The following is a 144,179-nucleotide window of genomic DNA, read 5'->3' as shown; positions in this document are numbered from 1 at the left end:
CCACTATCATTTATGCCATGCTTTCAGTAATAACTCAGATGTTAAGGGGGATGAAGCTTTTCCTCCCAAATCAGATATGCTTTGTTTTTTCAACAAAGGTATACAGTTCCTGCATAATATATGTTTCTCACAATTGTTTTTTTGTAAGCTGCACACAGGTGATACTGAGTCTTCTCGAGTAATAGATTACACCATGCTTAAATAGACTCCTAAGTTATTATTTCATATGAGACATATGTAAGAAAAGGGAGGGGAGAGTCAATTATATTGAGTAATTGATTTTATATTGGAACATTTATTTCTCAAACCTGTTTTATGGAAGAGGAAAATATTTCTGATAAACTAATATGTTATCAAACGGTAAATGGTGAATTAATATAACATTTAGAATCATTGAGAAGGGGTGATATCCGCAGGGACTAGCTCACCTTTAAATTACAATAACATTTCTCTACTTTGGACTGATGAGTTTATGATTCTTGCATGTTAAATGACTAACACAAACCTTACATTTATGCATGTGCATGTCTCAGGAAGGCTCCCAAATAATTCTGAGGGGCCTATCCTATTTTTGTATTTAAATGATAATGTGCTAATCCATTACCTTGAGTTGTCTGCACTGAAAACATCCCTATCAAGTGTTAACCCAATAACTACAGTAGGACAGCTCTGAAGGCCAAGGGTCAGAGAGAGAGCTACGTGGGTCCACGCCAGCCACTGCAAGGTCCTAGTCACCAACAAAAGTAGATGACAACAAGTGATGTGTCCTAGTCACCAACAGAAGTAGATGACAACAAGTGATGTGTCCTAATCACCAACTTGCACCACACTTGCACTACATACACCAAAACACACTACACACAAGGTATCACGAGCGAGTGCCAGCTGAGCGGTTCCATATGCTCTCTGGTTCCTCGTTTGTGTTACCGGTGTGCGGAGTCTGACTGTCCGTGTCACAAAATCGACCGAAGGAATACACACACACACCCCATGGAGCATTCCCACCTCGTGATGACGGCTCGCCTGGGAAAACGACAACGCAACCGTGAGCAATACAACTGGCCTGGCCCAGTGATGTGGGGTTTAGCTCGCCACAAGATTACGTTTGGTTGTGCGGCGACAAGCTCTATCAAGTTCTGGCTCCCCTCTGGATAGGTACATGCACTCTAGTGGATTTGAATCCAGCAATCAGGCTTAACAACACTACTCTTTAATGTATTATCCATGCATAGAAAGACCTACAATGATGTTTCAAGTACTGGATTAATTTCAGTTTTGGCCCAAAACAAATATTTATAATATTTCATATAACAATTATGTAGCATATTTGATCCTCAAATTAGAGAAGTATAATTTAAAGAAATTGATATTATACATTCAACATTAGATAAAACACAGAAGAATCCTTTCCAAGTACCATAAGTAGCTCAGGTAAGTATGGCTAATAGGAATACTTGATAGACTTAATTTGGTACAGATCAGTGGTAGCATTTACAAATGTAATAATTCAAGGTTTAAAAATGTTTAATCCTTCCTTTCCAGGTTTTTACAAATGTCTTTGAATATTTGCCTAACTTTTCCTTTTCAGATTTTGAACAATGTACTTGACTAAAATGAATGTATTGATTTCACTAAGTGCCTTACTCTTGACTAAAGCGTATTTAAGTAAAAGTAAAAGTAATCCTAAAATTGAGGACACTGCACTTTTGCAGATTACAGATTGATCAAATCCCCAGTGTGAATTCTATACTCTAACTGTGAATTTTTAGCTGGATCTCTTACGATCCTGAGTTTTAAAATGCTTTTGACTAGTGATTGCCTTGAAGTAAATCTTTAAAGCGGCAAGCTGGTTTTGATTTTATAGTTTGATGAATGAAATTAACTAATGGTAAATGATAAAATATTAGTTTAAAAACAAATATTTAGCCATTGTGCACCTGTGTTTTATGTGTGTTCATTATTATGCTTTTGACAAAAGATGATCAAACACTGATGAGAGATGATTTTTTCTATTATGATTGGCTGTATCAATCATTGTGATTGAATGTTTCAATCTTATTCTACTTTGTGATGTAATTAATGTAAGGTGAGACCACACTCGAATCTGGAGACGCCTATTGAGTTAATTATTGACCAAATTATTATTAGACTAATGTTTTTAGGTTATCATAAATGATAAAAAGAGAGGACTGTTGTGGAAATAATTGTCATAGACGCCAAGATGTGACATACAGGACAAACCTTGATGTCTGTTTACCTTCTTTAAGGACACAGGCTGCTTAGCCAATAATGTTATTGTTCCCATTCTGTGACCGGTCAATACTGGGTCACAGATGGTCTGTGTTGTGGGTACACTGGGACACTTCCTTCTCTGTATTTGTGGACTCCAAGGTGAAATCTTCGAGGTCATAGGTGTCCGAGGCAAGTAGCTCAGTGTTCCCACACTGTTTAGGCTATCTTCTCAAATATGTTGTTTACTCTCTGCGAAACCAGTTAGATGGGCTGGCAAGAGAGAGGCTCTCCAGAATTGACGTGGCAACTCTACCGTGAAGTCAGAACCTCTGACTCTTGGACTTGTGATGTGAATCCTCCGGCCATTAACTCCAAATAAACCATCATGTGTTTGACATCAAAGCTACTGCTCTTCCCGTGTCTCCTTCCTGAGTCGGTGACTCCCACTACATAGCTACACAGAAGTTTCCTCTACAATATGTATTGTTCACCCTCCTAAAGACAAATATAACACCATTTAAGCTTATGGAGATGACCAATTTTAACCCAAAATAACATTCTGTTTCAGATCTTCAGACTGTAGAGAGGAGGAGGAAGAGGAGTGGAGAGGGGGAGGAGCCAGGAGGGCACAGAAGGAAAGAGGGAGGAGGAAGAGAAGAGGGGCGAAGATGAAAGAGGAGAAGAAGAGGAGGATAAGAGAGTAGAGGATGACAGAGGAAAAGGGAGAAGAGTGGAGAGGAGTTGAGAAGAGTAGGAAGAGAAGACAGGAGCGGACACAAGAGGGGAGGTGTGGAGAGAAGAGGACAGGATGAGATAGGAGAGGAGTGGAAGAGAGAACATATATCAATCCCAGTGCTCATGTGTTTCAAAGTTCCAGTTCGATAAATTGTTGTTCATCTACAGCTTGTTGCATTATTTCATGCATTGATATTATCAATAAGACATAATATCTAAGCATTTACAATGTAGACTTGACTGGCACATCTTTTAAATCAAGTAAGTAGTCAGGTGTCCTAGGGGGTTGTGTGTGTGAGGGGAGGGGGGCGCGGATGGGGGCGGAAAGCTTCAGGGGCCTATAGATCATCACTTAATATGGTACCTGGAAAATCAGGAGGTAGCATGGAAAATGTTTTCAAGGCAAGCGTGGGAACCCTGTTTTTATTATTGTTGGACTGTTTAAGCCATGACTCATGACTCAATCAACTGTGGCAACTGAGTTTATATAGATAGAAACAATTAAATACATTGGAAAGTTATCATTACAAACTCAGTTGCATCCTAGTTAACTAAAAAAAAAAAGCCACAGTGTCTCAGACTCTGCTAATTATGCATAAACCAATTAATGGGGATAATTTAAATGGCCACTAAGTACCAGCACTCTCAGTATGTGTATTTTATTATTTTCCCAAAATCAGAATTGTAAAGAGAAAGTTAAATGTTATTATTTCAACCTCCACAATACATCAACCTTGCAAGGAAATTAACTTTCGCGTTGGAGATCAGGTCATGTTATTTCCACACAGCAGATAAGACAGGACAAGACGAGACAGGGCAGCTCAGGATAACACAGGTAAACAAAAGGGTCTAAACATGCTGCGTCACTGAGACAGGACAGGACAAGCCAGGATTTCATGAGACGGGACTGGGACACATCAGACCGTCGAATATTCATTAATTAATGCTCCTCTGATTGCTGACTATGGACGCCGTCATTACGGCTATCTCAACATACATGTGCAGTCCCAGTTTCCACTGTTTGCTACATCACTCAGGATGAACACTAATTTCAGGAATAAGTTAAGTAAGGTAAAACAATTTAGGAAGGGTTTACGATGCAGTGTGTATCAGTGTTTGCTTCTCTCTGGGGAAAGTGTTCCTGTAGCGGCCATGTTGTGCATGACGATGCTTCTCTATGCCTCCTGCAGGAAGACACACCTGGGTGAAACTGCAGAGAATCTCAAACAAGTTCTGTGCCTGACCATTAGTTACTCAAATTTTTGTTTAGTTGTATTTTAATATTAAAGAGACTTGAGAGAGAATGATAATAATGTAACCCCTCGTTGTGCAGAATGGCTCCAGACATGGAACTCATGGCATTATATAAGGGAGATTTTCTTTGATACGCCCTCTCTGTGTCTTCTGTTGAAGGATTCTCGCATTATGGGGACCACTCTGTTCCCACTTGGTGTAATTTAATTACAGTGGACCTTGGCATACCCAGGCTGTGCCCACGTGGAGCCGGTGCAGAATGCCAGCCGGGAACATCCTGTCTTAGGCGACAGGAACATCAGATGCGACAGATGGCTCATAAATCATGGAGGTGCATGCACAGAGGCGATGGGAGGCCTTCCTCTGGAGAGCACACTGTGAGCAGGTGGGCAGAGGGAGCATCAACATTAGCACTCTGAGTGGGGAACTGGTGTCACACAGGCTGAGCTGGGAGGGAAAACATGGAGCACGGCTTCCACATTGTGTCGAAACATTTTAAGGTGAGATGTTATAGTGTGCAAGAACTTTCATTTGGAGAGTATCTAATCTGCATAAAGGTAACAACGATTTTTACAGTGTCACAATGTAAACCATATGGCAGAGCTACCACCTAACAGCTGCCACCATTTTTTTTTGTTTAAAACTGATGTAGGATTTTGTTTCCTTGTGAATCTTACGAGGAAAGAGCCAGACTGAAACAGGTTGGACTTCATGCATGTTAAGTATATTTTTGTATTGCTTGGTCCCTCACACAGGGGAATATAATGATTATTACAATATAATATTATTTTGTTAAAAGTTAGTTTTCCAGCAGATCCTTAAAAAGCCTTAAAATACATTAAAGTCATTATTAAAATGTCCTAAACCAATATTTTCAAAGTAATTGTTAACATCTACCTTTTAAATATTATACCCAATGACTCCTGCATGAATGTCACTCACAATAGGATATCATTGCTAAATCTAGCACATGCTAATTTCTACTTGAAAATATGAAAAGAATGTTTCCATTATTGCTGTCTCCAGATTTGAGAAATATTGATATTGTTCAGTTAAAATTGGTTATAAACTGCATTTTTTTATTCATACTAAAAATTGAAAGTTACACTGTTTATTCTGCAAGATCCATCAAGATGAATCCTGTTTCAAAATAGGGAAATATACTGTCTCTGTGATTAGACAGCTGTCTTCATTGTATTCAACATCAATTATTCCCACACGCTAAAGAGTTGACTCCATGCATCAGGGTCCCCCTCCACCATGTGTATTCATTTCTCATCTGTTATGACTTCATTAAGACACATTAACTGATACTGATATGTTATTCATTCATAGGGAAAGTCATTTCCTTTTTTATTGCAAACTGCCTCTGCGTCTAATCAATGCTTTACTTTGCATTCACTCACATTAAAGAAGTGCTGCTGCTGCGTGCGTAAGGCATAGTGCAGCAGGCGATAAAATGCTACTTTAATAAATAAATAACAATCCTCCATTGATTTGGAGCTTGTTTATTTCTCCTTGAACGGTTTCAAGAGACATATCAAAGTGATACAAGTACTGCAAACCACAGACTCCACTGTTTTGTGATATAAATGAAACATGTCTAACTTTAAACACCTTAATGTCATATATGTTGTTTTATTGAGCTAACCTATTCTGCAAAAACTGTGTTGTAAGAGGAAATATCTTGGCAGACAAAATATAAGCATATTTGGCCTTGATTTAAGATATGTCATCTTGGTAAGATTTCAGTTTTTGCAGTGTACAAAAGTAAGCAGTTAAACACAGCTTATTTTTAATTGATACTCAAGATAAAAGGATAGTAAAGTAATAGGTAAAGTGAAAGTCTAGGAATAATAATGTGTATTTTCTATGGTGGTCTGTGCAGGTAATTCGCTTGTAGTCCAGTCTTGCATTGTTGAGAAAACATGAGTTTCACCAGCTGGCAAATAACCAGTCCTGAAGATATATTATGGTCATTTAATTCTATTGGACGATAAATGTAGTTACTGCGCATTTAGGCCAGACAGACTTAATGAATATGTATGCAGTGTGGCATATTAATTATACCGGGGTCAAATACAATTAGAATATTATTGGTGTTTACAACACTTTCATTGTGTCCAATACTTTGGCAGGAAGTAAAGAACAGTTCATTTTTTAACTCCTGCCACATCATTGAGAAAAATGTCAGCCAATAAGTGCTTCTTCAAGCTGTCTGTTACTTTAGTGTCAAACAGGATGATCATGAATGGGTGCAGTTCTATTTAAATTACCAGAACATATTTGTCCTCTTTTTTTTTATAGAAAGGCATCAATAAATAAATACAGTCAATCCAGATCTGCAGAATGTTCCATGTTCCAGTTGATGATGAAGACCATTATGATGGATCATCAAGACTTATAAAAACCTACAGGTCAGTCAGTTTATATGTACTGTGAAAATGACCTCCTCTGCCAAAAGGTAATATTTCATTGTCATTATCTTTGATCCGGTATAATGAACTCAGAAAGGTTACAGCTTTGTCTAACAATGGCAAACGCAGCAAAGGTTATCATATCGACGTTACCAGGAAAAAAAGGCAAGAGCAAATGAAATATTCAAGATGATTTCAATTAGTGACAGGGAAGAAGCCTTTGATAACCGGATATATGGACAGATAAACAGACTGACAGATGAATTGATGAATAATACACTAACAGACTTCATAAGTGAGATTGATTCCTTCTCAGATCAATGCTTCTCATACTTACCTTGATGGGAAAGTGCAGGTATCGCCATTCTGAATCAGAGCACATCACCGGCTCTCTCAAGGGAGCCCTGCGCTTCAGTGTAAAAAGACTAGCTGAAATATTCAGCATTAACTCCACTTGAAGCCAATGTCACTAGTTCTCTCTCCTCCAGCTGGCTTGCAATACACACGCACGCACGCACACACACACACCTACACATACATACACACACACACACACTTTTCCACTCCTTTGTTTGCATACTAATGTCTGTGTGCTAAACACCTTTCCATCATCCCTCTGATGAAATCTCTTGGCGCATAGATCCACAGTTTGGATTGTTTGTTTGGAGTTCATTATTCTTTTGTTAATGAAACACAAATGCACACAGCATCTTGAAGTGAAGTGTGGCATGCTGTCACTCTCAGTCTGTTACCCAGAATAGTGACATCAAAACTGTAAATTCTCCAATGGCAGCTTATCCTTTTTGAAAGACGAATGTGAATCCAAATTCTGCAAAACAAATAAATATGATGAATGAATATGAATATCACTGTTACAAAGGAACTGTCTTTTTTAAGAGAGCAGTTTTCCTGTATTTTGGTCCTGATTACAAACTATCAACAAGTTTTGGATGGATTGCCATCAAACATAGTATAGACATTAATTCACTAGCGCCATAAAAAGTGAAAACTGCCAAACTGTAGTGGTACAAACCTCATAATGCCAGCTAAGCTGTGATGGTAAGCATGGTTGACGTTATGTTTGCTCAACATCAGTGTGTTAAGATTGTCATTGTGACCTAGTTATCAGGCTGACATTAGCATTTAGCTCACAGAGCTGCTGTATGTCTTGTTTTCACACCCAAGGTCTCATGTCCTCGTTCGTGCAACCTTTCCTGCTCATCCTGAACTGCAAGGACAACCAGGTGCACATTATCCTAGGAACAACTGATTTAGGTGTTAATATAAAGATCAAGATGTGAGATGAGACAGAAAAGCATAACCTCCTTAAACCTCGAGTTTATATTCCTCCTGAAGTCACTCTCATCAAGGGATGTTGAATTAAAGGACAGCACATACAGCATCACTCCATTGAAGCTACACAGTAGGAGTTTTGCTTTGCAATTCTATACAATGATGAAGAGCAATTTACATTGTTTTCTATGTGGGGGTAATTTTAAAAGCTTTTTCATAAATAGACTTCACAAAGTGGGCGCTGTTGTTAAGATCCACTTTAAGGCATCTGACTTAAGGTGTTCTCTCAACAATCAATGTGTGCTGTTGGTCTAAGTGTTCCTTTTTTATTTGTTTACGTTGTTAGTTTACTGTCGGTACAGCGTGTGCTTTATCAAGGCTGATGTAATTTACCACAACAAACACCAAACTACAAATAAAGAGCTATTTGGGATTAATGTAGAAGAGTGTATGGGCCATTTAGACTTGAATTAATGTCATGTTTACCACAGGTGTCTCATTGGGGGACTGTGGCCATGAATCATTTACATCTATTGCTGACCTTATATTAGTGTAATTTCCCTCTTTCAAATCATATTTGTTTTTTCTTGCATCTTTGCTAATGGGCATTCAAACCAAGTAAATCAAACACTCCAGTAAACCGGTATGAGGCTGGAGAATAGGAAAGGAGGCTAAAGGTAATACATTGTAACCACAGTGCTGTTGGATCAGTCGATAACAAGCTGCAATGGCTTGACCTCTAACAGCAGCAGCATATTGAGATTAGCATTCATTTGCTCTGCTCCTCCCGTGGTACCTGCACTAAGTTTAGCCAAGCTGTTACTACCCAACATCCATCAAATCTGTATTTTTAGGAGCAAACTTACAGAGCGTGTTTTCGGTATAAAAGATCCCCGTTTCCTAAGGCCACTGAGAATGACTTATTTCTCCATTTGGATCACCTCATAGGTATGGCCAGCATTCCTGAGCAGGTCATTTTTTCCACATACTAGTTGACCTTTAACCTGCAGCCAGTACACATTATACAAAGGTGTGGGAAGAGCTAAATGCTGCATGCCAAAAGTCACATGTATAACTTATTCCTAACACAGCACAGAGAATTGTTTCAGTGTTCTGCTCAGTGGCTCGCTGACCTGTCAAACTGCTCCAGATGGTCAAATTGACCCATGTGGTTAGCTATGCACAATGCCTTTGTATTCCTCATTCATTATCACTGTATGCAGCAGATATATTTCTGGTCTTTATTTATGCTTAGTGATGTTGTTGATGTTGTTGTTTTTAAGAACATCAGTCCATCAGTGCAGATCTTTCAGTAGCATTTTCTGCAAAGATAAGATGTTTCTCAATGAAGCTGTGGGTTCTTCCTGGGGTGGATTTTCGCTGTATTTGCAGTACTGTCTCCGCTCACCGCAAGGATGCTGGCCAATTAGGAAACTGAAAATCTGTGTTAAATTGCTGAGCAGGATTCTACAGCGAGGAGGACTGAACTTCCTCTGAAAAGTTTAGAGGGTGGCTTCCAGATGGTCGACAGATCTGTGTAGTGGAGGATGTGACTACTGCTGATATATGAATACACAAGTCACATTTGACACTTTAAAACACTACAGTAGATCCATTACAAAAGAAAACTTGACCAACTAGAGATTATTCCCCACAGCACATGATTGAATACTTGACTTAATTATTAAAGGGTAAATCCACTGATAAAATAAGAAAATATGTACTTTATTAATCCCAATTTGTTTTTAGTTTTTTTATATATATAATAGATATGTACACTTCAAAGGTGATAGCTGTTGTGGGGTATAACCCAAACATTTAAAAACGTTGTGTTAAAATATGTCAGGTGATGTCATTCGAGGCAGCATTTGTTGGAGCTTAAATAAAGTTTGACAAGCAGCTTCAGGCAACATTAGCCGCTACTAGAATAACACATTCTAATTTCCCACCTCCTTTTCACTGGTTGTGTTGCATCATGGGTAATGTGAGCCCCAGATTTGACAAGGAAGAGAAATGGAAAAAGGACAAAAGATTATATTCCAACCGTCAATCAGGAAAATGGGAATATCATAGTTGCATTGATAAACCTCTAAAGTACTATTTTCAACGCGTAATGAAATTCAGATAACACATAATTTCTACATGAACCATGAAATGTGAATCACATCCATCATTTCATTGGGAAATTCTCTTTTCAAGTTCATTTCATTTCATGGTGTCTACGCGGTAAACCACTGTGCAGTGCCAGGTCGAGCGGAAGAGGGGCAGGTGGGTGCTGACAGAGACGGGTGCACAGACGCCATGAACAGAGAGAAGAAGCCAAAACCTGCCAAGCATACTGAGACACCAGCGAGCCCCCAAATGACACAACATATGGAGTACAGCTGAAAAAATCCCTCCACCCTTCTCCACCCGCCACCATCTCGTCCTCGTCTGTGAAAAACAGGCTCTGAAACTGTGAAAGCAAGAGGGATAGAGAATTTGAATATCTATTTCTGTAACAATAGCAACCATGTTAGGAATTCTCATAAGACATGCTAAACCGCAGTCCCTCTGTTGAAAACATCTAATTCTGTATAATAAGTGAATCAGTGAAGCTTGTTAGACAATAACATTTCCTCTGCAGTATCAGAGCCTGCTACCTGAATACCGCCTTCTTGAAAAGACAGAGTTCAGAAAAGCACAACGTGAATCCTGTTATTTCTGGTGCATATTTCTCTTGATATGATCAATTCAATCGATGCGCTGCCCTCTACAAACACCGCCCACCTCTTTAGTAATGAGGTGGAGGACAATTACCACTGACACTACTTTCCAAGCCATTCATTAAAGGCACACCCCTTGTCTGCAGGCCACAAAGGAGATAATGGAAGGAGTGCTTGACCTTGACTTTCCACCACTTCACTTCTTTTCTCATGGCACAACTCGACAAAAAAACTCTCCAGCCAAGAATTATTTGTCAGGTTTTCAGTGAGATAGAGATGATGGAAGAATCGGGGCATGGGACTAATCTCCAGAATCAGCCATCACAGCCTTTTTTTGTCAGTTTTCTCCTTTCCTTTATATACCTCTTTTTACTTTCTTAGTCTCATTTTATCTTTGCCTGCTCTCCTCACAGTGCCACTTCAGCTCCATTAAAGCCTCAAAAACATTACAACCTACTGCGCCAGCAACATGGCTGTGGCTGCAGGGCACGTCCAGATGTTGGGGGGATCATTACATTACATTTCATTTAGCTGATGCTTTATATCCAAAGTGACTTAAATAACACTGTTCACAGTACCTATGGGAGCAATTTGGGGTTCAGTATTTTGCCCAAGTCTACCTTAACGTGTTTACTGCCGGGGCGAGGGATCCATCCACTGACCCTCTGATTGGCTGACTAGCCACGGTTGCCCCTTGACTGGCTGATGCTTAACTGAAGCTTTTTATCCAAAGGTACTTACACTGTACTCTACAGCGTTGGCCGCACTGGATAATTGTTGGGTTCAGTATCTTGCCCAAGGACACCATCACATTTTGACTACCAATCGGACCATTGACCCTCCGATTGGTAGAGAACCATCGAACCCCTAAGCGACCGTCCAGCGTTACCAAAATGCTCTTCACTCACAATCATTTGGACGACTCAAAGGGTGTCACACGCTCGTGGCTCGCTGGTTGTGGGGCATTCAAAGCTGATAGAATTCCATGTTACTTCCTCCCTGCTGACTTTGCTCACAACAGTTCATCGCCCGTTCTACAAAACCAAAGATAGGATCCTTCCCTAAACCTTGCCTGAACCCTAATCAGACTTGTTAAAACATTATATAATCACAATATCGTTTTTTGTGCCAACACTTGACATCACTTCGACCACTTACAGTCTTACAGTATTCATCATTGATGTCTTTTGTGGAGAAGAAGCGCCTGTGACCATCTGTCTTTCCCAAAAGCACGGCGATCAAATGGCTTAGGGGGGAGATTCTGTGAAGTTCAATGTACTGGACAATATACAATGAACCAGGGTGGAAACATACATTATCTATTTCAATGGGGAATACACTACAAATCAACTTTGCTTTGTTTGGTTATGTTTTGTCATACACAGGTGGAAATTCTTAAAGTGAGCTGATAAGTTTGAGTGTAAACTTTAAAGAAACGCAAGTTAGTTCTTTACCTCCTTTTAAACTATAAAACATAATCTCCAAATGTACAGCAACTGCTTCAATTACGGTGTGCTGCTGGGTAGCACTGCAAAGACACTCAAATGATATATTAGCTATTGCACTATACAGTAGCTCATAAAACTACGGAGTGAAATATAATTAAATGAAACCCTGAAATGCTATAAAAAGTGAAACTAATTTGAGGAATGGGAACGCAAAAGAAAGTGTTTCTGCTTCCACAACCACTGCTTTATTTGTTATTGTCATTAGTATTATTATTCACGTGGTTGTGGAACTAGAGAGCAGTTATATTTTTGAAACTATATGAGTCTCAGTCATAGACACTAGGCGTTTTTTAAAAGTAATTAAGGATGTTGACAGTTGCCTTGAAAACATGCAGAATGTGTGAAAACATACAGAATGTACAGATAATAAGTCGTGGCAAAGTATACTAATCATTTGAAATATACAGCACAAACTATAAACTAACTTGCGTATAATGAACTCACCAGAACATACAGGAGGAGTTGCATATGGATTAGCAACTGCTTAAATAGCAAAAACAGTGAGAAAGACACCAGTGTTGATTCATCATTACTCCTTTCTCCTCTTTCTCTTGAGTGGTTTTCTTGGGTTTCTTGGCCTCTGTAGAAAACAGACATCGCTAATTAATCCCTGACACTGGGCCCAGCGTGGGGAGATGATTTGGGACAGCCCCATGCAAAGCGGAAGCCACCACTTCCGAATGAGGCCTGACAGGTGACTGCGTCCCCCATGCAAGCCCCTGCAAGCATGCTGCTACCATCCACTTGGGGTATTTGTCAAAAGATATCACAAGCAATATTTTGCTGACTGCTCTTTTGCCTAATTGGTTGGGAATTTAAAGGAACTATCGTCTTTGTGTCATTTTTAATTATACAAAAGGCCTAACAGTTGACATATTGCAAGCAACAGTATGTTTAGTTAGTTAAATAATGAGGCTCCAAAAAAAGCCTGAATTGATCGTTGTTTCCTATTGCAGGCTCAGTGTCTAAGTGTGGCTGCTGCAGGGATGGCTTTATGATGATAGTTGTATAAACAGGAGAGGAATCGGAGGACATTTGGTAGTGTAGAAACAAATAACCTACTTCCACATGTACACAATCAAATATCTTACAACTCTTGCTAGATGAAAAAAACCTAGAGGACATTATTCAACTTCTGAAATCCTCCTCTTGCTGCCTTGATATTATTCCAACAGGATTTTTTAAAGATGTTTTTCCTTGCATGGCCTCAGATCTACTTCATATAGTAAACAAATCTCTTCACTCAGGTATTTTTCCACAGGCCCTGAAAACTGCAGTCATTAAACCGCTCTTAAAAAAGAATAATCTAGATGCTTCAGTAATGAACAATTACAGGCCCATATCAAACCTCCCATTTCTAGGTAAAATCATTGAAAAAGTTGTTTTTCAACAGTTGAGTAATTTCTTGCATTTAAATAACTGTTTTGATGTGTTCCAGTCAGGCTTTCGACCAAACCACAGCACTGAGACTGCTCTTGTAAAGGTCTTTAATGACATCCACTTAAACACAGACAGTGGCAGAACTTCAGTGTTAGTATTATTAGATCTCAGTGCTGCGTTTGACACTGTTGACCACAACATATTACTCGACCGACTAGAAAACTGGGTGGGACTTTCGGAAACAGTTCTAAATTGGTTTGAATCCTACTTAAAGGACAGAAACAACTTTGTTTCTATAGGTAAATACACATCTGAGTTGACAAATATGACATGTGGGGTTCCTCAAGGCTCCATCTTGGGGCCTCTTCTCTTTAACATCTACACGCTACCACTGGCTCAGATAATGAAAAACAACAAAATAAGTTACCATAGCTATGCGGATGACACACAAATGTACGTAACAATTTCACCAGGAGACTATGCTCCAACTCAAACACTGAGTAAGTGCATTGAACAAATCAATGACTGGATGTGTCAGAACTTTCTCCAATTAAACAAAGATAAAACTGAGGTAATGGTTTTTGGAGCCAAGGCAGAACGTATAAAAGTTAGCGCTGAGCTTCAGTCTGCAATGTTCAAAACAACAGATAAAGCCAGAAATCTAGGTGTAGTCATGGACTCTGACCTGAGTTTCAACAGTCACATTAAAACAGTTACTAAATCAGCCTACTATCACCTAAAGAATATATCTAGGATTAAAAGACTAATGTCACAGCAAGATTTTGAAAAACTTGTCCATGCTTTTATCTTCAGTAGACTCGACTACTGCAATGGTGTCTTCGCAGGTCTCACTAAAAAATCTATTAGAAAGCTGCAGCTGATTCAGAACGCCGCTGCTCGAGTCCTCACTAACACTAAGAAAGTGGATCACATCACTCCTGTTCTGAAGTCTTTACACTGGCTTCCTGTGTGTCAAAGAATAGATTTCAAAATACTGCTGCTGGTTTATAAAGCACTGAATGGTTTAGGCCCAAAATACATTTCTGACCTCCTGCTAAATTATGAACCATCCAGATCTCTCAGGTCTTCAGGGACTGGTCAGCTTTCTGTCCCCAGAGTCAGAACTAAACATGGTAAAGCAGCGTTCAGTTATTATGCTCCAAATATCTGGAACAAACTCCCAGAAACCTGCAGGTCCGCTGCAACTCTGACTACTTTTAAATCCAGGCTGAAGACTTTTCTTTTTGTCGCTGCTTTTAATTGAACTATTCATATCTTAGACTGCACTGTAACTTTTATCACTGTAACTTTTATCCATGTATTTTTTCTTTTAATGTTTATTTTATTAGCTTTTCTTTTTAATGACTGATTTAAATGCCATTTTCTTAATGTCTTTCATTTTTTGTAAAGCACTTTGAATTGCCTTGTGTTAAAAAGTGCTATAAAAATAAACTTGCCTTGCCTTGCCTTGCCTAGATATCTCACTATGTGTGTACTTTGACAATCGTTTTTTTTGTGTCTCTGTTTCTAATCTCATTCACTCTCTCCCTCTGCTGATTGATATGTGAGGCTGCCTGAGCTCTATAGCTCAAATCATTCACTATGTGTTGTTCAAAGTGGTGAGAATGTGGTAGCTGCAATAAAATAGTAGAAATGCAAAGGATGGGAAGTCGGTTTTTCAGTCAAATTCAGTCACTAAATGCTCGTGTTCATCTGATTATTGATAGAATAGAATAGAATCGGAGGAATGAAACCCTCTGTAATGGTCACACATGCAGAGCACACAGTGAAATGTGTTCTCTGCATTTGACCCATCCTAGTACCAGGAGTCTAGTACTAGGAGCAGTGGGCAGCTATTGTACAGCGCCCGGGGAGCAATGGGGAAAGGGGGTTGTCCGGTGCCTTGCCCAAGGGCACCACGGCAGGGCAGCAGGTGAACTGGGACCTCTCCAAAGTAGCAATCCACAGTCCATATTTAGGTCTGTTCGGGGGGCTTGAACCGGCTACCATACAGCTCACAGTCCAAGCCCCTACTGACTGAGCCACTGCCGGATACCATGATAACTCCAATAAAAGTAAAGGTTGCAAGTTTCCTGTGATTTCGACCATTTGAAACATGACATTGCTAGCGGTAAATAAATAAAAAAAATCCCTTGTTATAGTGTTTTCAAGCTTCCATTTTCATTTTCACTTTACATTTTAAATACTCACAAGCTTACATGAGAATTAAAAGGTATTTGAATTTGCATGCCATTTTACAGCCTCAAGCGTGTGCTTTGTGGCCGTCATTCAGACTGTTCATCCTATACAATACCATAAGGGTTAATGGGGCCAATGTATAATTGGAGATCCACCTGCATAATTTAGCATTCTGTATATTATAATGAATGTAAATAACAAACATGTGGGGATGTGGATGTGTTGAGGCAAAATTATATGGATATGTGCTCTCTTCTATCATAGATGTTTGGGTAGTAATGGTTACACTTTGACTTTGTGCTCACTCTAGCACTGTAAAATCTCTGAACATTTTCTTGTCTTCTGCCGCCTCAGTATGGACTAACACGTAGGGCAAATGCACAGTAATATATTAAAGGTCTCAATACTTTACACTCTCTAGCTCGCCCTCCCCTCGTACATGGAAACACACACACACATTCGCCCACACACAACCACTGGAAAAGACACTCTGGAAAATACTGTTTGCTGATATGCGGATTGGCATAAGAGCGGAACGCTGAGCATTTCAATCTAAACAGTAAACACTCTTAATTGGATTGTGTGCTTATGTGCTTTATTCTCTAAGGGCTGTATATTATTATTAGGCCTAATTGATTTTGATACATATTTACACGAGTTTGGTAAATTAGTCCAAAGCAAAATGTTTCGTCATTAACTCTAATAGGGGAGAATTATGGGCCACCTTTTGGTTTACACAGCCATTACTGGAACATCGTGTCGTTGCAGTGTCAGAGTTCACTGGTCATTTGGCAGTGCCCTGTCTGTGTCAACATCCTGTGGAAATAACCATGCGGACCTCCCGCTCATCACAGAGGGGATGATGGGAGCTGAGTGTCGGGCCTTGTCGTCACCCTGAGGTTAAGAGGTGGAGCACCAATCCTCTCTTGCTGATCTCTAACCATCACCTGCCTCAGGAGGTTGTGCGTCAAGCGATTCAACCTCATTCACATGAGATATAGGTCTGCTTTAGTGTCCCTAGAAATGTCGAAACACCACCATCACCAGCGTTTGTCAGTTTGAATACGGTATGTGTGTTCACAGGAGTGTGCACTGTAGAGTCAAATAGCATAGTTTAGGTCTGCACAATATTAAACCAAACTAATATCAAAAACAATTGCACTATGTCTGCGGTATAAAAGATGCTGGAATATCCCCTCTAAATTGTGAAAATGTAAAAAGATAAATGCATTGATCTGGTGCAACTTAAGTGGCTAGATAGATATAACTGTGTGCTTTAGTAAACATTTTAATCCTATACTTATTTGATTGTATCTATAAGCAAATTAATGACTAGGAGTAGGTTTATGTGGGAGGGAGGCTGTGGCTCAGTGGATAGCGTGCTGGACTTCAAATCAGGGGGTAGCAAGTTCGAGTCCCAATGTTAGTGATCCCACAGCCGGGAAATTCTTACCACTGTTATTTATACTGTAGAGATGTTAAGAAATGAATTGACTGTATTGAATCCAAACATCAAAACACTGAAATAACCTTTTAAATTCCTTAAATCCTCAATAATTGCACAATGGAGATTTAAAATGTGTTTTTCCCAAGGTTATTGTTCAAATATTCATGTATTTTTTTAATAAATATGTATTTTTGTAAATCTGTTGGATCTCAGAAGTGATTTTAGGTGAACAAAGATATATTGATGGAAACAAACAGCTGGTTATCCGTTAGTTTGGCGTCACACAAGGCACAGTTCTAGGATATCTTATCTTCTGGTTTTCTTGGCTTTCTTTCAATCAATGTGTTCTACATTCATTATAGTCCACAGGAACGATTTCATGTGGCTACTGTGTACAAGGTATTTCATTTCCTTGGAATATGCTTTTCAATAAAATATAATTATGAGTGCAGTACACAGCCAACTAAAGTGTCTATTGTAGAGTGTTTCCTTTCATTTCTGATGGTTAGATGGCTTTGTGCCTTTCCGCTTTGTCTTCTTGTCTCCGTCTCATACCAAAAGTTTAAAGATGTAATCACTCACTTGTACAGTATCCCTTCAAGCATTGTTTGGTTTAAATCTGACATTTGCCAAATGTTGCTTTTCGCTTTGACACCAAATCCTCCGCCATCTTGACTGTCAACTCTCTCTAATACTAATCCTGCTAATCTGTGCTGCTGCTGTACAGAGCAAACACCTTTTTCCTTCAGTTTATAATTGTAGCTCCATGTGGGCAGGTAATGTAATCGATGTTTGTCCTTACACTGTGTAACTTGGGTTAACATCGACTAGCGAGCCTTGTTGGTGATGGCACTTTTTGGCAGGGGGACACTGTGACACATAACATGAGCCCCCTTGGCCCTGCAGGCATCCACATCCTTGGTTTCACATCACCTGCAATTTAAATTCCATTACTTGCCGTGCCACACTTCAAATAAAGCTCGGGCCTAATTACCAAAGTATGGGTTCAGGGTAAAGGTGAATGTGCAATTACAGAATTAAAACAAGCCCCCGTTTAGCTAGTCAGTCCTGACAGAAATAATTTGAGGGAATTATGAAATGCTTCCACTGCTCTCAGCTTCATTGTCGTCTCAGGAAAAAACCAAATCCAATCTCTACCGCTCCTTTCTCTTCAAAAGTAAAGCAATTAATTGTGCTTTCCTATAATTACCTTTGAACTGTACGTGTTGGTGATAAACAAAAGGAAATAAACACCCCCTGTAACTGCTGTACCTGTGCTGCCTAATGCTTTCTGTGTTCCTTGAACCGTTTAATAAAAGAGGTCGAAATTAATAAGATCATTTTAATTTCGGTGTGGTGGTTATGGTATTCATGCGGAAATTGCATATCATTATCAGGGTTTTAGGTCTAGTGAATTAGAAGCTGTAATTAGCTGCTCAGGTAAATTAAAGTTGTGATGTTGGACAATTATGCTAGGATTTCAAAATAGATAACATTCAAATGACACCAAATGATAATACACTTTTTTTTTTTTGCTTTCTTAAAGGGACATTGCACTGAAACTGAAATGTCTCTTACCCCTGCTGCCATGTTTTAAATGTGTGCTTTACTAAAATGTAAAAACCTATATGTTTTTTTTCAAAAAACCCTGCTACAAGCAAGCATTTAAAAAATTGCCTGTAATGACGCAATTTGCCAGTGGCTGACCAGATTCACTGGTTGAAGTTGTGTCTCTATGACAACCAGCTGTCTGTAATTAGCAAATCAAGCCAGAGTGAGGTTGGAGCGTCAGATTGGCTGCAGAGAAGTCAAGAGTGACAAGTGTTTGCAGTAATTGCATTGCCGTGAAGTTAATGCTGACATAACTGCAGGGATGTGTGTTCTACTGTTGCTTTTCCTCAGGTATTGTAAAACTGAATGTTTTCCGTGTTGAAAGAGAAACAATCATTGCTGTTTGTCTTACACTGATTTCTGTTTCTCTGCAGCTCCATTGTGCTTCACTCTGTGTCAGCTGGAGGTGTGTATTGTGCTAAAACAGCCAGAGGTATGTAGTGTGCTTTAATTGATGTTTGTACTTTTTTTTAAATCACCCATTAGTGGGTATTTTTGATATTTCATAACAAATCGCTCACAGAGAATAAAAAACAGTTTGTTAATATTTCTATGTTGCAGCCCGTGCAGCTGCTCTGGGTTTGGATTATCCTGGAGTCCATGGAGGGCCTGATCTCTATAGACCACCTCACCATGGGATGCACCACAGCATGATGGCGCCCAGACCTCAACCTGAGAATAACAATGATCCTGGATGGGGTGCGACTGAACCTAACATGGCCTCGAACGAAGGTCATCCCAGGAGTCTGCATGGCGCTTACAGGCCGGTTCAAGCTGAATACACCACGGACCAAGTGCTCAGCCTTCCTAGAGAACGGTCACTTATTCACCGCAAGTCAAATTTTAAGCAGGTCAAGCATGTTGCCCCTCCAACTCTGGCTGAAGCCCCAGGCCAACCTGACCTTGTGAACAGGGACCCCCGAGGTCGTAACAAGCCGCTCTCACATGTCTACAATAAGTACGACCTTCTGGTTGACGAGTCCGTCCCAAATAGACATGGCATGTCCCAAAGCAGGGGTCATGGCGCTCACCAGAGGCGTTTCACTGGATATGGCCTGAGAAGAGAAGTTCCTGTCCTCAGTTCATACGGCATCATGAACAACGGCCACATCAGAGCGACAACTAGCTCAAAACCTGCTGTTGACAGACGGAAATGGATCAGGTTTCCTGGCCGTCTTCCTCAGCCCCTGCACCAACGGCTGAATGTCAAACAGTATTTTCAAGGTAACCCTGTCCTGAGACATCTGACGGAAAGCAAAATCAGGCCGAATTAGCTGGTGAGCTAAAGGGTCTGACACATAGCTTGGCTGTCTTGTCAAATATTGTGTATGTGAGGAGTTCTTAAAGTTAACAGGCAAGCATTTTTTGAAGGGAAAAACAATGTGATTTCAGAATCTATTTTTCTGGCTTCCTCTAACCTTTACTGAAAGATGAAATGTCCTACCTATCTGAATACAAGCTCCTGCATTGTTGCTTCCTCACCTGTAGCTCTAAAACACGTCACATCTTGTATTGTCTCTCGATTTATTAAATTACAAATGGCTATAATTCTCATTGCCTCTCTTTTTCTTCTGCCCTGCTCATCATAAATGCCTCACTCAGGTCTGGATGTTACCAGAGTGCCATCTGTTGGCTCTAATGTGTACATCTCCTTTTGGCTCACATTGTTGAACACAGGTGCTGCTTAACAGAAGGTCAGCTTTTTACAAATCCCCTAATCTGTTTACAATCTGTTTTATGCAAGTACTACTAGTGGGTATGCTAATTTCTCCAAATAACCTTGGTCTTTAAATGAGGCCATGTTTCGTTAGTGTTCTGCCATTTCCAATAGAGACAATGGGGTTTTAAATGCAGCCTTATATTTAGAATTTAGGAAAGCGTCACCAAGTATTTAATATTTGTCATTACTCATATTACAAAATAAAACCAGAAAAAATAAGCTACGGTGGGTTTTATAGACCAGATTAATTGAAGAAAAGCTTTATATTTCAGCCCCTGGCTTTGATTCCTCACTGAAAGACGTTTGAGTGTGTGCAATGGTAAGCGGGTTATTCAGTTATCAAGTGATTGAGCCATAAATCAATCAGGAGCCAGAAAGAACGAGTCGGTTATGAACAATCATCCAGGACGTGTATAAGGTAATGAGGGACAGAACAAAGTAAATCTATCAGCTGTTTATGGGAGGCGGGAACAGTGAAGAGTGGTAGTACATCATACAAGATGTCACGTTTGGACTAAAAAAGGGTTGAGGTCCAGCAGCTGCAGGTGGCCGGTTTAAAGCCCACACATTTGGTGATGTCAGGCTAAACCTAGAACAATCCTGCACACATTATGTTGGTATCAGAGTATTGAATGCACCACTAAGTAAATGGGGGGGGGAAATACTAACTCTTCAGCACAGGTTTTCAGCTAGTGTTCACTGATGTGCGCTGAACACCCATTTCCTGTTACATGCTGCAGTTGTTCGCCTCCTTACCTTCAATCAATGACTTAATGACCCCTTTTACAGTTTGACAAATTAGGCTCGATGTTGGGAGGTAAGAGAATCAGCTGTGTAAACCTGTGGCCACCTAAGATTAACCTGGACTCTCTTTAGTACACCTAATGTACCTTTCTAGCTTAAATATAGCGTACAAAATGACATACATTTACCATCTCTTTTTATCACATCCCGCACAATTTAACTCAATTCAACTCTAATGTCAGATCAGATGTTTGACAACAAATCCCACATAGAGCAGTACGGCCTAGAATACAGACATAATGGGTTTAGCACTGTTTCTATGTTGGCATCAGTTGATTTGGAACAAGAAGAGGAACCAATATGCTCATGGACAACTTCACAATAGTATTATATTGATGTTTACAAGAGTATATTTTATAGGCATGGAGGGATATTCATTTGTATTTAAAGTCATTTTGTAGGTAGTAGTTTGTGTTGTTGCGCTGCTGGATATTGCTCTTATTTATTTGTGTAAATCACCACACACCACTGTTGTGTCCACCTGTAAGACAAAATAACATTTGTACTTTTCCATCAACTGTAAGATGGTTAGGCCCCAGTGTATCAATAGTTGCAGGGTTATTTATACTTCACACATTGAATACTGAACACTGCAGTTATCTGTGCTATAATAAAATGCACCAGCTTACAGAGTCTGTTCCTCAGTATCTATTTACAAGATATACTTGGCTGAACTTCTATTCTCCATCATGTTTGCCTACATTTATGCTTACCAATAACCTACTTCCTCAGAAACAATCCTTACTTTTGTGCAGTGTGAAAAACGAAAATGGAACATTGAACATCTCCAGAATAGTAAGTGTTAGCAGCTATACTACGCACATCCAGCAGCAGTTCATAATAAATATCACTGCAGACAAACACAAAGCATCCACACTGCTAGTCACAGCCCTCCTGTTCCCATAGGTTGTTTCTGTGTTTCGCTGAATAAAGTTTGAAGTCGTCTGGCCCTTCCTGCTGGAACAAAATTCAACAAAATGGTCAACGGTTATCATTTTATGTTAATCCACAGACCAACACAGTCAAAGTTTATAGAGTCCACAGAGCAAGATGTGCCACTCTTAACTTAGCAGTCAGTGGAGCTTGTAATGTTAACTTTAGGCTACAAAGCTTTAGTTTATATACAGGCAATCCACGTTTACAGAGATATGAATGTATTGTAATTCAGAACAGAGACTTGGCTGCATATCTTATGTGATGATATGTTGGGTATTAGTCAGAAGACATCATGACACATTAGAGAATTGCTGAGGATGCCATAAAAAAGACATTCCATTGTGGTTCATGGTGAAGCAAGACTTCGCAATGTCAGGCTACCAACAAATCAACACCTACTTATTAATACTTACAAACATCCGAAAAAGGTAAATATAACAAATACACTCAGATTATATTTAGGATGATTAAACTCACACCCCCAACCCCCCTATCTGTCTTTTGGTGTCGTTTGTGGGTGTACAAATTGTAGGTTGTAGTTGTACAGCTCTATTTTACCAGGATAACCACCAAGCAAAAACTGCTCAAAACAACCCCGACCATTTATCAATGTTACCCTCTGTACTTTGAGAAATACTGATGGTTAAATATACTTTAGTGTTTATCAGAAGTAAACTAAGCTACTGCCCACTTCCTGCTGTTTTAAAAACAACAATTGAGACCTATACATTAAATAATCGAAGTGTTCCATGGGCCCTGTGATAAATCTGACACAAATGTATTAAAATATTTTTGTCAAACAATTAGGTAAATATTTCTAACTTTTCTCAAACCTCAGATGAAGGGTCACAAGAAGACTTTCTTATTTGCTTTATTTGTGAAACGCATTGCTATGTTTCACTGTTAAAAAATAGCTTTGCTTGTACAGAATACCTGTACATTTTACACATATGCTTATTTAACTTTTTCTGCCCCACAAAACCCATCCCACTAGAGTGTTATCAAAGCCCTGAACATGTTACACTACACATGTTGTAACACACACCTTTTCTTACAGTAACCTTTGCTGTCTTCTTTTCCACAATCCCAGAAAGTGGTGGTTAATAAGACCGTGTTTTTGTGCTTGTGTGAGTTGTGTACTGTGTGTGTTTCCTCTCCCTGTGTGGCTCCCTGTGAGCCCACTATAACCTGCCAGCACAACTGACCTGTGGTAAGGGGGAAATCAATAGTCAATTCCATTTTGCAGCCAGTGTGTGACAGGTACTAGATAGGAGTGGATTGGGTGCATGTAAGGAGCAGGAGCGTGAGTCGGCGCTTATCTCTCTCTCTCTCTCTCTCTCTCTCTCTCTCTCTCTCCTCTCTCTCTCTCTCTCTCTCTCTCTCTCTCTCTCTCTCTCTCTCTCTCTCTCTCTCTCTCTCTCTCTCTATCCTATCTCTCTCTCTCTCTCTCTCTCTCTCTCAGTGTCTCACTTCCTCGCTTGCCCAAGTGCAACCATTCAGAGGTATATAAGCTACAGTAAGGTATATCAATGTATTGAACATGTCAGAATTTTTTTTTTAATAATAAGAATTACAACAAAGAGATGCAAAACAACAAACAACAACAACAAAAAACGTTCAAGGTACAAAAAAATAAATAATTCGCAAATAGTCTCTGTCATGTTCAACAGGGGCAAGAAGAAGCTTAAAACAGCTTTTCTGGTCCTAGCAGAAAAGCATACATTTTTCTTGAAAATAAAAGATTAGGTCAGCGTCATGTTCGTCATGTTGTAAACAAATAATTGTTTTTCTACAAAACATCAAAAAACAGAATCAACTTTTACAATGACAAGGTATGTCTTGGGTTGTCCATGTTGTAATTGTATTCTGTGTTTTATTCTATACACAAGATTTATTGCACATTATTCCGTCCTGGCAAAGGGTTGCTCTTTCCAAGGTCCCCCCCCCACCCCCCCCCCCCCCCCCCCCCCCCCCCCCCCCCCCCCCCCCCCCCCTAAATGTTACTCTGGGCGTTTTCCCTTTCCTCAAAGATCTAAGGACAGAGTGTGTCATATGCTGTAACACTTTAAAGCCAAGGCAATTCAAGGTGCTCTACAAAAGCATTAACACTGTAAGAAATTGAAAGTTTACAAATCTAATTTTGAAACAGATTGTGCAAATGGTGCAGAATTATTATAACACAATATTACATTACATTACATTACATTGCATTTAGCTGACGCTTTTATCCAAAGCGACTTACAATAAGTACATTCGACCAGGAAGACACAACCTTGAAGAAAACAGAATCATATAAGTACATCAGGTTTCATAGAGCCAAACATTTCAAGTGCTACTCAACTGGCTTTAGGTAAGCCAGTCCTTTATTAGTATATAAGTGCTTTGTTAATAGTTCTAACGCTCGAAGTGGAGTCGAAAGAGATGAGTTTTCAGTTTGCGCCGGAAGATGTGCAAGCTATCTGCCGTCCTGATGTCAATTGGGAGCTCATTCCACCATCTTGGAGCCAGGACAGCAAACCCACGTGTTTTCGCCGATGGGAATTTGGGTCCCCCTCGCAGCGAGGGCGCAACGAGTCGTTTGGCTGATGCAGAGCGTAGTGCACGCGCTGGGGTGTACGGTTTAACCATGTCCTGGATGTAGGAAGAAAAAAAATATCTCTAGGACCTGGAGAAAAGCAGTAAACATATCGCTTTTTTTTAGCTATGATTTTACCTCAAATTCAGGTAGACACATTAAGCAAATGTTGAATATATGAAAGAGTCTATGAACCCACTAAATCGTATATGCTAAGGAGTGAACACCTGTTTAATTTATGCTGACACAAAACAATTGATACACACGTGTATGTGCATATGGCTGGACACTTTGTACAGCATCCATACACATGTGATTATACCCGCCGTGATAAAAGGAAGATGCACCTTCCACACTGTCGCTTCTCAGACATATGGTCGCTCCATCTCGGAGTCTTGATGATGTGGGCAGCAAGCACAGAATATATCTGAGCCTTCAGTCTAGACTACAATTTCAGAAAGCTGTGTAAATGTATCTACAGTTAGAAGAAGTGCAACCCGCAAAGCCAACTCTTTGAACTTCGAGCGAATTTTCGCAACTAGTGACACTCTTAAATACTCCTTCTTTCCGAGAACAATCAGAGAGTGTAATTTGTTACCAGAAGAAGCTGTCATCGCAGAAACCGTGGAGTGCTTCCGGCAAATGTTAAGAGACATTTAGCGGGGATCATCCATCCCCCACTGAGCGTGATACCTCTGGGTTCTGCTCAGTATTAATCCTGATCCAGATACAGTACTTTGGTTCAGACTTACAATTGTTTTGTTGTTGTGAGTATCAAAAGTACTACTTGATGGATTTCTTTGACATTTGGTACAGATTTTCTTAGTTGCCCACATGGTCATTTTCTCATAGACTTCTATACAATGAGATTACTTTTAGCAACCGGTCACGTCGCCCCCTGCTGGCTATTTAAGAACATGCAGGATTAAGCCACTTTCTGATGGTACACTTAAGCCTATTTCGGCCAATATGAGTAGAACAACCACATGTAAAAAAAAAATGATACTGTTAAATATTTGTATTTGTCAAGATTTCACATGTAGCCTACTCATAGATGGAAAAAATTAACAACCTGACAATTTTTTAAACTTGGACAAAAAAATCTAAGGGCACTTTAGCCTGTTTTATCATAAAAACAACAGAGAAAGTCATTTCAATTAGACTGTATAATGGATTACCAGAATTTCTCACTTCCCTCTCAGGGATTGAGTATTGAGTATTTAACAAAGAAAATGATCTATTATTTTGGGAGATGTAAGATTACAGGTCTGATTTGACAACACTTTAAAACAAAAATATATTTCCAATTATGGGTTTGAGTGGAGGGCATTGTTTCAACCAAAGCAACTTTGCCTCAAATATTTTTTTTTTCAGATGTGAATCTAAGCATCCATGATTATCAAAAGCCGTGATTACAGCAGTTATGATAGCAGTTATAATGCACTGTATAATAGGAGCTAGATATGAGAGGATATTCCCAGCAGTGATCAATTCGAGGTTAGTCACATCTCTAATGTGAATAAGAATCTGAAAAGGAGACAGCATCGCATTAAGTACAGTACAAGAACCGTAATCAAACCTCGAAAAGCTTCATCAGTTCGACTTGGCTTCAGGGCCCTCAGCCAATTTTACAGCTCACTGAAACGTAGCATGTAATACCCAGTGGATGGAGAGCGCTGCGTTCATTAGTGCTGATTAGAAAAAAAGATCAAGCTAAATATGTCAACGCATGATAACCAGTCAATGTATTTTTAATTAGTGCCTGCTTTTCTTCTCTCCTGTTGATTCCTATTCACAAACCTACCACTGCGTGCATTTAATTCCTCCTCCAGCGCTCTCTTGATTAACAGTTAGCTTCCATTATGTTTCTGAGAGCGCCGTAGCGACCGAGTTGGGATGCAGACGTTAGATTAAAAGTTGAGTGGGTGAGCTCACTGCCTCGCCCCGTGCACCATTTGAAATGAGGCCTCAGTGAATCATTTTACAATTTAATAAGCTAATAAACGTGATATGGCAAGTAGTTCCAAGTGCCCTTGGGGGGTCAAGGCGCGGTTTGCAATCCCATTTAAGAGCTTGTTCTATTACTATGCTGACAAAGGCTTGGGCCGGCTCGCAGAGAGACATGACTGCGTTTTTGAGGCAGCAGATCTGATACTTAAGAGGTCACGCTCAACGCAGAAGGGTCACACTGAACCAGACCTATCGCATTTTTCAAGACGGCTGCCTGACTCATATTGTAGGAATTTTGACTGCAGCCATATTCACACCTTTTTTCACACCAACTGAAGTTGAACGACCTCCTTATTCTTATACACACAAAGGCCAAACACCTCACATTTTAAGAGATTGATATTCAATTTCTTCACATTGAGCTATAATAACAGCTTTTTATTTCTCCACCGACAATCCCACAGGCAATATAAGAAAAAATCTTCCATTGAATACTGAAAACCCGTTTCAACTTTCCAATAACATCTGAAAGAAGAACAATTTGCAGCACTCAAAAAGTTGTGGCATACTGAAAGCTCATGCACTTGCAGGATTCTTGCTTTTCAGAATACTGTATGTATCGTCACAAGTACGCACTTATTTTAAAACGATTTCGATAAAAGCGTCAGTTAAATGGAATGTTAAAAAAGAAAAATGTAACCAAAAGGCACACAGACCTCCAGCTCGGCCAAATGGCCCTTCTTGCAATGTAAATAATTGCAACATAAGTTTGATCTGCTCCATAATTGAATGGGTTCTTACTTCAAGGGCCCATGCTACACTCGCTCACTTCTTCTGCTGACAAACAAACAACCAGTCTGAAAATATAACCCCATTTAGCAGGAGTCATGAATATTCAAACGTCAAAAATATCACCTAATATTCTCCAGATTTGATCATTTTTTGTAGGATTATTCGACCCTCATCTTTCGAGGAAACCCTGATTTTAAACACCCCTCTTTTCTTCCCATAACCGTGCCCCATGCCATGAGTAATGTGTTTCTTCCTGGAAAAAAGTGAAGTTTCACAAATTCAAAACAAGGGTGTTGTTGCTGCGGCTGCTGCTGCTTGGCAAACACACACACACACGCACACACACACGCACACACACACGCACACACACACACGTCTTCCAATCTGAAGTGCTCTGAGCCACACTGTTTCATCTGCTGCTATCAGGCTGATGAGAGCCTCTTGTCTTTCTGGGTCTGCTGCAGCTGCTGTTTGGTGAGTGGAAAGCCTCCATGATGGCTCTCCTTTAACTTCAATTCAAGTGATTTGCTGCTCCTTTCATTTTGAGACTTGTGCCAGATTTAAAAGGTAAACTTCACAAAACTTGTTTCTGAGTTTCAGGGTAGAGTGTTGCATCCTGATCCAACTTATGGACCGCTCAACTTATTTACATTGAAAACACTTGTTTATCACATTATTTGGGCCGCTGGGTATTGAACGTGGGCCATTTATGATCCTTTGTAAGTTCCTGCATAGTAATGCCATTGCCAGTACATTTTTAACAAACATATATATTAGATACAGAGGTGGAGAAAGTACTCAGATCTGTAGTACCAGAGTGTAGGAATGCTCTGTTACAAGTTAAAGTCCTGCATTCGAAATGTTACTCAAGTAAAAGTACAAAAGTATAAGAATCAAAATATACTTAAAGTACCAAAAGTCAAAGTACTCATTATGCGGAATGGATCATTTCAGAATAATATATATGATGTGTTTTAATTATAATGATTGATGCAATAAAGTGTTCTCAAAGCTGGTAAAGGTGCAGCTAGTTTTAAAGACGTTGTATACTGCAGGGTAGCTTGTGAATTTACTCCAGGTGGAATTAAAGTCTGATTTAAGAGTTGATATATTTCACATCATTAATCCAAATATGTAAAGTAACTAAAGGTACAGCATTAAATAAATGTAGTGGAGTAAAAGTACACGATGTACCGCTGAAATATAGTGGGGTAGAAGCATAAAAAAAAAACCTCAAGTACAGTACTTAATTAAATCTATTTAGTGACTTTACAACACTGACTAGATATAGAGCCTCTTCCAATATTTAGGGTTTAAGGAGGAACTCTAAGATAAGACGATCATTTTAAAGTAAAGATACTTGGAATTTAAAGCTTAAAAGATAAACAACTTTTTATTTTAGCTGTTTTCAGCTTTATTTTTGATGGAAACAGCCATCCCTCGGCTTTGTTGTTGTGTCATTCTTCCAAATGGTAACAGTGTGGCTATAACGCTGTCGAAAGATTTGGAATACATTAATGATCTGGTCGTCCATTAAAAAAGAGGATGTGAAACTGATTGCTTTCCTTATTTCTAGCCTTTTGGACTTTTACAACTGCTGACACATGCAGTGACTTTTGAGATAGAAGGAACATTTCTAAGATTTCTTCGAATTTTTTTACAACACATGTTCTTTCTTGATCACTTTTTGTATCCCTGACTTATATCATACTACTTTGTGTCAGAAATAATAGCAAAAAGGGGAAATAGTGGCCGGTTAGTCAATGTTCTCTGTCTCAAGGATATTGCCAAATCCTGAAAGTGGGCGTTTTGTAACCCCCGACAGCAACGGGAAAGGAAACATATGGTGGCCATCGCAAAATGTACCTCAACACATTGTGACATGACTAGCTGGTACAAAACATTAATTCAGATACAAGTTTTTTCATGGATAAATGAGGAACAAAATGGGCCAGCTCACCTAAAACGCCAGTTTATTTCATACTGTCTCGAATCAAATTGTTACTGCTGACACTCCAAACATAATAACATGTCTCTTCTCTCCCTCTCTTTGTCCTGATTGCTTTTTGTCAGAGACACAGGCAATTATCTATTAGTACTAAGCAGAGTTTCTAAAAAGACAAGCAGGCAAAAACTGAGGCCATTGTCTGCTAAGAAACTGGGAATGTTCACTTCTCTCACATCCCTTTAACGCAGATTTCAACAAATATTGTGGGCTGAGGAAAGGGATCGTACTGTGATTTTGACTGATGGATACAAACGATTAAAGTCATCCCTCCTCGTCTATTGGACATAATATTTCTGCCTGAAGGTTGAGAGTTGTTCTAGACCATAAATACTTGGAAGTAGTACTAAAGGAAATCTAATAACAAATCATCTTAATTTGTTCTGTTCGCTTTGAAAAAAAAAAAATCCAAATTGAACTTTCACATCATCAGTTCGTCAGTTAGAAAAAGTACTACTTAATAATAAAACACAAGTTTGATCGACTGTCATGAAAGAGGGAGTTATAATTATTAAAAACAGTGTTAATTATCTGTTTAAAAATAACACTTCAAATGTTGGAAGTGACATATTTCTCCAGTTATCCTGTCAATTACCTACAACTTATTTTTATAGTCATGTAATGCAATAATTATTTTTTAATTATCGTTTTTTCCATAAAAATGTCGGGAAATAATCAAAATAATTCCTCAAGACCAGGATTGACATCTTTAAGTTTTGTTTACTAAAGGTCCAAAATCCAAATTTGTTAAATAAAAAAAATATTTTTGGCATATTATAAACCACATAAATAGCCGAAATCAGCAATAATTTAGCGTTGTCTTGTTGATAAATCACTGAAACAATTTATTGTCTGAACAAAAAGTAAATCATGTTTTCATGGGTGAAATATATTGTGAAATGTGTTGTGAAAAATTCAAAAAACCGCAATTGGGAGTCACATGAGCGACTGTTTACGTGATAAACCGTCTGTGCGTCTGTGAAGAGTATGTCTAACACGTGAAATGGGATATCTTAACACTATTAGAAATTACTAGATATTTATTTTGCCAATGTGAAAGTGATAAATATAAGAAAAAGGTATACTGTCAAATAAACGAACCGTTGTTTTCTTTCCTCTCACACAGACACAGAAATGCTGTGAAGGCATGTCTGCGCCTCGTTGGTGTTGCTTTGTGAGCCGGCAATAAGAGTTCATTACATTTCATCATTTTGTGGTTGTTTAATGGTGAGTATTTCAAAAACACACTCCTCAAAATTACTGTCATATTCATAACACCTGATCTGGAAAGTTGAGGTCCCAACTAATTCTTGAATTTAAGAAGCAGGTTTTGACTTGAAGACATATTATGGTCATTTTCAGGCTCATTATTCATGTATTTTTTTTCTTTCCTGTGAGTTGTTTATGCTTTAATGTTCAAAAAGCTCTTTCTTTGTACTGCCTGTGCTGCCTGCACCTCTTTTCACCCTCTGTCTGAAACCAGAGCCCAGTCTGCTCTGATTGGGAGGCTGTTGCGCAGTGGACTAGTGTGTTGGTGTTCAGATCAGGGGGTCACAGGTTCAAACCCCACTGCAGTCAGCATGTCGTTGTGTCCCTGGGCAAGACACTTCACCCCAAATTGCTCCTGTGGGGATTGTCCATAGTATTGAGTATGTAAGTCGCTTTGGATAAAAGCGTCTAACAAGTAACATGTAATGTAATGATTGGTTAGCTGGCCAGCTTTGTTTTGATTGGTCAACCGCCTCTAGTCTATCACGTACAATGTATTTGAGCGCTAGCCAATAGAAGGGGGAGTGTAACATAGTGTTACGAAAGTAAACAAAGGAGTCCAATGGAGGCGTTTCAGGCAGGGGGGGTGGGAGGGAAACTCCCTCTGGAGGGAACACAGGGCTTTGCAGACGTTTCACATGCTCTAAAACCTCAATAACACACTGAGAGGGTAAAACCAAAAAGCAGAATAGGGCCTCTTTAATAGCAGAAGTTGGAGAATCACTCCCAACTGCTCAGTGTAAAAGCTCTCATCTTCTGATCATTGTACGTGACCAGCTTTAGAGTTCATGTCCATAAAGGCTGGTTACCTTCTGACAACTGGCAATTAAAATATTCCTGCTTGTAATACCTGTATCCCTATAATAGAAAAGTATAAAAGGTGAGATACAGCATTTGATTTATTCGGTCTGCATAACATTTCTATTTAAATTGGCAGCAGCTTGAATGTCACATCCTTTGTGTATGTCAGTGTAGCAGGCAGCACTTCAGGTGTCTCTTATGTTGGGAAGCAGGGGATGCGTTCTCTGGCTGACCATTTATATTGAAATATTGTTATATTAAGGAGATCACATCCTTCCCCACATCCCCCCTGCCCCACCAAACATTTGAAGCAGCATGTTGATGATGTCTTTTGAACCGACAGACATTATCGCTCTCTCTACCTTTCCAACGCAATGCACCATGTCACTCCGAAATGAGAATCAATTAAAATGCTGTCTTGGAAAGCCATGAAAGTTTGCAATTTAGGAGTAACTGTAATGCATTTCATTTTGGCTGCCTAACAGGTCTTATCATCATGATATCCATGTGGCTGTCGGTAATTGTCATGCTGGTGGCATTTGTGAATGGAGCGAGAAACGGTGAGTGTTGCTCTCAGAATGAAAAAGCAAATCTAAATGGAAATACCTAACCAGCATTTACAGAGTGAATTGTTATTACACATTTCCTTCCTTTCGCCTCAGGACATTCTGTCCAAACTAAATATAAAACTTGGCTTTTACAATTAAGATTCTTGTCAACTTGCCACAGCTTAATTAATTTCCCCATTGTTAGAGGATGACGTAGAGCCGTGTGCAAAGGTCCAGACGGACAGCTCCGTGGTGCCTTTGGGGTCGCCCGTCAGAGCCACCTGTGTCATCAGAAAGACCTGCCCTCTTGTCGTTGGACAGGCATTTCACATAGAGTGGCGACTCGGAGAACACTTATTCCCCGGCAACCTCGCCAATGAGAGCAGCATTGTGTCGGAGGTTTTTATACCGAGCTTCAATCACACCAGGAGTTTCCTCGCCTGCTGCGTCCGGGCCTCGACTGTTCAAGTGGTCGGAGGAGTGGAGATCAGAGCTGGATGTGAGAGAGATTTCAACTTCTTGTGCATGTTTTTTTCATTGCTATTTACATGTCTATACCAAGCTAGAAACAACCTGGGAATGTCTTAGCTTAACTTAAAACAATAGAAGGTTTCAACATTGAACACTTTAATTAACTTACAAGCTATTTTTGACTATCATTCAAGAGATCTGACACTTTTTAATGGATCTAGACATGTTTTAAGAGGTTTGCAGCAAAGATTTGTATCCGATGATTGATGCATGATATTAAAAAAGAAGACTCATTTAGACTTTGAAACTTACTTTCCCCAAAAAACTTTCATTTTGATCTAAGTCATAAAGAAAAGTGTGCATATCTTGTATGTATTTGACATACAAAAGACATTAATGTCATACAAAAAGCCAATATGCTTTCTAACTGATTTAGCGACATGCTTCTTTTTGTCTGCACCACTACTACTTATAATAAAACACTAAGACTCATACATTAATAAAATCAACATACATTTCAAAATACACAAATAAATCAGTGTAACTCTTTCTGTTCTGCCATAGATCCACCATAGTCCCACATGATGTCTTGACATAACTTCTCCCTAATATCTTCTTGTTTCCTCTATAGATCCACCAGAAGCACCGCAGAACATCAGCTGTCAGACGAACCTCACCACCCCCAACACCCTGACCTGCAGCTGGGACCCTGGGCAGCAGGAGACCCACCTGCTCACAAAGTACAGCCTCCACACGGAGATATGGTAACATTCTAACAGGAAAAACATTGCCCCACTTACCAGAAAGCAAACATAATTTTGGTGTCAGGAATGAGGTGTCTGTTCATTTTCACAACTCCGTTTCTCACATTATGATTTCCTCATTTCAGGGACACAAATGAGAACTTCACTTACAAGCTGCCTGCAGGAGTCCACCATTACATTATCCCTCGCACCGGCTTTGGCCTTTTCTCAGATATGAAAATATACGTGAAGGCAGTGAATGAACTCGGAGAAACCACCTCAGAACCCATTATATTAGAGCCAGTCAGTGCAGGTGAGAAACGTTCATGTGACTGGCAAAAAGTTACTTCCAGCAAATTACAGCACAAGTATGATATTTCCCTGAACAATCACATTTTACACATCCAAATCCAAGTAAATGTACCAAAGGGATGTCACTTAATCTGTTTTTAAATCGTAATCAGAATGGTCAATTGGTGCTTTGGTATTTTGATTCTGCTCTATCAAGAAGGTTATAGAACATTTAACTGCTATTTTAAAGGCAAATCTTTCTCATCCTGGTAGCCTGGGTATTTGTATCCAAGATGCACCATAGATAATGTTAAATATAAAGAAACATGTGATGCTGATACATGAGAGGCACAAACTGGGGATGAAATTAGTATGAAACTGTTCTGCACAGATTAGAACATCTTAAAGTATTATGAGGGGAAAGTAAATAAAATCAGAGCTTTTGCTTTGTCCATTTTTCTACAGCTAAGTTTGACCCACCGATTCTGAAGATTCAAGCGGTGCCAAGACGGTACGGCTGCCTGCAGCTGAGCTGGAGCTTATCTCAGCAGCAGGCCTGGATGCGTGACTTCCGCCTGAACCTGGAAGTCCGACTTAAGACTGCTGACAGCCGCTACTGGAGTGAACAGCCAGTGAGCACAATCTCTTCCAGTTTCATTATGAACTAAAACTTCACTTTTGAAACAGGAGCTGCTGCATGTTTGCACATTTATCCCATTGTAGATGTTTCCTTTGTTCAGTTCTTATAGAAGTTCCATATATTTGTATTATTTGTATTTCTATTCAGAATATTTCTATTTCTATTTCAATCTTTTTTGAATCTTTTTTACCCATTTATTGTTTACAATTGAGTTAATCTTACTGACTTTTGTTTTTACACAAAAGCAAATTCCTTGTATGTTTAAAACATCCTGGAAATAAACCATATTCTGATTCTGATTCTGGTTATGAAAAGCAACCATACAGTATTACAACCTGCTTTAAATACATAATGTCATGTAACTATGTGCTATTGGACATATGTTAGATCCTGGTAAACCGGGTTAAACAAGCCAAATCTGTGGACCAGTGTCGTCTCCGTCCTGGGACGCAGTATTTGGCCCAGATCAGGGTCCGGTACCAGCAGAGCCCCTGGAGCGAGTGGAGCCGCCGGCAGTCTGGAGTCACCTTGGAGACGGGTAGGGCTCAGATCCATTCAGAGTGACACAATCAGTCATTTCCAATCTGTCGCCTTTTCTTCCATTCCCTGCTCTTTTCAATATATGCTAATGCCTTGATCTCCCATTGCTTTGCTCTATAGCGCAGGCTGAATTGATGTATTGAATTCTGCCGCACAGTCTTGTCTGTGAATCCATAAAACCTGTCTTACATGGGAAAGTTTTTTAAAGAGTGAGAAGAGAAGTGCAGGCTTTTTGACGAGCTGCTAAACTGACAGTGCCTCTCTGTCTTTTCAGCTCCCACTGGACGCCTAGACTCGTGGACGAAGGTATCGGAGGATCACCCGCACAAACAACTCAACATAAAGTTGTTTTGGAAGGTACACACATCACACTTTAAATGTGGCATGACACCTGTCACAGACTGATGTGTTTTCTGTTACAGCTCTGGTTTGAGTGTGTGAGGTTCGCCTCTAAAATGCCCTTTCAACTTTGTTTCCTTTCCTTTCAGCCATCAAAACAATTCCGCGCCAACGGCCAGAATGTGTCATACATTGTCTCAGGGAAGAAGCTGCCAGGTGCGAATGGAAAGCTGTGCTCTACAAAGGAGAATTGCTGTGCTTTCCAGCTTCCCGAGAAGGCAAAGAAAGTGTATCTGAGAGCTGTAAATGCAGCAGGAAAATCCCCCCCTACTGAAGTTCGGATTTACCGACTAAAAGGTAACATTAAATACCTTAAACCTGCTTGAAGAGGCCCTATTATGCTTTTGGGGGTTTTCATTTCCTGTTGTGTGTTATATAGGTTTTTGTGCTTGTAAATAGTCTGCAAAGGCTAAAATCCCAAAGTTTGCTCCAGAGGGAGTTCTCTCCCGCACACCTGCCTGAAGCGCCTCAGTTTGACTTCTTTATTTAAATCTATAACATAGTGACATCACTACATAACACATGCACTTCTATTGGCTAGTGCTCCTACATATAAGTAAGTGATAGGCTAAGGGGACATCTCACAACAGTTAACCAATCACAACAGACTCGGCCAGCTAACCAATCAGAGCAGACTGGGCTCTGGTTTCAGACAGAGGGTGAAAAGAGGTGCTGCAGCACAGGCAGTATGAGACAAAGAAAGAGCTTTTTGAACATTAAAGCATAAACAACTCACAGGAAAGAAAAAAAATACATGAATAATGAGCCTGAAAATGACCATAATATGTCTTCAAGTCAAAACCTGCTTCTTAAATTCAAGAATTAGTTGGGACCTCAACTTTCCAGATCAGGTGTTATGAATATGACAGTAATTTGTGTGTTTTTGACATGTCACAGTAAAGGCAAAAAAATACAAATATGAACCTGAAAATGACCATTATAGGGCCCCTTTAATAGCATAGAAATGACTCAAATAGATTAAAAAAAAACCTTTGTGTGTTTTTTTTTCTGTAGATCGTGCAGTGGTATCAGGCGTCTCAGTCATTCCTCAGGATGATAGATCTCTACTGGTTCAGTGGAAAAGCCTGGTTTCCTCCACTCTCACTGGCTTTGTGGTGGAATGGAGACCATTGTTAAAAACAGACCTCTCTCTCACCCAATTTGAAATAACCGACAGAAACAAGACAAGCCTTGGAATAACAGGTATGTTTTTTTGGTATTAGTATGGCAGATTTTAAGATCCATGTCCTTCTTATTTCACTCAGTTTTTATATGGTTTTCCTAATCTTGTCTTCATCCTTCAGCCCGAGAATCCGATCTTATACAGTCTCCTTTTTCATGTTCCTGCACACTCTGTTGGAGCTTATGGGTGCTGATACACTCTAACCTCTTGACTCTCATCAATAGGCAGCTTTGAGCCCTACAAGCCCTATGGGATCTCTGTATATCCCAGGTTTAAGGATGGAATAGGCCTTCCTCAGACTGTTAATGCCTACTTGAGACAAAAGGGTAAGTCACTAAAGGGCTGTGAGAGAGACGAGCTGCCTCAACTTTGTGAGAAAAGAGTTGCTTCATTATACAAAGAAAAGAAAAAGATATTGTGCAATCCATCAGAATCAGCTGATACATGATGAAATAATGCCCTCTTGTGGATAGAGATGAATAATTATTGTTGCTGGTCAGACTCAGAATTAAAAAGGACTTTATTGTCATTATACTCAGTTTATACTCAGATGCAGTTAAAAATATAAAGGAATAAATCAAGGCACTGATGAAAGCAGTAATAAAAACAGCTGTTGCATTAGTCACATTAAATTGGCACATTTACAAATTCACAAAGGTACCAAACATACAAGTAGACGTTATTGCTCCTAATAGTCGTAATAATAAATCCCCCTGATCTTTTTTTTAAAGCTCCATCCATGGTTCCAAAAATACAAATAAAAAAAAGCTGGCAGTCACATGTCGAGCTCACCTGGGATGAAATACCGTTAGACCAAAGGAACGGGAACATCCAGAGCTACAAAGTCTTCTACTGTGATAAGCAGGGAACCATTAACGGTAGGTAAAAGACCTTCATTTGTACTGATCCAAAACATTTTCTTACGTACGTGATGCTATGTAATGTCTGACTCTTCCTTCAGCTGTGGGAGCTGAACCAGGAGAGAGGAGGGTGGTCCTGAAAGGCCTCGACACCGAGTCTGTGTATGAAGCTTTCATGATGGTTAGCACGTCTGGCGGGAGCTCGAACGGATCAATGATTCATTTTAAAATTGAGCCTTTTGGTTAGTTTTATTGTCTGGATGTGGCTTTCAAGAAACATTGAGTATATATTGCCATAGGTCACATTACATTCAGGATGTGTATTTCTCTCCTCTCAGATGCGGTTGCTGTTGTGACGTTTTCGACTGTGTCTGGTGTTGGGATGTCATTGCTGCTTATAATCGTAGTCATGACTTGTTTCTCCAACCAAAAAAGGTGAGATCATATATGTCGTTTTACCCAGTGAAGGTGTGATATCTGTTTATCTTGTGATATCCTGTTAAATATTTCTCTTTCTTTTGCAGGCTGAAGCAGCGTTTTTGGCCAGCTGTTCCAGATCCGGCTAATAGCAGCATCAAGAGATGGACATCCGAATCAACACAGGTGCTGAAATGCTGCCTGTGCTGCATAACATGGTTTCATGCAATAACTCATTTAGGTTAAAGCTGCAATATTCTATATTTTATACGAACAAAAGATCAATAACTATGTGCGTTGTGAAAGGTATCACACATCAACGACCCCTTTGGCTTCATAGCACAGTTTAGCCATTTTTATATGTGTTGTTTTACCCCCCGGCACATTTTGGTCTAGTCTAAAACCATGCAGGCAGCGATTTTCAGTAAAAATGCCATAGTAAAACCTGCCCAGCTATAAAAGGAGGACAGACTGAAAAGTTAGACACATATTGCACTGAGCAGCTGAGACCAAAACAAAGCTAAAAAAAGACAATATTTGACTTGGATATTCAACTCAGGGGCCCAAACACAACTTTAAATGAATAATAATGCTGCTCCATATCTGCAGGGTGTGTACTGTACATGTGTAAACAAGCAAGTGATTGAAAACATATTTGCCACAAATATATGTAAGTGTAGTGGTTACAGCTTTTTCCCAAGCCTACAAGTGAGAACAAAACTGTAATGTTTGCTGCTTTAATTAACATATATTCATGATATACAAGACTAAATACAGGCTGTATTTTCCTTTATTATTAAAAGACTTTGAGTGACTTACTTAATATCATTTTGGCAGGATTCCCATCTTGACTGGGACAATGAGGAGCCCAACCCGATGTACCTGTCCCACCTGAGCTTCCTGGAGTTCCCTGTGAAACTCAGTAAGGAGGACGATGACGCCTGGTTAAGCAACGCAGAGGACACCAGCGACCTGGGAGAATCCATTTGCGGTTCACCCTTCCTCCCTGGCTACACTGGTTCCAACTGTGACTCTGTTCCTTACGCCACTGTGATCTTCTCTGATCCCTGCGACAGCCCTACATCCAAAGACCCTCATGCGTACCTGCGCTCTGAGTCCACGCAGCCCCTCCTGGAGACTGAAGAATCCTTCACGCCAAAGTGCTACCAGAATATGGCCACTGATGAGCAATGTTTCTTTGGACCGTGCCATGATTGCGTACCTGAAAAAGGTACAGACCCACGGATTCTGTGGGATGACTTTCCTTTTCTACGAGCGTTGGCCTTGAATGATTCTCAAATTGACTAAAATATTTGATTCTAAGAGTAGCTGCTTTGCAAGATGTTCATGTAGATTTGGGTTTGTGTAATGAGCTGATTGTGATAAGTTGATTCTGCAGAGTGCACAGCTGTAAATGCATGAAGGTTTTAATGATAAAAATCAATTTAAGATTGAATGATTTTGATGTCCATACTTTCTCTGTACCACACTTCGTCAGAAATCAATATTGTAAAGAATGTTGTGTTTTGTACATGTTCTGATAAATGGGATTTTGACTGATCTTTTTTCTCCTTTAAATATTCAAGACTTTATTGTCATGTGCACAGTAGCTAGTGTAGATATGGCAATGACAAACAGGTCACAGGCTCCTCCAACAGTGCAACATGAATATATGACATAACACATTTAAAACAGATAAAATAGTGCAAGATAATTTTGAGATGTGCAAGTAAATACAAGTAGTATTAATAGTGCAAGAAGAGTCTATAGGTAAATGGCATATGATATATCAGATAAATAATTAGCTAAATGAAAACAGATTAATGTTTATGGATGTTCTTTAAAAAGTTCAGATGTTTAATATTCTTATGGCCTGTACAATATTGATACAAATTGATTACATGAAAATTGCTTTTATGTTCGTTGTTTGGAGTTATTCTAAGGCTTTACTCATTGGGAAGATCCGTTCAAATGAAGCCTCACGAGATGAACTCTTTAGCTGAAAAGCTTCAAAGCTTAATTTCGCCATCACTACATACTGCTATGATATGAGTTGTAGTTTTGTATTAAAAGCACATTCCACCACAACAACTTATAAGCCACTCACAAGAACCTTCACAAAATAATTAAAAACAATGATTTAGTGATTAGCAAACTATTTTTAATTATAAAATAAATTAGTAGAGGAAAAGAGAGTCCCAAGCTTGTTTAACTTTTATTTTTCACGACAAAAACCGACATCATTCCTCATTCATTGTTCCTATCGATGTGCTCTGTGATTACTTGCGCAGCCTTGCAAAAAACGTGCCTCATCCTCACTCAGCTTGTTTGGTCTAGACAAAATGGCGAGCCTCGTATAGGGGTCGAGTGTGATCTCCTGCCACATTTAAATCCTTTTTTGTGAGTTTAAAACCCACTTTGTGACCTATCCTGACCACCATGTTAGCTAACATTGCTCTGCAAACCGTCCTGAAGTCTTCAGTCGGTGTTTTCCGAGGGAGCGGCTGCTCTGCTCTGACAGCAGCACCGAGACTCACAGGCGGTGAGTTGTATTTATTTATTAGTTTATACTCCTCAATTATTATAAAACATGCACACCCTATAAAACAAAACCATGAACACTTTACGCAGGTGTTGTAGCCCATGATGAAAATGAGAGGGGAGAAGATAATCTCTTAATAAAGTTATTTGTAGGCGACAGGAAATATGATTAGACAATGATTTACACATAACAAGAAGAAGCTGGCTAATGCATTTATATTAAACCTGGCTGTTTTAGTTGCTAAATATTCTTACATTATTAACTACATATGGACCCACTCCTGCAGAAGTGTGTGCATGTGTGTTGCTTCATCACTAAGTGTGAATTAATCTGCTCGATCTGATGTATTATCTGGCTTATCGAGACCAGAGCCCTAGAGAGATAAGAGTTACGACAAGAGGCTTCTCAATACTCAAATTTCCCCTCCTCGGTTCCCCTCCTCGGTTCCCCTCCTCGAGACTTAGACCCGCCCACAGGAGATGCGAGCGGAGGACCGAGGAGGGGAACCGAGGAGAGCGGAGGGGAAGCAGCAGACGTTTAAAGAAATGAGAACTCCTCTCCTCTGAGCGGTCATTTGAAAGAGACGTCCGTTCATTATTATGTGGCAACAGCTGCATCAGCTGTCGAGTGTTTTGTCATAGCGCTGTATCTCTGTTAGATCAGCTGAACATTGTTCCCCCACATATTTACTTTGAATTCATTGAGAGTGCGGTATAATGAGACAATAACAGGCTACAGATGCGGACACACACACACAAATATATGTATATAAATATATACCATTTTTAAAGTATGAGAGCACTCTCATAATAACGTAACACAATCAGAGACTGGATATATCCCCCCCTCTCTCTGGTCGCTGAAATGGGGAATTGAAATTACGGGCCAAAAGTTGTATTTACAAGTAGGCCTATTAAAAGTAAGCAGAGGACACCAAACCAACTGAGACCCGTCTGTCCGCCGCATTTACGCACTGTACAACACACACCTACACACTGTACAACACACACCTACACACTGTACAACACACACCTACACACTGTACAACACACACCTACACACTGTACAACACACACCTACACACTGTACCACACACACCTACAGCTCCTAAAGCATAAGCCGTTGTGTATTTTATTATGTGAAGCAATGGTCTTAGAAAAATATCGACTCTTTGTTTGTATATATCTACTAAACTAAAGCAAATAAAGAGAGTAGGCCTGTTATACTGAGTGATATATATTATACACACAGCTCTGCTTTCTGCACGGACCTTACAGCTGTTCTCTCTGGAAACATCGCGACGCGATGAAAGCAGTTTCTAAAATAATATCCAGGGGATGCATGCAGAGCTGTCATTGGCTGAAATAAGTCCGGCCGTGCGTCACGCCTCCACCGTTCCCGGAAATGCATCCGTGGAGGAGCCGTGGAGGAACCATCAGTGTATCCTCGGTTAGAGCTCCTCCAGAGAGCCTCCTCGACGCTCGATCCTCGGTCCTCGGTGTGCATTTAGAGAAATGAGATGTCCTTCAAAATGGCGCGCTGAAATTCATTTCCGGGTCACTACCGGAGGAGCGAGGAGTCGAGGAGGGGAAATTTGAGTATTGAGAAGCCTCTTCTTTGATGTCGCCGCCAGCCGGTCACGTGGTTTATGTATGCCGGGATAGTTCCAAACGCACTTCCGTGGCAATGCTTCTCTATGGCAAAAACAGCACAAACATGGTCAAAATAGTCATAGATTAAACCAACGCTGTTATTTTTTAAAGATTGCTTTCATATTTACATGATGTGGTTACACTTTGTATGGATTGGCACTATTTACAAGTTTCGTTATTTAACGATATTTTGAGGGGAATGTGTGGTATAGCACAAGCAGGCTATGTTGCTGTCACTGCCAGGGCAGTCCGTAGTATAGTTGCGCTGCACTGTCATGTTCTTCTATGGGACAGACAGACAGCAGCGATTGCGTTATTGAATGGTAAATATATACACACACACACTTTTGCAGCTGTAATTGCATTATTGCATACTGGAAAGCTTGGTAGCCTATTACTTAGTAATATCTCTAGGGCTCTGATCGAGACCATACAAAGAGCTTCTAGAGCAGCTACGCTGTCCTTTCCTTCTCTAGTCTGCTACAATGTGGCAGCTGTGTTTTCTCACAGTGTTGCATCCTACTTTCAGTACAGGTTGTCGGCCTTTATACGCACCAAGCCTCCATAAACAGGCCCACCTGAGATCAAGTTGGTATCTTCTTACAGAACATTTCTCCAAAACAGGGACATCATGAATCATATGTCGATACACACACACTTTTTTTTTTAATATATATATATAGCACCAAATTGCAACTAATCTATATCTACTGTCACTTTTCACATTGAACATGTGCTCTTTTATTAAATAAACTAAACGCTTTCATTTTAAGTTGTGAGTTTAGTGTTAATAATACAATTTAATAAACATTTGGTTTACAGTTGCATGTTTGTGGAGAGTAAAACAATAAATATATCTTGGCCAGGTCACTCTTGAAACATATATTTTAATCTCAATGAGACTTTTTACCTGGTTAATATAATAAAGGATATATATATATATATATATATATATATATACAAATGTACACTAATGTCTGACGCAAATGCAACACAATTTATAATATAAGATTTAAAAAGTAGCTGGCCTTGCAAATTTGTTTTTGTCCTCATTTAAAGGGGACCTATCATGCAAAATGCCCTTTTGTACGTCTTTTATACATGAATGTGTGTCCCCGGTGTGTCAGGGAACTCACCAAGTGTCAGAAAACACAACCCTCTCTCTTTTCCTCCATACCCAAATCTCTAAAAACGGGGCTGCAACGGATCTGATACAGATTTGAAGATTCTCTGACGTCAGGAACGAGGAGCTCCGCCTATATGGGCAACTCTCCACCTATCAGGAGGAGACAGCCACGGCCATTGCCGCTCGAAAGCGCTGGAGACGCTGTAGTACATATGCCAGGCCTGTAGGTGGCGCTGTAGTCTACCACAAAAGCAGCGAAGAAGACTTCTCTCAGATTCAGCCCTTGCAAAAACAGGGCTAAAAAAGAGTAAATAGAGCGAATGAGGCATGGCTAAAATGCATGATCTGTTTGGTATTTTGAAAAAAAAACATCGCAGACATGTTTTATATAGGTATGGCCCTACTATATATTATTCAAATATAGCATGATAGGTCCACTTTAAATAATTCAAACTGTCAGTACATATTGTCAGTAGAGCACTGAGAACAGGATAGTTGGTGTATTTCTGCAGTGATGATCACCAGTGTTTTGAGGAAATTACATCATCAAACCACCTTCCTCTTACCTTATCTGATATGTGTAATTTATCTGGTGGGTGCAACAGATTATCGCGGTTGTGCTCTTCAAATCGTGCGCTTTCAACTTGTTTATCATCTTGTTTGGCATCATCTTCCTGTGGCCACACTCACTCTCACGCAACAGAATACAAATGTTTCACATGAACCAACGGAGAAGGCATCGTATTAATGATAAATGGCATGCTGAAAAATAAAATACTAATTTAGCAGACAGTTTTGATAAGAGAATCACCCTGGTCCTACCGCTTAAATAAATAGATATACCTGCAATAATTTAAAATAGATTATGGGCTCGGTTTCTTTCGGTATTTCGGAGGTGGAACATCGTTTGTGTTATGTGTTTTGTGTGGGCAAGATATTTGTTTGTAGATGTCTAGACATACAAACTAATTGTGAAGGTCAAGACATGCGTGGTTGTTGAAACCGACACAGATGTGAGGATTCAGTATTATAAGAACTTTATCATTATGTGAAGTTTGATCACAGTTCATTCATATTAATGGCCACCACTGGTCCTTTGCTGATCCAGTTTGTTGAGTATCTAACAAATGTTTTCATTTGTCTTGCAATACAATATCATATTTCAAGTTGTTATTGATCCACTTCTTCAGGCACCACCTGTTGAGCCTCTTATCTCACATTTCTTTTGATCCCTTTATCTAAGTTGTTTTACTTTTGGTGTTTTTACTACACATTTGTAATTATTTGTCTCTCTCCTCTCGCAGGTTGCTTTGCTATTGCGCCACCAGTGAGACATTATGCTCGTGTTGTAAAGAAAAAGAAGACGGGTAGGAAGCTGCGTTTTCAACACACCATGATTTGTCATTTTAAAATGGTCGTTCTCTTTTCATCCTAACATTTGGTTGTCTTTTAGGCCCTGTGAGCCAGCTCAGTGATCTTCCTCCAACAATGCTGAAGAGTGGCTATGCAGCCGTGCCCCTCTTGCAAACGTAAACACACATTTATGCAGTACCTTCAATTAAATTAGTAAAAAATAATAAAATGTATATTCCAAATGCACAAAAAATCTACATTATTGTATTTATTCTAATAAAAGTGTTTTTTTTCAATCAACAGGACTGATGATGTTGTCAAAAGACTTCTGTCATTGGAGCTGGCGAGCCATGTAAGTTCTAATGACCCCAAAAATGGCATCATCATGTTTTACTCTGCTTTCTTGTGTTTCCGATGATATCAACAATATCAATTACTTTGATATTATGTGTTTTTAGAGTGACAAGCTCCAGCTGAAAAGGGAACAGCTGATTGCTAAAGTCCAGAGGGATGAGAATGACTACACCTCAGTGGAAGTCCGGGGTGAGTTTCTCCAATGTTGTTCATAGTGTGTTCGCTGAAAAGCAGGCGAAGGATGTAGAGCTTTTAACTGATTCAGTCTCCCTTTCTATGTCTTTTCCCTCAGTGGCTATTTTGACTGCCAAAATCCGAAACTTCCAGGAGCATTTGCAAAAACATAAGAAGGTGAGTAACATCAGCATCATTTAACATACTTTTTTCCTCCCTCGCTCGCACGCTAAACAGGAAAGGCTTGTTCTTAGATGACGTACGATATCTTATGTTGGTTTCACCACAAAAGCTTCAGTTAGTGTGTGTGTGTGTGTGTGTGTGTGTGTGTGTGTGTGTGTGTGTGTGTGTGTGTGTGTGTGTGTGTGTGTGTGTGTGTGTGTGTGTGTGTGTGTGTGTGTGTGTGTGTGTGTGTGTGTGTGTGTGTGTGTGTGTGTGTGGGTGGTGTGTGTGTGTGTGTGTGTGTGTGTGTGTGTGTGTGGGTGTGTGTGTGTGTGTGTGTGTGTGTGTGTGTGTGTGTGTGTGTGTGTGTGTGTGTGTGTGTGTGTGTGTGTGTGTGTGTGTGTGAGGATATCCTGTGTACTCCCCCACACCAAATGAGAACATGTCTAGTGCAGCCATGGTTGGAAATGTCCATGTTACATCATACGTAAAACATTGGTTAAATGTACACAAAGATTAAATAGAGTTTTTGTTGAACGGTATCTCAGTTTCATCTGGAATGAAGTACTACCTGAAATTCTAGCTTCTTCGAATCACCAAGCCCAATGTTCTATGTGTTATTTGATTCAAGGACAAATCTAACAAGAGGCGGATGCTCATGGATATTGATCGGAGGAAAAAGCTATTGAAAAACCTGAGGTTGGTGAACTACGATGCTTTTGAGAAGGTGTGCGAGCAGCTGGGCATCACCTACAGTTTCCCCCCCGAGTACTACAGGAGGGTCACTCACCGCTGGCTGGCTAAGAAGGCCCTCTGCATTAAGGTATCAAACAAATCCTCATTATTCTGTTATCGTCTATATTTTATATTCATGATCAAATAAAATGTGTATTTGTAAATTAGTATTGTATAATTATGGTCTCTATTGGAGTAAATATCTAAAGACCCTAAACTAGACTTATATTCCACACTTGTGTAATAATTGTGCATCTTGTCTCAAAGAGCATCGCACAAGCTTTCTGTGTCAACCTGACTCACACGTTGAAGGTGTTATTTCGTGTTTCCACTGACACTTTGTCATGTCTCTTCACAGGTCTTCCAGGAAGTGCAGAAGCAGAAAGCAGAACAGAGACTGATGATGCAGAGTTTAGCCCCCGCAGACCCCAAGGCAGCCAAGACTGCATCTGTTTAGACCCCATAAACAAAAATATTCTGTATAATACAAATGATTCTAAATGCTTGTTAACCAACAAAGTTACATTCACACCATCTGATGTAAAGCATTTGGATTGGAAGTCCTTTTTCATGTATCACTGTCATACAATATGTTTTCCTTTAATTGCTTTCATGTTGATGTCAGAATACAATGGAAATAAAGTGTCCCGGAAATGTGTATTTAAAAAATGTGTTTATACTAAAATATGTATCAATTAGATGTGGTTTAGATTAAATATAATTAGCTACACAAAAGAAATGAGCCCGCACTTCTGAAATAAATGAAGGGAAGTCAAATAACCACCAAATAACCCATAATTTTAAATTGTACAGTTATTTGTTCTAATATAGCCGGCAACCAAACACCAAATCTCTGGGCTGAACATTCCCACTCACTAACCCCTTACCCTTTTGCATGTCTGGCCATGATGTCAGAACTTTTATTCTTCTATCAGCTCTTAAAAGCAAAACTACCTGTGTTTCATCATTCATCAAACAAATAAATCACTTAGATATGTCTCCAAGAAGTCATTGCAGAATGTTAATTAAAAACAATGTCAATATTAATACTTCTCACCGTTAAGTACTGTTTGTCTTTATAACAATATGCCCTTTAGTAACTTGTGATTTGCCCTTTGTAAACACTGATTGAGGTCAAGTGTTAGCAGATGAAATATCTAGAAATAATACAACTCTACAAAAATAGTTTATCCACTCCATAAATGGCACACTAAATAAGTCATTTGAGAATGTTGTCTTACGTTTTTATTGAGTGCAAGAGATATTGAAGTGTCTCTTGTTTCGTCCAAATACCAAACGTATCCTGTGGTTATGTGATCAAGTACAACATGACCTTAAACTATGGTCCGAGTAATTAATCACATAGACATTCAATTTCACTTCCAATGTGGTGGAAAACTTTTTTAATTTCAGAGATAGCATCACTACCTGATGACTGCGCTGTATGGATTCTCCATTGTCCCTTTAAATCAAATGATGTTACATATACGTCTTGGAATACTAACAAGAGCAGCTCTGTATGCATATAACAGGGAGCTCGATATTAACATTTTGATTGATTCCCTTATAGGGTTTTAGTCAATCTGAAAGCACGTTTTTTTTATCTTAACATAGTTTTGTACTGGTTCACATCCTGTGAAACTCAGTGACACTGCGTAGATTAAACCTCAAGTTGTATGACAACACAGACGTGATGCATTTGTGGTTGTTATATGATGGCGTGAAATTCTGATAACTGCATGAATTCTCTAAACTGAGTTGATCTAATGTGAGATTAGGAAAGTATTTCATTAGAAGCCTTCACTCCCTAAAAGATACATGTTCCAGTGATCTGTAGATATCTGTGAATATACAGACCATCAGCCTCAAAGCAAAGCAGCAGTTCTAATAGTCTTAGTTTGTCTGCAGAAACAGCCGTTTGATTGGACAAACCAGCATTTCACAGCTCGAGCTCGTCACTGCTTCCTGTGTGCGGTGTGCAGCTTGTCAGCCTGATCAGACTGAGAGCACACCGACCGAATCTTCTGGTAAGTGACATCTTTTCTCCTCTCGCAGGAGATTATTAACTTAAGAATTCACTATTAATTAACTTAAGATTCATTTGTTAATAAAACACATTTCAATATCTTTTAAATGTTTTACTTTCGTGCAATCATGATAAACTCATGCTGACGGCACTGAAACAAGATAATTTATGAACTGTTCTTAAAGTAACACATTCATTTTCACGGCCGTTTGTATGTTATAGTTAGAGTTACTGTTATGAGAATATTTGTATTTCTCACTTAAAGCCATCATCTTTCAATTAATAAGTGTGAAAATGGCAAAAAGCCAACAATATTAAGGCTCATTCGGTGTTAAGGAAATATCTCTATTAAATGTTTGTTGATACATAATATGCTTTGCAGGGAAATCTTGAATTCTGATTAAGCTATTGAGTGTGAATAATGCATGAACTCTTTCTTCAGTTATGCTCCAACGAAGAGTTTAAGAATATATTTAGTCATAGCTCTGAATTATTCCTTTCAACATGAGATTTCCTTTACTGAAAAGGCATGGCATTGCAGTACTGTATATGTAAAAAAAAAGTATAGAAACAGTTGTAGATTTACATGGAAAGTGTTATTAAGATACATTCTCCCATAGCTTTTCATCCTGCAACACAAACTATCATGCTATCCAGTGCTAACTGTTTCATTTAACTTTTAGATAGCTTTATTGGAAACAACAAGCAGATCCAGTAATCCAACATGTCAAACCCAGTGGTCACCCAACCGGCTGCAGGCAGCTACGGGACGAACGTCCAAACGGGGGAGTGGAGCAGCGGCCTCTGCTCCTGCTTCAGCGACTTGTTAGTCTGTGAGTACCACTTGAGAAATCTGACATTATACATGTTTCTCTATACACTAAAGGCACACTTTCATGTTTTTTCTTTTTAAAAACTCACACTGAAATACCCATCTTTGTGCAGGTGCTATTGGTTGCTGCTGTCCAATTGCCTTGAGCTGCTACACTGCTCATAAGTATGGAGAGAATTGCTGTTTGGGTTGTCTGCCAGGAGGCACAACAGCCATGAGGACTCACATGAGACTCACTTATGGCATAGAGGTCAGTTACTTATATTATTGAATTACAAACACAAATAACACCGTTGTATTTTGGGTGGTGCTGTAAGAAGACTGCATTTCAATAGCTCTGATGAAAGACAGAGATTGCATTAACTTAGGAAATGTTAGGTGTTTCCTTCAATTGAGAAAACTGGTGCATTTCCTCACAGTGGGTTTTGGTTCCGTGTTGTAATTTTGTTGAAATCTTCTCACAGGGAACAATAATCAACGATGCCTTGATGACCTTTTGCTGCGGAATCTGTGAGGTGTGCAGGATGGCGCGTGAAATCCGCATCAGGAATGGAGAAGTGTAATCTTGAGAAGACATAAAAACGATTCTTGTCCACTAAACAGTATTTTCTGATGATTAATGATGTTCAGCTATTGTGAAAGTAATGTCTTGTAATTGCTGTATCCTGGCTTTTTCATGCAGAGAACAAAGATTGAGCTAATGAATTGTGCAAATCTGTGCCTTATGCCTGTTACGGAAATCTTAGACCTAGTCAATACTGTGGAGATACACAGGTCCGAATGATCAACAATAAATGGTGAAACAAACAGAGTTGTCTTTCTGGTTCTGTATTTGAATATTCAAAGACACAGGTCTCACAGAGTATAGGATAGTCTGCAGGAGTGTGTGCAATAGTCACAAAATAGTAAAGCTTATATACAAGAAAGGGCGGGCAGACAGAGTTTCCTCAGAAATCTGCTTTCACACGGTCTCATATTGTTATGGGAGTTCAAACTTTGTGTGAAGAGGAGTAGTTTCAACATAGTCTGCCAAATCAGCTCTGTGGCCTTGAAGCGCTTGGGAATAAAAACCCTCATTAGAGTATGCAGAGAAAACAGCACATATCAGGAAATGGTATAGTTGTTAGACAATGCTTTTAGAAGCATTTGGTTTTACGATATAAGGTAACATAAGAAATTGCCATTCTACATTCACTACAATCATACTTGATCAATCATAAAAAACAAAACAAATGACAGGATAGACTGATATAACACATCAATGAATACACTCCATCGCTGGTTTAAGTAAACACAAATCACAAATATATCATAGAAAACTGGCTGTTTTTGTGGAGGACAGACTCCAATATAATTTAAGCATAAGAGGAGGGTACACTCGATTCACATGGATTATATTGTAGTGTCGAAATCAGACTCTTCTGATTCTAGCTCACTGTGAGACTGACCGTTGAGCGGCCCAGACCAAGCAAGGAGGCAGAGGCAGAACGTCCAAAAATATAACCCGACGTGGGCATTTATTAAAATCATGTGCACAAAGTTCACAACCTCAATCCTGCTGTTCTCCTTGCACACATCCTGCAGCCACAAGGATCTCACACACCCTACCAGCCTCTTAACAGACAGGGAAACAGAGCCTAAATACACACACTCTAATCAGCACAACAAGACACAGGTGAGGGGGGAGAAGACAACACAGGACACCAGGTGCACACAATCATCAGCCACAGACATCAACATATTATTTGCACCCCGATTACTCTCAACCGCTGTCATCCTTACACCAGCATAACTCCTCTCGGAGCTCTCTCAAACTCCCCTATCTTTTCAGGCGGAGCCGAGGACCCGACCAGCACCTGGCCTGAAGCCGTCAGTCCATAGTGACGAAGTTACCTTTGTCACATTTCCTTCCCCCTCTCCCCAGGAAGCACAGTGTCTTTACAGTCTCGGCTTCGGGACAACCAGTCAGCCACCCGGTTTCAACGTCGCCTCCTCCGCCACCTCCAGCGGGGCCAGTGAAGCCATTGTCAACCATGTCGTGATGCCACTTATCCGGAAGCTGTTTTGTCCTGTTGTAATGCGTTGGTCTGCCTCTAGCACGACCCAGGTTCTGTCGACTCCTCGTGGGTCCGGGTCCGCCTCCTCGGCCTGCAAACGCTGCTCCTCCTGCTTGTCTCTCGTCTCCTGCTGCTTGTCTCTCGTCTCCTGCTGTCTCAACAGCCGTGGCCCCCTGGTCCGTTCCAGGCATAGCCACCCCCAGCCGCGGTTCCTCTCTTTGGTCCCTCTTCTTTCCTCTCGTAATTTTCACCTCCTTACTTGGTCAAATCCCACTTCTGACACCAATTGTGAGACTGACCGTTGAGCGGCCCAGACCAAGCAAGGAGGCAGAGGCAGAACGTCCAAAAATATAACCCGACGTGGGCATTTATTAAAATCATGTGCACAAAGTTCACAACCTCAATCCTGCTGTTCTCCTTGCACACATCCTGCAGCCACAAGGATCTCACACACCCTACCAGCCTCTTAACAGACAGGGAAACAGAGCCTAAATACACACACTCTAATCAGCACAACAAGACACAGGTGAGGGGGGAGGAGACAACACAGGACACCAGGTGCACACAATCATCAGCCACAGACATCAACATATTATTTGCACCCCGATTACTCTCAACCGCTGTCATCCTTACACCAGCATAACTCCTCTCGGCGCTCTCGCAAACTCCCCTATCTTTTCAGGCGGAGCCGAGGACCCGACCAGCACCTGGCCTGAAGCCGTCAGTCCATAGTGAAGTTACCTTCGTCACACTCACGAACAGGGGTACGGTGGAATGTACAAGGTATACGATTCTCGTAACTGTGGCGCAAAGTAGGATTGTCGTGTAGTGGCATAGCAGCATACTGAACGAAAGCTGAGGATACCATGCTGGAAACGCACTTCTTCAGTATTGGGATAATGAAATATAGGACTAGTCCTAACACAACTATCATGGCAAATATGCAGAGGAACCATTCTATGATTGTCCAGGCTCTCCGGTAGTATCCGCACTTTCCACATTGCTCACGGTTGCGTTGTCGTCTTTCTAGGCGAGCCCTCATCATGAGGCGGGGATGCTCCATCTGGTGTGTGTGTGTATTCCCTCGGTTGATTTTGTGACAAGGACAGTCAGACCCCGCACACCGATAACAAAAAACGAGGAACCAGAGGCATATCAAACCGCTCAGCTGGCACTCGCTCGTGACACCTTGTGTGTGTAGTGTGAGTTTTGGTGTATGTAGTGCAAGTGTGGTGCTGGTGGTGACTTGGCACGTCACTTGTTGTCGTCTGCTTCTTCCGTTGGTGACTTGGCACGTCACTTGTTGTCGTCTGCTTCTACCGTTTCTCCTTTCCTGTGACTACGACCTTGCAGTGGCTGGCGTGGACCCACGTGGCTCTCTCTGCGACCTTGACCGCTGTCTGGGTGACGAGAAGCACCTGGTAGGGACCTTGCCAACGATTGGATTTCCAGCTCTTTCTCCGGAAATCCTTGACCAGCACAAAGTCGCCGGGTTGGAGATGGTGAAGTGGACCAGTGGCAGGGGTAGGTAAGGCTGCGGCTACCTGACGTTGGATGTCTGCTAAAGTGGATGACAGGTTAACACAATATGACAACATAGCATCCTCACACAAAGTTGTGGAGGGAAGAGGACATCCTGGAGCCTTGAGTCCAATCTGTGGAGGAGCACCAAAAAGGATTTAAAATGGGCTGAGTTGACTCCGTGTTCGTTTCCGCATCCGCATGTACATCAGCACAATGGGCAGAGCTTGTGTCCATGACAGACCTGTGTCTGCACAGCATTTTGCTAGCTTGTTTTTTATTGTGCCGTTCTCTCTTTCCACCCCACCCCCACTCTGTGGATGGTACGCACAATGCTTTCTGATGTCCATGCCCAGGTATTCTCCTATCTGGGTAATGGCCTCATTAGCAAAATGTGAACCATTGTCGCTATAAATGTTGTCTGGTAGTCCCCATCTAGGAATGATTTCCCTCAGTAGTGCCTTTGCCACAGCATTTGCTGTCTGTGCCTTTACTGGGAAAGCTTCAACCCATTTGGACCACATGTCAACCACCACCAGACAGTGCTTCTTACCCTCTGATGGGCTAAGCTCAATGAAATCCAGCATTAGGTGCTCAAATGGCCTGGTGGGAGGTGGATGTGCTCCGGGTCCTGTAACCTTTACTGGTCTACCAGAATTTTGCGTAATGCAAGTTAGGCATGCTTCACAGTGCTTTTGAACTGTTACTGTGAACCCCCTTGTGAACCACTCCTGATTGATAGCCTCTAACATCCCTCCTTTTGACACATGATCCAACCCATGTGTCAACTTAGCAAAATGAGGGAAGAAATGTCTTGGGAGACATGGATTGGAATTCGGACCAACCCAGATGCTGGAGGTTGGGTCAAAAACAGCCCCAGCAGCCTTCCACTGAGCTTTCTCAACTGGTGGAGCTAGCTGCTGCATGGAAGTCAGTGATGACATTCTCTCAGTGAAGGAGGAGACAGGGATTTTAACAAATGAGTGTGCGTGAGGTGCGAGAGGAATCAGAGCAGCTGCCTTTGCGGCTGAGTCAGCAGACGCATTTCCCAGGGAAATTGGGTCTGTGCTGCTTGTGTGTGCGGCACATCTACAGACTGCAACTTCGGATGGGAGCAGAATGGTGTCTAGTAAGCCTGCAAGTAAGCCATCAGATTTCAGAAATTGTCTACACTTCCAAATAGCCCCAAAATCGTGTACTACCCCGAAAGCATAACGTAAGTCAGTGTAGATAGTCACAGTTTTGCCTTCTGCAAACGTGCAGGCTTCAGTTAGTGCGATGAGCTCTGCTGCTTGTGCTGAGAGGTGGCATGGGAGTGGGCCGGAACGGAATACAGCAGAATCTGAAACAACAGAAAAACCCACCCGATTAGTGCCCCCTTGGTTGCGAGAGGCAGACCATCAACATACAAAATGAGGTCAGCGTTGGTCAGAGGAACGTCTTTTAAGTCCGGTCTAGGTGTGCACACAATGAGAAGTTCAGCAACACAGTCGTGTTCGTCACCGTCTTCAGGCAAAGGCATAAGAGACGCTGGGTTCAGAGTGTTACATCGCTTGACATAAACATTAGGCATGTCCAACAGGCATGTGTGATACCTAAGGTAACGTGCAGCAGAGAGGTGTGATGTTCTCTGTTCACAGAGGATGAGAGAAACAGCATGTGGAACTAACAGGGTCAAAGGTGCATATCCCACAATGTCACGTGAGGAGTTGAGAGCTTTCTCAGCTGCAGCAACTGCACGGATACATTTAGGCAGGCCAGCAGCTACAGGATCTAGCTTGGAGGAGAAATAGGCAACAGGCCTCTGTTTTCCCCCATGATCTTGAAGGAGAACTGAGGTCATACACCCATGTCGTTCATCCACTGCCTGAGTGAAAGGTTTAGTGTGATCAGGTAGACCTAGCGTCGGTGGGGATTGGAGAGCCAGCTTCATGTTAATGAAGGCTTCCTCGGCTTCCGGCGTCCATATAAGGCGATCTGTAGGTTTCAAACCGGTGACAAGCGTGATTGTGCGGAGTGGTTGTTCGAGCGGAGAATAGTTAGGAATGAATGACCTGCAATATGAACACATACCCAAAAATGACATCATCTGTCGCTTAGTGACAGGTTTTGGCAGAGCAGCCAATGATGCAATACGCTTATCTGAAAGCGTTTTCCCCTCTCCTGAAATGACATGACCCAAAAATGTAACTGTTCTTTGTACATATTGGAGTTTTGACAAACTGGCCTTGTGGCCCTCGGCTGCGAGGTGCATTAACAAAGCAATAGTGTCGGTTTCACATTGTTCAGCTGTGGGCGCGCAAATCATAAGATCATCAACATACTGTAGGAGTGCGGTGCCTTTAGAAACTTGTAGAGAGGCCAAACTTGGACACAATGCCTGGTTGTACACAGTAGGAGATTCACAGTAGCCTTGACACAAACATGTGAATGTGTAAGGTTTACCATCATATTCAAATGCAAACCAGAATTGTCTGTCTTTGTGTACAGTGTTTAGAGTATGAGAGGTCCTGATAATTTATTCCGGTAAATTATTCCGACCTCCTAATTGACCTTTCCGAAGATTATTGAGTCTATGTAAGTTTGCTGCGTGGCTCAGATCCACCAACGTCAGCAAGATCTCACCTCTTCCTAACCCCCCCGAAGAACCAGGTTCAATTAACTGCTGTTTCAATTCAGACAACTCTTTTTTAATCTGTTTAAGCGATCCCGAAGGATTTTGATATCAGTAAATGGAGTGTGCTCCTACCTAAGTGTGTGTGGCAGGGTGCAATCTTACCTTTGACGCAGGAGAGGAGGGCACAGGTGTCTTTTAAAGGATCCCAATCCAACAGGTGGGATTCAGTTTATTTGAAGAAAAATAGGTCCAAACTAATACAGGGTTTTTACCTTCTCTCTTTACAACATTATAATCATCCTAACAAAAAAACCGTGCTGTGATCATGTTCAAATGAAACTTTAATTCACAGTCTTACATTTATTACCAAAATGTTTTAATTTCAACTGCCCATTTCAGTTGTGACATTTTAAAATTCTCCCGATAGAATTTAGAGGTATTTCCTCGTAAAAAGACCGGTGACAATAAAAAGCGCATTCAACTTTTCATTCACCCATTTATTCACATTAGTTTCATACCGTTTTTCCGACACAGACGGCGGATTAACACTCAAAAACCCATACCTGTCCGCAAATTTCGGGGGACCAGATTTTCCCCACAGGTCGCGGTATTTATAAAGGTTCATACACTTTTTCCGACACAGACGGCGGATTAACACTCAAAAACCCATACCTGTCCGCAAATTTCGGGGGACCAGATTTTCCCCACAGGTCGCGGTATTTATAAAGGTTCACACACTTTCTCTCATCAAATCATTCCACTCAGCCAACAACCAATAAATTCGAGAGATATTTACCCCGTCTAGAAAGACCTTACCGAGAGCTATTAACCCAGCTCTGAAGCACACAGCCTACCCGGAGAGAGTCTACCAGGGGTCACCCCCCCTCTCTCGCGCTCTCTCAAAAAACCAGTCTCTTTATGCTAAAAAAACTGGATCCTAAACCCAAAAAAACAAACTCCTCCTCTTCACCCAATTCAGTTGAAAACTGCGCATGCGCACTAATGTACAAGGCTAAACATGTCTCAACATGTTCCACAGCTGTTATGGGATAAGACACCCTTTCATATGAGGTAAAAAGGACATGAACTCTCTTTGGCCTCTTAATGTTTCTCCCCTTAGTGTGAAGCCCCCCCCCCCTCTCTCTGGACTGCTGTCAGAGGAGAGGAAGAAAACTCAACCTAAACAACCCACTTGGTTTTGTTTATACTGTAACTATAGAAAACCTAAAATATGAAGCATTTTCATTGTGGGTTATACAAGAATATAATTGATTATATTTGATTATAACTAACTTTCGTTTTTAAGTATTAAACATACTATGAAAACTCACAACACCCTCTTTTCAAAACGCAAAGTTCTCAAATAGCAACAGAAACAATTGTAAGCATAGATACATATTCAAAAACCGTCAAGAAGCATTCTCATTATGGGTTTATACAAGAATATGATTGATCATGTATGATTTATAATTAACTTTCGTTTTTTAAGTATTCACTTCATACCATGATCTCAATTAACTTTCGTTTTAAGTATTCACTTCATATGAAGATCTCAACACCCTCTTTTCAAACGCAAAGTTTATCAAACTGGCAACAGATAAAATCGTAAAAACACATACATATTACATCCGTAAAACTCCACGCATCAATATCATGAAAAGTTCTTCAGTATGTGTAATCAGGACGACCTTTTGATGAACCTGGTGTGAAAAAACACCAAAAACATAGTACCGTACAGGAATGTCCTTGGGCGAGGGGCCCATCTGTTGTAGACTCCTAAATCCATGTTGCTATCTGATGTATATCCTTGACCCCGACCATGGAGGGGTTGCAGTTTTTCGCTGGACGACATCTCCAAACGAAAACCAGATAACTCGGTCGACAGTTGTTATGGATTTTTTAGACCTCGTCAATAATCGCTCATGACTTTGTGACAAGGTCAATGAGTCCCCACACAATGATAGCACAAACGAGGAACCAGAGGCATATGAAACAGCTTAGCTGGCACTCGCTCATGACATCCTGTGTGTGCAGTGTGAGATTAAGTGTATGTGGTGCCAGTGTGGTACTTGTTGTCGTCTTTCGTTGGTGACTAGGACACATCACTTGTTGTCGTCTGTTTCTACCGTCCCTCCTGGCCTGTGACTACGACCTTGCAGTGGCTGGCGTGGACCCATGTGGCTCTCTCGGTGACCTTGACCGCTGTCTGGGTGATGAGGAGCACCTGGTAGGGACCTTGCCAACGGTTGGATTTCCAGCTCTTTCTCCGGAAGTCCTTGACCAGCACGAAGTCGCCGGGTTGGAGATGGTGAAGTGGACCAGTGGCAGGGGGTAGGTAGGGTTGCTGCTACCTGGCGTCTGATATCTGACCATGCAGTTATCAGGTAGTCGTCATCCTTTTCTGGGAAATCCACTGCGATCTGAGTGGCTCAGCGGGTAGAGATGCAGCCTGTCCCACAGAGCTGGAAGAATCATCCTCCTTCTCTGGCGGGGTCATAGGTGACTCAGCCGCTGATCCATTAATAATTGTTTCAATTGAAACAATTTCCCCCAGGAATCCTTCCAAGGGGTCTGGTACTCCATGTTCCTCTGGAATGTCTATTGACAGCAAGGACATCTTTTTGGCTTGGGCACCCGGGGAGACCTCTGAATCAGATCACTTTTTTCTCTTACGAGTCTCCTCCTTTTCACCGCTTGCCCCTTCCGGTCCTTCTGCACAGGTTTCCTGGGTCCAGGAGTCTACTTGGCTTCACTTGAGGCACTGTGACTGAAGTTTCCCCGCTAGGCAGGTTCAAATCCTCTTGGTAGATTGCTGAGGTATTAATCTCAACAATATAGCTAAAATCAAGTTTAAATCATTTCTCTGATCCATAAAAAGTTGTTTCAGTTAAAATAAAAACTTCCCCAAGGGTTTTCTCAAGAGGGTCGTGTATTCCATATTGCTCTGTAATTTCTATACACAGCAAGGTGATTGTTTCTCCTCTTACTCAGTTGGCCTCTAATGGCAGAAAGCACTGGGCCATAATTTACTCTTATCAGTTTAACGACCTGACAGCCCTACACCTTCATGCTGTGTGAGAACCAGCAAAAAAGAAGGAGAGATGTATTCAAAAAATCTAATTTAAATGAATACTCTTTTTAGGGTGTAAGCGTATATCAATTAAAAATAACCGAAAAGAAAACTAATAGTGTAAAGTTAAAAAACAATGAGGAAAATAATATAAAGGTTATTTTCCATTTCCTCTTTGATACTGAGGTATTCTCCATCCAAGCTCTAATGATTCATATGCTTAATAGACAGAGTTTCGTCTTGCCATTTTTCTGCATAATTCACTATAGATTCTAACAGTTCTACTACTAAATCCTTTGCATTTGAGCCATTGCTTGTTACTCAGATTTAAATTCCCTCTTTTGCTCTATAAAATATCCCTTGGCACAGAATTTACCAAGACAAATTCTAACTTATTGCGAGAAGATCCCACAAAAAGCCATCCTCTCCTGTGGAAGAAAACACATTAACTGCCACGTGTGTGTGCAAAACATGTCATGTGATGTGAGACTGATAGCATCAATAGTGGATGGGTAGGCCGCAGTCATATTCCTATCTGGATTCTAAACTCAGTTGGCTCGGGTGAACCGGTCCCCTCCTCTGGAGTGAAACTACTTTCCCAGAAATTGACTTCACTGTATCCAAACCTTCTGATTTAGTTTTAAGCTAACCCTTCTCTGGACTTTGCCCCTTTCTGGTCACCCATACACGATTTCTGAATTTAAACGGAAAAGGTGTGATAGTTAGATATGACCTGACCTTTGCCCTAGGTAGCTTTTCCATACTTATAGGAATATATTCAGCCTTGTCAAATTGATTGGAATGTCCCAATTTGTCTTACAGTTTTTTATACTCCACTCTTTGGCTGTCTAATGCCTGATACTTCTATGGTAAAGACCAGATAGGTGTGATTCCTTTATCCTGCAAGGGTGACAAAAACTTTCTCATTTTTAAAGTGAGTGACATTATCCATTCCTATTTTCTCAGTTTTTAGGAAAAATACTTATATGTTCTGCCATTTTAGCAGACACTGTGTTCCAGTTACTCTGGTCAGAGGATAAACATGTTTATGACTCCCTCCATTTATCAAAGGTCACAAGGAAATACTTATTCCCATCCTGGGAGTGCGGGTCAGAAAAAGACCTGCTATGTCAGCACTAAAAATGGTTAGTGGTTCTTCCTCTATTATTTTAAGATGCTCAGGATGAACTTTCTTAAACCCATCCACCTCTACACATTGAAGACATGTTGACCATGTGTGTTGTAGGTGCAATCGCAGTTTTGGTAAGAGGATTTTATTGTGGAGACAATATTTCCTCATCTGAAATAGGCCCACATGGCCTAAACTGCTGTGTAATTCACGCACAACCTAAGGAGCTTCTTCAGGTGGTACGTGAATGCTTCCACCCTTTTTCCATATTCTAGGGAATATGGCAGTCCGGTGGTTAACTCGTCCCGTGCTTTAAGCAAGGTCAAACTTCTCTATTACCCTGATAGTTAAATTATATCTTATCTATATGGCTACGGACATGATTCCATTCTACATGCCTGCCTTTAACTCTGCAATAAGACCCTTAATAGATGGGGTGTAAGCGCTTCACCTTTCACATTTTTGAACTGCCTTTGTTCCCAATTATTAAACTCTTCTTTACCCGCTTTTTAATAATAATCACTATCACTAATAATACGGATGTGTGCTATTTTTCCTTTTTTAGCAAAAGGAAGTCCCTCAACAAATGGCCTTTTCCTCAGCAGGCTGTACCTGGTATTGCACCCTTTTGCTTGCAAAGTACTTCACCTGAATTAGTTTTCTTTATAAAGGCCCAAGTGGCTGCTTGGTCACCTTTTCGCAAACTCCCCTCTGTAAACAGTGTTATCTGTGGAGTAGCGGTTTTCTGTAAGGGTTTCAATGTTTCCCTTTGTGGCTTACTTCCTGAGGTCCTCTGCACCCCACATCTGGACCAGACATCATCATCTTCCATGTTCTTCATCTACTCATCATTGTTTTTGCTCCCTAAACAGTTTGTTTAGTAGCTTCAGATATTGGAAAATAAAGAGTGTATATGCACATGTTGGTACCTTGAGACATTTCCCTCAGGGCTGGATACATTTTTAATGCAAGTGCAAGATGCTTCTCTTCAGGTGATAATTTTCCCTCTGTTCCTGATCAAGTCATGGACATGAATAACACAGATTTTCTATCACCCTGGTTCCTTATCTCCACACCTCCTCCAAAATCATTCGTGGCTAGATGAACTTCTCAAGCTTTCTTCTTATCTCCACACTGTTAGTTTCTGAGAATTGGTCTCAACATACTATTTTGGTTTATGATATTTGATATTATTGTTCTGGTGTTAAGATAATTTTTTGAACCTCCCTCTTTTCTTAACAACTGGAGCTATGTCTATTTTAGATCCGACTTGGTTAAGAGTTGATTTATTCATTGGTGAGAGGAACACTATTTCCCTTGTGCTGGGGTGGGGGTGGGTAGCCTGGTAGAGTTCCTTAAAATCTCCAGATCTTCCTCTGAGCTGAGGCCATAAAACTTTTAATGGTCTTTCGTGGTCTGCTCAAATGTTCTTCCCCTCCAGAGGTCACGCCTGTCTTTGACCCTGTGTGCTGCGTGTTTTCTGCAGCACCTCGGGAGCAGAGAAAAGAGGAGACCTTTTTTCCAAAAGTGCATTCTCCTTCATGAGAAAAATAGCACCACATTTAACTCTCATTGACTTGTCTTTAAAGCGTTCTTTAAGGCTTGAATTGAGTTTTCCGTTGTGTAACGGAAAATCCCATTCCCAAACAGGGGTCAAAAGTAAATAGTTTAGTTGATTTTGGTAAAGTATTTGAGCTTTAGCTTCGCAAAAACTTTCTCATATTAGTTTTGAAGATATTTTTGGGGCTTGATTTCTGCTGATAGTTCCCACATAGGTTTTTTCTTAAAAGTACATTCAAAACAACCGGTATTTGTGGGTCATCTGATCACCACATCGCCTTCTGACAGTTTAATAGTCCTTATCATATTATCACACTGTGCTTGCATGCTAGGACCTATTATCTTTGCCAGAGCTACTGCTATTTCTCCTGCATGTTTTAGCTTCCTATTAGCAGGGTTTATTAACATGGTTTGTTGATCCAGTTTTTAGGATTTTCAATATTTGACATTATTTATTTCCAACATTCCTTTTTCCTGAATATCATGTCTAACAATGTGTTTTTTTTTTTCTAGGAGTAGTAGATGGGATACTCCTAAATGGCATTTTTTGAGCTTTTATCCCTGTATGGTGGAGATAGGGTCTCAAACATTATACCACCTGCTTGTTGCTCTCTGTCAAACGGTAGTCTGACAGGAAAGTATTTTGGTCGCGGTATGCCCGTGGGTCTGGGCTAAGCTGACCAGGGCGGGCAGAAGCTCCGGATTTTGCTTCTGTGTATCCCCCCTGTGTGGTTGGCTCCGAGTCATTAAAAACTGCGTTCTAACCTCGTCCGCCATTTATTTTTGTTTGTTTGTTTAAAGAACAACACAAAAATGTATTAAAGGGTTCAAGTTCACTCTTTTATACACATGCAAGTTCCTAGGCTTTACTCTCGACGGGTGATCAGTCCGACTATACCGTCACTTGGTTCTAAGTTCTCTTTCTGGATTCAGTTAGTACATGCGGGTACCTCAGCTAAGAGTTGTATTTACCGAGCTTCGAATTTTTTAAACAGCATAGGTACCTTTAGACCTATGTTTATCTTTATTAAATCTCCCATTAACTCTTCCCCACGTTATGTTTTAACGCAAACATTCAAACCGCAGCTCTTGGTCAAGTCCTACCTATAAGTTTCAAAGTAATTGGACAAGTAGTGCTCCTACGGCTGACTTCACTTTAGCCACCTAAACCTGTGTTAAAGGGACCACAGGCTTCTCAATTTGACTAGGGGAAAATGAACCTTCTTTTAGCTTCTTTAATCAGACAGCTATATCCGATATAATATAACCCTCAGTCCGGTGCAATAGTATTAACTTAAATTACTACACTTTCAGGTTTAATTATATATATTCTAGGATTTGGGGTAGGTATTTTAACAAGACTTTCAGCCTGTATTTCGCTGATTTGTATTCCTCGACTTTTTTCACTAGGTCGTTTTGGTTCTTGTATTTTGACTCTGTAAAAGTATTACTTTTCACAGAGCCCCACGTTGGGCCCCATGTTTAGAGTATGAGAGGTCCTGATAATTTATTCCGGTAAATTATTCCGACCTCCTAATTGACCTTTCCGAAGATTATTGAGTCTATGTAAGTTTGCTGCGTGGCTCAGATCCACCAACGTCAGCAAGATCTCACCTCTTCCTAACCCCCCCGAAGAACCAGGTTCAATTAACTGCTGTTTCAATTCAGACAACTCTTTTTTAATCTGTTTAAGCGATCCCGAAGGATTTTGATATCAGTAAATGGAGTGTGCTCCTACCTAAGTGTGTGTGGCAGGGTGCAATCTTACCTTTGACGCAGGAGAGGAGGGCACAGGTGTCTTTTAAAGGATCCCAATCCAACAGGTGGGATTCAGTTTATTTGAAGAAAAATAGGTCCAAACTAATACAGGGTTTTTACCTTCTCTCTTTACAACATTATAATCATCCTAACAAAAAACCGTGCTGTGATCATGTTCAAATGAAACTTTAATTCACAGTCTTACATTTATTACCAAAATGTTTTAATTTCAACTGCCCATTTCAGTTGTGACATTTTAAAATTCTCCCGATAGAATTTAGAGGTATTTCCTCGTAAAAAGACCGGTGACAATAAAAAGCGCATTCAACTTTTCATTCACCCATTTATTCACATTAGTTTCATACCGTTTTTCCGACACAGACGGCGGATTAACACTCAAAAACCCATACCTGTCCGCAAATTTCGGGGGACCAGATTTTCCCCACAGGTCGCGGTATTTATAAAGGTTCATACACTTTTTCCGACACAGACGGCGGATTAACACTCAAAAACCCATACCTGTCCGCAAATTTCGGGGGACCAGATTTTCCTCACAGGTCGCGGTATTTATAAAGGTTCACACACTTTCTCTCATCAAATCATTCCACTCAGCCAACAACCAATAAATTCGAGAGATATTAACCCCGTCTAGAAAGACCTTACCGAGAGCTATTAACCCAGCTCTGAAGCACACAGCCTACCCGGAGAGAGTCTACCAGGGGTCACCCCCCCTCTCTCGCGCTCTCTCAAAAAACCAGTCTCTTTATGCTAAAAAAACTGGATCCTAAACCCAAAAAAACAAACTCCTCCTCTTCACCCAATTCAGTTGAAAACTGCGCATGCGCACTAATGTACAAGGCTAAACATGTCTCAACATGTTCCACAGCTGTTATGGGATAAGACACCCTTTCATATGAGGTAAAAAGGACATGAACTCTCTTTGGCCTCTTAATGTTTCTCCCCTTAGTGTGAAGCCCCCCCCCCCCTCTCTCTGGACTGCTGCCAGAGGAGAGGAAGAAAACTCAACCTAAACAACCCACTTGGTTTTGTTTATACTGTAACTATAGAAAACCTAAAATATGAAGCATTTTCATTGTGGGTTATACAAGAATATAATTGATTATATTTGATTATAACTAACTTTTGTTTTTAAGTATTAAACATACTATGAAAACTCACAACAACAGGGACACTAAAAAATGCATTTGAGAGATCTATGACAGTAAAAAATGCTGCAGAGGCTGGAACTTGGGAAAGAATCAGATAAGGATTTGGAACGAGCGGTGCGCGTGCATTTACAGCTGCATTTACAGCTAGTAAATCCTGAACAAATCTCCACTCGTCAGGAGGTTTGTCTCTGATCTTTTTGACAGGAAACACTGGAGTGCGTACCGGGGAATCGGTACACGGAATAATGACCCCTTGTTTAAGCAGAGAGGTAAACACTGGCCGAATGCCATCAACAGCTTCACGTTTCAATGGGTAATGGGGTTGATTTGGACGGAACGTGGACTTAGGAGTGATAACTACAGGCTCCGCAGAGCGAATCAAACCTACATCATATTTGTGGGCTGCCCACAGTGTTTGAGGCACTGTTTTTAGCGTGTCAGGGAGCTCAGAAATATGACTAAAAAATTAGAACTCCGGGCCAGATGGGCCAGGAACGGGGTTAACATAGTCATCATTGCCTGTGAGAATCAGAGAACGCAGTACATGAACTGGGCAGTCGATGCTGTACTTAAACACGTCATGTGATGAGGAATACTTAATTATCGGGTCGTCTGTGCTAGTCCAATCAGTACTAGATTCCCAGTCTTTAACGATTGGACCCAAATCTCTCCATCTATCAGTGGGGCCCCTGGCTAGTGAAATGTATGGGACCGCCCCTGGGATTTGATAGAGCTTGTGTTGTGTGGGTGTGAGTGTAACAGAAACAGCGCTGTGCAGCGAATTCCAATACATAGTTTTAAGCATGAGCTCATCATTCAAACATTCCAGCAGAAAACTCTCCTCATAGTATTTACACGGTTCATCAACCACGTTAGCAGTACAATGCAAATGAGAAGTCTCCATGAACACAGCAGGTGGAAAAACACGTTGATCAGTCAAACGCAACAATGCCTGAGAATCAGGATATGTCAGCAGCCATTGGTACACATTCAACAGTTCTTTATCATCAAATGCGGGGTTTTGAACCATCGATGGAGATGGCCGTCGGACTTTGAGACCCTCATTTGTGGAAATTAGGTCTAAGCCGAACCGGAGAATCAGATCTCTGCCCAGTAAATTTATTGGGCAGACAGATGATAAAAGAAAACTGTTTTTGACTGATGTGGGAAATGGATGACTGTCATCACCGTTATCTTTACACTGAAGTGGTACAGAAAACTTCTCCTTCACAGTTACCCCAGCCGCTCCTATTGAGTGAATACATCTTCCACTAAATTTGCAATCAGGCAAATCTGCCCTTTTTACCACAGAGTGGGTAGCCCCAGAATCAACCAGAAATGTAACATTTACACCCATGATAGCTAAAGTTAATGTGGGAAATTTCTTAAATGCTGTTTCAGTGTCATATTTAAAAAATGAACCATTTTCAACTACAGACATTTTCTCTAAATCTTCCAATTTTTCAATAGCCTGCATGATGATGTGTGTGTGTGTGTGTGTGTGTGTGTGTGTGTGTGTGTGTGTGTGTGTGTGTGTGTGTGTGTGTGTGTGTGTGTGTGTGTGTGTGTGTGTGTGTGTGTGTGTGTGTGTGTGTGTGTGTGTGTGTGTGTGTGTGTGTGTGTGTGTGTGTGTGTGTGTTGTGTGTGTGTGTGTGTGTGTGTGTGTGTGTGTGTGTGTGTGTGTGTGTGTGTGTGTGTGTGTGTGTGTGACTTCCCTGTTCAGATGCTGCAGGCTGAATTTCCGTCTCGCTCGATTGGGCCCCTTCCTCCCCATCTGGTGTAGGTCAGTCTGATTGTGAATGGCCCCGTCCTTGCTGTCCCCCTCTGCCTCCGCTGCCAGTGTTCTGTGGCCAGTCCCGGATCCAATGTTCAACACTGCCACACTTGAAACATCTTTCGTCGTTTGAAGGTCTTGCTTCTCGTCCTCTGCCTCGGAAAAACCTCCTCTGCCTCTCCCTCGGTATTGTGAGCGGCCAGCATTCTGCGCAGCTTGCGCTGTAGCCAGGGTCGGCTCTAGAACAAATCGAATGGGGGGGCAATCATTTACCAAGGGGGGGCACACACTGCCGTCAACAACCAACACACACACACACACCAACACAACTTCAATTTAAAAAAACATGCTGTAAAGTCTATTGTCTTTCACACACATTGCAGGGGTGTAGTGCTATTGTATAGCGCACCTATGACTTGTGCATACATGTACCGTTGTGGCTGGCACGACCACCAAAACAGAAACATATAAGGACAGAGGGTGGCGTTTTCTCATACTGATATTCTGCACAAACTGTGCTGTTGTATTTGCTGTAAAGTGTCTTTACTGTAGGTTATTTTTTTATTATATGTACAGCACTTTGGCTCTACCAAAAATCGTTGAAAAATGTGCTATATAAATAAAACTTGATTTGATTTGATATGGACATAGGCCACCATATAACAAGTAGGGCTGGGCGATTTTTTCGGTTTTAACGATATATTTGCATTTTTACTTTCCTACGGTTTGTGAAATGGCTGAACCGAAAAATCGCGATTTAAAAACATTTCTAGACTCCGCAGATTTGTTTTGCTTTAAGGGACTCCGTAGTAGCTTACTCTCTCACTTTCCAGAACGCGCACAAAACTCAGCCACATTGCCTGTGACTACCCGATCTGCAGCTCTGTGTACACATATATCACTTAAATTATTCAATACATCATTTGTACTGAAGTATTCAAGAGTAAATAAAGTAAATAAAGTTTAATATAAATGATTTGCTGTGGCCAATTGTTTTCATTGCATTTACAGACCCGTGTAAATCTCTGATACCACCCAATGAATGCATTGACTTGCTTGTAGAACCACGCTACACAAAACAGATAGCAACACCTATACAAACTATTTTTAAAAAAAAGGGGCTACTGTATCGACCTATATAAAGTATATAAATATTTTTTTTTTTTCAAAATACCAAAAAGATCCTGCATTTTAGCCATGCCTCATTTCGCTCCATTTGCTTTTTCCAGCGCTGTTTTTGCAGGGGGCTGATTCTGTGAGCTGCAGCTGACCACGCCCCCCTGCAGGAGAGGGGAGCGTGCTCAGTCTGAGATCAGCTGCTGGGCGGTCTGTAGAGGGGGAGGAAAAGAGATCTCCGTCCTCCGTGTTTTATTCTTATAGAAGTAAGAAGAGAAGTAATGGGGCAGAAACCCTCCTTTTTACGCAGCGGTCCAGACATAGACATCAAACGGCGACACATATTCAGTGTGCAGTTCCTTTGGCATTAGGGCAGGGATATCTAGATACTTTCCAAGGTCTGACATCATGAAGTGTGCTACTTTTAAAGCAAGCAACGATGTTTTCAAATCTGTAATCAAAAAGCTCCTCAAAAACACTATCGAAGCAGTTCCTGCCGTTGCTACGTTAGTTCAAACAGTAACAACGGACTACTTTTCTTAGCGGATGCTTGTCAATTTAAATCAATACATAAAACTATTTTTTAAGTCAATAAAATCATTTTCTAAATCCATAAAAGCATTTCAATTAATATTGGGAGTCATGTCGTTACTTTGTTGAGAATGTGGCCATGTAATAAGCGGGATAATGTGCACATTGCATAATGTGCCTTCATGCCGATCTAGATCCCTCCGCAAAAAAAACGGCTCGTTCGCGGGCGAGAGCCGGCTCCCGTCGTTCACTTAAAAGAGCCTTGGTCTGGTTTGTTTAGAAAAAAACAGAAAAAAATCGAGGTTTAAATCGAAAATGGTCCATTAGTTAGAAAAAAATTGCGATTTTATTTTTAGGCCAAATCGCCCAGCCCTAATAACAAGTGTGCAAATGTATTTAGTATCCTATCCATGTGAACATGTTTTAGGTGGGGGTGGACCTAACCTCCTCTAGGAGGGTCTGGGGGCATGCTGCCCCGGGAAGATTATTTTTAAAATATTGAAGTTAAATGCATCAATCTGGTGCACTTTGAGAGCAACATGAAGAGATCTATGGAAAGCCTACATCTCTCAGCATCCATATGAAACAGAACTGTACACAGATTTACTTTTTCTTTATGGATATTTTACTAATCATTCCCCTTTTAAACTGTATTCTTGTGTTACTGTCCTATAGTATTTCATACCCGTTTTTCATTTATTCTCTCTTTAATAACTATAATGATCATATAAAGGTATTCCTCGAAAATACTTACATAAATGGTGACCAAACCGTTTGAGACCCACTGAGATAACTTACACTAAAGTGAACTATCTAAACACTGAGAGAGTCCTTACCTCACTGAGCTGATGTTATAAGATCCCCTCAGTCTGACAGGAGAGGACTCTCCTCCACCTTGGTGTAGAAACAGCCCTTTATATCCGTTAGCATAGCTAGCTAACCAGATGCTAACAACATTCCACGTTACCGCTCGCGAACTCACAAAATGCGCTCGTGCCACACACAGAGAGCCGAGCTTGAATGAAACACAGAGACCCAGAAGTAGGCTACTTGTACTGTACTGTATATCATATTATTTTCGATGGCTTTACTGTATAATCAGTGTAACAGATGAACAGATCGCCACTGGGCTTTCATCTAAACACACTGCCACGTAATGATAACAAAAAAAAGGTCGGGGGTCATTGGTCAAGCAATACACCAATCAGAGAGCAGCAGTGAGCACACCTCAGGCTGTGTTTTATATTTGTATTCTTTATTTCTGATGTATTTCACACAAAAAACCTTTAGTGGAAACGTTTTCACTTATATGATTAAAAAAAGAAAAAAACGGCAAAGTGGCAAGGCTTGCCAACCCTGCGTTGGGGGGGCACAGTGACTCATTTGGGGGGGCATGGCCCGCGAATGACCCCCCATGACGCCGACCCTGGCTGTAGCTGTGAGTCCGTTGAGGAAGGCATTACTGAGGTGTGTCCCCCAAACACCTGCTTGGTCCCCTAGGGCATCGGGTTTGTTTATCCCGCTGTTGTCCCGGAATACTTGGGCCTGATGGGGGTGGACGAGCTTGGAGTTGACGGGGAGTCGGGGAAAGGGGGAGAATGTTGGCTGCATGGCTGGGGCTTGTAGTGGCGGGGGAGGTGGTTGAGGTGGGCCAGCCGGATTGCCAGGGTTGTACGCCGGGGGAGGGAAAGGATACCCAGAGTCGAGGAGAGGGTCATTCAGGCCTGCAATGGAAGGATACAGAGATGTCTGGGGTTTACATGGTTTTGGAAATAATTTATTTTCCTTCTTTCCTTCACATTCATCTTCAACCTTAATATTGTCTTTAATGCCGAGGCCAACTGCCTCCTTTCACGGCATTCTGCTTCATCCTCCCAGTATTATAAACACTTTCTGTGAGTTTCCAGCTTTTCTAAGTCTTTTACTTTAACTTTACTCTTATTTTTCATTCCATCTTCACACTCTTGTAATTTATCCTTTAGGTCCTTGATTTTTTATTTACTCAAAGAACCTCCCTTTGGAAATCCGAACATTTCCGTCCAGATATTTAATTTAGACAGACTGTTTTCACCATGTTTTGCTCGCATGACATCCACAATTGGACCCCCAGGAGGGTGTACTAGCCCCCTACTCTGCTTTGCGTTCCATAACAAAGTCTTTAAGTGTTACCTAAACACCCCGTGTTACCAAAACACTATTTTTCACCCGTCGGTGATGTGATACTTGTTCCTCAGTACAAATCACCCAAAAACTGATCGTAAACCCTGGTTACGACGGATATACCAAATATCCTACTTTCGAGCAGTCCCTCTCATACATGTCATGGAGTTTAATTAAGTTTAACTTTAAACAATTTAGACATTGTACATCTCACCGAGTATTGAAAGCCTTTTGAGTTCGTTGGATCTCGTGAAGTCAATCGGTTCCACCCCGGCGCTGGTCCTCTCGTCCCGTACGGTTTCTGTCGAGGTAGAGGAGAATCCGAGGATCCTGGAGCTACCACCAGCGTCCGTAGGTGTCCCCAATCGAACTTGCAGAGATCCTGCCGACAACGCCAAGTTGTTACGAAAATCTTAGACCTAGTTAATACTGTGGAGATACACAGGTCAGAATGATCAACAATAAATGGTGAAACAAACAGAGTTGTCTTTCTGGTTATTTATTTGAATATTCAAAGACACAGGTCTCACAGAGTATAGGATAGTCTGCAGGAGTGTGTGCAATAGTCACAAAATAGCAAAGCTTATATACAAGAAAGGGCGGGCAGACAGAGTTTCCTCAGAAATCTGCTTTCACACGGTCTCATATTGTTATGGGAGTTCAAACTTTGTGTGAAGAGGAGTAGTTTCAACATAGTCTGCCAAATCAGCTCTGTGGCCTTGAAGCGCTTGGGAATAAAAACCCTCATTAGAGTATGCAGAGAAAACAGCACATATCAGGAAATGGTATAGTTGTTAGACAATGCTTTTAGAAGCATTTGGTTTTACCATATTTATAGGTAACATAAGAAATTGCCATTACATGCCTTATGTGCCTGTCTAACTGTGTAAGTGCCTGTATACTGATCTGCATTGCTGTAAATAAACTGCGTTATTCAATCACTCACAACATGATTCATTACATTCAAGCATGGAACATTTTGTACAACATTGATTGATTAAAAACATGGATTGTCTTGTTTTCGATGAAGACAAACCCTTCCTTAACCATTCTTTTTGTAACATTTGTGGATTTTGAGCATACAGTTAACATTGTGACACTATGAAATATGGTGGACTTGACACACCCATCACAGGTCTTAGTTGTGATTATTGCACAGAGTTATTTCCTAACTCTTTTCCTCATTACAAGACTCTCACTGGCTTCATTTGGTGAAAGTTATCAGTATTTCACAAGATCAAAATCCACTAAATATTCAATATTGCTTTAACCGTTGTGTTGTGTTCGAAAGCTGTTTTCGTTCATGGCGTTCGCGGGTCAATTTTGACCCATAGTTTATTTCAGTCCAAAACACAACAAATAAATGACTATCATCCAATATTGTTTTAACTACATCATAACTAACTTATTATGCATTCATAACCATACAATCCTGTTGTAATTTTATTCTATGGCCCCAAAACACATTACACCACATATTGCACACGTACATGTGTGTGTTCAGGTTCAAGTGTTAGTGTACATATTCTTTGAGAAAGGTCGAGTTTACGTGGGGGGGAGGGGGGCCAGAGGGATGGGAGACCAGGTGTATGTTGCGAAAAAATATTGTTACTGTTGATGAAGGGGGTGGGGGAGGGGTGTCTAAAGTCAAAGATGAACCTTGATTGGGCCAAATTTGACCTCGAGTGACCCACAACAATTCTGCTGGGTCTTCCAGACCCGAACACCAAATTAGACACTTTTTTTTTAGAGACCTTCAGACTTGGCTAAAATTGTCAAAATCAGTTTTGTAGTGTTTATATAGCTGTTGTGGAGGATATCATGAAGCCTTGTCCCGATACAAAAAACTAGAGCGTATTATTATATCATTTAACTTGAAACGGGTCACGGGAGACCCGAACACAACATAAGGGTTAACAGACCTTTGTGCATGCTGTGTTTTATCATGTGCATGTGGAATTGTTCTGTTCCTCCTTCATCAGATACGTTTTACTTCAGAACATAGGGCTTAACCACACATTGATTACAAATTGCAAAAGTCAGTTTTGGTGTCTTATAGAGTCAAACATGCTTCAGAATCTTCATCAGATACATCTGCACATCAATCACTCCTGTTATTATACAACAAGTAGCCTACGTATATTAGATATTAGCCCTTAAGCATGGAACAACTACAGTTATTCTGAAGTGCAGACAGTTTAATGTCCTAAAAACTGTTTGTTTCTGATTGTGGCTCCCTCTGCTGTTCGTTATACAGCAATAGCTACCATGTGTGTCCCTCTTCACAGCTCTTTGACTATGGCAGGAAACCCTCTGAGTTTCTGGTTGGATGTGAAATAGGTCTAATTTAAGAAGAGGTTGAACGCAAGAGAGGTTCAACTTTGCAAAGTATACCAAAAAGGAGATAAAATGAGCAGAAACGATATACTATAGTGACCTTTTCTGTTGTTTTTAGTTTAGACATGTGGTGTGGAGTATAGAATGTAATCTACACTGTACCACCAAACAGGGTTTTAAAAATCAGCCATGTTTTAAAATGTATTCAGCTAAAAAGATTTCATGACATTTTCAAACCGGTATAGATTATTTGGGTGTGTATGGGATGGAATGTGCCGATTGAACATCTTCTGAAACTGGGATTATTAAAAGCTGATATAAATCTTCAGAAAAAAAGTGTTTAACCTGAGGGAGGGAGTCCCAATGATTTAATTCTTCATAAATAATCTCAGGAAATAATACTATAACTATTTCTTCCATTCGCACACATGTCTCATTGTGAACCTACTTCAACCAACTGATGTATTGAACTCAGTGAGAACTGAAACCGTAAATGTTAAGGGAAGCAAAAAGTACAGACTTGCTGCTCACATTATTGACCCCAACATAGATCTGCAAATTCAGCAGCATTGTTTTCAGTTTTGAAAATGGGAATAAGGACGTTTAGTACAAAAATAACTGTCACCTATCCTCCCCCTAATTGTTCTGCTTCAGGGTGCTTTGATCACCATGGTTTATTTTCTTAGTTATACTTGCACTTAGTAATCATCCCACCACAATAGTTGGAGTACTACAACAAATACCCAACTTTAAGGCCATACTGATTTGGAATATTTTTTTGAAAAACCACGAGAAATCTTAAAATCCATCGGGAAAACAACAAACATTATATTAGTGATTTAGAGATTATATGAATGAATAAAATGGCCCATTTAATTCCCCTAAAAGTTTCACATCCGATTGATCCCGCCCCTTCACTCGTACGTCATAACGCACAACGCGCTGATTGGCTGTTTGCTTCGTGGCCTGGCAACCAGAAGAAGCTTTACTAAACAGACCCTACTACCAGTAGCATCTGAGCTAGCTAAAACTCCTAGCTTTCTACGTTTTCCAGGGAGATTGAAGCGTCCAAATACCACCATGTCTTCAAGAACTCTGCCTCTGCTATTCATCAATCTCGGCGGGGAAATGCTGTACATCCTGGACCAGCGGCTTCGCGCTCAGAATATCCCTGCTGACAAAGCTAAGAAAGGTAGCTAGCTTAGCAAGCAAACAACACTAATGTCACCCTGCAGTAAAACCTTAGTGTTACCATGGCGATAACGGTACATTCATGTCAGTCTGTTTACCGTTACTGAATTCAGAATACGTTTGGACAATTATTACAAAGCCACGATAAAGCAAATGTAAGAGTTAACATTAGTGAGTCAACTAAGTCAAAATGCAAAGGCTTTAAGTCCCAGGCTCCTCCAACAATGCAACACAATATAAGACATAAAACAATAACAAAGACAATGAAAATAGTGCAAAGTAGTAGAAATACAATTCTGCAAGATGAACCAATGTGTCAGTAATGCAGCAGAAGTTAACTATATGTCAAATAAAATACAATAAGCTAAATGTTGCAAGTTACCAAGTAGATGCAGGAGTCTATATTCATGTCAAATTGAATAGCTGGTAAACTATTTTGAAGATTTTGATAAAATCATAAATCACATAGAAAACAGTGACTGTTGCATGGGGCACTGTAATTAGGAATTCAGAACAAATAGTTGTAATACTTCATTTTCAACTCATGTGCAACTTCACTATCTGCTCTGCTATATATCATTTAAGGATGCATTCCAAAGTAGTAAACAACAGCCTTTAGTCTCTTGTCATTCAACAATCTGGTTTTCCAAACATTCTTTCATTTATCTCTATCTTTTTTTAAATCATAAACTTCCCAGGCTGGACAGAGGATGACAGAAGGAAAGGTATAATACAGAGCTTTGGCATAATCTCGCATCGATGCATTAGTAGCTCTTTACTTTGCTTGGGCCTAGACTGAAGCAGCACGCTGAATAAACAATCAGACTTGGAAAACAGACAACAGATGAAACCTCATGCACTGCAGTTGTCTTTGCACCCAGGTACATCCTGTAAGGTCACTCAAATGCTCACTTCCTGGTAGGGTTGCAAAGGGGCGGAAAGTTTCCGGTACATTTCCAGAAAGTTTCCATGGGAAGTTAAGCTGGGGAATTTTGGAAATATTCTATGCAAAATTAAACAAAAAACATGACATTTCAACAGATTTTTATTTTATTTATGTTTTTATAAGTAGAAGAGAACAAGTTTTAATTATTTAATTGAACAATTATTAGTTTAATTGAAGAACGAAAACAGGAATGTTTTAAAAACCAAAAATGCATCCCCCATCCAAAAATCCCCACAAAGTCCCATTCAAAATGTTAAATGAAAAGAGCTCTTCCTGGGCCTCATCAACATCCAACTCTGAGTCTTCCTCTTCAGTGTCACTGTCCAGCCTTGTTGAGGATGGCTCTGTGTCCGGCTCAAAGAGCCTTAGGTTTGCCCGAATGCCAACCAGTTTTTCCACTCTCACAATTTTGAGCCTGTTGCGAACCTTTGTGTCGTCTCAATAGCCATGCAGTAAGCAGTGTGCTATGTGCATGGATATTCAAGTGTACTTGAATGGCATCCGTTTGTTATAGCCAAGATTATGCTAAAATATACTTTCCCCAACTATATCTAAGTTCCCTACGAAGAGCCAACCTTCAATTTAGAAAATTCCCAGTTTATCCCCTGTCGTGGCTTCCTTCCTTGTCTTTCCATCAAGCCACTAGATGCCTTAAACAGACAGTTCTAACTAGTTTCTTTCCTTTAAATTACTCACAGTTTGAAGTGTTGCTTGGCCTCCGATGGTTTAGAAGATGTTGCGATGTGTTTGCTCAAAATAAAATAACAAACTTTTGCACATGCAACAAAGAAAATAGGCCTTTACAATATTCAAAAGAAATAGGCAAAACTCAAATAAAATAACAAACAACTTAGGTATTCTTTCTTTCTTGATAATGCTTATAACTTCATAACTTAAAGGGTACTTGTACGGTTTATATGTACGGTACGAGTACGGTTAAAAACTGTTCCTCGACGGCGTCTCAACAGGTTGCCCATCACTGTGGCTTTAGCACAGGCGCCGTGGGAATTGTAGTCCTTTATAGTGCATTGACTACAGACGTCACAATTAGGTGGCCTTTCTTATCAAATCAAAATACTGGCTCTAACATCCCCGTTAATTCCCATGGAAAGTTTCCATCTTTGAAAATTCCCGGAATTTTGCAACCCTACTTCCTGGTCATAACTGTAATTGTTTAATTCACATTATGAGGAAGGGAATTATTTATAATTACTGCACATTTTTGATTATCAATACAAAAAAACAAACAAGTGCATTGTTTATTCTGCATATATAAAGAAGCTCATATTGTAATGACTGTCTCTAATCTGAGAGCAGTGTTTTATTTTTAACAGCTTTTGTTTTGTAGTTGAACCTTAGCTTCCTTACTTCCTGGGTAAGTAGCACTACAGAAAATACTTCATAGCCCAACTTTGGTAATGAATTACGTGTATTTACTTCTCCCTTGAGCCAAAACAGTTTGTCATCACTCCTGCTCATTGCAACAGGGATTGCTGGACATGACAAATCACATTTTTCTGAAGTGTGAACACAGAAGAAATCTAGCTTGCAAACGCCCCTCTTCCAACTAGGAAATATGCAGTTGGCTTTTCCCGCTTCTGCTTTATTAGGGCTGCTGTTAGGCTTTGGAAAAAGGGTTTTATGCTAACATATAGTAGAACATGCTGCCAAATTCTGAGCTAACAGTGTGATAAGTACTTGTGTCTAACCTCTCTTAACAATGTGCGGACTTGTCTGTTCTACTGTTGTCTAGTTATGAATGACATCATCAGCACCATGTTCAACAAAAAGTTCCTAGACGAGCTTTTTAAGCCCCAGGAGCTCTACTCCAAAAAGGCCCTGCGGACTGTGTTCGACCGGCTCGCCCACGCCTCAATAATGAGACTCAATCAAGCTAGCATGGACAAGGTAAGTCATCCTGTACATGTGCATACTGTGTCTTGCAGACGTGCAATTGTTGTGTTCCCCCTTTTTCTCATTTGAATGCTTTCTTAAGTACACAAGGCTTAACCAAACATGAATCATAATCTCTCATCATCTGCACAGTGATGTCAGTCTGTTCTGCAGCCTTCTTAGTATACACACTAGATTAGTAATTAAGATGAACATAATTCACATCTTTATAAGATAAATATACACATCAATCAATGCTTTGTGATTATACAAGTGTGTACACATTGTGTTGCCCTTGAGCAAAGCACAACAACATTAATCCTGAGGTGCAGACAGATTCATATTGTAAGCACTGTTTGGTTCTGTACGTGGCTCCCCCTTCTCAGCTCTATGACTTGATGACCATGGCTTTCAAGTACCAGGTGCTCCTCTGTCCCCGACCTAAGGACATCCTCCTCGTCTCCTTCAACCACATGGATGCAATCAAAGAGTTTGTGAAAGACATTCCCTGCATTCTCACCCAGGTTGATGAGACGTACCAACAACTCATACAGGTTTGTGTGGCTGTGGTTGGATATTAACTAGATGTAATTGAATAGGAGGTTGGACACAAAAGGCCTTCAAACTGAGCTATAAAACACAAATAACTTCAGTTGTAAAATAGTGATGTTTTTTGTTGTTTGTAGTTAAGACATGCAGTCAGGTGGAGAGTACAGAACTCCCCTTACACTTTAGTAACACGAAACAAAAAGCGATAACTTGCAATGTATCAACGCACAGGGTTTCAAAACCGCCATGACAATTTGTGTGACCAAGAAAATGAAACACACATCACATGATGGGAATGTCCATATATCAGACCAATCCTATAAAGCAAAAAAAAACACAACATCATCAAATTCAAGTAAATAAAAGCATTTTAATTGAAGCCGACTTTTTGATCTACTCTCCTGATTCAATATGGTCACTGATGCAGGTAGTGCAATATACTGTCATCATTTCAAATACACAGCAATATGATGCACATGCTATGTCAATGATTTTGTTGTGTATTTTCTAGATCTATACAAACTTGTCCAGTGGGGAATTCCAGCTGATCAGACAAACTCTCCTTATCTTCTTCCAAGACATGCATATAAGAGTAAGTCTGTTACGTTGGCACATTTGAAATCATCAGATGAGATTATATGGGATTATCTTGTATTGTCTTTTGTTTTTATCTTCCTCACGAGCCTGTTTCTTTGTTTCCTCCCATGCCAGGTGTCTATTTTCCTGAAGGATAAAGTGCAGAACTCCAACGGTCGCTTTGTGCTTCCCACCAGTGGTCCTGTGCCTTATGGAACACAAGTCCCTGGCTTGATAAGGTACATCTGTACACATCTGTTTTCACGCAGACCCAGACCATCTTCACTCTATGGATTGGTAGAGATGAAACAGGTGGCTTCTTGCTTGGATCCCAACATGTAACTCTGCTCCTTGGAATGATCTTAAATGCCTTGTGGTCTCTCATGCTTTCTGATCTTACCAACACGCTGTAATCTTAATTGAACCTATCTGCAGCTAATAGCATTACAGAGGTTTGGTTTAAAAGGCATTTACTTTCTAATTTTAGAAGTGAGGTATGTTTACCTTGGATCAAATCACTTGAACTATTTCATGTAAAGCAAGGCAAGTTTATTTATATAGCACCTTTCAGCACGCGACAATTCAAAGCGCTTTACAAAATCAATTAAAAGACATTTTAAGAATAAACACAGTAAAAACACATTATATAATGACATTTTACAAAAGTAATCAAATAAACACAACAGGTATACAATACATGTATAAAAGGCATACTGCAGTACGAATATGATCAGCTCAATTAAAAGCAGCGGCAAAAAGATATGTTTTCAGTCTCGGTTTGAAAATAGTAAGAGTTTCTGCGGACGTGCACGATTCGGATTCGGGCAGTTTGTTCCAGATTGTCGGGGCATAATAGCTAAACGCTGCTTTTCCATGTTTTGTTCTTACTCTCGGAACCGATAGCAGACCCGTCCCAGAAGACCTGAGGCACCTTGATGGTTCATAATTATGTAGAAGAATATACTTTGGTCCTAAACCATTTTGTGATTTAAAAAAACAGCAATAGTACCTTCAAATCAATTATTTAGCCGACTGGAAGCCAGTGTAAAAATGTCAGAACCGGACTGATGTGATCCACTCTTTTAGTGTTAGTGAGGACTCGAGCAGCAGCGTTCTGAATCAGCTGCAGCTTTCTAATGGATTTTTTGTCAGCCCTGTGAATACACTATTGCAGTAGTCGAGTCTACTGCAGATAAAAGCATGGACAAGCTTTTCTAAATCCATTAGTTTTTTAATCCTAGATATGTTCTTCAGGTGGTAGTATGCAGACTTAATAACTGTTGTAATGTGACTGTTGAAACTCAGGTCCGAGTCCATCACTACACCTACATTTCTAGCTTTACTAGTTGTTTTGTAGTCTGCCGGCTGAAGCTCTGCGATTACTTTTAATCGGTCCTTCTTTGCTCCAAAATGTATTCTTATTTTCATTTGTTATGTTAAGATAACAACAATCCATAATGTTAAGATGAATTATACATTCTAGATGGGATGGTTTACTATAAGCTCCCGGGGGTTTCTTACCTCTTCTGCACAATCTATGCGTTTTATGTCAAATACTTAATTTGTGCTTATAAATTAAATTAAACATGGAAAAAATGTATACATTGAGGAAACCGGCTCACATGTAGAACATCCGAGATTCAACAGTGTTCAATTATTCAAAGCAAAAGCGGTCTGGAGGACTTCCTTAGTGTTCACAGAAAATGTTACAGAAATGTCTGTGCGTAGAGATTGAATGAAATGCCTGCTGGTTCGTGACGTGTTGTGTTTTTGTATCTGTTTATTCCAGGATGTTTAGCTGTACCGGTAAAGAGGTGTCCAGGCTGCAGTTCAGTAATGGAGGAAACTATAATGCTGCTATCCGGGAGGGATCATTCGAGATATTTGGAGACAGGGTCACCAAACTAGGAACAAACATGTAAGAAGCTGCAAAGTATAACAAATGTACAGGAACACAGCTGCATGGCACTTGATTTATTCAATGGCAGTAGATTGATGATTATTTCTCTGGCCCAGGTATTGAGATAAGAAGTCTAAGAAATCTAAATGTCTAACTAATAGTTTTGTCATTTCATTACATCACGGTGTGAAAAACCTAAATAAATGTTGAGTTAAAGGTGGGGTAGGTAATTCACTTCAGAAACACTTTTTGTTATATTCCATGGAATGCTCTTAACATCCCGATGGCAATGAATACATTAAGTGCTTTGACAATAAATACATTAAAAAAAATGTCATCTGTGGAAGCCGTAGCGCTGTAAAAAGTACGACCAATCATCTGAGCCGGCTAAAATAACTGGATGGCCTACCTGCCTGTCAGCCTTCCATCACGTGCACAAACTGATCTGGTGCCCTCATTGGTCATGTGCGCGTTCGTGTGTGTTGGAGGAGGGGCTCTGTAAGGAAGTCTGAAGGAAGGGGCAGATTTTTTTCGGTTGTGTACTTTCAAATTCTAGCGCACTCGAGCTGGTTTCTCCATTCTTACCTACCCTACCTTTTAAGAGTATAAAGCAGTGTTTCTCAAACTTTTTCATACCAAGGACCACTTAACCAATAAAAAAACACTTGCGGACCACCTAACTCCACAAATATCAAAAAACACATCGTTTTTTACAAATCGCCTGAAAATGGTACAAACAAGTGGCAACATGTATGATGAAGGTGTTTATCTGGGCTATATCATGCAATCGAAAGTGAAACTTAAGCTCCCTCCATTGCGGAGATATTCCCGCGAGAGTGCGGAAAACTTAAATAAATGTAAAATGTGAAATGTTACCAATATACTCACGGACCACTAGGGGGCGCTCACGGACCACCAGTGGTCCGCGGACCACACTTTGAGAAGCACTGAAGCCATGTTGTGCTAAATGTTAATTCTCACTTTTTCATCATTTAGGTACAGTGTAAGTCGCCCAGTGGAAACACTCATATCAGGAACGTCTACAAATTCTGCTCAGCACGCAAAGGTGAACAGCTTCACTTTAAACATTCCTTATTTTATTAATGCTCACAATGTTCACTGATTTCATGCACAAGATGTACATTTTAGGACAGGTTCTGACGTTGTCTCCTCACATGTCCTCAGCACATCAAAGGTGACTCTGCCTTATGGTGCATAATCATCAGTAGCAGGGTCTTGTAGACAGCAGTTTCCCCATGAATACACTGAAGTGAACAAGCCATTGTGTGTACAGGTCAACATGGCTCCCAACCCTCTGGCCAAAGAGGAGCTGAATCTGTTGGCCAGGTTAATGGGAGGGTTAGAAGTTCAGAAACCAGGAAATGCAGACAACGGCTTCAGAGTCAACCTCTTCGCCACAGATGAGGAAGAAGAGTGAGTCCCCTTATTTGTGTATGTACCTTCAATGTGTTGACCTAAACTTTTATAATAACTCGAAACTAACGTTGTGACTCTTTTTTATTCATTCACAGAGAGGCATTTATATCAAGACCAGATGAGCTTTTATATGGAGTCATAAAGATCCAAGCAACACAGGTAAAGCATCTTTCCTCACTAAGTGTTTCTTTAAGGATGAAATCATTGGATGTCCAGGATTTGTGTAGTGAACATTTAAGCTGGAATGCACATTTAGTGACAGCAACTAGTGATCTCAGACTAAGTGTATTGATTACAAGATTACTCTAATTGGAGAGGACTGTGGTCGACAGACGGAGACGTCGTGAGTGACGTCAGGTTTGTTTACGTCCGGCTAGGAAAGGAGCTTGGTTGGATACTGCTCTCCTCACATCTGAGACTGGTCTTCAAGGTGTTCAAAAAGTGCAATTTAGTTGTTGGCAACATTTAAGTAACGATGTTTAAAGACATAGTAATAACATATGGGACCTGTCTAAGAAAAACATTGACTCAAGGGTTTTTATCTCAGATCTAATATGTTTGTCTGCGACAAGCAAATTGTGGCCAAAATGTAATAATAATAAATTATATTTCTATGGCGCTTTTCTTGAACCCAAAGACGCTTTACATTTGGGAGGGAGGGTAGACAAACAAAACAAGAAACAAAACAAAACAGAAAAGCAGTCAGGAGGAAGTTGGAAACATTTAGTCTGCATTGATTCAATGTGTCGGCCTCAGCACTAGTAGGCTGGTTTGCACCGTTGGTAAGAAGGTCACATTAGTAGAATCTGCTCCAAAAGTTGCTTATCTCAATGATAGGCTTTGGGTTATTCCGTCAACGATCAGAGATGTGAGGCTTGGCCAGTCTAACAGGATTTATTTGAATGAGGTTTAAGTCCTTATGATGACCACTCAAGCCCTCTGATTGGTGGATTACATTGTCTTTCAGGACCAGCAGGCCACTGCAGAGCTGGCCAAGATCATGGGGGAGTTTTCGGAGTCAGGAGATCAATCTCCCATCGTCAGCAGCAAAGGAGACGACCTTCTGGCCATGATGGACGGGCTGTGACATGGTCATCCTGACAGCAATGCTCAAGGGGTGAGGCTTAATGCATCGTCAACAGTCTTTACTGTGGACAAGCCTTCTGTCTGTACCTGCATACTGTTTACACCTCACATGCAGAGAGAAGACCTCCTTTTTGGGGTGTTTCTAAAATGCAGATGTCATCAGGTGTTCCCATTGGTCATCAAATGATCAGCGCATTTGCATAGTAAACAACAAGGAATGTGGTGAGCCAAGCTTTAAGCTGTAAAGCACTGTATTAGTATGGTTGTTGTTAACTGAAAACATTTCTGTGCATCAAGATTTACAGTGGGCTAATATCAGCGTGTTAACATGTGTACGTGGTTATAGCAAAACATGTGTCTAATGTCATGATGCGTTTTAGAAATCAGAGTCAGACTGCGCTGTTCAAAACACACATTCCTTTCATTTCAAGCAATATCATTTATTTTGAATGTTATCTCAGTTTTAGTTGATTTGGGAGTTCTAATGGGAAAACTAGGATATCAGGTATTATGTGATGATCGTGGGGTTATCAGAGGAAACCCAAGTGCTCTTTCTAGTGTGATTCAATTCCCTCAAATCTTTGTTTTCATAAGATATATTTTCATGAATCGCACTGTACTACCTTAAAACAGTCTGAGAGGAGCAACTTAACATTTTACTACCCTGTCTCTCTAGTTGAGCCTGGAAATGTGCTCATTGATGAGTACATCATTATCATATAGAGTAATACAATATATGTAATTATCTAATATGTAAATATGTTTGTTGCATACTTTATTTATTTGAATGTATAATTTTCAGAAAAATAGGAAAATGCATATTACTACAGTTGATATATTGTTGTATGTGCGATATATGTTTTTTAATAAAAAGGTGACGAAAATGAACAAGTGTTTGGCATCATTGTATGAACTATGTCAGCGGATTTGGCACTGATGCAATAGAGTGTTAGAAATGGCATGAAACTTGTAATAGCTTGTTGTAGTACAAATAAGTAACAGTAGGAGGAGCTGTCTGATATCTAAACATAATGCACGGTCTGCGAGTCAAACTCACTAACACAGTTAATACAGAGAATGTTAGTATCAGTCATCATGCTGTTCTTTAGGAATAAATGCACCAAAAAGTCTTTTTTAAATGAACTTACGTTAGGAGTTTACGATTCACTGAAACTACACATATGTAAATAAAGGCCAATATAATCAATTGCACCTTAAACCACCAAACCAGAACAATAAAAGCAAAATTGTTGATGGTAATAAATGAATTGAACTATTTTAGCTCCAGTACGGGCATACATGAGAATTGCTATAGCAACAGATTTGTGTGCAGTCTGCCTGCAGATTGGTGTCAGAGTCTGCTGCACTCCCAGCCACACACAAACATGCAGGCAAAACATGCTGAGACATTACCCTCAATTGATCCGGGACAGGAGGAGGATTCTGGTGAGGGCTTCCTAAGAGTCTTGGCAAAGGAGAGATGAGAAACACTACGTGCCCTGAGGACACAGCCTGCAAAACAAACAGAAACCAGAGCTCATGCCTGTCATCCTAAACTCTCTAGAAAACGGTTTTACCCTAAACGTTTGCAAGACTGCTTTCGTTATCATTTTAGGGGCATATTGAAAAACAACATCAATGTGATTTCTGGGATTATATTTAACAGATGATTTTTGCAGAGAGATTTTAAATGACAGAGTTTAAAAAGTGCTGCAACAGTGGAGACATTCCCATTAGGCATGAGTAAAGGATTTTATTCAACAAAAAAGTATTTAATCTTAATTTCCCATATGCCAAAAGAGCCACTAAAACATGTTTCTCTCTCAGACCTTGCATTTTGAGTCATGATTCAGTTTCCTCTTTAAAGACTGTGGGCAGGACACTGTAAAGCCACAGGCTGACAAGTGTTTCATGTGGCCGGAGGAATAGGCTCTGCTGAGTCAATGCAGGAAGATGAGTGCAACTCAGAAAGGCTTCTGCCATTTAGCTTGCCCTCTCTGTCTGTCTCACCTGCCCACCGGTTTGAAACTGGTAGCTGTGGGTGGAATTGAAGATGAATCGGAGAATCTAAATTGGGAACATGTGGGCTTCTATAAATGTCACTCATTCTCATATGCTTGCTGAGTAAACGAACAAGACATTTACTTCTTTTTTTTTTGTCAGCTGAATTGGCAGTTGTGTGTTAGCAATGTGATCCTGCGAAATTGCAATTATTTCAATTATTTCAAAAAGGTCTAACATATTTAAAACCTAATGCTTTTATCCTATGAAGTACTGATGAAGACTCACAGTTTCACTGAGTCATATGGTAACCTGAATGAAGTTCGATATTTGTGTCATTAATAAGCAGTTGCAATAGATCATTTGATGAACCAACTATTTATTTGTCAAAGATACATTCACAGTTACATTCAGCTATAGACACATAGACACCATCATAGGTATTCGGTGGCTTCCCTAAAAGGAAAAGGCTGTTTTATATGGATTTATATTTGTGATTGAGGTGGAACTGAAGATTTAAGACACTTTCATGTAGTATTTGTATCATTTGTGTTATTTATTGGTTGTGAAAATGGGTGTTTTGAGAGCTCTTTGCCGCATCATTTTTTATCTTGTTTTTTATGTTAATGTAAGAGGTTTACTTTTGTCTGTCTTACAAATGTTTTAGCATAATGGTACCTCATTGTTTTATTGGTTTAACACTTATTTCATGACACAATAAATAACCTCTGGTATTATATATTCACATTGACATTTACAACTGGTCTTTTTTAAATAGCGCAATAAACGTTTCTTAGTGTATTTAACCTTTCCCGTAAAAAGCAACCATGATGTCATGTGTTTCATTAAGCAACTTTACTTATGCAAAGAATGTCATCATCGTTTACTATGAAAAACATTCAGGTGCTGCCATTGGTCGATCGCAGCTGTCAATCAAATAAGTGTGTGCGTCATTTCCGTTGTCAGGTGGTGCTGTCGCTGTGGAAAGATGCGATCAGCGAAGAGCGGAGGCTTTTCCTTAATTGCTCATTTCGGTAACACAGGCTAAAACAACCCCGAAACCAACCCTCTGTGGTCGCTCCTGTTTAAGCGAGAAGCTCCGCGCATCCACCACAGCGTGTACCCAAGAAGTATCCATGTTGTAAGCAGACAACGCAGAGTTTACCCGGCGGTTTCGAGGTAAGCGAGGAGGGAGACTACATTGCTATCTAGCTTTCTGGCAAAGCTAGCCAGCTGTAATGTTACCTACTTTGTTTAAATGGCCTCCTGGCTGCTCTGTAGCCTCCGGCTGGGTTTTAAGCTAACGTCACACGCCAGTAATAATGTTAAAACACATATGGCACGTAAGAAAACATGCTAAAGTAGCCGTAACCTAGCTAACGGCTGCTCTGTGTAGTTTGCACCGAAAACCCAACTCCTTGTTTTTGCCCCTTTGTGTGGCCGGTGTGCCTGGAGCTGTGGTCTTTATCCGAGCATTTCAGTCCGTTTTGTTGACTTACTAAGTTTGAATGTGCACTCACTCTTGTTTTTTAATGTCCCCCTACACAAATATGCATCGTATAAAGATGTATAGGTTTGTTTTTATTGAAATAACCACCTCACTCAAATGTTTTTCTCAGCGACGTTAACGCACGCTGTGTAAAGCGGTTTAGCGTTGGTGTCCTTTTAAACTACTCCGGGTGGTCAAATTACAATCGCTGTGGGCAAAACACATTAGCACCTGGCTATTTCAAGTTATCAACTGTATGTCTGGTGGTTCTGCACAAGTTGTAAGGCATAACGTCAGCGTTTTACTCTACGTCTCGTCTCGTTTTCACTACACGCTGCCAGAACTGAACGGTGTCCAAACCTTGTGTTCGCAAAAATAGCACCAATTAATATTTAACAGTCTGTGTGCATTTGTAATTACATTGGTTTAGTAATGGACAATTATACCTTGTATAAAGAGACTTGTTGGGCGACCATGTTATTGAAATGTAGTCAACACAACTGCACTAAGAGGTAGGCTTGATAGCGGTAGATGTGTGTAAGCTGACATGAATGATTGACATTTAATTCAGGCAGCAGGTTTAAAGCCTGTATGACCTTCCAGTTGCTCTACCTCTTTGTCCTGCTTTTTGATCTATTTGTGGATACATTGATTTGGATCACACTTTCTCTCTGGCTTTATGATCGATTCACTTTCATGTTTACTCCATGCTCATGTGGCCCTATGCTTTCTTTGTCCATCCTGACACTACATTAATTTTGCAAGCTGTTTTTGCAGAGCCAGACAAGTAGCATGGAGTCTGGGTGGGTGGACCTTGAGACACCTACGTGGTTGTTTTGTTCAGATACTATTTAAGGAGCCCACATTTCTCGTGGGCACCGGCAGCGTGTCTCTCCTCCTTTTGTGTGATATGATTCAGAGGCTGTATCTGTTCTTGTCCTCCCTCTGGTACAGTCAGAGGCAGAAGCAGTCTTGCTTGCCAGATCACTGGCTGTGCAGAGAGGCACAGCAGTGTCAGAAAAGGATAGCTGTGTGCTGTCATTGCACTGATGTCATTTAGGTCATTGTGCATTAGTTGGTTGCATTGACCTTTTGCATTTGAGATGTGTCAGGGGTTGGCTCCACACTGCAGTTAGACGGTAGATAAATGGCATTGGATCAGTTTGCTGTGTATTATGCAGCTGTATACAAATCTGAAATACTGTATATTAATCTGGCAGCATTAGAAGTGTACATTGTGCCAAGCACTTTGGTCATCAGTTGAAAAAAGTGAATCATTTTCTTCCCATGCCTCCTAAATTGCATTAGCTGATTAATCCCTGATTTGCCTTTCATGCTCTAGAGCAGGGGTTCCCAACCCCCGGTCCGCGGACCGGTACCAGGCCGCGGAGGTGTTACTGCCGGGCCGCGAAATAGCTGTGAGTTTATCGTAATATTTGCAGAATTATAAATATATAAAAATAATTTTCGCACCTATACCAGTGATATTATTTCATCCAGTAGCCTAGTTAATATTTCACTAGAAAACCGTTGAAAATGGCTTTTATGATGTTCCGAGGGATTCGGCGGCTCAGGGTCTCAGCCTCTCGTGCGCACGAGAAAGTTACCGGTGCGCCAAGTAGGAAGAGGAGCGCACAGGAGACAACCGTTTCATTGCTGACTGTTATGTTTTATGTGGGGAAATGGCAGTGCATACATTATTTGAGATATATTTCAACTTTCGGACTTCATTTGAAGGACATGTCGGCTAGGGGTGTAGAGCCATTTGTTTAAGCACCGGATTGGCAAAACAGGAAAGTAAACCAGTCTGCCTTGATCTATGAATTAATGTCCGGGACTCTCACGGTATCTGCTGCCCACAGCTGTTTGATAGAAGGAAAACCTCCTTCACTTCATGAAATGGCTGCAGCAGCGGGACGTATACTCCGCCTCTGAGAAGTGCAGCACCAGCCAGCGGGTAAAGATGTTCCTTTTTACGCACCGCCTTCGCTGTGTTTACCTTCATCAGAACAGCGAGTGACTGCAGGCTGCTACGTGTTAACCACACACATCTCTACACACATCGAACTGCCCGATTACTCCCTCTTTTATTATTTTTTTTAAGGAGATGTCCAGTCACCAAGGCGCATGATGTGTGTGTGTCTGTCCGACACCGGCATTTGTTTTCAAATGACCATGAACAGTAATTTACACACATCTGGCTAACTCCATAGGTAGCCTGTATGCGGGGGGTGTTCCCAAAATAAATTAGGCCTAGTTTAATCTTAATCTCGATGTAGTGCGAAATGCTGTCGAACGTCACTATCATAATATCTTCTGAAAACAAATGCCAGTCTCTCTCTCACACACACACACACACACACACACACACACACACACACACACACACGGACATTTCCTTCATAATGCACCTTCTCCTCGTTTTCCCAGCATTCACTGGATTATCCGTAAATCATACAAACAAAACCAAAACGTTGATTTATCTGTTTTCCCGTTTTGGTTTAAAAACCGAATAACATCGTTTTTTTTGGTTTTCAGTTTTTCCGAAAAAACGACACCGCTTCTTTTTTAAACGTCGTTAAACTGTTTTGGATGCATATTGTTCTAGTATTTGTTCAGGATGTTAGCCTCTGTTGCTACCTGCTGGTGGTGAGTAAATATTAAAATCAGTTAAAATTGACAACCGTTTCGCGATTTATTTATTTTTAACGTATCTGCCGGTCCTTGGCACAATAAAGGTTGGGAACCCCTGCTCTAGAGAGTACGATGCTCTTACTATTGGCAGCGTGACTTGGTGTCACTCTGGCTTGTGCCATAAATGAAAACCTCAGCTCTTCAGACTCAGTGGGTGACGACGACTAGTAGAGATGGAGACAGATGGGCGAGAGACATGATGATGACACTGTCTGCTGTCTGGGATCACAAAAAGCCTCATGGAAGTGAGAATTCATACCAGCCCATACTGACTGCCAACTGTCCTGCCTCCTCTCTGCCCAACAAACGCCAACTGGCGAGTGGCGCACGATTTTAGGCTTGAGACGGGAACATGGCTAATTCATTAAAAAGATTCAAATTCTGTAGTTTCATTTTCTGAAATGTTTTAAGCCTCGTAAGCTCTCCACCTAAAGTCTTGTTAGTGGTTTATGAGGTAGTTTCTAATGTTATTAGTCTGAAGTAGCTCTCCTGGGAAGTTGGCTTAAATGTGCACACCGCCGCTATCACACTGGCAGTTTTACACATATGTCACTTTTCTGTTGACTTTCATGTTGACATAACCTTTATGAAGGCTTGGGGCATATTTCTCTCACTCTAAGTGTCATTACCTGGGAGTTTAGGACATTCTTTCAACCGTCCAATAGAAACTCAGGACGACAGCATGGTGACTCATTCCTCTCGGTTCAAGGCACTACTTCCCTGTTACGGGAAACAGATGGAGTTTCATCACATAGGAACTCAGTGTCAGTAAACAAAGCATACCTATTGCTCTTTACATTTGGCAGTCGATCTGCTGTGGTGGCGGTTAAAGTAGTGGTTTAATGATGTGTCACACTTTGTCACTGGTTCTCCTGGCACGTGAATCTAGTTCCTTATCATAGTCTAAGGGCTTGGCATTTTTTTGTTTAGGCCTTGTTCGAACATGCATGTCCTGTCAGAGGACGGTCTGCGCAGATAAGCCGGCTCTACAGATTTTCAGATCAAACACACAGATTAAGGATTTTTCTAAACCCATGTCCACTGCAGTTGGAAAGCTGGAGATGTGTTTGTGGTTCAGTGCTAAGACTGTAATAAAAAATGCTTTTGTTTAAAGAATGTTGTACTGGTGCAATGCGTTTACATGACAGCATTTGCCATTAAAATGCAGATGGTGGCTCATTCTCATCGCCTGTTGGGGAGATTGAATCTGAGGTGTCACCCTTGACGCCAGCAGCCATCATTCTGAATGGAGCCGTAATGGCCTCGCATTCACACTGAGGTGTTGTTAAATGTGTGGGAGGGTTATTTAACATAGGCTGGGAGGAGCTGCCCTGAGGTTTACCTCCTTTCTCTTCACCGATCAGTGCAGTCCAGCCTGGAGTATTACTGCTGAAGCTCTGGGTACAGGCTTTATCTTGAAACATACTATTTATAAAACCATTGTTTGGTTACATATCACTGCTGCTATGTGTTGTTATAAGTTCACAGTTTGTGTCCTTGCAGTCACGTGTATTCAGTTACTCTTTAACTAATCTAATCTGATGTTTTTCCTCCTGTAGAGCTCCAGTATGTCCAAGCGGCGCTCTTCGGAGAGGGGGGCTGGAGAGTCATCAGGCAGGGCCAGCAAGCTGCAATGTCCTGGGATATCCGGAAACAACGCCAAGAGAGCTGGGCCCTTCATCCTCGGTAAGGAAGCTGCTAGTGTTTGCACAAGCCCCAAAAGTATGGACTCTAAAATGTCTCTTGGTGCACGTTTGTCCCCATGTGCAACTTGTGCACGTTTGTCCCCATGTGCAACTTGTGCACGTTTGTCCCCATGTGCAACTTGGGATTGTGCTGGAAATCTGGAAAGGTATTTTGGTGTGAGTGTGAGAGTCGTGCGGTGTCTCTGTGTGTACGCACGCCTGAGACAAGAATGTGAAGAATTTAGCTGATCTCCCTGAATTCAGCCAGAAAGTTCTAAGTCTGTGTTGGAGCAAGGTTATTTCCTCCTGCTGGATTAAATGTCCCTCCCCCTACTCTCAAACCTGTATGTTTTCTACTACACAACTCCTTGACTATTTGCAATGCAGAGTGCCAAAGACAACATAACACTTTGGGTGTTAATGGATACGAGCACATGTAGTCTTTAATGAGTTGCAGTGAGAGCACACACTCCAGCATGTTGCCTGCCTTTTGGTCATGCAGCTGTTCCTCTTCTCATCCTCTGCAGGGCCTCGCCTGGGCAACTCACCAGTGCCCAGCATAGTGCAGTGTCTGGCCAGAAAGGACGGCACGGACGACTTCTATCAGCTCAAAGTAAGTCTGTCAGGCTTGGCGTATTCTTCATTCTTTCCTTTTTTACTGTTCATTAAACATATCATTCACGACAAAGTTATGAAGTCCCAGCGGACATCTGAACCTTTGACCTTCCTTATTATTGTTCATTTTATGGCCTCCTGTTTCAGTCTGGTGCAAACAAAAAACCTTAGCGGGGCAATGTGTTTATTGGGGCTATCTAATGTCTGTTGCACTCGGGAAGGAGCTGTAGCAGTGGGGAAAGGAAGGTAGTGCCCCACCTGGAATGTCTACTTGTAACCCCCACGACCATGCAGTGAGTCAGTGTGTGACCCTCCCCTCATACCAATGACTGCAGCGCCTCAGTGTCTGCTGCACAGCTTGTTTGCTTCACATTAGTATATGAGCTATTTTTTTATTTTAAAGCTGCATAACTGCTATAAAATGTTCATTTGAAATGAAACTTGCTGTCATGTCTTCACTCATTTTTACTGTGCTCTGTCAGGAGCGTAGATTAGCTTCATACAAAGTTAAAGCTGTTTTTCCGCGGTCTGATCCTGTATGAGCTCCTGTCTTGTGACCTCTAATGTTTGCTCTCTTCTCGTGTGTGCTTTCTGCAGATCCTTACGCTGGAGGAGCGAGCAGACTCTGCAGGGGAGACTCAGGAGGAGAGGCAGGGGAAAATGCTGCTGCACACAGAGTTCTCCCTCCTTTCCCTGCTGCATAACCAGGATGGGGTGGTCCACCATCACGGCCTCTTCCAGGTAAACACCTACAAACTATTTCCAATAAAACTACATTTCTGTAAACAGGGGCATGGTATATCATCAGTCTTAATAATTAGTTTATGGTGCATTTTCTGGGCGAGTATCCTATATGGTTAGACATGATAAATACACCAACATTACCATGGAGAACTTTCAATTGGTCACTATTGGCGCTTTTCCACTGCAGCACGGTTTAAGCAGGCCGGGCCAAACCAGGCCTGCTTTTTTTGCTTTTCCACTAGGGGTAGTTCTGGCCCAGGGCTACTTTTTCACCTTTTTTCTGGCCCTCCAAAAACGAGTTTCTTACCGGGCCAACAACCGGTGACGTAAACACTCTCGACTGCTGAATGGTCAGAGAATCGTTGGCAAGGGGGCTACAACTACAACCAAATGAACATATTTTACCGTGATTTAATTGTGATACACATTTCAAAAATGATGCGGAAGTAACAACAAACTGATACCGGTTATTAAACCCATGAATTAAGTCTGCAGACAGACGGCAGGCGAAAAACCTTTTTAAAATGCGTGTTTTCTGAATGGAGATCGGATCGATCAGGCTAAGCTAACGCAGTATATGCTCCGTCCAAACTCACGGCCTACAGACATAAATAAACCAGCGACTGTATTCACCATGACACACAGTCTGTGGTTTGTACTTGTTCAACATTTGTCCAGTTTCTGAACAGATATGAGGAGCTGTGAGCTTGAGTGCTAACAGCTAACGGCTTTGTTTTGGTGTTGTGGTTCGCATTGAAGATGACATCACAGCAGTTTTACACAGCGAACAGCCAATCGCCCCACCTACACTGCGTTACTATAGTTACTACCCCTGTTACTAAACTTGAGCCTGGCCTACCAAGGCCTAACCATAAGCTGTGCTAGGTCCTGCAGTGGAAAAGAGCCATAAGTGGTGTCACTGTAAGAATAATATTAATTTGTCCAACCAGCTGCTTGCATTGTCCATATCAGGGTTGTTTAGGCACCATTTAAGAGCCATATTTATCTGCAGTCATCTCTATTTACAGCCCCATCCATTCACAATGACCCCCCCTTCACCTGTATTCCCGTCTGACTCCTCCTCTAACCATTATTATGCCATCTCTCTAGATCTCTCTCTGTTTTTTATTCTCTCTATCACATCCTGTCTTTTCCACTGTCCCGGTGTTCTCAGAATAGCAGCCATGCACTCCGATTCATTTAGACCAGCCATATTGATTGGGTTATTATAGAGCATCTCCACCCTAAGAGGACCAGTTAATACGTGTACGCTTTCAGAGGTGCCGACTGCATCTGAAAAAAAAATACTGACAACTTGATACAGAAATCAATAAGAAGTGGTGACTCCGCTAAGACGACTGGAGTTTGGACGAAGAGGAATGACCTTCCACCACCCGGTGTGGAGGGGTGGGTGTGTCTTATTCATCGGTTACATGCAGGCTGCAGATTGATGGCCGCTACTCTGCATGAATCTATGGCTTTCTAAGCTGAATGAATCGGTTTGATCCGCCAGCATGGTACAGGAATCCATTCAGGTTGATGCATTCATGTATGCCTCAACCTATATCGATCGGACACTGTTGGGAAGTGCTTCTAAAATGCATCATCAACAACAACAACAACAACTCTTGTCTACCTACAAAGTGAGCCTTTTTCTGGAGATTGCTGCTCACCCTTCTTTTTGTTGTTGTTCCCCAGGATCGTGCCTACGAAATAGTGGAGGACATGGAGGCCAACAAGGTGCGAAAGATGAAGAAGCGGATCTGCCTCGTGCTTGACTGCCTGTGTGCTCATGACTTCAGCGACAAGACGGCAGATCTAATAAACCTCCAGCATTACGTAATAAAAGAGAAGCGGCTGAGCGAGCGCGAGGCCATCGTCATTTTCTACGATGTGGTGCGTGTCGTGGAAGCCCTTCATAAGGTGAGTCTATGATGGCATTTGATTCACTACTCTAAGAAACAGTGGACTCAAATAAATTCAATTGACATCAATGGATACTATGTTTTTGTCAACATGGAATAAATCCCTTTTGATATTGTTAGTTAGTTGCTAGGGCTGCTCAATTACGCAATTACGATTATGAAAACAACATAATAGAAATAAAACTAGAGATGATCCGATCACTTGATTTTCAAAAGATCGGAATCGGGAGAAAAAAATCGGGGATCGAGAATAAAAAATAAAATAATGTTTATATAAAATATTTTTATTATTTTATTTAATGTTACAAAACAAAAATGACCATGTTCACGTCTTAGTCATCCTGAGGACTTTGTTGTGGTTTAAAATAACACAACATCATGTATGTGTTGCTTCTTTTGGGCTTGTTTTCAGACCTGGTTGCTTTTCCTCTCAAAGCAACAGAGTGGGCGCAGTGTCTAATAGTAGCAGTAAGCTAACGAGAGGCTACGTTCAGCCGGTGACTCGGGAGTCGGCACAGAGCAAATGTCAGGAGTTTGGAAGTATGATAAAATTGAAAGCGAAGGCAGTGTAACAGCCAGATGCAATGTTTGCAAGGCGGAGGTTCCGCGTGGTGGAAAGAACAGAGCTACGTTCAACACGACCAATCTAATACGCCACCTGAGAAACAAACACCAACAACAACACGACGAGTACACAGCGGCCACTCGGGTAACGGCACAGAAACAACCGACACTTTCAGAGACTTTGAAAAGGAAAGAGAAACTGCCCCAGAACAGTGAAAAGGCCAAGAAAATATAAAATGCATCGCGTTGGATGACCAGCCGTTATCTGTTACCTTTTTTCTCTCTTAATGCGTTGCATAAAGATCGGATCTGGAAAAATCGGTATCGGCAGATTGTCAATCAAATGATCGGAATCGGATCGGGAGCAAAAAAGGTGATCGGGACATCCCTAAATAAAACGATTATTTATTTTATTTGTATTTATTTAATTTTTTATTGGTTTTTCAGTAGAATTATTCTTAAAGTTCAAAGTAATCAACTGTTAAAAACACACTTTTCCAAAAAAAAAATGCAATAAATGGATGTTTTCAAAGTAAATGGATAATCGTTTTTGATAATCGTGATATCAATTATTGACCCAAATAATCGCGACTATGATTATTGCCATAATCGAGCGGCCCTACTAGTTGCACATTCTTCCTGATTACTCATCTCCCATGCCTGTGTGTCAGTCTCTAGAACAAACCAATTGTTGTGATACCAATGATTCACCGAGCATGACCTGACCAAACCTGTGCTGTCTTTTCTGCATGCAGAAAAACATTGTGCACAGAGACCTCAAGCTGGGAAACATGGTGCTGAACAAACGGTAAGCTTTAACTCATTCTCTCACTCGGCGAGGGCAATAACCCCTCCCACTACACCGGGTCATTCATTTGATTCTGCCAGTCAGTCATTCTGTCTCCGCTCACATGTACGACGGGCCACATCCGTCCCCAGCAGCTTGTATCCGGTGTGCATTTGACTTTAAACCCAAGCAGGGGTCACATTCTCAGACTAAGAGTGAGATCAGTTAAAGAAACCTAAAACCCTGTGAGTCTGGGCCGGTGTCTGTGTGTTGCGTAAAAGCTGATGATTCATTACCCGTAGTTGGATTTTTGGAAGCAGCGGGTAAACTGGACATGGGTGCAAAATGGAGCGAAGAATACGCTACTGCTTTGTTTTCAGTGGCAGAGTGAGCAATGTTGTTCAGCACTTCAGATAGACCCTGCTGAATGGAAACCACTCATCTGTAAAACACCATACGTACAGTGTACGAGAGAGGTGTGTGTTCAAGGGGCGGAAGCCACACTCGCGGTGTGACTTCTGCTATTTTAGCATTTTCTTGCCTTTTTGTTATATTTTTTTAAGCCCAATTTGAGATGATTTGGATAGATTTAGCTTTGAAGTGACGTTTGCAGAGTTTTGCATGCACATTAATGGAGACTCTGATAATCATCCCACAAAGACTTTTTTGGAAGGGACATGACTAACAGTGAGACACACACTCTCTTTTCCTACGCTTGCTACACACACCTTCGCAGTCAAACATTGAATATGCTTGCATCACACACATGTGAGTCTAATTATATCATACATTATCTGCAAGTGTGAGCACATGCATTGAAATGTCACGTTCTCGGCTCATATCTTTACCACATACACACGCATCAGAGCCCATTGACCCCCCCCCCCCCCCAGCAGCAGCAGCAGCAGCAGCAGGAGTAGTGGTGGTGGTGGTGATGAAACAGGAGAGTGTTTTTGGCCAGAGGAGGGTGGAGAGGAGCAGGCGAGCGGAACACTCCGTCCCAGCTGGAGACAAAGGAGAGGCCTGCCAAAGGCCCCATAGCTCCGAGCTGACTCACACTGCAATGCACATCACTCTCTCACACACACACACACACACACACACACACACACACACACACACACACACACACACACACACACACACACACACACACACACACACACACACACACACACACACTCATTATTTATGCATTTACCCTTTACTCTACTTTTTTATATTTTTCTTTTACACCCCGATCCCCTTTCCTGCTTTGATTGTTTTTTCTGTTTTATGCTCTTTGTCATTTTTTTCTCTCTTCACCTCCTCCCCTCTCCTCTTATGAATTACACTCTGCTTGCGTGCACGTTTCCTCTGTCACTCCACCCGGGATGTGTATGCAGTACGGGAAGGATACGGTCAATTTTAGATGCAGACCGATCCCAAAATCCCCCCTCCTCACACGGCATCAACAACCTCAGCAGTTTGCACAAGAGTGATGTGATTTCCTCTTGCAGAGCCAGCTGTTATGAAAGCAGGATGTCATAAATCAATCTGCTAGCTTGTTGTATGTCAGAGCTGTGTTGACTTAAATGTAAGGAGAGACATTACAGCAAGGTGTTTTGATTAGTTTTATTTGTGTATGTTCCAGAGAGCTTCTGTTGGCGCTCAGTATTTGCTGTATTGTCTCAGGGATGGATTGCCCTGAGTGAATCAGAAGTCACGTGCTGTCTGGCACAAATAAGTCTTTCTGGAACTATCTTGAAAATGTTTATCCTACATTGCTGAGCGAGGGAATTATACTTGACAGGCAGTAGCCACCATTCAATAAGCCAAGCTTAGAAACTAGAATATTGCAACTGTAAGTTTGGGCACAAGTGTAACCCTCCAAATGATGCTTCTGAGGAAGTGAACTGTGGAAGTTGCCCTGCGTTTAACCTCCCTTCTCCTCAGCTTGTGTATTTTCAGCAAAAAATGTTGCGGGAAGGGAGGCAAAATCATGGAGGCTGTTTAGGTTTCTGGTTTCCTGACTTTCCCGGAGTCACATGACCAGGAAGCAGAGATGGTGTGGTCGCTCTTCAGTCCTCGGGGACCCTTGCCTCACGAGGCAAACATGCAATTTAATTTACCCAATCTCCGGTGCACGAATAGAAGCCTGGGTCGTGATGCGCACAGACAAAAGCACAGGCTCCTCTATAAAGGAAGCTTTTATGTCGAGGGTCCTTGAAGCACTGCACGCTGTTCTGGCCAATCTGTGTGCACATCACAAGGCCACTGTATGGTTGTATAGACTTGGAACACGGAAGCTGTTGGAAGGGCTGGATCACATAAGTAGCTGGAAATGATGTGAACCGAATGTTCTGAGGGACTTTGGAGATTCAAGCCTTTTGGTTGAATGTTGAGTGTTTGACAGAAATTGGCTCCAGACGCTGTAATGGGAGCAGTGAGTGAGTGTGTGATGGAGCAGGGTGTGAAAGTGAGAGAGAATAGGGGAAGCTGTTGACCTCATGCTTTTTAGAAAGCGGATGTGGGTGAGCAGCGTGTTATAGAGGACCCGGGCTCTAGACCGTGCAATAATGTGCTTTTGAGTGCCTTTTTCGTGTGCGTGTTCATCATGGGACTGATTGTGTGTGCACTTGAAGTTTGTGTACATATTTTAAATCTTCATGAGCTTTCCATACTCGTTTGGCAACCAATCACTATGCAGGCTTAGTCATCCAGACAATTATCTCAAGCCACAAGTTGACTCATATGTTTGTCAAAGTGCAACTTTTGATTTTCTCTCTCCCTGCTGAAAGAGCACACTGATATAGAAAGGTCCATAGTCCCTCGGCTTAATACGGACACGGTTTAGTCCAGAGGCAAACCACATGTACCTTAATGAGTCGGAGAAAAATGTCATAGCATCACGTTGCATCCCATGAAATCAATCAAATATCGCTGGTAACCTCAATGCGTCTTCACATGCATTTCACTACAGGGGAACATACAAGGATCTACTAAATCAGAGTTTAGGAAATGACCAGCAACTTGACTCCAAATACACCGCAGAAAGATGAGAGACTCCCTTCTAAAAGGACTGGGTGTGCGTGTTCAGTTTTGCATCTGGCAGTCATGAGATACTGATGTAATGTAAAGGCCCAGTGACCCATGAGATTATCAAAACAACAAGGCATGCTAGCAAGTTCTCCCCGTCTCTGTCGTCCTGTGTGCACTTAATGCTCTGAGCGATGAGTGTGCAGTGTTTCACATTCCAAACTTACATTGGTCATGATGAGTAAGACTGTTTTTGCTTTTGTTGGATCAAATCAAAGGGGAGAACACTAGGAGTGTGCTCATCAGAGTGGGGATATTAAGGTATTTTGAAACTGAAGCATATCCTATATTTAACATGCTTGTTTGTGTGTGCTTGCAGGACTCACAGAATCACCATCACCAACTTCTGCCTGGGAAAGCACCTGGTGAGCGAGGACGACCTGCTGAAAGACCAGAGAGGCAGTCCGGCCTACATCAGCCCCGATGTGTTAAGTGGTAAGAAAATAAAACGGTTTTTTTAAAGTGCATTTTCGTTTCATAAGGCAATATATGTATAAAGCAAGATGCTTCGTAGTCGGAACAGTTTAGAAAAGCTGATTTTGCTCATGGGTGGTCCACATCGACCCCACATTGTCCCCCAAAACAATCCCACAGTCTCACTTGTTTTTGCAGCAACTTATTTTTGCACAGGTGTGAAAACCTTCCTCATTTCCATCGATTCGCCACCTTCCACTTTAGGATTTGAAATGGAACTGTAAAGTGTATTTACTACAAGTGAAAAATGTTCATTTGTATTTAGTTATACAAAATGCAAGACCTTGTTCTGCTTAGAAGAGGGGTCCTTGTTGGTTGTTATGTAAGCAGTCAGTCTTGTGTTTGATTTTCCTGTTATTGGGTAACAAGAAAGGGTTCATGTTGCAATCTTGGACTGTCAAAAGCTAGGAATCGTTATTTTCCTTCATAGGTTTGTGTAGTCACGGTGATGTATTTCTCCTCATTTGCAGAGGAAGCTACTTTCTTCTTTGTGTGAAAAATGTTCTTTGTCTGAGGGAAAAAAAAGCCGAAATCCCTTTTTTATTGTTTGGCTTCACAAAGCTTATTTGTCACAGTAAATGTGCAGATCTGAGCGCCAATCAGGCCGAGGCTTGTGCACGCACTTCAAATGCCAATCCGTTTAATCATTGATTTCCAGAACATCGTCCTGGACAGTGTACAAGATCGAGGGGAATCATTTCCAACAGAAATCGTTTAGCTCCAACCACTCAAACTGTAGATGGAACCCGGGCGTGTATATCAGCATAACGTGACAGGCACACAATTAAACCGAGCTTCAGTGACTCACGCACTGATGACTCACTGGAGGGAAACTACTCCCATCTACCCCCTTCCCTCCCCTCCCCATCCCCCGCCTGTGAGTGTGTGTCACAAGCTTTAACATAATTGCCTGCTGCTGTTGCCGCCTGGCTGTAACAACACTGCCTATGGTCATGCAGTTTATTCATAGCCGACCTATAGCTGATTTATTGTTTTAGGGTTGATTTAAAAAAACAATTCTCAGTTCTCTTATTTTAAAAGTCTATGAAATATGATGGATGTAGAGCAGGGGTGTCGAACACAATTTCATCACAGGCCACATCAGCATTATGGTTGCACTCAAAGCGCCGGTTGTAACTTTAAGACTATATAAAAAGACATATATAATAATGTATTATATTACATTATTGCCTCTGCATTGGATTATTATCGGATAGGGTAATAACTTCATAATTAACTACGTCTGAAAGCAGAAGTCTAGGGCAAATAAGTCACTTCAGAATATGATTATTAGGATTATTCACAATATGATTTTAAAAGAAAAGCCACATTCTGGAAAAACAAAAAGAAAGTAGTGACATTTTGAAAAAGAGAAGTGACATTTTGAAAAAAAAAATCTATTTATGAGAAAAAGTCTAATTTAAGTCAAATTCTGAGAAAAAATGCATATTGTATGTTGAAGAAAAAAAGTCAAATTCTGAGAAAGTCAAATTTGAGATGCATTGTGGGACATGTCGTTTATGGGCAACGTGCTTCTGTAAAGTAGCATGTAACCGTATAATAAACATATTATATTCTTTGCAAGCTCTTGTGGGGCCACATAAAATGAAGTCGCGGGCCGGATTTGGCCCCTGGGCCTTGAGTTTGACACCCCTGATGTAGAGTCATAGTGTTTGCTCATCGTGTTAATCATTAGACCTACTGACTTACAGGACTTGAACTCGTCTCAGGGTCAACCACCTCATGGGGCAAAAACTGTCAACACACAAATGTTGATTTAAAAAAACCGATGGCTTAATTGATTTTTGTTGTTAAGGCGCAGCAGCAGTGATCTTTGTGGTCTCCTTTTCAAATGACACATTTGTTGATCTCCTCTGCTTCCTGTCCCCAGGTCGGCCGTACCGAGGTAAACCCAGTGACATGTGGGCCCTCGGCGTGGTTCTGTTCACCATGCTCTACGGCCAGTTCCCATTTTATGACAGCATACCTCAAGAGCTCTTCCGCAAGATCAAGGCTGCTGAATACTCCATCCCAGAGTGAGTAGAGAGAGGAGATGAGAAGCAATGGAAAAACCTACAGCATTTCAAAAACATGAATAATTGTATACATGTTTTTATAAAATAGTTATTCAAGCCCATCATATTTTTTTCAGTATTTACCAAATTGTTATATTCAGTATGGATTTAAGAGACTGTCCTTGTAATCTTTCAACAGCTTCTTACATATTATCTTACCTCTATCCTCCTCTTCCTCTCAGGGACGGGCGTGTGTCGGAGAACACGGTGTGCCTGATCCGAAAGCTGCTGGTGTTGGACCCTCAGCAGAGGCTGACTGCAGGAGAGGTGCTGGAGTCTCTCAGCGGCATCATCGCCTCGTGGTAAGTGCTCCACCTGCTGGAAGTTTGAAACATTACATCATTGGTGTTGCTCGTCATGTTATGAGTTATTGTTTAATAGCTGAGAAATATATCTTCATTTTGTCTAAAATGTCCACTTTTTGTTCCAATTAGTTTTGAAACATTTCCACTGGTTGGCTTTACATTAATTAAAATTAAAAGTCCACCCATATAAGTACGTCGCTAATAGCCATACGGTGGCCATTTCAAATTGACGTCTCGTGGTGGTTAATCGGCATCTTTGTTGTGTTTTCCATATCACAGGCAGTCTGTGTCCTCGATGAGTGGACCTCTACAGGTGGTGCCGGATATTGACGATCAGGTCAATCACCCAGAACATCTGCAAGAGGTAAATGATTACAGATCTAAATATTTTGCTTGTTGGAAAGATCCAAAAAGAGCAATGGCTACATTTGTATTTTCCTCCATGTTTACACTTCTTTGATACGATTAGAGAGCATGTTATCAGCTCAGTGTTGCAGCACATTGAACGGACAACATTGTCTTCCCTCAGGCCAAGGCGATGGAAGAGTCTTCACAGTACGAGTTTGAGAACTACATGCGCCAGCAGCTGCTGTTGGCTGAAGAGAAGAACACTATCCACGAGGCCAAGAGCTTCCTCACCAAGCGGCAGTTTGGCAGCATCCCCCCTGTGAGGCGTCTGGGTCTCGACGCCCAGCCCGTCAGCCCGCTAGATGCCGCCATACTGGCTCAACGGTTCCTCCGGAAGTAGGCCAACCATGGCAGCCTCCCCCCCCCCCCCCCCCCCCAGGGAGCACAGAGAGGACTGAGGAGGATGAGCCCCTAAAAACTGAACTGGCATACAGGAGGCCCATCCTGATCAGGGTACAGACGGCCCCCATCTGGGCTTGTAGTAAGCCTGGTGGAGCAGGTTTGAGGAGGGCACCAGAACAAACTACTTACTTATTACTTCACTCCTCGTGTCTGGATGTTCCAGTGAAACATGGAAAGCTCCAGAGGAAGATCTGAGCCTAAGGATCCTTCAGGTCCCCCACAGTCAGATCTCACTGTGCAAACAACCCTGATGGTACAGTCCCACATGGGGCTTCAAAGGCTCTGAGTCGAAGAGACGATTACCCCCATATCCCTCCTCCCTTTGAGATCTCCCCACTTCCCCCATCAACTCTGGGTCCCCCAAGCAATACAGGACCTGAATCATGTAGCAACCCCCCCTCTCTTCCTCGTGGTTAATGGTATTGCCTCAAGTCAGATCTCCTGATCACAGATGTCACTTCTCTATACCTCCATTCCCCCCTCGCCCTCTCACTCCCCCCCCCCCCCCCCCCCCCCCCCCCCTCTTCCTGTCCTTTTTTCCTGTACCGAAAATGATCCAGACTGTTCCCGTCTGTAACTCTGACTTCAAATCAATCTACCTCTCTGTCTCTCTTCTCTGTTGGTAAACCATGCTCACTGTTCTGAGACAAGGGATTGTAACAATGGAGTCTTGATGCCACCAGTAACACAAAGCATTAATGTTTTCTGTCAGTGATAATGCTTAGAAACCTTCTCGAGTGGTTTCAAAAGAATCTGAATAAGCTTTTTATCATATTTTCCTGAACAAGTAGCATTTCACCCCTTCCTTTGGATTGAAGACACTGAATATCAAAGTATGTGTACATGCATGCTTTGGTATTTGCAGAATGCTTTTGCTCACCCCTGTGGAAATCTATTTTTAGCATCTAGGCAGCTAGTGTGAGGTACCTGGAAGTCACAATGCCAAGAACTGAATGGGAAACACTGTTGGATCCTCCCTGCCAAGGCATATTGATGGTAACGCTTCCTCGGTGCCATTATGGTGGAGATCATGTTTCTATTGCCAAAAATAATGTCTTAAAAACGACTCTTAGCCAAGGAAACCGGTACCCTCAGCCTCATTCAGAATCAAATGGCTTCCAGGTATTCCAACTTCCCTGTTTCTCTTTACCAAGACAGATCACGGGACAAGTGTTTTTCAGTATGAATGTGAACCGCCACCCTACGCTTTAATACGTCTCCATGAGTGTGCGTGTGTGTTTCAGCCGGGTGACATCAGAGTCTGCGTGGCTGTCGAGCGGGTCACCTCTGACAGCCACAGACCCCTTTTTTAAGCTATCCTCCAATCGTTGTGTTCTGTGATCTGGCCTGCCTCGGTGCAGACACTGTGAAACCCAGAGCAGGCTAAGCTGGGACGGGGCTTGACTGAATGTTTTAGCGATAGCCATGAATGCTTTCTTAAGATTGGGATATTCTTTTGCTCTTTTCAGGCCCTCTCTCCAGCTCAACTCTTACACGCGTCTATTATCTCACCATGTAGGCTCTATACAGATAGACTAGCTGGTGGCCGGTAATCCATACTGTAATACTTCATAGAAGAATTAAAATACAGACTCATAGATTTTAGGTTTGGTTGCTTGGCTACTAGCCTTCTTGTTTTGTATCAAAGAGTTTCTTGAAACCATGACAAAGCTACTAACCAGTGACTGTTAGGCATCTGTACACTGCAACCTGCCTTTTGCCATTGGTACCTGCTTCAGGCTCTCTACACTTCTTCCTATTTATAACGGATCACATGAACATAGGCTCTGGATTACTTTTCAAATGTCTTCACTTATTCTTTTTTCTTCTTTGTAATTTCATGTTGATTTATTTATTCACTTGTGTTGACCCCCCCCCCTCCAAACCACTGGGGCTTGTATCACAGACTAGGCACAACTAATGCCAGTGAAACAGACCCTAAAACCCTCTCAGCTTAAAAAAAAAAAAAAAAAGTGTTGTTAACTCCAACAGTGATTCTCATGTCCGATCCTCCTCGCCCACTTCCATGGAAGAGTAGCATCTGTTTTTGTTTTTCATTTTGGATTCATAAATAACTTTCTTGCCATTTAACCACATATCCTGTGGTCAACTTAAGCTACACTAATAACGAGACTGACATAGTTATATTTTTTAAAGAAAAACTAAATGATACTCGCACATTATCGTGAATGACGGGAGGGTTTTTTGTAGTGTTTTTCTTTCTGTCTACCATTTACCCAAAAATCCCAACACCAAGCTGCACTCTTTGGTCAGTATGTAAATATGTACCATCATGACTGCGTTAGTCATATTGTATGTAGTTTCACCCAGTGAGATACCAACTCGGTTTCAACACATGCCGAATGGCGTGCATTATAGGCCACGTTGGCCTTCAACCACCACATCCAGAGGCTCAAATGATATGTAAAGAGAGCTGTCGGCTTTCTCCCACCTCAATGTGAATTCCATGGGTATACAGCAGTATTGTAGTAGTCTAGGTTGTTCATCAGAAAAGGGTATTTCATGAACACCGTAGCCATTGCTGAATGCTGACATCAAGTGAACTGTGTGTCATCTTCCATGACGGCCAACTACAGATTAGTAACTACAGGTTTAATAGACCTTTGATGTAAATGTCATTTTGTCCCCCTATTAAAAAAAGAAAAGTGTTTCACCTTCTAACTAGCGGATTGTACCACATGCAATGTTTGTTTGACAGAGTTGTATTGATAGATGGCGATGTGGACTGAAAAGCATGAACATAGTGTGAGGTTCAACTCTGTGTAAAACATGTGACTGTTGCATGATTTTAAACTTGCAAGGTGTGCCAGAGCAGCTGATCGAGAATTAGAAGATCATTTCCCCCTTTTGTGTCCTACGGGAAACCACAAGGCAAAATAGATGAAGACCCTTAATTGGATGAGTAGTAAAATTGTATTTCTAATTTTCAAAATTTAAGTTTTATGATGATTTTCCCCGTGCTTCTAAAGTCCTAAGTCTTCAGTATATAACCAGTATATTGCTGACTGTTTCAACTGGAGTAGGATTGAAATGTGGTGTAGTTTAAACCCAATGGGATAATGTGTTGTAAGCTGCTTGGTCGGACATGGGCATCTAGATACAGGAACAACTGCGTAATTGTACAGATGATAAACACGTTTGTATAAAAAAACATATTTTTGTACTTCATCAGATCTCTACATGCATGTCAGCAATAAACTTTGATATGGAAACATTAACCTTTGTCATGTTTTTGTATTCTGACACTTTCTTTTACTGCCAGCAGGTGGAGCACTCCTGTTGAAAATGAAACCAACGCCAGCAGTAGGACCAGTGTAATAATACTTGTAGGGAATTGTAGGACATTTCACTGAATGTTCTTCTTTGTTGTCTGTCTCATGTGTCTTTCATACGTGCCTGATACGATCTACAACAAAAGGTTCAGTTGCTCATTATTCAGCCAGCTGTGTTTGAATGTTACGTCTTCTGAGGGTGATTCCTGTGTGAAGTATGAACATCAAAAATAATTATCGAGTGTCTGTGCGTCCATACCACCTCAGTCTTGCGGTGAGCGATACCGAGGTAGAGGTGCTCAAACAGGAAACCCCCTGCTGACAGCACTGGGGTCTGTGGGCTGCTCTGACAATCCCCCCATCTCACCTCAGGTCTTTCAATGCACACTCCACTTCAAGCAGGGCATTAACTCTCCACAAAATCATTTCATGCCTGCCAAAAACTATACACATGGAAAGCTCATCATATGCAGGCCTGATGGACATATTGGAATTCATCTGTAAAAATAAAAGTGCAAATGTTTTAAACAGACACTATGCAACCTTCTTTTGGGTTGTTTTTTTTAAACCCCACTGATACACACCTACCTGTACAACGTGGCTCCGCAAAGATTTTGAAGCAGAGAAGTGGCTCCTACCAAAGGGAATTACATCTTAAACTCTCAATCACTGTGGCATTATGAACAAATTATGAGATTAGACCTTGGACCCTCTTGTTATAGATTAGTTTCAATCTATAAGTAGTTACCAAAGGCCAACATGCTGTCCCGACTGAACAAAAGAATAACTGAGTTCTGAGTCATCTTTCCCACCGTTCTGAGATCCTGCAGCTTGTCTCCAGTGGATCTCTCTGGATCATTACACCCATCTCCCAACATGTCCAGCTGGGCGGAAAAGTCTCAAGGGTCAACGTTTCACAGATGCTTTGTCCCCATAAATCTGAACCAGCTGGCCTCGAGGAGGTCCATCCTGGATTCATGTGTCTCAAACAAACGATGGTTCATTAAAGACTACGTCAGACATCCGCGATGCTGTTGCCTAATTACCTCAGAGAGCATTATGTATTGAGTTTCCTAGAAGAAGAGTAGACCAAATCCAGTTGGATAGAGATGACAAAGGCTAAACAGGGATCCACTTTTCCAGATGTGTTTACTTGGAATTATTGTCATAGCTTTGAGTGTGCATACTTTACTGGCAGCAGTGTATTTAACTATTAAAACTGTATAAGATATCATTGATACGAGAGCACAGCTGCTTTGTAGTTATTGCTCTGTGTGTTTATGTCTGTCGGAGCGTGTGAATGTGACTCCAGCTGTGTCCAAGCTTTATTGCCCGAGCCCAGACCATACATTCCAGCAAACACACAAAACCAAAGTAGTAGATTTAATGTTCTTACGGCTGCATAAGAAGAGGACCCGGGATCAGATGATCTACACGTCAAAGGGTTAAAAATCAAATCCGTGTGGCTCGCTGTTGACGTTTAGCTGCTTGTGGAAATTCAATCTCTGGTCATGCTTCTACTGGAAGATGATCATACAGAGTCTAGTCCAGTCTTGAAACATGAAGAGGACAGCTTACACTCAATGACAGAAAAGAAAATTCAAGGGCCCTCTTGGTTGCAATAAACATCAAAACCCCACGAAATGAAAGAGCTGGATGTGAGAAACAAATTGGTGAAGTGCAGCGATTCATTTATTATAAACAATTTGACCCAAAAAGTGGTCCCCTACAGTACATGTATTTGCTAAATGTGTGCACTCTAGTAACAATTTCAGAAAATATCGTTAGATTCGAAGAAATTGTATTTGCAGAGTTGACCTGAGAGTTGTGCTGCAAAAAAACGTTTTTCCAAAGTAGAAAAGGTTCAACCTCAGAGGAGAATGATGGAGAAATCATATAACTATTTAATTAAATTTAATTTCAAACCTTTATTTAATCAGATTGGTCCCATTGAGATCATAGATCTCTTTTTCAAGGGAGACCTGCAGCAAATAGGTTCCACATGAAACATAAAACAATAAAGGACATCATACATTATATTTACAGGATACATTTACATAGTTATAGACATTTACAAGTGTCCATAGTATCAACAAGCATTTCATTTAGCCTAGCTTTAAAAACATGCAGAGGAATGAGATTGCTCAGTTTCAATTCTTGCTGAAGACTGTTCCAAGCAAGTGGAGCTGCGCACATAAAAGCTGTCTTACCTAAGACAGTCCTTGCTCTTGGCACATCTAACAATACAACATCATGCGATCTCAGACATTAGCTGCTTGCAACTCTCTGTGTTATCAGAGAGCAGATATAATACGGGAGTTTACCCAACAAAGCTTTATAAATAAACGTGTACCAATGACTGACTCTCTTTACAGTAAGTGATGGCAAACCTGCCTTGGCATACAGGGTACAGTGATGAGTAAGTGCTTTACAATTTGTGACAAATCTCAGTGCGCATTCATATACAACAAATCACCATAGTCCAGCACAGGTAATAAGGTCACAGTGACTAGCCTTTTCCTGGCTTCAAATGAGAAACCTAGTCTAACCCTCAGCTTTTTAAGCAGGTTATTGACATAGAGTTTAAAAGTAAGACAATCATCAAGACGGATACCTAGGTATTTATAACTGGTAACCACTTTGAGTACTTGTCCTTGCATAGTAACAATATCCAAAACAGGCTCTGGTGTCTTTTTAGCTTTAGAAAAGAGCATTACCTTGGTTTTATCAACATTTAAAAGAAGCTTAAGCTCAGCGAGCTGAGTCTGAATAATGTTAAAAACAGCCTGTAATTTAACACCAGCCTCCTTAATGGAGGGACCTGCACAGTACATCACGGTATCATCCGCATAAAAATGTAAAGTAGCTTCATCCACATTTTCACCTAAACTGTTGATATATATGGAGAATAAAAGTGGGCCTAAAACAGAACCTTGAGGAACACCATTAGCAATGTTCAACCACTCAGAAGACAGCCCATCAAAGTGAACACATTGGGACCTTTCAGAGAGGTAGTTCACAAACCAACCCACTGCATGGCTGGATATGCCAATACTGAGTAGCCTCTGCTTTAAGATGCGATGATCGACGGTGTCAAACGCTTTTGAAAGGTCAATATATAGAGCTGCACAACTCTGCTTATTATCTAAAATACTCGTGATGGCATTCACCACTTTCATTGTGGCAGTGATGGTGCTGTGTTGCTTTCTGAAGTCTGACTGATGTTTAGACAGGATATTATTTTTACATAAAAACTCCTTTACTTGTTCACTCACTAGGCATTCGAGCACCTTCGCCAGAACTGACAATTTTGAGATTGGCCTATAGTTATTTAAAATAGTTGCCTCCCCTCCTTTTAGCAAAGGCAAGACATAAGCTGACTTCCATACTTTTGGAATTGCATTTGTGCTGAGGGAGAGGTTAAAAAGAGTAGTGAGAAGAAGAGCAATAACATCTACAGCTATCTTTAAAAAGAAAGGTTCTACGTTGTCCGGGCCAGCCGGTTTCTAGATCAGGGATCTAGCACCCTGTGAAGCCTAACACATCAAATAATAGTCAGAAAATTCAACATTTTTTAAATGTAGGTGTTTATTGAACCTTTTAACAAAATACAACAACTAAATATTTGGTAATTATTTACATATATGATTTATTTTTTTTATCATATTTGATAAGTCAGTCCTTTATGGCAATGTATTGCACAACCCGAACCAACAGGCTGCGACAAACAAGGGAGATGCGTGCCACAACGTAAGGGGTGTTGTTGGGGAACTGCGCTCCTTGATCTTTTGGGGGTTCCAGCTACACTGGCCCAGGTGCCACCCGTGTGGCTGATTAGACGACAGCCCCGCCCACCTCCAGGAACCTGCTAAGACAAATACAAGCAGGCACCCTGGAGTGGGGCTGTCAAACATTTCAACTGATTTTGTTCAGTTTTTTTTTTAACAGGAGCCCTTTTACAAGCTCTACTTTGCCTTGTGGTAGGACAAAAAGCAGTTTCTGTCCTTGTTGAGGCACAGATGGACTTTACATTTCCCACAGTATACATGTGTGAAATGATTGCCTGTGCAGTGCTTGCATCTCTGTCGGGTTTCCCATGTTGGAGAATGATCAATGCCATCCTTTCTCACATCAGCAGGCACACTGGAGTGTTGCCTTTTACGGGGGGGTGTTGAGTCCAGTTCTGGAGAGGATAGTGATCTGCCACGCTTGATTTTGCCCTTTCCTGCACTTGTAAGGGAAGTGCCAACAGAAGCGTGAAACCTTCGCAAGGCCATGGGTTTTATCCTGGGCTCAAGTTTCTTCTGGTTTCTTCTGTAGAGGTTCCATGCATTGATAACTGCCACTGTGACAGTGTGCCACCAAATGTACATACCATCTTCGGGATTTGAAGCTGAATTTATAGAGTGCAGACAGCATAGCAAGGAGGTCAACACCTCCCATGAACTTGTTGTATGCTTCAACAATGGCTGGTCTGGGATTGGTGTTGGTCTGGGAACCATAATGTGTGTCTTGGTTTTTCAATCCCACCTTTTCACACTTCCAGTTGGTTCGATGCCAACATAAGAGGAGAGTAGGTTCACAGCTTTGTTGTCAAACCATCTAACGATGATGATGTTTTCCTGATTTACTCTGAAGTCCATTGACCCTCTTCCCTTTTTCTTGAGCTCTTTTTCATCCATCATGTTGCAGTCTTTGACCCTGTTCATTCGGACAGTGCCTATGTAGTGGATTCCTCTCTCTTTCAGGTGGTCGACCAGTAGAACTGATGTGAAATAGTTGTCTGCAAAGACGTTGTGATTTCTTCCTGCTGGAAGGGTTGATGTCATTTTCAGGACAACATCTCCAGTAACACCAACATCAGATCTCTCCTTGTCTGGATTTTCTGGACCTTGACAAACATCAAAGTCATAAAGGTAGCCACTTTGTCCAGCACGTCCCCACATCTTGAACCCCCATTTGTGAGGCTTTGCTGGCATATAAACACGAAGATGAGACTTTTCCGTTGAACGACACCATCATTTCATCAACTGCATGACATTCTTCAGGAGGTATGCATAGGAATTGCATTAGCAGCTAACTTTTATTCTCCGATTTTTACATAAAAATGGAATTATGGATTATCAATATTTTTTTCAAAGTGACAGACAGTGACAGACACATTGGATTAACCTATGGATTAACTTTCAGCCACGTTTTAATCATTTGTATCGACTTTTGATCAGAATAACAGCTAAGGTGAGACGATGTTCCGTTTTTCCTCCGTAATGTAGTGTTGTGATGTCTGTGTTTGAAAAAACACCCCGCAGCCCCCGACTGAGGGGGCTCTCGGTTTAACAGGTTAATTAAATAATCTAAACAGTGTTTTTGGCATTGTGGTAAGCATAATGCAGATTGCATCATGAAATGTACTACAACGACACATATTTTCCACGTCACATATTTTCAAAAACCTGCTGTATACTATTTGATACATACATTTTCAACACGATTTCTCTATGAAATAAGCTACAAAATATAAACTGATTATAAGTTGCTTCAATACAGTAAATATTCATAATGAAATATCAGTAACAATATAAAAGTAATTCTTACCGTAATTTATTTAATATTGACAAAGATGACGCTTCCAACTTGCGTCTGAACCGTTACATGACGGTAGCCATTTTGGATTTGGTCATTAAAAGCGATCTACAGCCGGCAGTGCCCGAATGATCCACCAGAGGGCAGAAGACATGTATCACATTGCATACAACAGGTCTTTTAGGAACGTACTAGTCATTTGGATGACGTAGAGGTCTCAGAAACTCATGTATCAAATATGATACACTTGGCGTTATAGGGTTTTAAGGCTTCATGAACAACATTAACAGTAAAAGGAGTAAAACTGAAAGGGTTTTCGAGACCACATTGTTCAGAGTCACGGGTGTTCACAGAAGCAGAGTTAGAAACAGAATCAAACAGAGAACCACAGGACACAAAATGCTTATCAAAGCAATTTAACATAGTGGCCCTGTCCGATATAGTGCCAGATGCTGTGGTAAGGCACGGAGGTAGCTCATTACGGATCTCACCGGTGGATATCGATTTTATGGCTTTCCAAAATTTCCTAGGATTATTTAGGTTTTCTGTGGTAACTGACAAATAGTACTTCGACTTAGCACTTTTGATATGTGAAGTGAAGCTATTCCTTAGCTGCCTAAAACGCAGCCATTCTACCTCTGAGCCTGATTTCCTAGCCTTTGCCCAGGCCTTGTTTCTCTCATGAAGGAGACTAGACAGCTCAGCAGAAAACCAAGGATTGTCTCGTCCCTTCACTCTAAATGTACGCAGGGGTGCATGTCTATCAATGATCTCCATAAAACCAAGATACAAATAAGACCATGCAGTTTCTACATCAGCACACAGATCGATTTTTCCCCAATCAAAATCAAATAGATCATGAACAAAACCCTGCTCCACAAAATGTTTTATGTCTCTCTTAATAATAATATGAGGTTTAACCTTTTGGACCTTAGTGTCCCTAATTGTGACTCACATCATTCACAAATACTCCCACAGATGAGTATTTATAGGGAACATTAGTTAGAATGAGATCAATTAGGGAGGATTTATTAGGGGACTCAATGTTAGGGCGAGTAGGACTGTCAACAATCTGAGTAACATTTAAAGAGATACAAAGGTTTTTAAAATCCTCTGACACTGCAGTTAACCAGTCCCAGTTAAAATCTCCAAGTAGCACTATTTCCTTGTAGTCTAGTTGCGATAAAAGATTTACTAGCGAAGACAAGGAGTCCTTGACAGCTGAGGGGGGTCTGTAACAGCACACCACCATGACCTGTTGCCCCTTTGCCACTTCTATATTTAAGGCTAAAAATTAAAATTGCTTACTGATAGATTTGGAAACTAATGTGGATACACTGAACTTATTCTTAACATAAATGGCAACGCCACCACCTTTATTAGGCCGGTCGGAACGATACACATTATAACCATTTAAGGCAATGTCAGAGGCCAAAATAGATTTGTTTAGCCATGTTTCTGATAAAACAATGACGTCAGCGTCAGTCGAGCTCGCCCAGATACGGACAAAATCTAGTTTACCTAACAGACTGCGCACATTCAAATGGATGAAACCCAACCCCCTATGTATTCTTTAGATTTGTATTCTGTTGAAGTAAAAATGTAGGTTAGTTAGCAACTTCAACATTTACTGTATTATCTATCTAGTGGGGACAATGCATATCCATCCATCCATCCATCCATCTTCTCCCGCTTATCCGTGGTCGGGTCTCGGGGGTAGCAGTTCCAGCAGAGAGCCCCAAACTTTCTTTTCCCTGGCGACATCAACCAGCTCTGACTGGGGGATCCCAAGGCGCTCCCAGGCCAGCGAAGAGATATAATCCCTCCACCTGGTCCTAGGTCTACCCCTTGGTCTCTTCCCAGCTGGACGTGCCTGGAACACCTCCCTAGGGAGGCGCCCAGGTGGCATCCTAACTAGGTGCCCGAACCACCTCAACTGGCTCCTTTCGACGCGAAGGAGGAGCGGCTCAACTCCGAGTCCCTCCCTGATGACCGAACTTCTCACCTTATCCCTAAGGGAGACACCAGCCACCCTGCGGAGAAAACCCATCTCGGCCGCTTGTATCCGCGATCTCGTTCTTTCGGTCATGACCCATCCTTCATGACCATAGGTGAGGGTAGGAACGAAAATGGCCCGGTAGACAGAGAGCTTTGCCTTCTGGCTCAGCTCCCTTTTCGTCACAACGGTGCGGTAAAGCGACTGCAGTACCGCTCCCGCTGCTCCGATTCTCCGGCCCATCTCACGCTCCATTGTTCCCTCACTCGAGAACAAGACCCCGAGATACTTGAACTCCTTCACTTGGGGTAAGGACTCATTCTCTACTTGAAATGGACAGTCCATCGGTTTCCTGCTGAGAACCATGGCCTCAGATTTGGAGGTGCTGATCCTCATCCCAGCCGCTTCACACTCGGTTGCGAACCGATCCAGTGAGTGCTGAAGGTCGCAGACCGATGAAGCCATTAGAACCACATCATCTGCAAAAAGCAGTGGTGCAATCCTTAGTCCACCGAACTGCAGACCCCCTCCCCCACGACTACGCCTCGAAATCCGATCCATGTATATTACAAACAGGATTGGTGACAAAGCGCAGCCCTGGCGGAGGCCAACCCTCACCGGAAATGTGTCCGACTTACTGCCGAGGACCCGGACACAGCTCTCGCTTTGGGAGTACAGAGATTGGATGGCCCTGAGTAGAGACCCCCTCACCCCATACTCCCGCAGCACCTCCCACAGTAACTCCCTGGGAACTCGGTCATACGCCTTCTCCAAGTCTACAAACACATGTAGACCGGATAAGCGTACTCCCAGGCCCCCTCCAGGATCCTTGCGAGAGTAAAAAGCTGATCCGTCGTTCCACGACCAGGACGGAATCCGCATTGTTCCTCCTCAATCTGAGGTTCGACAATCGGCCTGACCCTCCTTTCGAGTACCTTAGAGTAAACTTTCCCGGGGAGGCTGAGTAGTGTGATGCCTCTGTAATTGGCACACACCCCTCTGATCCCCCTTTTTAAAAAGGGGAACCACCACCCCGGTCTGCCACTCCTTCGGTACTGTTTCCGACTTCCACGCAACGTTGATGAGACGTGTCAACCATGACAGTCCCTCAACACCCAGAGCCTTCAGCATTTCCGGGCGGATCTCATCCACCCCCGGGGCTTTGCCACTGTGGAGTTGTTTGACGACCTCAGTGACCTCCCCCCGGGAGATTGGTGTTGATCCCCCATCATACTCCAGCTCTGCCTCTAACATAGAGGGCGGAGTTGTCGGGTTCAGGAGTTCCTCAAAGTGTTCCTTCCAACGCCCTAACACTCCATCAGTTGAGGTCAACAACGTCCCATCCTTACTGTACACAGCTTGGATGGTTCCCTGCTTCCCCCTCCTGAGGTGTCGGACAGTTTTCCAGAACAACTTTGGTACCGCCCGAAAGTCCTTCTCCATGTCTTCTCCGAACTTCTCCCACACCCGCTGCTTTGCCTCGGCCACGGATGAGGCTGCTGCCCTTCGGGCCTGTCGGTACCTTGCAACTGCCTCGGGAGTCCCCCGGGATAACAAATCCCTGAAGGCCTCCTTCTTCAGTCGGACGGCTTCCCTGACCACCGGTGTCCACCAGGAGGTTCGAGGGTTACCGCCCCTTGAGGCACCTAGGACCTTGAGACCACAGCTCCCCGCCGCGGCTTCGGCAATAGAGGCTTTGAACACCGACCACTCTGGTTCAATGTCCCCAACCTCCACAGGAATGCCCGAAAAGCTCCGCCGGAGGTGTGAGTTGAAGGCCTCCTGAACTTGGGCCTCCTCCAGACGTTCCCAGTTCACCCGAACTACACGTTTGGGCTTACCAGGTCTATCCAGAGGCTTCCCCCGCCACTCGACCCAACTCACCACCAGATGGTGATCAGTTGACAACTCCGCCCCTCTCTTTACCCGAGTGTCCAAAACATACGGCCTCAGGTCCGATGATACGATAACGAAATCGATCATGGACCTTCTGCCTAGGGTGCTCTGGTACCACGTACACTTATGAGCATCCTTATGTTCGAACATGGTGTTTGTTATGGCCAATCCATGACTAGCACAGAAGTCCAGTAACAAAGCACCACTCGGGTTCAGATCAGGGGGGCCGTTCCTCCCAATCACGCCCCTCCAAGTGTCTCCATCATTGCCCACATGTTCGTTGAAGTCTCCCAGCAAGATTAAAGAGTCCCCTTCAGGAGCCCCATACAGGACTCTTTCCAGGGTCTCCAAGAAGGCCGTATACTCTGAACTGCTGTTGGGTGCATAAGCACACACAACAGTCAGAGTTTTCCCCCCCATAACCCGCAGGCGTAGGGAGGCGACCCTCTCGTCCACTGGGGTAAACTCCAACAACGAAGCACCTAACCGGGGACTTGTGAGTATCCCCACACCCGCCCGGCGCCTCACACCTTGAGCAACTCCGGAGAAGAATAGAGTCCAACTCCTATCCAGAAGTAAGGTTCCAGAGCCGACGCTGTGCGTAGAGGTGAGCCCAACCACATATGAAGAATTAATTGTATGTCTCTCTGGATAGTCATTTTAAAAGTATGCTGTAAAAACACCTGATAAATAACCGTAGCTCTATGCTACTGTAACAAAACATTTATCAAACAAATATCCAGTATAGTATCAAGTATTTCAAAAACACTGAGTAAGTATTTCCATTTGTATCAACCTTTAAGGACACATAAAGAAGAAGAGAAAATGAGATTAGCAGCATTATGATTTGTTCTTACAGAGGAGCTGAACACAGTTAGTTTTTGTTGGCAAGCCATGTTGGCCTCAAATCAAGTATCAAAACAGAATGTGCATACGGCCCCCATATGAGCAGCGAGGAGGGAAAACATCTGCTGAAGGTCTTTCTTTCTTTATTTTAACCTACTTAGTCTTCAGTCCTGCTCTTCATAGTTGAGTGTTGTTAAAACAGATGATAAAACCGAAGATCTGAAAATGACAAATGCAATTAGAGTATCATCAACCAATGAGCGGTGACCACAAAACACATCAATCCTGTGAAGTGTCGCAATGTTCTTGTTTTATCCTTTTTTCATTTACTTTGCACTTGATTAAAGTACCATGCTGCCATGTTCTCTTAAACTTTGAAATCAGTGCTCATGTTCTGGTATAGCAGTAAAGGTCTCTTAACATGATGCAATACATTAAACAAGGTAACAAAATGGAGTCCTTATATTCCTCCCACATTAAAGAGTGCACTCTAATTCAGTAACAGACATACTTTAGATGTGGTTATAAACTGGTGCCAGCAGATGAAGGACTTTGTTGTGGCACTTTACACATGCTGTGCCCTACAGCAGTCAGAACTGTCCAAATCTAACACAGATAATAATCATTTTCCTGTGAGGAATGGGCTATTTCTCTCTGCATGAAGCTATTGTTTTATATAACGCAAAAGCAAAATATATCAATGTCAAATTCACTCCATGTTCGAGTGATTAGCATTTCATAGCCCTCAACAATAATCTTAACTGTTTCACAAACGTTGACCTAATAAGATAACTTTATTAAATTCAACATTTTGGACAATATGCCTGTTGGAAAAATATCATTCGTCACAGAGCTTCAATAATCACGATACATGTATTTATTATCCTTGCAAGAATGGAAGTAGTCCTCACATACAGAGCAGTTGGTACAACTAGTTCCTGAACAGTGTCCTTCACATGCTGAGAGGGTGTTACACAGTCACAAGATGCAGCATGATACTCCAAGCAAACCTCATTTAACCACAGTAAAGTAATTGTAAACTACAGTATGTTGAGGAAAGAGGGTTGAAATGTGCACAGATCATTATTACTTCTATTATTACTATTTATACTTTAGTTCTATTTAGTTCATTATTGACTTCCCTAATAACCGCTTCAGATTCATGTGCAGAGTTGTTGGCTCAGTAATTTGTAAATACATTTTAAAAGGTGCATTAGAGACATGGATCAAGAGAGGAAGGGGGCCCACAGAGACAGCTTATGTATAGGGCTCGGAGTTTTGTGCTACGCCCCTGTGCATGAATACTGGTTCAAAGCAGTATTCAATGTTTAGTTTAGATTAGATTAGCTAAAACCCACGTCAGAAATTATCATGCTTGTCATATGTCTATCTCCACAGAGGGTGAATCATCATGTTAATCACATAGCTAACATATGCCTAAAACAGTCCTGATGCTCTTCTAGGTAATCACACATCCTGTTACGTACACAGCTACGTAGGGCCTTTGTTATCATGTGCTACTCTGATATTGGAAGAATATATTCAGTATTTTCCCAACAATGCCTATTTACTTTCTTTTCCATAGATAGATTAGAAGGTCATTTGTGAGAGTTGTATCAATCTTAATGATGAACAAGAAGCACATCCCAGTGTCCATTGCCCAGGGCTAGAACAAATATAACAGAGCTCAAATAGTTTTATTTATATCTAGGAAAATAAGTATTTCCCAAAATGTCAAATACCACTTTAAATAAACCGCATCAATCGCATTACGTTTAATACAGGATTTTGATTAGATGTTACTGTCAGTGACGACATGTGCAGGCATTATACAACTAGTTTGTTGACACTTTGAATGACAATAGGTGGTGGACATGAACAATTTTCCTATTGTGGTTGCTCATAATTATCTTCTAAGCAATATGACATGAAAGTGCATAAGATAATCTAATCGCCTCCAGCTCCAAAGAGATATCAATCTTCCTATCTGAGTTGTGGTAACGGAAGCAAATTTCCCAGGTTGTATCTTACTTTTTATTATAGTTCAGTACTCTTTTTCTTTATCAACGTTCTGATAACTAATGTGTGTATGACACTTAGCAGAAGGATAACTAAAGCCTCCTGCAGCCTCAGAGCAACCCCTCTTTCTCACACCATCTGAAAGACATCAGTGAGCAGCAGCAGATTGTTTACAGCTGCTCTGCGTCTCATGGTGACCTTGTCCTGTTTCTGTGAGAGAACGAACCACCTCTGTTTCTTGTCTCCTTAAGGATGACATCCCAGGACATTCACACAGTGTGAAATCAGTCTCCAGTGTGTTTGCATTTAAAGTGATGCAGGGGGGGGGTGTGATGGCCCATCCGGTCCCTGCATGTTTTCTTACTCATGACTTTATACAGTGTTTAGGAATAGCATTAATCTGAGGCTGAGAAGATCCAGGACAGCTGACGGTGGGGTATTAGGGAGTGAAAAATCAATCTTTGGTCACATTTCTTTTGTCGTTTAAAGGGGACCTATCATGCTAAATGCACTTTTTGTGCAGATTTGCGTCCGATATGACGTAATATCGGAAATGTGGACCCACGGCACTATCAGAAACGTTGCTGTCAGAAACAATGCCCGACTGTTTTGGACCTAATATGGTCTTTGTTTACATTAGCAAGCATCGCTAACACTCAGTGCTAACCTGTACTGGAGAGAGCATGTGTAAAAAAGCAGGAAATAAAAAAAGGAACTCACCTTGTGGTAAACCCGCGAGAGAAAAAGCATTTGAGCTCCATACTGTTTCAGGAAAAATCCTTGATATGGTTTGGAACATGATATGGCATTTAATCACGGCAGCATTTAGCTTTATCTCCGATAGGATTCTGAGCAGGCATTAGCTCCCCCTCCTCTTTTTTTTTTCAAGCTAAGGACCCCGAACTTGCAGTTCTCTAGCAGGGCTGAAATAGAGGGATATGAGGCATAGCTAGAATGGCTGTTTGGTATTTTGATCAAAACACATCATAGACATGATTTTTATATATATCTGAGACCCATATATGCCTAAAAATAGCATAACAGGAGACCTTTAAGTTCTTGAAAGTCTACACTATTTCTGAACTGTTTTCTTCTTCCTCTACACATTTAGTAAACTTACATCCAACTGACCTCCTCCATCTCCTTCTATCTTTCTTCGCCTCGTCAACTCCGTCAATCGTAAAGTGGGAAATCCAAAATGGCGCGAGAACGAGTGTGTCATTTTCAAACTGCCCGCTAACTGTGAACATCTGGTCGTGCAGGGAGGAGGGCGACCCTGTCAATGGGACCCTTGTCCCCCCTGTCAACACCAAGAGAAAAGCCCGCCACAACGTGAACAAGGAGGCATGTGTGTGTGTAAATGTGTGTTTATGGACCGACGCTGTTCATACTGGAAAGATGCTGAACAGACTCACACATTTGGGGAAGGAGCTACTGTAATTTAATTTTCCTTCATCCTCCTTTTGAAATGAGCGGTTGCATTTCTCATTAGTGTCCTGTCATCCCTACTCTTAAAGTGCACTGCAGAGTTTCAGACCACACACAGGTGGCAGCAATAAAAAATGCATCTAAATAATGAATTCATTAACAAGACACATCACCTGGTGCCATAAACCCAAAATACACAGTGGATCATCCTGATATAGCAACACACCTGAAGTGGAAAAAGCATTCTAAATCCTGTTGAGAAAAGTAGGAACCACACCATCTGTTTAAGCCATTTCATGTATTAGTATTTAGGGATTTAAAAAACTATTTGGGGGGAAAATGCGGCTGAACCTTATTTTTCATTTTGGAGAAAAAGCAAGGCCTCCCCAGGGTTATTCACATTTTCTTTGAACCATTCCTTTGATATAAAAAACATCCTCTACACAAAAATATTAAAGCGGTAGAACTCTTTTAATCGTGTACCTTAAACTTTGATAGGGTAGTCTATGCCACCATGCATTGGTGCACAAATAAGAACCACTGAGCAGATGAAAGTAGTGTTTAATTTACTTATAAAGCAGAACAACTCCGTTCATAATGGCAGCCCACTGCTCCTAACACTAGGATGGGTCAAATGCAGAGAAACCATTTCGTTACATAGTACCTGTACAACACAAACAAGATTTCATATGTATATCTGATTTCTGATCCAGTATGTTTGTCTCTTTTATATTGGGATGCGAACATGCTCCTTTTTTAAATGCCCTGCTCTTGTTGTTGGTGTTTGCTCCAGATGCATCTTGTTGGCTAATGAACTCATTAACTGTTTATTGCTGCCACCTGTGTGTGAGCTGCGGTCTATAAAACAACTAGTGACTAATGACCCTGATAAGATGTTTAACACTCTGGTGAAGGCTCTGAGACCGTTGGTGAGATAAAGAAGATTATTCCAGTGAAAAGGGTATTGTTCTGTTGTTATTTGAGGATGTAGTGGAATTAGTGACAGCACAATTATCTTGTAAAGATTTGATCCATGGTGGTTTCATGGTAAAGTAGACCTTGGCCTGAAAACTGTAATTTTAACAACATGTCTGGATATGCTTTGCAGACCAGAGGATTCATTAACTCACACATTTATTGTACTTTGGATTCCCAAATGGTTTTCAGAAGTGTGTTTTAACCCCTTCTTCTTCATTGCGACTGTTAAACATGGAGATCATAAAGTAAATGTTTTTCTTTAGCAGTTATCTAATGATTTAAAATCTTCACTTCCTGTGCAGCCATATTTCCTGCTAGAGAGCAACATTTGACTGTATACCCTTGGGTGACCATTACATGAAATGGGACACTGCTTTTTTGAATCAGATGATGAGATAATGTGTTCTTTATCATTAAAAAAACAAGACTCACTATATGTTAAATCAAGTAAGAATAATAGTTCTAGTCTTACATGGACTAAATTAAGAAGATGTTGGTTTTTCCAAATGTTGAATTATGACAGCAGCAGGTCATGGAACTTTCATTAAGTATAATTTTACTTTGCCTTACAGTCTGATATCTTTGTTTACTTTACTGCCTTTCAAATGAAGGACACTGAACAGAAAGTGAATGTAGACAATCCGAGGGAGAGTTAACTTGGGAGGATAGCTGCTGTCCATTGAGGGCGATTACGACTCTCACAGCTGTAGCTTCTCAACACGGTCAGCAGAGTTAATGTATGCTGTGGAAAAACAGACTGTCGGCACCTCTCTGTCTCTAATGCTGTTTGGGTTCACACCACATTCTCTCTCAGACATAGAGACATAAACAGTGGTGACACATGATTTAAATCAGATACTGTACTTGTGTGATGGTAGATGAAGTGCAGAGAAATATGAGGGTGATTATATTTGTGGGAAAAAAAGGTTCCACTTTAGGAGTTTAGACTTTTTTAAAAATCCATCAGGACTTTGTTGAATAAATATTTTCTCTAATCTTTAATGACTCTATTCATAGCCGATATAGACTGACAACCTATAACCATAGACTATATTTTTTTCTTTTAAGAGGCCCTATTATGCTTTTTTGTTTTTACAATAGTGTGTTATAGGTCTTTCCCATGTAAATGGTCTGTAAAGGCTACAATTCAAAAGTTCCCGACCTGTCTGAAATGCCTCCATTGGACTCCTACGTTTATTTCAAACAGTTGACCAATCACAACAGAGCCAGTCAGCTAACCAATCAGAGCAGACTGGGCTCTGGTTTTAGACAGAGGGTGAAAAGAGGTCTGCAGCACATGCAGTATGAGACAAAGAGCTTTTTGAACATTAAAGCATGTAAACATGTCACAGTAGAGGCACAACATGAAATGATGAAACCTTAAAATGAGAATGATATGCCCCTTTAAAAAAAGTTTGCTTCAAACAGTTTATTCAGCTGACACATTCAGGAGTCAATTAGTTTTATCTTCAGTCCTGTGGGCGTTCAACAGCTGAATCATTTACAGAAATCCATTGACTTTATAGAGAAATAAAGCCCACCAACACAGTAATGAGAAACCACAAGGCTCTTTGCTCATCAGTCTGCCAGTAAATACCAGATTTACCAAAACGTTGAACACATTCTGACTCTCACATCCTCCTCCTCTTCCTCTCGAGTGCCTCCCACTCCTTCATCCTGTATCTGTTGGTGGCAAACAGCCCTTGGATTTCCTCTCTAGCTGCCCCTTCAAAAGTTAGCTTTGGTGTGGGTGGATGAGACACGTCTCTTTCTCTTTGTGTGTGTGTTGTAAATATTTTTCCCCAATCAAAGAGTCAAACTTCAAAGCTCCGTCTAATCTCTGAGACTCACTTCAAAGTACACGATGAAGCAGATGAGTGAGAGAGAGCGTGAGTGCACGTCTCTTCAACTCAGGAGTTTAATTTAGTAAGAAGCTCATTACATGATTGCAGTTCAGAATAACAAATATGGATTACATCATATTGCGTGGCAATTCTCTAAATGTTAACACTTTCTTTAAAGCCAGACTGTGAACTCTTGTTTCATATTTTAGCCCATTTGTGTTTAGGTCCACCCAAGCCATAGGACCAGATACAAGACATAAGTCCATTATTATTATTATCTAGTTCGAAACCCGCCTCGGCCGCCACTGCGTCAGGCCGTTGTGTCCTTGGGCAAGACACTTTACCCGCATTTGCTCCTGTGGGTAATGTCCACAGTAATGACTCTTACATGTCTAATATGTGTAATATGTAATTGTAAAGTGTTTTGAGCACCTGTAAAAGCGCTCTAATAAAAAAAAATGTAATGCATTATTATTATTATGGTTTTAGATCCATGTATATATGTTGAATCTGGGCCAAGTCAGGGGCTGGATCTGTTCAACACTATGAATTAAGAAGACACGGCCTTGATCAGACGGTGCTTATTGTGATTGTGTGTTTGTATGACCTTGGCAAGCAACTGTGGACCTGTATTGGAACCCTTGATTAGCAAAACGGAACAAAAACCAATCAGCTAACCATAACCATTCTAGGTCAATGCCTAATATCACCCATCTCAGGAGAGTTTAGCAAATGAAGGGTTCACATTTAGACACAAACAGCGAGCGCCCTGCTCAGGAGGTGAAGGGTCAAAGAGCAGAGGTCAGACTCTGAGGTCACAGTTGATAGCATTGCTTACGTTAGCAGCCGTGGCAATAAACAACAATTTGATACAAGGGAAAACTGTCATTGTGCCGGATGCAAGTTTCAAATCATTACATTGTGTTGCTGTATTTAAGGTTAATAAACAACACTGATGACAATATTCTGCATTTGTTTTAATCGTCAGTAGGTCTCAGGAAAAAGGGCAACAAATGATGACATGTATCAAAAACCTATTTATCTGTGTTATAGAACTCCATTGGTGAAAAAAAACATCAGTAAGCATCAACATTGCACGTATTGACATATTCCTTTATTTTGATGAATGTGGGTTTGGCAGTTTATTTCGAGTCCTTTTGAATTCAAGCCTTGCAAGTGTGTCTATCTTCGATTTAGGCCGTCATTTAACTGTTTGTCTGAAATGCATGCTTTTATTTTGAGATGTTGGATTACAAACTGTACACCCAACCACGCCACACATTCTTTTGACTTTGTTGCATGACAAAAAAAACAAGTGAAACTGAAGAACCGAAAACAAAAAAAACCCACCTACAACAGTACTTTTACCTAGTGTCTCTGTTTCTCTCTGAGCCATCGCTCTTCCCACAGAAAGCCAAATAGAGCCGGAGGTAGTCATTATTGGCTTCCCGGGGTAATGCTCGAATGAATGCTCATGTCTATTCTTGCTCAGTCATGGTGAAGTGGGTACACAGTGGTTCTTATAGTAGACACTGGGTGACAAACACACATATAGGGTGTAATTCTTGCGGTTGTGTCTTCAACCCCAATGAGGCATGGGAGGAGTGCCACTTTCAAAACCAAACTAGGATTTCCAAAACGGTGCCAGGCACCCATGGAGAAGAAACCAGTCTGGACCATACTCTGGCTACCCGCTGGCACACATGTGAATTCCTTGGGGGTTTGGTTTGGGGTCGATCCCAACCCCGGGTTTGTTTTGCAGTTCCTTAGTTTTATGTGTGGCGTAATGGATGTAGGAACTCCAGATGTCTGTCTTGAGCGTAGATTATGTCCATGTTAGGAGGTTCTGCTACCTGTTGTTTTACTCAGCAGATTGTTTGGGTTTTTGCTCATGTAGTTGCTGTCAACCATTTTGTAGGTTTGGCTGGTTCTGGATCAGCTTGGACTCCATCATGACAGATCCTCCAGTCCAAGAAGCTGACAGTGTGTTTATGTATGTTTGTCTTCTGAAGCCGCTCTATCTTAAAATATAATAATTGCTGTTAAACTTGGCTAACATTACAGCTATGTTAACAATTCATTTACATGCATCAAGCTGTGTTGCATGTATTATTCATAAGGAGCGCTCACTGTTTAAAAATCATTTAACATTTTGACAGAAATAGATGACAGCATGAATTACAGCGCACTCTAGGTGTGCACTTTGGCTCTGTTTGGATTCAGAAAAATGAAGATCGCTCCTTTTATGCCTCTTTAAGACATTGGCTCTGCTCTTTGCGAAATCGTTTTATAGGCAACAGAGGCTGAGGTTTCTGACAGGCTATAATTTCCCCAGAGAAAAATGAACGTATTAAAAAAATGTGGCAGCTGAGCTATATTATTTCTGGAAGTGACGCACAGTCAGTGTGAAGCTCACTGAAACAACATGGATAAAGGAAAAGTTTCAGAAGCCTGAATATTACACAGATAGCATCTCTTCCTCTGCTAATTGAATTCAGATACCAACAGAACCATTTCAACTCTGGGAACAATTTAAACTCCGCAGCGCCCCTTCTTATGTGTTTTAAGTTGGAAGCTTATGTCCTATTTTTGTCCTTTCATGTAACAAGTGACTATAGTCTCATACAATTAGTGAATAAGTGCAGCAAAACAAAGTGGGGATTGGATGTTCAAAACTTCCTTCAGTTAAAATATAAAGCAGTTGTTTGTGGAGATAAAGAATTAGAAGTCAGGGCTTCACCTGCATCTTGGAATAGTCATGATGTGAGACCTACATCTCCACATTGAGACAGTAAAGTAAGAATATATCAAGAATAAGGGACTATATATAGGGTTACCTTATTATGTGTTTACAGGTCTCTTTAAATACTTCATCACAAAGCCGGAGTCTTCACTATGAACCAGAACGTGGATCACATCAGTATATATCTCATATTTTTACACTGGCTTTCTCTGTGCTATAAAAAAATAATGTTCTCATAAAGCACTAAATAGTTTAGGACCATAACTCATGTCTGATCTGCTCCTGCAGTATAACTGAACATACCATCAGGTCATCTGGTACAGATTTGCACTTCTGTCCCCACAGTCTGCTCAAACTCTCCGTTCTTTTAAATCAAGGCTGTAAACTTTTCATTTTTATATATTTATACATATTCTTATATACACAGTACTAAAAAAAAACACAAATGCATCTAGACTTATCTATGTCTGAAAGAAAAGGAGGCATGACAAATCTTCTAAATAGTAACAAAAATCCTGAGACAGAAATATTTTTGAAATGATTCTATTGAACTTTTTGTTGTGTTTCTTTTAAATCTCGAGTCTTCTGTAAAGCACTTTGAATTCCTTGTTGTTGAAATGTGAACATATAACCATGTGGATTCCCTGCTATGACTGGTAGAGAATTAAAAGGCAGCATTGAAACAGAAACTGAAATGTCTCTCCACAGATTCTGAATGAAACTTAGACTCCCATTTCAACCACAAAAGTCACTTCTGTAGATATGCTTTGCATCAAAGCCCAGAGTACAGATCTTTCGGCAGTTTTCTTGTTGTAAATTATTCCCAGTACTGTAAAATAAGGGTTTAGAGAACCTGACTTTTATATTTTATAGTCTTGCACCAATCCTACTCTTCCATCATCTACACACTCGCCACCTCAGCTGCAGGTCTTTATTCCAAACACCTGTAACATCAGGAGTAGCAGCAGGGATTCAGGTGGTCCAGTTACAGAGAGAAGAGGGGGGAAGAACAACTCTAAAGGCAACATCTCCAACCTCTCAGTTTCTGTAGTGATGCGCACATTTAGGAGTACGTATTTGCAAGATAAAAATGTTTTTTTTTATCTTCCTAAGTGGTGCCTCCCTTTATCAACATGTTGTTTTCCAAAAGCCAAATTGTGTCCTGACATATTAGTTCATTTTGTTCTACTTTGACAACGTGTCAGCTGTGTTAATGCTCAAATATGTATTATCACTCGCATAACAGCCTGTGGTTTAGAGTTCAAGGCTTCAAGCTGTGTTTATTGTTCCCACTGCACACTTGCATGCATCATCTCTCTCACCCTCACACACTCGCACACACACACACACAAACTGCCCCAGTGCTTCCAGTGAATACTTGGTAAGCCTGTAATGGTTTATTTTCTTCACTAATATGTCCTGAGGTGAACACTCCACATTGCACGTCTGGCCGGCCTAAGACAAACATGACCCCATATACAGAACTGTTCAACCAAACAGTCGTTTATTTTATTTCTGGATGCTAAAAATAACCCGATGATGAGTCAACTTTGAGCTAAGAAAGCTGAAAATACATTGTTTTTACCGAGGGCACTTCTTTGTTGTGAAGTTTGTAAGAAGTCATTTTGAGCCTATAAGGGAAACATTTGGAAGCCGAAAAGGCAACTTCACATACTTCATTAAAGAGGTCTTCTTTTTAGTAGAAGAAGTCAATGAAACCTAATCAGAGGAAACAGTTTGGTTTGGAATCTATATAGAGGAATGATAGATTTATAGTCAATATTGTTGGACGTGGTAGGAACATTTCACTCCATCCATTTCATTTCCCGTTGATATAGTGGATTCTTCCTCATGTTACAGCTAAGGCTGCTGCACCTCAGATTGGATCCAGGAGACGTGCGCTCCAAAAGCAAGTGGAGTAGACTACGTGCTGTGAGAGTGGTGAACCGTCTGGACATGAGGGAGGGGGAGGGGGGGGGGGCACACAGTCTTGCTTGCTTTGTAGTCAAAACGCCACAGCTGCAGTGCTGGAATTTCATTCTCTCAGAGGAGGTTATTATTGCGTTTCAGCCAATGAAGCAAAAAATGGGAAAATCCTTGAAGTGAGTGACGGTGGGGTTCCATTTTGTTAAGTTGCAAACCTATTCCTAATCAGTCAATGTCAACAATCAAACACACAAACTTACAAGTGGATAACATTTCACGGATTGCCACCTTATTTATATTTACACACAGGAAATAGCCTTGTGACAAGCAAGCCTGCACAAACCAAAGATGCTTCTTTAAGTTTGACGAAGCCAGTGACACAATACAGATACAACATTTTGAATATACAACAATATATAATTGAGCAGCGTTTGCATGTTGGCTAATCATTTTGGCAGTTTCCCAGATGACAGGTCTCTCATTACATCAGTCATAAGCATCGCACTGTGCTGTGGCTGCTTTAGCTCTGGGGGTTTGAGCAGGAAACTGATTTATGAAGTCTTGCCCGTTTGTTTTCTCCCAAGCATGCAGCCCAAATGTAAACACCCTGACACGGCACAAGCTGATTACAAGTGAGGCAGATGGTTTCCACTCCGAGGGAGTCATGTTTTTGCATTCCCCTGTCATGGGAGAAGTGAAAAATGCAATGCAGAACACACACACACACACACGCAAAGAAACACAGTGCATTCATACGGATGTAAGCACACATTTATTTGCGTGCACACAGTTTTACACAGGCAAGGTTCACATAATACACTCCCTGAACTCTTTGGTGTTGATAGTCAGGTGTTTGAAGGGACCTCACATCAAACAATATTGGCTGTGAAAAGCAGAGATTGGCAGGGTGTTTTTTTTGGGCTGTTCATGCAGAGCTGCGTGTGCAGAAATGTAAATCCCCACAGCTTCTCTCTGAGCAAATTGTAGATTTAATTACTGAGGTGCACATTTGATCCTCCATAAATATATCATCTTAATCTGAACTGTCTTTGCGACCGCCATGCTATCATGTTAAGAACAAATGGTTCATGAACTCTGTAGCTTTATATTTTGAATGACAGTAACATATTCTCGGCAGCGCCTGAAGGAAGTAATAGATTACGGTGAGAGGATGCTTTGATATGGTTGACTGTGAGCAAAAAGATTAGATTTGTCCTATACATGTCAGTTCTTGCTCCAGCTCCTCACAGGGAGGAGTAAGTCATGAAGTACTTGAGATGCTAACTCTAAAGGTGTGCATGCATCTTCTGAAACTCAAGATTAGAGGCCTGCAGATGTAATCTTTGAGAACTCACTGACTCTGACATGCAGCCATTGGCCTTCAAATCAACATTTCCTGCTATTCTTTTATTTGTATTCAAAGAAATCAAGGTCACACTTATCTGCAGGATAAATAATGTATCTGAGAAAAGAGCACATAAGGACATGTGCTTCCCAAAACATTGAACAGAACTTGTGACAAACTTGTTCTGGCACATTTACAAGCGGTTCATTTAAGCTTTTTTTTTACACCATTTTGCTCCTCCGACTGTGTGATGGAGTCAAAGTGCATGTTTTCCAATAGAAAGCAGCTCAGCTTGTTATCACAAGTGTCCATGTGTGTTGACTATATCTGCAGGGGTTTGTTCCGGTAAAGAGTTGAATGACCAGCAGGCCACAACGGCGACCACAGTGCAGAGGGATGCCTCTACCCTGAAACTGTTGATTTACTCAACCATGAGTCAACAGTTCCCAGGGGAGGGGGGACGGCAGGATGGAGGGACAGACGAGAGGAAGTGCCGTGGTGTTGAACGATTACATGGGGCTTAAGCTCCTGGGGTGGGGGCAAACAGGAAGTGGATTCCTGAGTAATACAGAAGCAAAATAGTCAGCAACTGATGTCGGTGTGGACAGCTGTAACTATTTTAGTGATGGTGGGTGTTAGTGTTTGTGTGCAAGATTATGTCAGATTGCATGAGTGAAATATATGCAGTTTGCAGGATTTAAAAATGTATAGATTGCTCTTTTGAGATAAGATAAGAAGTACTTTATTGTTCCCAATTTGGGAAATGATTGCGTGATGATTTCATGAACAAATTGACCAAATATTCAGCTGTAACTTAAAGGTGGGGTAAGTCATTTTGAAGAAACCAGCTCGAGTGCGCAAGAATTTGAAAATACACAGCCGGAAAAAATCTGCCACTTCCTCACAGAGCCCCTCCTCCAACACACACGAACGCGCACATGACCAATGAGGGCACAAGATAAGTTTGTGCTCAGATGGAAGGCTGACAGGCAGGTAGGCCATCCAGTTATTTTAACCGGGCCGGCTATTGGTCGTGCTTTTTACAGTACCACGGCTTCCACAGATGACCTTTTTTTATGGATTTTTTGTCAAAGCACTTCAGATATTCATTGCTATCGGGATGTTAAGAGCATTCCGTGGAATATAACAAAAAGTGTATCTCGAGCCGGTTTCTCAAACTTACCTACCCCACCTTTACTATGATAGGTTGTCCGATCATTCATACATTTATGTTTGATTATGTAAAGACAGCTCCATATTTTTAATATAATAGTCATCTTCCGGGTCATTTTTAAAAGACCTCCTGCTGCACTAATTCCCCCTGGGCTGTTGGCCAAAATATATCCGTGTTCCAAATAAGCCTTTGCATCGCTGATACATTTGCAATCCTCTGGCAAAACGTTAAAGATCTGGAAAGACCATAGCCTGACAGGAAAGAAGAGTATTTTTCTATAAAATAAAATGTAGATGAATGGTGAAGATGAGGACTATTATGCAGGAATTGTTGGGACGTTTTTAAAGGTTTGACCATGTTCTTGTGCTTTTGGGTCATTATTTGGGATTGATTGGAGCTGTAGTGAATCCAGGCCAAACAGCAGCCGATCTCAGTGAAGAAGGAAGCTAGAAACAGTCAGTGTGTTTTGGAGTATTTTGTGAAGTATTCCTTTATACCTGCATCCACTTTATCCACCTTCCACATCTGCTCTTTCTCTCTGTTTCCCAGCCTGTTGGGTCCTGTCCTCAGAATGTGGTGTCAGGTAAACTTGCACTCTGACTTTCAGCAGCGTTCACTTCTCAGCTCTGCCGTGCCCATCAGCAGCTGTCGGTGCAGCCGTGTTATTATCTCGATTACACTCTTCTAGCACACTCCATGGGCTCCACCTTAATGAGAGGGAGGAAAACAAGGGTTAGCATCTAATAGCTCAGGCCTGTATCATTGGACACACATTTAGTCAAAAAGCTTGCTTGAATGTCAATGATATACACTTATTCATGTGCATAAACTGACATGTATATGATCACGCCTAGGGTTTACACCGCTGACAAACCCGCCACACACAAACACACACTCATATTTGTCTTAAGGCAAGGCAAGTTTATTTATATAGCACTTTTCAACACAAGGCAATTCAAAGTGCTTTACAAAAAATGAAAGACATTAAGAAAATGGCATTTAAAATCAGTCATTAAAAAGAAAAGCTAATAAAATAAACATTAAAAGAATAAATACATGGATAAAAGTTACAGTGCAGTCTAAGATATGAATAGTTCAATTAAAAGCAGCGACATTCATTATCTGAGCCAGTGGTAGCATGTAGATGTTAAAGAGAAGAGGCCCCAAGATGGAGCCTTGAGGAACCCCACATGTCATATTTGTCAACTCAGATGTGTATTTACCTATAGAAACAAAGTTGTTTCTGTCCTTTAAGTAGGATTCAAACCAATTCAGAACTGTTTCTGAAAGTCCCACCCAGTTTTCCAGTCGGTCGAGTAATATGTTGTGGTCAACAGTGTCAAACGCAGCACTGAGATCTAATAATACTAACACTGAAGTTCTGCCACTGTCTGTGTTTAAGTGGATGTCATTGAAGACCTTTACAAGAGCAGTCTCAGTGCTGTGGTTTGGACGAAAGCCTAACTGGAACACATTGAAACAGTTATTTAAATGCAAGAAATTACTCAACTGTTGAAAAACAACTTTTTCAATGATTTTACCTAGAAATGGCAGGTTTGATATGGGCCTGTAATTGTTCATTACTGAAGCATCTAGATTATTATTTTTTAAGAGCGGTTTAATGACTGCAGTTTTCAGGGCCTGTGGAAAAATACCTGAGTGAAGAGATTTGTTTACTATATGAAGTAGATCTGAGGCCATGCAACGAAAAACATCTTTGAAAAATCCTGTTGGAATAATATCAAGGCAGCAGGAGGAGGATTTCAGAAGTTGAATAATGTCCTCTAGGTTTTTATCATTAATCTGATGGAATTGTGTCATGGTGTTTGAATTGATATTAGGTGGACATAGGGACAACACATTTGCTGTAACTGATGCAGAGGCACTGACTGCTTGTCTGATTTTCTGAATTTTGTCAGTGAAAAAGGAGGCAAAATCATTGCACGCCCTGGTGGATAGAAATTCAGAGGCTACTGACACTGGGGGGTTAGTTAGTCTGTCGACGGTAGCAAACAAGGCACGTGCGTTGTTTTTGTTTTTGGTAATAATGTCAGAGAAGAAAGACTGTCGTGCGTTTTTCAATTCCAAATTATAAAGGCCAAGTCTCTCTTTATAGATTTCAAAGTGAACCTGGAGATTTGTTTTTCGCCACCTGCGTTCAGCTTTTCGACACTCTCTTTTTTCTGTTTTCACGCTCATGGCCTTTCTCCATGGAGATATTTTCTCCCCAGTCACTTCCTTTACCTTAGTTGGAGCAATGGCATAACATTTTTAATGTTTTAATTAAAATGATCTACTAGCTCATTTACTGAGATGTTAGCAGGGGCAAGTGTGGAAGAAACATTCTGAGTAAACATTTCCCTAGTATTTTCAGTTAAATATCGCTTTGTGGTTACCTCTTTTTGAACATTTTTGTGAACAGAAATAGAGCTCTCAAAGAACACATAGGAATGATCAGAGAGTGCAACATCAGTCACCACAACCTTAGAGATATTCAGACCCTTTGAGATAATTAAGTCCAGAGTGTGCCCCTTATTGTGCGTGGGCTCCGTCACATGCTGATTGATTGATTGATTGAAAAGTTTATTAACAGCTTGTATATTGGGTACAGTACAGTACAGCTCAAAACATACAATTGTTAAGGGGATGCAGACCAGAGAAAGACTTTCGTCTTGTTTACATCAGGGTCCCCCATTTCCAATTCATCATGTCATTTAAGACATATAAGACATACAGATGGCTTATTTACAATTTACATACAGGTGGTTTTTTTTTTACATACAGATTGCTTGTTTACAATTTTCATTTTAGATTTCGTTCTAATACATCCTAACCGGACATTTAAGACATACCAAGTCTACAGATATACAGTTAGTAACAGAGTCTAAAATGCGAGTATATACATAGATGGGGGGGGGGGGAAGCTGTCCATTGAACGACCGGTTGAGATTTGTACCATTACCGGGGCCAGTTTTGCAATGCTCTCCCCCGAAGGTGCTCTTTAAGAGAGGTTTTGAAGGTAAGTATAGTTTTACTTTCCTTTACAGTTGTGGGAAGAGCGTTCCACCTTGATGTGGCATAATTGCGAAACGTGTATTCCCCCTTTTTTGTGCCAAATCTGGGTTTCACATGATTTGTGGAGCTCCCTCTGGTGTTATGATCATGGTATTCCTTGACCTTTGGGAAGAATTTTGACATGTACATGGGTACCATAGAGGTGTAGTGGATCTTGTAGACCAGGCCCATTGCAAGTAGCTGTACTCTGTCGTCTACTCTAAGCCATCCTAGGTTGTCAAAGTGGGCAGAGGTGAGGTGGGTTCTAGATGAAAGGTCAAGCAGTAGTCTGACCAGTTTATTTTGCGATGTTTGAAGTTTTATTTTTAGCGCCTTGGAGGTGCTATGGTACCATGACGTGCAAGCATAGTCATAGTACCCTTGAATGAGTGCTCCTGCCAGAGTTTTCAGGGTGTTTTTGTTTACCAGAGAGGAGATCCGGTATAGGAATCTAGTTCTTTGATTGACTTTTTTTATTACATTGGATGCCATTTTGTCACAGGAGAGGTTTGCCTCAAGAATAGATCCTAGGTATGTAATTTCCTTCTTACTTGTGACAATAATGTCGCCCACTGCAACTGAGAAGTCGTCGGATTTGCTGAGATTATGTTTTTCGAACCGAAGAGAATGGACTCTGTTTTACCCAGGTGTAATGATAATTTATTATCGGCGAGCCAGGTGCAGATTCTGCCGAGCTCGGAGCTGAGGGTTTTTTCAACCTGCAACCTGTTCCTGTCAGAGACCAGCAGGGCTGAGTCGTCCGCGAACAGGAACAAGTTGCAGTCACATGCTGATGACATGTCATTTACATAAATTAGGAACAGTAACGGACCTAATATGCTTCCTTGTGGAACACCACAGCTCACTGGGAGGGGGGGGGGGACAGAGTACCGTTTACCTCCACCATCTGTTCTCTCCCCTCCAGGTAGGATTGCATCCAGCTCACCGATAGTTTATCAAAACCAATTGCTTTTAGCTTGTCAATCAGAATGGGGTGATTGACAGTGTCGAAAGCCTTTTGTAGGTCCAGCATCACCATGCCGCAGTACTTGCCCTCGTCCACCTCTTGTTTGATGTGGTCGCTCAAATAAAGAAGGCATGTGTCAGTGGAGTGGGATGTTCTAAAGCCAGATTGAAATTCATAGATGAGTTTATTTTCCGCGAGGTACTTTTCGACCTGTTCATATACTATTTTTTCCATGACTTTCGAGATGGAGGTAAGTATAGAAACAGGGCGGTAGTTGCCTGGGTCCAATTTGCTGCCCTTTTTGTGCAGGGGGGTTACTCTTGCAATTTTGAAGTCTTTGGGTACTTTTCCCTGTTTTATGGAGAGGTTAATTATGTGAGCTATGACTGGTGAGATGGCGGTTGCTGTGTCTCTGAGGAATTTGGAGGGGATATTGTCGTGGCCAGTGGACTTGTTAGGTTGGAGGGCGCTCAGTTTAATGAGTACCTCTGCTGTTGTTACCCTTGCTAGACTGAAATCATCTTTGCGTACCCCTAGGTTTTTGTAGTAGGTCATGATGTGATCTACTCCAAAAAGCCCTGAGTGGGAGGGTAATTTATTTACAAGAGTTGTGGCTATGTTTGTGAAAAAAATGTTCAAGTACTTGGCCACATCCAGTTTGTCTGTGATGAGCCTGTTATCTGTCTTTATGTTTAAGTTAGAAAATCTCGTTTTGAGTTTTTTACTGCAGCCAAGCTGGTTATTGAGTAATTTCCAAAGTTCACGGGGTTTATTTTTGTTTTGCTCAGTTTTGACATTGATGAAATTCTTTTTGGCAGTTTTGATCATGGAGCTTACGTCATTTCTTAGTCTGTTTCTTTCAATTTTGAGTTCAGTCACGTGGGCCTGGAGTTCACTGCTCGTGCTTTTGGAAAGCATTGACTGACTTTTATGAAACTCAGAGCATTTTTTGTCTCTGGTTTTCATGGCGGTCAGTATGCCGGAGTGCATCCACGGCTCAGCGCGATCTTTTACCCTGGTTGTTCTTAGGGGGGCCAAATCATTGAGTATTGCAGATAATTTGTTTTTGAAACCAAGCCATGTTTCTTCAACTTGTGTACCACTGAGCTCATCTGACCACATCTGACCAGTCCAGGCTCTCCAGTTCTAGGTTAAAGGCCTCGCTACAGTAGTTTTTGAGGTCTCTAGATATGACTGTTTTGTGACAGCCGGCCCTTTGTTTTAGCTTTTTGCGGGTACAGAATATCATATAATGATCACTTAACCCGCATGCTATAACCCCTTTACTGGAGATTCTGGACTTGTCAGAGGTCAGAATGAGATCAATGGTAGTTTGTGTTGTTTCACATACCCGGGTGGGTTGGGTGATTAGCTGGCTGAGGCCGTGCATATCACAAATCCTACTGAAGGACTTGAAGACAGACGTGTCTTTACGTTGCATATCCGTGTTCCAGTCTCCAATAATAATTGTCTCTACATCCCCCACATCAGCCAAACACCCATCTAATGTATCATAAAAGTCACTCTGATCCGGTGGTCTATAGATTGTCCCGACTATTACAGATTTAGCATTGTCAAAAAGAATTTCAACCCACACAGATTCAATATTTTCATGATGCAGGTCAGTACGGTTTTTGAAATTGGTGTCTTTATGTATGTACATGCAGACACCACCTCCATTCACATTCCTGTCCCTTCTCACTACAAGATAATCTTCAATTTCAATCTCTGAATCTGTAATGGAATTGTCCAATTTGGTCTCAGAAAAGCATAATATGCTTGCCTTACCGTTCATGAATAGCTGCCTGAGTTCAGCCAGTTTGTGTCTCAGGCTATTAGTGTTCAGATGAAAAATATGTAGTCCATTTTTGTTGCTTAAATGCACAATGTCGTCAGCTTGCAGATATTTGTCTTTGTCCATTACAGCAACCGGCTTGTCGTGGTGGGGTGGTGTGGGGTGGTGGTGGTGGTGGTGGTGGGGGGAGGGAGGCTCCGTTGTAGCTTTGGCCGTTGATATGCTAGCAGGGTGGCTAACAACATGGCGGATATTTGTTCCCTCGGATCTCGGTTCAGATGCTGAGTCAGTCCAGAGCTATCAAGAACACAAAACAGTTCTTTAGCCCCTCTGTCCTGGGGGTTGTCAACATGGATGTTAAAATCACCAACAATGACTAGACGGTCAAAGTCAATACACACTATAGACAGCAGTTCAGTAAAGTCGTCAAAAAAGCTTGCACAGTATTTGGGTGGTCTATAGATATTTAGGAAAAGAGCTCGAGAGGAGCATTTCAGCTGAAGGGCCACATATTCAAAAGAATCAAAGTTCCCATAAGATGTCTTCCTGCATTGAAGGGAATCATTGAACAAAATATCAACTCCACCCCCTTTCTTATGCATTATTTCCTGACTCATAAAACTAAAGTTGGGAGGGGTTGATTCGATAAGAACAGCTGCACTGTTATTTTGTTCAATCCAAGTTTCCGTTAAAAACATAAATCAAGATTGTGCTCAGTGATAAAATCATTGATTAAAAATGTTTTTCCTGCCAGAGACCTGACATTTAATAAAGCTAGTTTAAGTTTGTTGGATACACTATCAGTAAGATTTTTTGTGACAAGCTGTGGCTGACATGGAATCACTGCTATATTTGCTAAACTCACACAAACGTTTGAGCACTTCCTTAAGGCTTTCCTTTACCCATCCTCATGTGTGCACTGTGCAGCTCAGTGTGTGTGGCGTCTCCACAAATCCCCACTTAATGCTAGACCCTTCCCTGTGAAAAGCATGAATGGAAACATATTGTTTGTTGACATATTATCAAGGCCTGTTTCTATGTCATTATGTGCTCTGCTCCCGAGGCGGTACAATTGCTTGTGGTTTACAGCAACAAAAAGAGCAAGCCTACCCCACACTAATGCTCGATGTTTCACTTCAACTTGTTCTCAGCGCTCATAAATACCAGTGAGGGCTTGTATTTTTAGTTCATGCCTGTGGGATAGTTCAAGCTCAATTCCAAAAGGTCTATCTTTCATTGCGTATGTGTATACAGTGCATGCAAGGATAGGAGTGGCTGTTTTTTCTTTTAAATGGGCATGACTGTGAAGCTAGGTGTCTTTTGGAAGCTTGTGTATATATCATGGAGGCACAGACCCACAAGGGAAGGGTCTGTGTGGATTTATTTGGCACCTGATTGGCAGGTTTAATCCCATGAGAGCGACTATTAAGAGACAGAAACTGGTTGTGGGAATGTGGGTGAAAATATTGTCTTTTTCATAGTCAGGCGTTTTAAAATCTCACTGAGATCATTTTTTTCCTCTGTGATCGCTTGCTTGAACATGAACCTCCTTGTGCACATAGATATGAACAAGACACAAAATCAATGCCCCTCTCTTTATGCAAGAAAAACAGAATCAGCCATAAGTCTGTTTGGGCCATTAGCTCTTTGTCGTCATAAGACCTTCACAGCTAAAAGGACTTCTGCCTGAATGAATTGATGACACAGTTATGTGCTTTATGGCCAGAGCCTTGAGAGGGTCGTTGTACTTAAACAAGGGATTCTTTAATTGTGAAGACAAACACGTTATTTTTCACAGAACTTGTTAACTGGGAGGCGCTCTAAGGGTCCTCATAAAATAAAAAATCCTTTGATGATAACGTTAGATAATGTAGAACAATCTTTCCATTGTGAAAGCAGATGACAGAAAATATTCCTGTTTACTAACCATCCTTTTGTCATTTATATTTTTGAGTGAGTGATGGCAACCTATTAAATCAGGAGCTTTGTATTATATGATGTTATGTCATGCTATCGGAAAACATGATTCTGTAGTGAAGCTTCATGTTGTAAACATTTACTACTTTGTTGGGTCTGATTAATGGGAATTGAATAGGACGATTGGTTTTATCAATTGTCATGAACCACCGATTCATGATGCACTCATTATGCAGTCTAATGCAATAGTTTAACCACCAAAAAGTATACTTAAATAATTTTTCTATTGTGAAATCCCCATCCCCTCGGCTGTTATGGACCAGAAACAGTTAAGTATTTGGAACAGGCTGCAATTGCAGTCTTGTAAGTTGGCCCAAATTGTTTATGTGTAAACTAAATTGGTGCCTCTGAAAAGCCCTGCGGCTCCTACTCTGCAGTTTAGAGCCTCCACTCACAACATGTGTGGTGCTCCACAGTGTTCTGGTGCCTGGACACCACCAGGGATATTAGGGTGGGGGAAAGTCGTAGAGAGTTAAGATGTAATCTTTTGTTTTAAGCTGTATATAAAATCTAGAGTAGATGAATGTCTCTTGTGTCTATATTTCCCATGTGAGAGAGTTTGGGTTATTTTCACCTCTTGACCGTAAAACTCAACAGTGTTGACAGATTGTTAATGTTCTACTAAGAGGAAGTGTGTGTCTGTGTGATCTGACGTTCCATAATTAAATTCAGATAAGAGAAGTCAAAGGCCAGAAGACAAGTCTGAGCCCCTTGTCCATTTTTCTTTTTGTCTTAGTTGTTTATCTTTCTCAGCCAGTTGTGACACTGAGAGATTTGTCATTGTGTTTCCATTTTTCCTTAAGGATCCATCCGTCAAAGTGTTTTGAAAGTTTATGTTTTGTAACGCTAGAGCTGACAGGGAGGTAATGCAGGACTGGAGGCCAGGTCAAGGGTGGAGGCTGGGGTAGCAATGATAGTCTGGGGCCAAAGCAGAAGAAAAGTCTGAAAGTGGCGGCCAGAGATTGACACTGTCATTTTGACAGTCAACAGCTGCTGCCTCTCTTCCTCTGTCTATCTGTGTGTGTGTGTGTGTGTGTGTGTGTGTGTGTGTGTGTGTGTGTGTGTGTGTGTGTGTGTGTGTGTGTGTGTGTGTGTGTGTGTGTGTGTGTGTGTGTGTGTGTGTGTGTGTGTGTGTGTGTGTGTGTGTGTGTGTGTGTGTGTACGTGTCTGTGTGCGTGCATGCGCAGTACAGACAAGAACACTGGCTCCAGCTTGCCCCGGGACTGTTGAATGTATTAAACCATAATGACTGGTCTTGCTGTTTTTAGTGTCAGCCTCAAATCTGATACTGTGGAAGTGTTAGTGGCCGTGGTTGCGCCCCATAATATTCTCTGCTGTTCTGTAAAAACAGCCAAAATCTTTGCAACATGCTGGTTTCAGTTTTCCTGCCATGGCATCCAAACCTTACATTTCAGTGACGCCCAATAAAGCTACTTAAAAGTGTTGTGTTTCATATGAAGTGTCACAACAAACTTTCGCAAATTAAGTATAAAAACGATATCTTATGTCATTTAAACAGCTACGCCCTTTTTGTTCCCTATCTTTCGGTGACCGAGCATCTCTAAGTTCAAACTAATTTTATGAAGGAAGACATAAACACAGTGCAACATTGTTCATGCTTTTTCTGGGTATATAATTAGCATCATTTACAGTTCCCTTAAAAAGAAAGCCCATCATTATGCCTCATGGGTAATCAGATGGGGATTTTTGGTGTTGCTATAGGAGTGGTGCTGCTGACAGAAGTGTTTAGAGTCATCCTCTCTGAGAGCGGCTGATTGCTGGATGTGACTCTCTCTGTGCTGTATTAATGTGCTGTTAAGAAACCTGTTGTTCGAGACCTAAGCCGAACTTATAGTGGAATCTACTGCAGGGCTTTACCACCTTATCCTCTATATCCAGCACTTCAAGGCTGCCTGAGGAAGTCGGTCAGTCGCATAGTTTCCACCTAGTCCTTGCTCACAAAGGGCTATTCTTGAATATGCAAAGGATAATGAGGAAGACGGGTTTGTAAAAGAGCCGTTTCATATGTGGCTCCCTGTAGTCCTGATGTAGCTCAGATGTGCACAGATTCAGCAATAGAGACATTGTTTAGGTGGAATGCATGTTCTCTTTTAAGTCAACATATGCAAAATACTTGAAGTCCTCAAAAGTCAGTAGGGGTCGTCCTCTGGGGACCAGGAATGTCGATACAAAACTTCACTACATACACACAACATTTTTTTTTTTTCTTGGTCTGGACGGAAGTTGCCTGAACATATCAACCGACGGACATTGCTATCACTAGAGCCAAAAAACTGCTGCCACATGAAATTGTACAAAAGGCTATGTCATCAGCTCCACATCTCAATAAAATTAAAGCTTATAAACACAAGACTGCAGATTTTCAGAAATGATTCATCTCCATATACACCACAACATCCTCTCATGACTAAAGGAAACCTGATGCAGTCTCCTATTTTGCAAGGAATGCTCACTATAAAAATGTAATAGCACTTAACTTGATATTAAAATCATCATTGTGATAAGGTGAACAGGAGGAATGTGAGAGGCTCGGCTAAAGTGCTTGACTACTCAGGAGTTTTGGCAACTCACCTTACTCAATGAGGCGAATGATTGTAAGAGTTGGATAGGAAAGAGGGAGGAAAGGAAGGTGTTTAACTGAGGAGGCAGGGAGATTCATGTCGAGATGTAAAGGTGTTGAGATGTTTATGTAATGTCCCCCCTTAACTTCTCTTCTGCTTTTACAATCCCTCCATTCCTCCTCCACTCGCTTAATCTCTGTCAACCCCTCTGTGTCGAGTGACAGAGAGTGGGGTGGGGGTTAGGGTGAACACTAGGGTCTTATCTTGGCCACTGGCCTCTTTCTGTGAAACACTCAACCATTTCCTGTCCTGGCTTCCCGCCTCATACCAAACAGACCTCTGCTTCAATCGTTGTTCTATTCAGCACACTGTATGGGTGTGCCGTGGTGAGGTAATACAACCTTTTTCCAAAAGTGACGAACAATTATGACATACTAGTGTCACACTTGTAGCATTAACTCCAGAATATCTGCAACTCTGACTACTTTTAAATCCAGGCTGAAGACTTTTCTTTTTGCAGTTGCTTTTAATTGAACTATTCACATCTCACACTGCACTGTCACTTTTATTCATGTGTTATTCATGTTTTATTATCTTTGCTTTGAAATTAAAGATCTTGTCTTGTTGAAAAATGCCATTTTATAAAATGTTTCTGCTGCACTATTTCTTAATGCTCTTAATGTCTTTCATTTTTGGAAAGCACTTTGAATTGCCTTGTGTTGAAAGGTGCTATATAAATAAACTTGTCTTGCCTTGCCTTGCCTAAACTCGAACACAGGTCCAACAGTAAAATCCAAGTCTCATATATAGTATGCAACTTGAACTACAAACACTTTCTACAACTTTTTATGATTTTTTTTCATATTGTTCATTATGGAAGGGTTGGGAAAAAGTGTCTTCCTTTAAGCTTGTTATCAACGAGGATGTATGTGTTTCAAACTCCACAGTACTGAGTCAGAGAGTCTGTATACTACGACCATGACCTTTGCCTCTCCATACAAGCTTGCTAGTGTGTTTCTGTGCCTACATATGTACATGTGATTTATTATGTATGCATGTAAAGGGAGTGGAAACTCACAGAAGGAAGGAGATCAGACTCCAGATCACAAAACAAGCCTCGTGCACAGGAGCTCCCTGCTCTGGGATCCCATCTGTCCCATAAAGAAGCTGCTGCTGGCAGATGCCTCCAGTGAGCTGTTTTATGTGGGGGCACCAGGGGCCAAAGAGACATGTGTTTTCATGCACTGGAAAGAGGGTGTGACGAGTACCTGACAGTGAAGACCTACAGGATCCATCTGCAGGTTTGCCCAGGAATGTTTAATCATCAGTTTGTAAAAGCCATTTGACAAGCTCAATGATAACTTACATCAAAAAAGACAAAGGACGTTTACTCTCCGCTGTCATAGGTGTTCTATATTATTTCCACATTGTCACTTGACGTAAGCTAAACTTCTTAGCAACATGTTTTTGCGGTTACATATCTCAGTGTGTTTTTGATTAAAGAATGAACAAGGCTTATTCATTCAGTGAGCCCTCCTAGGATATTCATTTCAGTTTTCAGTGTGCAAATGAGTCATCCATCGGTGGTGTTTTCCCCTGCTCTCAGAAGTGAAGCAAGGAAGTCAAAGCTTTAATTATTATTCTTCCACGCTAATTATGAAATTCCAAGCAGTCTTTCGAAAAAAACCCGGCTTTCCTCTCGGTGGATTGTGTTGTGTTTGCACTACAGTTTCTCAACTTGAGTTTAAGTGTTTATTTTCTTGATTTTCTGAGGTTTGTGATCCATCTTTTCCAGCCAACGCCAACCCCACATCAAAGGTCTCCGTGCGCCATTCGTCCACACGGCATCTCTACAGCGCTGATCACCAACAAAGGCTCTGTGTGGCAACCTTTGGAAAATGAGTGGGTGAGCGGCTCTCTTATGAAACACACTGTAAATATTAATCTTGGTTAAAGACGGTAGTTGGCTTTTGTTCCTATAAAAGCTATTTAGAGCGTTTGCCCGCACTTCGCCCCAGCAGAGGGCTTTGTTGAACGAGTGCTATCTTGTTTAAACTTCCCCACCATCCCCCTCCATCTACAAACACACACACCTTCACCTTCATCCTTTCCCACCTGCAGACAGACTCCCCCCGGTCATCAGACACATATCCCTCCCTGTTTCCGCCTCCGCAGCAGCTTATAATGATATACTGTGTATTTACATTGAACTCCACACTGGCATACACAGGTTTGTCTGACATGATCCAGGAAAAGTCTGCCTTGAAAGCCGTAGGTGCCTGCTCTCATTTCTCTGTAAGTCGATGTTCACCTCCTCTCACCTCTCTCCTGTTTGCATTTTCTTCTTTCTGCCTTCCTTTGTCTTTCTGCCCCTAATCCAGCCTCATCAGACAAACCCAGTATTGGAGTATAAATCAGCCCCAGGGACAGGTGGACATCTGCCAGCCATGAGGAGATCCAGGCAGGAATGTGATCATTGATGCAGCTCAAACAAACATTTAAATCCAGGCACTCAAGGGACACAGTTTTCCCTCCAAAAACCCCTGATCCACCTCCTCCGCCACTTCTTCATTGATCGAATTGACAGGGTTGATATTGGAGAGATGCCTTCTGCTTTCTTTTTCGTCCTGTTTGCATCCAGGATTTTTTAATGAGGGAATGGAGAAAAGCAGAACTTTGAGAAAGGGGTAGTGGGAGGATGTTTTATTTGGAGTGATGATGCTGAAAGGCCAATGGGTCCATAAGGCAATGTCAATGAAAGTGAGTTTATCACAAGGTTTTGTGGCTGCTCGCAAACAGGCTGCTCAGGTTAGCAAGCAGTTTTATGATGGAGACCATAATGTTCTTTCAAGCCCCAGCAGAGTGTAGCGCAATAACAGCTCTGCTCCAACGTTGACCCTTTTCATGAATTAAAATGAACGATTGATTTCACTGCTTTCAGATTTTCTTCCCTATTTTCCCAGGAACAGTTTGGGCAACACTAATGAAAAGTGTCACGATGCCCTTCCACACGTATGGCTTTAATAACATCTCGTCAAGACGGAGCTTGGTGGCCATGAGGATTTACAGCTGTGCCTACTCAGATGGTAAACTGCTCTTACAGTTGGGTTGCAAATTATAAGAAGCATGATTTCAGAGTATTATTATTGAGACATATACAACATCCTTAAATTGGAAAAATATCACTATTGTCAGTTCTGCCTCAGTTGTGTCGTTGATCTTTGATGCAATCCACCAGAAGAGATATGTCAGCTCGCAGCTGTTAGCAATTAGTACGTCAACTCCTCTAGCATGGGAGTTGACGTATTATTGTGATTACATGTTTACCATGTTCTGTGCGAGGCGGCTTTTACCAAAACGATATCCTTCTCACTATAGCTCACTTTTTTATGGGAGTAATAAGTTGCAAATGGTCGTGACATTTCTGAATTACAATTCAAAACATAAAGTGTCTTCAAACTTGGGAGATTCTTTAGCTTATTAAAGCATCATGCCAGCAAAGGACTTATAATGAAATTATACCTTTTGCGACTTCAGATATTCTCTCTTCTGACATTTTCTATCAGCATATATAGTTTATATTGCATGAACACAGATAGAGACTAGAAGTTGAATATCAAGTGTTTATATTTTAGGAACAATATCACCAGGAGGACAAATAGTATCTTACTTTAAAGGACTCTCTTTATATTATTCTCCCATGGCTAACATAACCAGAATTGTGATTGTAGTAATGTGTTTTTATTACATGTACAGCACTTTGGCTCGAGCAAAAGTCGCTTTTAAATGTGCTATATAAATAAAACTTGATTTGATTTGAGAATTGATGCATTTCTAAATGTAGACACGATCAAATGTAAATATTGGAGGAAATGTGTGACATGTTAACATGTTTATTCGCTTTATTGCCAATAGTTATATGAGAAGATCAATACCACTCAATGGAGTTACAAGGCTGCAGCTAGCTAGCGTAGCTCATCTTAAAAACCGACTGCTGGCCCTAGCTTCATATTTAGCATCCTTCAGCATCAGTGTCAGCTAGAAAGCGAGTAAGTGCATTCATACAATTATAAACTATTCCTAGTAAGTAATAACACACTCTACACACATGAGCTATGTATTCAAACTGTTTTTGCTGTCATGCTGAACTGTGCATGGAAAACCTGACAACAGAGGGAAAGCTCTCCTAACACACACACACACACACACACACACACACACACACACACACACACACACACACACACACACACACACACACACACACACACACACACCACACACACACACACACACACACACACACACACACACACACACACACACACACACACACACACAGCTCTCCTCCCTCCCCTTTTCCTCGAGCTTGCCCTTTTTAGGCTGTTCCTCTGTTTTCTTTTTTTCCATGTGAAAGGGGGGATAGTATGACAGCTTTTCCTGCTTCTTGTGGATTGGAGCGGGGAGAGAGAAAACTCTGTTATTCACTGCGTCTCCAACTTTGAGAGGAAGTTACCACCTCTTCCCCAGACTCTGTACACACAGGCTCAGGCAGACACGCACAAGCTCTTCAGGACTTGACCACAGCAGGAACAAAGTGAAAGATTCAGGATTGCTTGTAATGCTTTGTTTCTTTCAACATTTGGAGGGAAAGAAGGCTGCATTTTGCCTGAAGCTTTCTGTGTGGACTCAACAGTGTCAGAGGGACCTTGTCATAACAGACCGGTGAGTTTGACAGATTATTTCAGTGTATAACCAGCTCCATAGAAACCTCAGTGCAGCACAACTTTTCTGTCACTCTACTTTTTCTGTAGTTGAACATTTTAATGCTCTGCATCTCATGTGAGGTAAAACTATAGTTTGGCAGGCTTTTTTAGAGGTGCGTGTGTCTGGGAAAACTTCCAGTTGCTATAAACTCAGATATCTGGTTTCAATCGCAGCAGCTCTAGTAAGTGCTTACATCAAATGAAATGACTTTCTTGCTTTTGATTGTTTACATTTTACAAAACAGGGTTAAATAGGACATAAAAGTTAATGAGTTTCGGAAACAGCAGAGTATGCAACTTGATGAAGCCATGACATTGGCTTTCTTTTAAAGTAATAATCACATCTTATTCTAGTTGTTTACTATTTATATTTTCATTATCAGTCCATTACTAAACCAAATAACCACATCCACCCAAGCAGTGTCAATGCATCACAGTTTGGTCCTGCTAAATGTGTTTGTTTTCAACATGTTGTTTTATGAAGCGCAGCCAAAGAGGAGCTGATGCAGCACTTATGGTTGGACAGGATAATCCTGGTATGGCTTTCCTGTGCAGCTGCACATTATTGGCTAACCTTGTGGTGATGAATTAATTGTCACCTTGCTATAATAAAAGCAAACATCCTGTCGCTTTTTGTATACATTTTTTTATACCTGAAGAAGCAGATGCCATGTGATCAAAGACAACTGAGGTGGAAGAAATTACATGGATCCCAAAATGAGGCATGAAAAGTGCTCTCATGTTGCAACTGGCTCTGTTTAACTGTTTCCCCCATTTTTTATACATGAACTCATAGAAACATTCATGCAGGACAGCAGTTGACCATATGCCTTAGCTCCCATAGCTCTCTCTCTCTCCACTGGACATTTGTGGTCAGCAGGTCTTATCAGGGGGAGAGCGAGGTGAGGGAAGTGGTGGGTGGTGGCTGGAGAGGGCTGGGTTTCTCTCAGGGGTCTCCTTTAATTGAAACAATCTGAGTGGGCTGGCATCACTTCAGCTGTGCCTCCTCCAGTCAATCAGATAACCTCTATAGGATGAGTTTGAATGCTCGGTCACCCCTTCAAGGCCATGCTGGGAAGAGTTGACTTCTGTGTGACCTCTTCGAGCTATTCATGCCAGCAGACTAACCTTTCCTTCCTTTACAAAACCCAACTGACTCACTTATCAGCAGGCCTGTTTTATCTGTCCTGAGAATGGTTGTTCAATTACTTTATTTAGCCAGGGGTCAGAGGTCAGATTCTGATTTGAACTGCTCGTCTAAACTCCCAGGGTACCAATCTGTTTGCAAGGGGAGATACAGAAAGTTTCAGACTGCACAGAGCGGAGATAAGTCAAGCGAAAACAACCTAAGGGAGACAGCTTTACACAGTGAGAAGTCATTAACAAAACTCCTTTCAAGAAAATGGGGAACCTTTCTTTATTTAAGTGTTGTTTTCAATGTAAATTATTACATTAAAATGACATGGACCTACAGAAGATTCTGCATCAATAGCTCACTTGGCCAGCTTCTGCTTTGTAGCATTGTGCAGCAAGCTTAGTTATACATAAATTAGTAATGATTTCATGTTCTCCCGAAACACTTCATGGCTGGATTACTTACAGTTCAGCCCAACCATATACACAATTGCAGCCCAGTGGACAACTTACAGCAACCAGTGCCTTG

General features: G+C 41.2%; 7 protein-coding genes across 9 annotated transcripts in view; all 7 read left to right on the top strand.

The window, feature by feature from the left end:
• The first annotated feature begins 19,024 nt into the window (after positions 1 to 19,024).
• Positions 19,025 to 20,317, top strand: LOC117556984. The gene is made up of 3 exons (XM_034232638.1): positions 19,025 to 19,072; positions 19,156 to 19,214; positions 19,343 to 20,317. Exons 1-3 carry the CDS (start codon positions 19,044 to 19,046, stop codon positions 20,053 to 20,055), a joined length of 801 nt encoding a protein of 266 aa, XP_034088529.1. The 5' UTR covers positions 19,025 to 19,043; the 3' UTR covers positions 20,056 to 20,317.
• Positions 20,318 to 27,895: 7,578 nt separating this feature from the next.
• On the top strand, positions 27,896 to 39,285 carry csf3r (colony stimulating factor 3 receptor (granulocyte)). Of its 2 annotated transcripts, none has more exons than XM_034232992.1 (17): positions 27,896 to 28,032; positions 30,690 to 30,790; positions 32,119 to 32,193; positions 32,387 to 32,680; positions 33,284 to 33,416; positions 33,542 to 33,708; positions 34,152 to 34,318; positions 34,714 to 34,864; positions 35,141 to 35,223; positions 35,355 to 35,562; positions 36,280 to 36,468; positions 36,673 to 36,774; positions 37,180 to 37,326; positions 37,410 to 37,550; positions 37,647 to 37,743; positions 37,833 to 37,911; positions 38,563 to 39,285. In XM_034232992.1, exons 3-17 carry the CDS (start codon positions 32,130 to 32,132, stop codon positions 39,031 to 39,033), a joined length of 2,493 nt encoding a protein of 830 aa, XP_034088883.1. In that variant the 5' UTR covers positions 27,896 to 28,032; positions 30,690 to 30,790; positions 32,119 to 32,129; the 3' UTR covers positions 39,034 to 39,285. The 2 variants fall into 2 exon arrangements, with proteins under 2 accessions (XP_034088883.1, XP_034088875.1); XM_034232984.1 differs by having other exon boundaries at positions 27,987 to 28,125; positions 38,563 to 39,033.
• Positions 39,286 to 40,049: 764 nt separating this feature from the next.
• mrps15 (mitochondrial ribosomal protein S15) lies at positions 40,050 to 46,614 on the top strand. The gene is made up of 8 exons (XM_034233001.1): positions 40,050 to 40,267; positions 44,350 to 44,412; positions 44,499 to 44,574; positions 44,702 to 44,750; positions 44,857 to 44,941; positions 45,045 to 45,103; positions 45,720 to 45,911; positions 46,182 to 46,614. The coding sequence occupies exons 1-8, from the start codon at positions 40,165 to 40,167 to the stop codon at positions 46,278 to 46,280; spliced, it is 726 nt and encodes a 241-aa protein (XP_034088892.1). The 5' UTR covers positions 40,050 to 40,164; the 3' UTR covers positions 46,281 to 46,614.
• A 967-nt stretch (positions 46,615 to 47,581) lies between these two features.
• LOC117557263 (cornifelin-like) lies at positions 47,582 to 49,488 on the top strand. The gene is made up of 4 exons (XM_034233014.1): positions 47,582 to 47,850; positions 48,533 to 48,682; positions 48,795 to 48,931; positions 49,146 to 49,488. Exons 2-4 carry the CDS (start codon positions 48,574 to 48,576, stop codon positions 49,242 to 49,244), a joined length of 345 nt encoding a protein of 114 aa, XP_034088905.1. The 5' UTR covers positions 47,582 to 47,850; positions 48,533 to 48,573; the 3' UTR covers positions 49,245 to 49,488.
• Positions 49,489 to 72,456: 22,968 nt separating this feature from the next.
• oscp1b (organic solute carrier partner 1b) lies at positions 72,457 to 81,931 on the top strand. The gene is made up of 10 exons (XM_034232652.1): positions 72,457 to 72,672; positions 75,371 to 75,525; positions 75,897 to 76,064; positions 76,571 to 76,651; positions 76,771 to 76,874; positions 78,425 to 78,553; positions 79,532 to 79,601; positions 79,830 to 79,969; positions 80,068 to 80,131; positions 80,940 to 81,931. Exons 1-10 carry the CDS (start codon positions 72,561 to 72,563, stop codon positions 81,057 to 81,059), a joined length of 1,143 nt encoding a protein of 380 aa, XP_034088543.1. The 5' UTR covers positions 72,457 to 72,560; the 3' UTR covers positions 81,060 to 81,931.
• Positions 81,932 to 84,026: 2,095 nt separating this feature from the next.
• stk40 (serine/threonine kinase 40) lies at positions 84,027 to 103,543 on the top strand. Its single transcript, XM_034232968.1, has 11 exons — positions 84,027 to 84,238; positions 88,802 to 88,928; positions 89,455 to 89,540; positions 90,140 to 90,283; positions 91,985 to 92,209; positions 93,531 to 93,583; positions 96,960 to 97,075; positions 99,006 to 99,150; positions 99,372 to 99,491; positions 99,774 to 99,858; positions 100,024 to 103,543. The coding sequence occupies exons 2-11, from the start codon at positions 88,811 to 88,813 to the stop codon at positions 100,240 to 100,242; spliced, it is 1,311 nt and encodes a 436-aa protein (XP_034088859.1). The 5' UTR covers positions 84,027 to 84,238; positions 88,802 to 88,810; the 3' UTR covers positions 100,243 to 103,543.
• Positions 103,544 to 142,214: 38,671 nt separating this feature from the next.
• eva1ba (eva-1 homolog Ba (C. elegans)) overlaps positions 142,215 to 144,179 on the top strand; it is an 11,912-nt gene continuing 9,947 nt past the window's right edge. For both annotated transcript variants that reach the window (XM_034233295.1, XM_034233290.1), the window contains exon 1: positions 142,215 to 142,475. The gene's annotated coding sequence lies outside the window, so the exon portion shown is untranslated. The remainder of the gene's footprint in view (positions 142,476 to 144,179) is intronic.

Source organism: Gymnodraco acuticeps, unplaced genomic scaffold (assembly GCF_902827175.1).
Source record: "Gymnodraco acuticeps unplaced genomic scaffold, fGymAcu1.1, whole genome shotgun sequence".
In the NCBI taxonomy this organism is placed as follows: Eukaryota; Metazoa; Chordata; class Actinopteri; order Perciformes; family Bathydraconidae; genus Gymnodraco; species Gymnodraco acuticeps.
Note: the sequence above shows the minus strand (reverse complement) of the source record. Positions and strands in the feature narration are given on the sequence as shown.

Bases quoted from the DNA above. Each gene is read 5' to 3' on its own strand.
- LOC117556984 (XM_034232638.1), top strand. From the start codon at position 19,044: ATGTGTGTTCTACTGTTGCTTTTCCTCAG. The intron at 19,073-19,155 runs GTATTGTAAAAC...GTTTCTCTGCAG, and splicing joins CTACTGTTGCTTTTCCTCAG to CTCCATTGTGCTTCACTCTG. The intron at 19,215-19,342 runs GTATGTAGTGTG...TCTATGTTGCAG, and splicing joins TTGTGCTAAAACAGCCAGAG to CCCGTGCAGCTGCTCTGGGT.
- csf3r (XM_034232992.1), top strand. From the start codon at position 32,130: ATGATATCCATGTGGCTGTCGGTAATTGTCATGCTGGTGGCATTTGTG. The intron at 33,417-33,541 runs GTAACATTCTAA...TCCTCATTTCAG, and splicing joins AGCCTCCACACGGAGATATG to GGACACAAATGAGAACTTCA. The intron at 37,744-37,832 runs GTGAGATCATAT...TTTCTTTTGCAG, and splicing joins TGTTTCTCCAACCAAAAAAG to GCTGAAGCAGCGTTTTTGGC.
- mrps15 (XM_034233001.1), top strand. From the start codon at position 40,165: ATGTTAGCTAACATTGCTCTGCAAACCGTCCTGAAGTCTTCAGTCGGT. The intron at 44,575-44,701 runs GTAAACACACAT...TTCAATCAACAG, and splicing joins GCCGTGCCCCTCTTGCAAAC to GACTGATGATGTTGTCAAAA. The intron at 45,912-46,181 runs GTATCAAACAAA...GTCTCTTCACAG, and splicing joins AGAAGGCCCTCTGCATTAAG to GTCTTCCAGGAAGTGCAGAA.
- LOC117557263 (XM_034233014.1), top strand. From the start codon at position 48,574: ATGTCAAACCCAGTGGTCACCCAACCGGCTGCAGGCAGCTACGGGACG. The intron at 48,683-48,794 runs GTGAGTACCACT...ATCTTTGTGCAG, and splicing joins CTTCAGCGACTTGTTAGTCT to GTGCTATTGGTTGCTGCTGT. The intron at 48,932-49,145 runs GTCAGTTACTTA...ATCTTCTCACAG, and splicing joins GACTCACTTATGGCATAGAG to GGAACAATAATCAACGATGC.
- oscp1b (XM_034232652.1), top strand. From the start codon at position 72,561: ATGTCTTCAAGAACTCTGCCTCTGCTATTCATCAATCTCGGCGGGGAA. The intron at 76,065-76,570 runs GTTTGTGTGGCT...TGTATTTTCTAG, and splicing joins CGTACCAACAACTCATACAG to ATCTATACAAACTTGTCCAG. The intron at 80,132-80,939 runs GTAAAGCATCTT...ATTGTCTTTCAG, and splicing joins TAAAGATCCAAGCAACACAG to GACCAGCAGGCCACTGCAGA.
- stk40 (XM_034232968.1), top strand. From the start codon at position 88,811: ATGTCCAAGCGGCGCTCTTCGGAGAGGGGGGCTGGAGAGTCATCAGGC. The intron at 90,284-91,984 runs GTAAACACCTAC...GTTGTTCCCCAG, and splicing joins ACCATCACGGCCTCTTCCAG to GATCGTGCCTACGAAATAGT. The intron at 92,210-93,530 runs GTGAGTCTATGA...TTCTGCATGCAG, and splicing joins TCGTGGAAGCCCTTCATAAG to AAAAACATTGTGCACAGAGA.